This window comes from Megascapheus bottae, chromosome 10 (genome assembly GCF_031878675.1).
Source record: "Megascapheus bottae isolate mThoBot1 chromosome 10, mThoBot2.hap1, whole genome shotgun sequence".
Taxonomy (NCBI): Eukaryota; Metazoa; Chordata; class Mammalia; order Rodentia; family Geomyidae; genus Megascapheus; species Megascapheus bottae.
In genome coordinates this window covers 2,528,924-2,673,102 of record NC_143518.1, presented here as the reverse complement: position 1 = coordinate 2,673,102, position 144,179 = coordinate 2,528,924, and the positions used below count along the sequence as shown (strand labels likewise).

At 41.5% G+C, this 144,179-nt stretch overlaps 1 protein-coding gene across 1 annotated transcript; it reads right to left on the bottom strand.

Annotated features, from left to right (window-relative positions):
• Window positions 1-31,287: 31,287 nt before the first annotated feature.
• Window positions 31,288-142,157, bottom strand: Prdm6 (PR/SET domain 6). The gene is made up of 7 exons (XM_090339686.1): window positions 141,578-142,157; window positions 132,622-132,929; window positions 65,241-65,368; window positions 61,531-61,655; window positions 48,878-49,220; window positions 40,253-40,429; window positions 31,288-32,240 (listed from the first exon to the last, which is right to left on the bottom strand). Exons 1-7 carry the CDS (start codon window positions 142,155-142,157, stop codon window positions 32,126-32,128), a joined length of 1,776 nt encoding a protein of 591 aa, XP_090195812.1. The 3' UTR covers window positions 31,288-32,125.
• Window positions 142,158-144,179: the final 2,022 nt, after the last annotated feature.

The following is a 144,179-nucleotide window of genomic DNA, read 5'->3' as shown; positions in this document are numbered from 1 at the left end:
TCTGGGTTGGTTCCATATCTTTGCTGTGGTAAATAGTGCTGCAGTGAATATCATTGTGCTAGTGGCTTTAGTATGTTCTTGTTTCTGGACAATTGGGTAAATGAGAAGGAGTGGAATTACTAGGTCATAGGAGAGCTCTATTTTAGTCTTTTGAGGAACTGCCATACTGCTTTCTGTAGTGGTTGAACGAGTTTACACTCCCACCAACAGTGTAGTAATGATCCTCCCTGGCCACATCCCCACCAGCATCTGTTGTTGTTAGATTTCTTGATCATGGCCATTCTAGCTTATTTTCTCTTCAGAGAAGACTCTCTTTACGTCTTTCACCTATTTTTTAATGGGATGGTTGTTTCTTTGAAGATTTGTTTTGGAGAGATTCAATATTTTTAGCTATTGATATAATTTAGATATGAGGCCTTTGTCTGTTATATGGTTAGTGAAGATCTTCTCTCACTCTGTACATTTTCTATTTAGCTTGCTAGCTATGTCCTTTGCCATATAGAAGCTTTGCAGTTTAATGTGGTCCTATTTAGGACCTGAGACTTTTATCTCCAATTAACCTCTAGAAAATGGGAAGTGGGACTTGGTTTAAGGGTAGGGTGGTAGAGCTGAAGAGCCCAAGCCTTTGGTTCAATTCCTGAGTACCACATGAATAGAGAAAGCCAAAAGTAGCACTGTGGCTCAGGTGGTGGAGTGCTAGCCTTGAGCACAGAGAGGCTCAGAGACAGTGCCCAGGCCGAGTTCAAGCTCTATGACCCACAAAAATAAATAAATAAATAAATAAATATAAAAAATGATCACAAAGTATTGTTAAAAAGGCCATGTCTTCTATACTCAAGTTCAAAAGAGACGATGGCACTATGTGCATAAAATATTAACAGTAGTTATTTTGTTTATTTGTTTGCTGGTCCTGAGGCTGGTACTGAGGAATTGAACCAAAGGCTTCATGCATGCTAGGCAAGCACTCTGCCACTAAGCTACATTCCAAACCCCCTAGAATAGTTTTTACATTCCAAAATATATTGAACAGTTTATTTTGCACTGTGTGGTTGGTGTGTGTGTGTGTGTGTGTGTGTGTGTGTTGGCCGGGCCAACACTCAGTTGACTTTTTCACTTAAGGCTGGTGCTCTACTACTTGAGCCACACCTCTACTTCCTTATTTTGCTTTTTTATAATCTATGAACAGGATGAATTAGATGAAAAGCTAGTAAACTTCTGGGAATGAAAGATGGCTGCCCAAACGTGGATAGGACAGTGGGTTCTTTTTAGAACTTCTCAGGCATAACTTACATGACATTGATTTCTTCTTGTGGGTGCCATTTTGGCTCAGTGATCTTGGGCAAGTTGTTTTACCATCTGTTAAACTGTGATTTAACCCAAGATGGCTGCTAATATTTCTTCTTACTCCAAAACTTAACTGTTCTCATAGAAAGATTTGAAGTTATGTGCCTGGCAATGAGGAAGAAGACTTCTTGATTAGGTGAACCCTGCTCTAGAGCTGACTTGGCATGTGAAAAACTGACTGTGACAAATGAATGCTGGAGGCTTGATCACATCTTCAGTCATATGGTCCCTCTTTGGATTTCCAACAAATAATTCAGACTTACGCGTTAGACATCAGTGAATGAAATCATCTAGCCCAGAGAAGAGCTACCCTCCTGGGACTTCATTTGGAAGCATAGACCATTTATTAGGTTTGCCAAGCCCGAAGCTTCCATTTCTGCCCAGGATGGGAATGACAAGATTCCTCTCAATTCCAGGTGACTTGCACTCTGAAATCTACCAGTAGTTTCTATGGAGGTTTGGGAGGCTGGGCTCCCACGCTCTTCACCACAGGCATGCACAGTTCTCACTCCACTGTACTTGTGGGTACATTGGCTAAGGGAATGTCTAATAAAACCACACTTACTTATTTTGTTTATATACACATCCTGATACAGGATATAGCAATTCTACTCCAGGTACTTAAGATGGCATCTTAAGGAATCAAGTTTCTGACTAGGTAAGAAAGCTATATTCTCATGTATGTTGAGAACTAAATCCATCATGGGCACTGAATCAATATCAGGCAATCCATCAATGCTCCAGACAAAGAGAAACTTCCTGTTCCAAATATATCGTTGTGCAAGGGAGCCTGGCTCAAGACCTATCTAACTTCTTCCAAGATAGGTCTCTAAATGCCAGCAAAAGTTCTGGATGGCATTTTCCCTTCTCACCACAATCGATGGCACAATGCTTGGCAGCACTGAGAAGAGTAATTTCCAGAATAAGACACCAAACAATGAGATCTTGCTTCCCACTGGTCAAACTTTCACAGCTGCAGGAAAAAGAGAATCTCACATTAGAGCAGGCAGCTGATGGAAAGTGCCTGTACTTGTTTTTAGAAATTCTGTAAGTAAAAACTTAGTGTGATTTGGAAAATACAAATTCTTATTGTATAGAATTCTATAACATTGAAAGCACTGGCTGGAAGTTAGCCACAGACCGCATTTGTTTGAATCCATTTTCCATTTATCAGTATGCCTTAAAGACCATATCCTGCTTTTTTAATTGAGTCATCCTTATATTAGAAAGGTCACCTTGATGTGTTGGGAGAGACCATTAAACATGCAGTGCAAAAATATAACTAGCAATTTTTTAAAATTTTTAATTAAGAAGCTTTTTGTGTATACCAAGCCTTGAACCTATGGACTGGGGCTATCTTATAACTTTGTCACTCAAGATTAGTGCTCTACCACTTGAGCCACAACTCTACTTCTGGTTTTTGGCTGGCTATTTGAAGATGAGAGACTTACAGACTTTCTTGCCTGGACTGGTTTTAAACATAATCTCAGATTTTTAACCTTCTGAGTAGCTAAGAGTACATGTGTAAATCACTGGTGTATTTTTGTTTTGTTTTGTTTTGTTGGTCACAAGGCTTGAACTCAGGGTCTGGGGACTGTCACTAAGTGTTTTGGCTCAAGGCTAGTGCTCTAACACTTTGAGACACAGTGCCACTTCTGGTTTTCTGGTGATTAATTGGAGATAAGAGTGTCATGGACTTTTGTGCCCCAGCTGGCTTTGAACCTTGATCCTCAGGTCTCAACCTCCTGAGTAGCTACTGGTGTTTTAAAACATAACATTACCCAGAAATTAAATCATGTAACATTCTCCAACTTTTCAACTCACAATACTGGGATTTCACCAAATGTGAACTATGTTTTGGAGGGTTCTCATTTTACATTGTACTTTCACATGAACCATGTTTCAGTTGTTTCTTGGACACATATGATTTGAAGCCTGTTTCAATCTATGGACCTTTCGGTGGACTATTCGTCTTTGTCTTTAAGACAGGGTAGCTCGTTATATGATCATTTCTATTTTATCCTTAATAGCCATGAACCAAATCTCCACATCCTTCTTGCCATGGTGGGATACCAATTTGGTATTTCATCATGGGAAGTTTTTTTTTTTTCTTTTTAAAGCCTTGTTGGCATCTCCTTCAGACTGCTAGATATACAGGCTCCACTGAAGGTCAATTTCAGAGGGGATAGGTGAACAAAAAGGCATATTATGACTTTTGAAAGTGAAAAGCAGCTTATCCTAGAGTATGGCAGAAGAATGATCGGGTTCAGTCTCAATCAATCTCTCCAGCATTCCACCCCAGTGCAAAGCAGTGATCCTTAATCTGGTTCAGGAGAGAGATCTTTTGCCGAAGGCTGGGGATGGAGATAATTGAGTCTGTCCTCCATCATAAAATACTGAGATCCGTCCCCACAAAACTCCTTTCATTGCTGTGCGTCTGGAAAGTAAGCTACCTGGAGTGCTTAACTTTTCCTGTCTCAGGGGAATGAGAAAGGAAGAGTTAGCACAGTGTTCAGGAAGGTCTTAAGCCATGGCAAGAAACAATGCACAAGGAGCTCTGGCTCTAACCAGGCATTGCTCCTTGTACAAACATGGAAGGGTCAAGACCAGCTAAGTCCAAAACCCATGCACATTTTACAAGACGCCCGCAGATATAGGTACAAAGAGGCCCAAGCATTTCCTAAGCCTACCAGGGATTCACCCTCAAAACCCATTGCAGTCGCTTTGTTGCTAAGGAAGGTACCCACACCTAGACACAAACACCTTAAGGAGGTGAACCCCGCACAGGAGAAGGAAGGGGAAAGGAGTCTAACATTAAAATTAGGCATACCATGTTAACATTGACCAGATTGTCTCAGCTCTCAGAGAATTGAACCTACAAATGAAGCCATGATCCTTAGAAGTTTCTGCCTTGAGAAATGAACCTTCTCTACAATGTAGGGTAAAAGAAACTCTCCTTGTTGTCTGCTCAGCCATCAACAATGCACTGTGCAGAAAATAGAAAGACTTAGCAAAGTCATAAGTTCAAGGTTTGCTTAATGCATGGAAAGTCATCAGGAAGCTGGGGCTTGGGTCCAGTCCCACCACTAACTATGCTGAGTAAACCTGGATGCCACATTGTTTCTATAACTCTATTTTCCCACCTGTAAAATAAATATCATGCTGCTCTGTTTTACACAAGGTCAAGGCAAAAGTCACGTAAGTAAAAACATGTTATGGTGATTCTTAGGTTGGAAAATATTTAGTACATTTGAGATATTTTGATTATTTCTTTCCAAGTAAAAAAATCCATGACCCTAGATAAAATCCATATCATGTTCTGTGTGTGTGTGTGTGTGTGTGTGTGTGTGTGTGTGTGTGTGTGTGTGTGTGCGCTGTATCTGGGACTTGAACTCAGGGCCTGGGCACTATCTGTCCCTTAGCTTTTTTTCTCATGCAGTCCCTCTACCCCTAGAACCACTGCTTTACTTCCGACTCATGGACTTTCCTGTCCTGCTTGACTCTGAACATAACTTCGGATCTTGGCTTCTAAGTAGTTAGGATGACATGTTTTTAGCTACCAGTACCTAGCCTATAACATATTCTTAGGTCATTTGAACCATTTGCTCTCAAGATACAAGAAGCAAAAGTACACTGGAGATTTCACATCATTCTTGCCTGGAATATTTACTAGGCTTGCTGGTAGTTTATTTTCCAGAAACACCTGAAAAATTATTCTGAGCACTCTGAACCTAATTGCTGAAGGTGTGACCTCCCCAACCCACCTTGACCCGATGTGTTAAGAAAGAAACGATGGGAAATTGACAGCAAATGTTTTGCACATCTTTATTTTCCAAGAATGATTTTTTACTCTCTCCAGGATACGAGTTCTTCATTTCAGAAAAATATTAAATACATGACAATGAATCTAAGTTTCTTCATGTCAATTGTCTTATTCTTTATCTGAAGGAAAATAAATTAGAGGCCAAGAAGCTACAAAATACTGCCAAGAAATGGGACCATAAAAAACAAGACTGGGTGATAGATAAACAAACCCTGGGAGTGCAGGCATGAGAGTAGAGGGGAATTATTTAACGCAGGCCCCAGCGCCTCGGTGGCCAGAGCAGATCCACGCCTATGCAGGATGCCAAATGTGCAAACATTTAACTGAGAACAGCTCAGCCACATATACTTAGATGGAGTCTATCCTGTTTTCCTGCAATTAGAAATATTAGAAATTGTTTCTTGCCTGTGTAATCTTTGTGATGCTTTCTATTTTACTGTGTAATTAAATTTTATACATATATATTACTATGCTTTATAAGAGTTTATATGTTCTCTAATGGTTTTCTAAGGAGGGGTAGATTATACACATTACATGTCTGAAATACTGAGGATGAAATAAAATCTCCATATAAAATGAGATTTCATTATATATCTTAATCACTTCTCATAAGGTGAACAGAAAATTTTAAACGCAAGAAGCATGCAACTCTTTATTTACCTAGTTTTGGTGACTGATACTACACTAGATGTATAAACCTTTAGGTGAAATTTAAATCCTTTGAACAACCAAGGATCAACACTGTATTCCTATAATCCATGGGAAAGTGGCTTGAAGGCGCTAGCTTCACACGTGAAGCAGAAGGGGTGGGAAGGAATCCATCACACACACACACACTAAAGCTTGACATGGGCAGAGGCATCCATATTGAAAGCAAATCTATTTAAATCACATCCCAACTTATGAATATCCTCTGGAAGGACATGCAAGAAATCAGGAAATAATCTACCTTCTCTCTTCCTTTTGCAAACAGTCTCTGGAAGCCTAAATGATAGTGTGTGTGTGTGTGTGTGTGTGTGTGTGTGTGTGTGTATGCCTATGTGTGTATGTACCAGATGTACCAGTACTAGAGACTGGGGTTTGTAATCAGAGCCTGGACATCGTTTCTGAGGTGTTTTTGTTTTTTTTTCTCAAAACTAGCACTCTACCACCTGAGTCACAGTTCCACTTTGACCTTTTGCTGGTGAGTTGGAGATAAGAGTCTTACCAACTTTCCTTTCAAGGCTGGCTTTGAAGTGTGATCCTCAGATCTCAGCCTCTCCAGTAACTAGATACCAGTGGTTTGGTTCCAAGGGAATTTTTGTTGAGACTATTTCCCCAAGTGCAAATTATGACTGATGTTTTCAGTAGGCAAATTTGTGATACATATCTGTTGTTCTGATGCCAGAATATTTAGAAATCATTGATTCTAGCAGGAAATCTTGTCTGGAACATATGTCCACATAAATGGATGAGCATCCTACACCACTCTGGTGAATGTTGGTATAGAAATAACTTCCATCCATGTTACAATGAGGGGAGTAGGAAAGGGTAGCAGCGGGTTGCATTAATTCTGTTTATTCCTAACACCATCAAATCCAAGCCTAGCTGCTGTATCTTTACACATGCTGAGGTTCCTTCCGTAAGCGGTGTCTAGCTTGCTGAGGAAGCCTGGTTCGATGTTTCTGTGATGACTAGTTTTTACACTCTCTTCTGCCCAGTCAACAGGCAACAGGGAGGGAGGCCAGGAGGTGCTTTAACCAGAACATTTTTATTTTATGTATTGGAGTTTTGTTTCAGAGTTTGCTTTTTAAAAATTACACTGTAGGGCTGGGAGTTTGGCCTAGTGGTAGAGTGCTTGCCTAGCATGCACAAAGACCCAGGTTCGATTCCTCAGTGCCACATACATAGAAAAAGCCAGAAATGGTGCTGAAGTTCAAGTGGTAGAGCTCTAGCCTTGAGAAAGTCCAAGGACAGTGCTCAGGCCCTGAGTTCAAGCCCCAGAACTGGCAAAAAAATTACACTGCTATAAGACAAAGTTTTTATAATTTCTCATGCAAATGGCCTGAAATTCCAGTCATTCATTCTCTTTTCCTATGTATGGATCTCAGTAGTTCTTCAAGGAGATGAGTATTGTAGTTCCACGATTTGTAGACTTTAAGAGAAATATTCTCAGGTCAATTTTCAATGGCAGCCTTTTGACTGAGTGGACTTCTATGTGGACTTGAATTATGAAAGAATCAGTGAGACATATCTGCTTGACTGCAGTATTTCACAACCTGCCATTTCTCTCTAGATATGTTTTGTTTGGCTAAATATTATACACAAACTTTTCTAATGAGACTTGTGTATCATTTTATATCTTCCTTCTAAGAATAGAATAAGCTTTAATAAAGTGAATACTTAATTCTTCTCATCAATTTGCAAACTTACAGGTTTCTTTCCTCTTCATGCTGGCTGCTGGAAGCTTCTTTTTTACTCATCCTGGATGGTAAATTGAAACTAGAAGATATCTCTCTCTCTCTCTCTCTCTCTCTCTCTCTCTCTCTCTCTCTCTCTCTCTCTCTCTCTCTCTCTCTCTCTCTTTCTGCCAGTACTGGGGTTTGAACTCAGGGCCTTGGCACTGTTTCCTTTAGTTTTTTCCACTCAAGGCATTACCACTTGAGCTACAGTTCCACTGTCAGCTTTTAGGTGGCTACTTGGAAGTAAGAATTTCATGCTCTTTCTTGCCAGACTGTCCTTGACCTTCGATCCTCAGGTCTCAGCTTCCTTTCCTGAGTAGCTAGGATTATAGGTGTGAGCCTCTACTGCCTGGCTAATTTTTCATGTTAAGAGTAAAATCCAAACAACAACCTCTTCAGAGTCAAGATGAAGTGTTCACACTCATTTTTGTAAGGAACGAGGACAGGCCACTGCCCATGTGTGTAACACTCTGTCCTTGGGCTTTTGAAGCCAATCAGTTGTTCCCAGGTTTTTATGCCACTGTTAGCTTTTGGTCATGTTCAGTGTTGAGACTCTCTGTCTTGCTGAGCAACCCAATAAAAGGCAGAATGCTTGACCAGTATTTTCAGGTGAGAGCTTCAATTAGGGGTCTTATTAAAGAAATGTGTGATGGTTTGTGCAAGAGACATTTGCGCTCCCTCAGTGCTAAGTAAAAAAAAAAAATCTGTCCACTAGTCCGGTAAGAGCTCTCTTTGCCATATCGCTCTCACTTGGGAACAGGAACTTATAATATATGTTTCCCTCAAGAGGAAAATGTATCAGGAAGAAAGGAGAGCTGTTGTCTTATCACAATGGCCCTCTTGTCGGTTTGGGGATTTTTTTTTTTTTAGTCAGTTGTTGGGTTTGAACTCAGGGCCTGGGCACTGTCCCTGAGCTCTTTTGCTCAATGCTAGTAGAGCCACCATTCCACTTCTCGTTTTCTGGTAGTTAATTGGAGAGAAGAGAGGAGACTCAGAACCTTTCCTGCCTGGATTGGTTTGAACCACAGTCCTCAGATCTCAGCCTCCTGAGTGGCTAGGATTACAGGCGTGAACCACCAGCATCCAGCACCACAAAGGCCCTTTTGATAGAATCAAGCATATTTGCCTGGTGGATGAAACCGTGGGCTAAATTCAGCACAAAGAACCCCTGATTCTGCTTGCTCAGGGGGCTCATATGAGAAGCTCATGAAACCAGAGCTCGTAATGTCCAGTGAGATTCCAGGGCCCTGCCATTCTCTACCTTGCTTAGAGTCTCTGGACTCTGTCTAGTATGGCCCAGCTTATGAGTGGTGAGGGAGGGGGAGCGGGCCCGAAGACCAAACGCCTCAAGACCCAGGCTTCTGACCCCATCGGAGCTGGAGCTGACCAAGTTGTTCCTACCCACTGGGCCCAATCCAGAAATAATGTTTGGCTGGACGTGGTGTTGAGTTTTTCTGTTGTCTTCTCATGGTGACCCATTGACTGAATATCTTACCCTCCACTGTTTGGGATTTTGCAAGTTTATAATCCATATAGAAGAAACATTGTTCTATAAACTCTGCCAAGACTATAGACCTTTTAAATTCCCAACGAAGAAGCCGAAGAAATTTATGGCAGTGTTGCTAGATGGGGAGGCCAAGAAAACTCACACTGTTGATCTTAGGTCTGTTTAAATTTCTCTTGACTTCTGGCAGTAGTGGAAGAGAAATCATTTGCTTTTAGGAGCATTAAACATTTGGACACATAGGGAACCAGGGGAATAAAAACATGCGGACACCATTTGGTGTGACACACGTGGTCCATGATTCCATCCCACTATTGTAGCTTGCATGAGTTTTATGAAAGCTTGGTTTTCCTATTAGTGAAGTCTTATGACCCCCCATAAAAGGACCTGCTGTTTGGAAAGGGAACAAGTCATCACTCAGTGATTGGGTTGGCCTCAGAGGATAAGAACATGTTCTTTCCTGCATGTCTCCTCGGTTCCTCTGTAGTTTCTTCTGGGTCTCTCTTTTGCATTTCTCCATTTCTAAGAACTGCAGGATTCGCAATAGGAGGCACACAACCTCAGTTCCTTTTAGGACTGTAGTTGGAGGAGAATGAGTTGAACCCTAAAGAGAAAAACCAGAATTTAGTACAGGATTTGTGGTCATGTGTCTTTGGGGGTGGGGGGGGGGAGGAAAGGAGTTAGGATTCAATCAATTTGAACATTCATCAAAAGGTTATGAGTTGTTTGGAGATTATAGAAAAGTACAAGCCTGAATCTCCAGGCTTGTGGAGAGCTAGAAGTAAAATAAGGAGCCTCTTTTCACTTGCCAGATTACCTTGATTTAATACAAGATGAAATGCAATCTGATATGTGAACTAGTGGATATGTAGACTAACAAATGACTCAAGTAAAAAGTCATTTTAATGTGAAGCTCTGGACATGATGTATAACCTTCCCAGGAAGTCTGCTAATAGTCTGCCCCTCTGGTTCTGGCTATAGAAATTTTCTGGAGGTGACGCCTAACCCTTATCTACCCTCCTCCCTGTCTCCACTTTAATGCTCACTTGTGGGTAATCGGAGAATTTTATATAGGCACAACTTGTTGAAGTTGAAACTGGAGGAAAACATGCCTTCGTAGAATTCATAATTTAGGAACCCAATAAGTTAGACTAGAATTTATTGCACTAACATCTCCTAAGAACTTTTCATATTCCAACTTTCAGAATCAGGACCTAAGTTTCTAAAAGCTAAAGGAAAGCATGCCTTGGGTTTTATTCCCCAAGAAGGTGGGAATTTGAACTTATTTAAAGTCTATGAGGTTCTTTATAAATGGGGAGAATGATGAACAAAAGTGATGAAGGGAAAAAGAAAGGAAGAGAGAGAGAGAGAGAGAGAAAACAAAAAAAGAAAAAAAAGGTGAGAGTGAGAAGGAAGGAAGGAAAAGTAGAAGAAGAGAGAAGAGTGAAAGAGGGAGGAAGGAGAGAGAGAGAAGGAGAGAAAGGAGAGGGAGGGGGAGAGAGAATTATCCCTGGTTGCTGATTTTCCTGTAATAGGAAGGAATGGTTGTCTTGTTTTCAGTCCCTTTAGGCTCCACCCTCTCCCATTAAGTTCTGGGATTTGTGTATCTTTCGGTGCAGACACTCAAATGCTTTCTTTACTCAGGAAGTTATTCTCCTTACACCCTGTGAGGTCTTGGAACAAAATTTAGTTGAGAAAGAAACAACTGCTACTCTGTCCAGAAAAGAAAAAAAAAACCCAGCAACTAACAATATTGCATCATGTGGCTCCAAAAAATTGGGATGTTTGAGGGAAGGAGGGGGGAGATTTAAGGGGATCAGAACAAAGGGAAATCTCATTTCCCACATGTGTCATTTTTCTGCTTAGGGAATTCATAAGGCAAGTCACCATCTGCCATCGTGGTTTGTAGTGGAGCAAAACATGACCCGAAAGCACTGGACTAGTTACTGGTGAGCTCCAAGTTGGAACTCCTAGTGTGCATTGGTGCCTTTGAGGATGGTGGTTGAAGTCTCTCCACTGGCTACTTTCTACAGATCAGGCTTGGCTCTCCCTCTCACCTTCAGTAGGCTTTTCTCAATAACAAATTACATTATGAAAAGTAATGCTGCATTCAGAAAATGTATTCCTTCTCCCTTCAAAGAGGGAACACATCATCTAGATAGGCTCTGTCCATTGATCTATAGATCATGGTGTGACCTTTGCCTGGAGGTCGAGAAATGCTTCAGAGCTTAGGATCTGGTAAGCCCCCACCCCACTCTCTCCTCTCTCTCTCTCTGAGCAGGGCTCTTTATCAGCTCTTCTAAAGGCAGAAAAATAACCAAACAATAAAACCTCTGAGAGAAAAGGAATTTCTTAGAGATTCTCTTCATTGTGAGTGACTTTTCTGAAAAGTCGGAGGCAGATGACAGACTGACAGTAGATGGGAGAATCATTCCAAGTAATATAAAGAAAGGATGAAAGACCAAGATCAAAGTCAATGATGATTCCCTCATCTGACCCAGTTCCCTCCTCCTTGAGGTAGAAAGAGCTACTTCCTTTGTCCCTGAGGGGGCAAGGAGACAGCATGAGCTTACATGGTTGACAACCTCTCTGCACATGTCAAATGCTTGCATTATCTAGGTTCTTCAGAAAGCTAGATTCTCTGTTCACAACCCTGATTATCATAGTTCATGTAAAGTGAAGCAGCAGGAAACACCTTCAAGAAAAACACTAATGCACTGGCCCTGGGTCAGATACTGGCTTCCCCATTCAGATGAATAACTCACTATAGGCTTGGATCTTCTTATCTCTAATAAGGCCTATGCCACAAGGTAAACTATGAGGACAAAATCAGGGACTCCACATAAGAAAGCATCTCATTTGATCGTGATGATTGGGTCATAAGCTTTCAGAAACCAAGGATGCCTGATTCACAAAAATTGGTTTAATAAAATAAGCATTTGATGATCTCTACTATGAACATGTACTTTAGTGCAGGGTTCTGAATATACAAAGGTGAATATTATACAGTCTTGTCCTCCAGCATTCAAGTCTAGAGAGGGAGAAACAGCAATCATGTCACATTCAGTCTGTATGGTTGTAAATTTTTTTCTGCTGATCCTGGGGAATTGAACACAGGGCCTTGCAATCTCCCTTAACTATTTTGCTCAAGGCTGGTACTCTACCTTTTGAGCCATACCTCCACTTCTGGCTTTTTGCTGGTTCATTAGAGATAACAGTGCCTTAGATTTGTTTGCCAAAACGAGGCTCAGAACTCAGCCTCCAGAGTAGCTAGGATCACAGGGGTGAGCCTCTGGTCCCTGGCTTTCACTTGAATTTTTATAGTGGAAGAATTGCCATGTTCTCAAGCTGCTCATAGAGGATCATACTGGCTCCACAAGGGAATCTCAGGCTCTCAGCGGCTAGCCTCTGCTGTAAAGTTGTTGAAGGCAGTTCCATGATCATCAACACAATGTGATGTGTTAAGAAGGCTGGTTCCAGTGTCTCATGCCTGCGATTCCAGTTCCTTGTAAGGCTGAGGTTCTTGGCATTGTGGTTTAAGACCACCATAGGAAGAAGGCTATCTTCTCAATGAAGAGTTGTATGTGGTCATGTGTTCCTAATGCCCTCACTACCAGAAAGACTTATATAGAGGAATGGCACCTTGACACATTCCCAGGCAGGAAGCAAGACATCACAAAAATTACCAGTAGAAAAGAGAAAGTATATCTCAGAGGTTAGAGCATCTTCCTGAAAAGCACAAAGACTGAATTCAAACCCCAATACTGCCAAAGAAGGAAGGAAGGAAGGACAGAAGGAAGGAAGGGCGGGAGGGAGGGAAGGAGGGAGAAGGAAGAGAAGGGAGGAGGGAGGGGGGAGAAGAAGAAAGAGAAGGAAGGAGGAAAGAAGGAAGGAAGAAGGGAAAGAAGGAAGGAAAGAGGAATGACAGAGGGAAGGAAAGAAAGGAGAAAGGGAGGAAAGGAGGAAGGAAGGAGGGAAGCAATGAAAGAGGGAAGGAATGAAGGAAAAGAACAAAAGGAAGGAAAAAAGAATGGAAGAAAAGAGAGGAGAGGAACAATAAGAGAAGAGAAAGAAATAGGAAGGAAGATAGAGAAAAGGACAAAAATGAAGAAAGAAAGAGAAAAATGAAAGAAAGAAAATAATTACATTAAAGTTTTCATGAGGCTCAAAATTTGAACCCCAGAATTGCCAGGGTGGAGGATGCTTTTTAAAAGTCCACAAATAAGGCTTGCATGTAATCTGGAAATAGAGCACATGCTTAGCATGTAAAAAGCCCTGGTTCAATATCCAGCCCCTTGCAAACTTGTCCAGAAGTAAACCCACCCATATATACTCCAATGATTTTCAACATGTATCTCAAGACCATTCAAAGGAGAACAGTCACTGAAGCCAGTGGTGTTGGGAAGCTAGACTTCCACATACAAAAGAGTAATTGTGGATCCTCACTAACACGTCATATACAAAAGTTGCCTGAAGCAGATCCAAGCCAACTCTTACACATAAACCTTTATGACATTGGTTTGGATAATGAGTTGATGTGTGTGTGTGTGTGTGTGTGTGTGTGTGTGTGTGTGTATACTAGTGACTAAACTCAGAGCCAGGGTGATATCTCTGAGCTTTTTGTTCATAATTGGTGCTCAACCCTTTGGGCCACACCTTCACATGCAGCTTTTTTTTCTCCATAATTGAATATAAGATTCTTTCAGATTTGTCTGGCCTGGCTGGCTTCAAACCTCCTGAGTAACTAGAATTATAGGTATGAGCTACCATCACCTGTCTAGATTTGCAATGACTTCTTTTATCAAAAGCAAAGTCAACAACATAAAACCAGATAAATCAAATGATATCAAAATTAAAAACAAACAAGCAGTTTTGTAGCCAGGTATCAGACAGTCCAGACTCAAGCCTAAAGTCCTAGCTACTCAGGAAGTTGAGGCACAAGGATTGTGGTTCAAAGCTGGTCCAGGCAGGAAAGCCTGTGAGATGCCTACTTTCAATAACTACCAAAAACATCTAGAAGTGGAGCTGTGGCTCAATACTAGAGTGCTATCCTTTATTTTAAAAGGAAATAAAGCTAGGGGACAGCATCTAAGTCCCAAGTTCAAACCCCAGGAGCAGTGTACACACACACACACACACACACACACACACACACACACACACACCACTTTTATGTACCAAAGAGCACTATGACTATGGTAAAAAGGCAACATATTAATGAATTGTCAATCTGATATGAGCTTAATATCAAAGAAAAGATAAAGAATGATATTCACTAATAACAATGGAAAGTGATTTTTAAAAAAGTAGGCAAAGGATAGACATTTCTCACAGCAGACATAACAAAAGACCAAAAGTATTTGAGAAGATGAAGGAACTAAGTGAAAAATCACAGCCATAATTTTTAGACCACTGTGAATGCGAGAAGAAGAAAGTTGTGCTGGACTGGGCATAGGCATGCAGTTGGCAGGAAGCCCGGGTCTGGAGCTGGGACTCTTCTGCAGCCTGAGAAGCAAATCAGAACTTGTAGATGAGGCTTCAAGTCGCAGAGGTCCAAGGGGCAGTGTGCTAGCACTCATCTTGCAAGGCTGATCCATGAAATGATCAGTAAGGAAGGGAATCTAGTAGTAAATGCTGAGCTCTCCAGTGGAAACCTTAGGGAAGTTGTGTGACTTGTAGGGAAGCAAAGGGACGGAGTTGTCAGAGTCTCTACTAACACCCATCAGTGGATTGCCATTCCACTTCCGTGAAAACAAACAAACAAAAATCCAAACCATAACACAGGATCACCTCACACTGTTAAGAGTAATAGGATGCCAAAGATGTGGGGAAACTGGAATTCTTTCATTGTCGCTGTTATTGTGCCAATACTGGGGCTTGAACGGCGGGACTTGTGTACTCCTTGTTTTGCTTTAGTCTGGTGCTCTATCCTTGAATCACATCGCCATTTATGGATTTGTGCTGGTTTATTGGAAATAAGAATTGTACGGGTTTTCTGCCTGAGCTGGCTTTGAACTGTGACCTCACATCTCGGCCTCTTTAGTACCTCAAATTACAGGTGTGTGCCACTAATGCCTGGTGACTCACACACTGGAATTCTTGTACACCTCTGGTAGGAATGGGAAATGGTGTGGATAGTATGGAAAACAGTATTAACTATAACTAAAATTATCACACGATCCGGTTCTATTCATGATTGTGTACCCCCCCCCAAAAAACCATCTTGAAGAGATACACAAATGTTATATTACAACTTAGATCGAAACTTAGAGCCAGTATGCTAAGTGGCCTGAGGCAGTGACAAAAGGAAAATGATCACAGAATTCTAGTTGATATGGTCTGTGGTTCGTGGAGTAATTAAAAGCAGAGAAAATAGCAGAATGGCAGTTACCAGGGACAGACGCGTGATGGGGAAGTGGAGTCCTTATTTAATAGGTAGCTTGTGAACTGAGGAAGAAGAGAACGTTCTGGAGGTAGATGATATACATGATAGTGTGAATGTTTCTAATGCCACTGACCTGTAGCTGTACAATGGTAACAACAGTAAATTTTATTCGACCTATTTTTTTCCCAATTGGAAAATAAGATAAAGTAAAAAAGAATCACTGATTATAGAGCATTTGGGGTCATGGAAGGAACATCAGGTTTCAGATCTCAGGTTTGAAATCTGTGGCTGTTTTCCATCTTGGTTAAGTTGGTTTCTTTGAAAGCCTTCAGGGCTGTGGCTGCTCCAGCAGAGGGAAACGAGGAAAAGAAGGTGGGATGCAAGTTGGCGTTGGAAACTGAGCTGCCCTTGGCAAAGCCCAGACACTGCTCGCTCGGCCTTCATGCTGAGCAGTGTCACCCATGTCCTTGGGGAAATGGACTCCATCTGCTCAGAGTCATTAAGAGCTTGTGGATGTGCAAGAAAACTTTATCTTCTGCATTCCTTTGTTTTTAATCAGACAGAGATTTTTTTGACTGACTAGAAGACCTGAGAGCCAGGAAAACACAAATTCTGGCTTGAAACTCATGACTATGAGGTTAGAGCACTTAAAAAAAACCAAACTGGCCCAGAGGGAAAGGGCCCTAAGGAAATGCATCAGAAGAAAGGGGTAGAATTCTAGGCATATAAAATCTGAGCTGGGATGAATTCTAACTTCCTAGAAAGCAGGAGGGCAAGCTGGCTGAATCCCAGTGTGGCCTGGTACTTGTCTGGCTCTTGTTCTCAGGGTTTATCGGCAAAGGGTGCAGGAAAACAATGCATTCCAGGAAAGCCACCTTACCTGGGGAAGCAGCTACCAGGTGGAGGGGGAGCAGGATGCTGAAGGAGACGGTATTTTAAAAGAAGTTGAAACCAGGCGCTGGTGGCTCCCCAAAGTAAATCCTAGCTACGCAGGAGGCTGAGATCTGAGGATCATGATCTGAAGCCAGCCTGGGCAGGAAGTTCTGGGAGACTCTTTTCTCTAATGAGCCACCAAAAGCCAGAAATGAAGCTGTGAGTTAATGGTAGACCACCAGCCTTAAGTGAAAACACTGAGCTCCAAGTACCAGCAGACACACACACACACACACACACACACACACACACACACACACACACACACCAGATTTCTTCTTGGGTCTTCTAGCCTTATATGGTGATACTCAATGAACTTTCCACCAGCCCTTGTTTTTTGGCCTCACTTGTGGGCCAGCAGTCTATTTCCCCAAAGCGCAGGCATGAAGGTGCCCTCGTCAGTAGTGGGTCGGGGAGTGGATACCAATGCACTTGACCCTCCCTCCCCGCCTCCCCAGGACAGGGTCAATGTGTGGAAAGCAAACTGCTTCCAAACCTGAAAGCAAATCCTCTCCAGTTGTCGGCTTTGTCCTGTTCTCATGTGGATTCATTTAAAAATGATTTCCCTTAGATAGTTGCTTTTTGTCCTGTTTTATGTGGGTGGCACTCTGGCAAATGAGACTCTGTGGGTCAGGGCCCTCTTTGCTGATAACAAAGGAAAGCTCAGTCAGGAGGCATTTTAAGACTGGCCAGGGAAGCTGTTCACATAAGTGGTGCCCACTGAGGGTTGGGCAGAGCATGGTACTTTTTTAGAGTTCCATACAAAATTTACTTGGAAAAGCCTCAGAGAAACCATGATTCATTTCCCAAACCTAAGGAAAGACAGAGTTGGACTAGAAGCCATGCAGCAATGGAGCTACCTAAATGTTTCGTGTTGCAGGACTGGAAATGTCTCAGAGCATGGATGGATGGCACGTCTCTGGATTCTGTTGCTCTTTTAGCTGATCTAGGAATTGTGGAATATTCCAAAAGGCTAAAAATAAATCTCTGTGAATAGCCCAACAGTTAATGTATTAGATCTCCAAGAAAAAGCTAAAGAAAGTAGGATTGAATAATCCAAATATAAACACCACAGAGGACCAGGAGTGTAGCCTAGTGGTAGAGGGCTTGCCTAGGATGCATGAAGCCCTGGGTTTGATTCCTCAGTACCACCTAGACAGAAAAAGCCAGAAGGGGTGGCTCAACTGGCAGAGTGCTAAACTTGAGCAGAAAGTGTCCAAGGACAGTGCCCAGGTCCTGAGTTTAAGCCCCATGACTGGCAAAACAAACAAATAAACAAACAAAACACAGAGAACTATTTCTGTAGATCTCTGACAGTACCTAGAATGCTTATAATTTAGAAATATAGCCCTCAAATACTTTGACATTCCTTCCATCCATAAGCGGGGTCTGGCTGAACCCTGGTGGCTCACACCTATAATCCTGGCTGCTCAGGAGGCTGACATCTGAGTATCGCAGTTCAAAGCTAGCCTGAGCAGGAAAGCCTGTGAGGAAAACCTGAGCAGAAAAGCTGTGGCTCAAGTGGGAGCATGCTAGCTGTAAGCAAAAAAAAAAAAATCAGAGACAGTGCTCAGACCCTCCGTAATACTGACACAGAAAAAGCCAGAAGTAGTACTGTGGCTCAAGTGGTAGAGCTCTATCTAGCCTTGAGAACATCTAAGGATAGTGCTGAGGCCCTGAGTTCAAGCTTTAGTACTGGCCAAAAAAAAAAGAATATACAGTGAAGTTTTGATACTAACTTCCAGTTACTCTTTCTACCAATTACTGAGTCTTTAGCCAGACTGCCTAAGTCTTTGCGAACATAACTACCTAGCTCCTGATTGTATAAACTGTAAGTTGGAGTTGAAATTTGCTGGCATGCATTCTGTCTTGACTCTGTGTTCCATGCTTTCTTCTGTAGCAAGGGGCTCTGCTGAAGGTACCCAGAGTCTCAGGTCTCCTTTGCCTGTACTTTAGCTTGAAAGATTCCAAACAAGAACTTCTCAGCTGAGCTCTTCTCCAACTTCTTCTCCTCAAAAGTTTGAGCAGGGACCGAGAGTTTGACCTAGAGGTAGAGTGCTTGCCTAGCATGCACGAAGACCCAGGTTCGATTCCTCGGTACTACATACATAGAAAAAAAGCTGGGAGTGGTGCTGAGGCTCGAGTGGTAGAGCTCTAGCTTGACAAAGCCCAAAGACAATGCTCAGGCCCTGAGCTCAAGCCCAGGACTGGAAAAAAAAAAGTTTGAGCAAAACAGTAAGGTTGCTTGAAGCTACCATGTTTGGGGGTGATTGTTTATGTATCACTACTAATATGCTTGTGGTGTGCTGGTAGTTTGTGGTTTTAGAGGGAAAAGGTCGGGAGGCAATTTTGTTTGTGTATGTGTTGCAAATGTGCAAGGCAAGGTTAATTACAGTTTTTAGAAAAATCTCATTCTTTTCTGAGTAACTATTATGTCCTGTGAAGTCACATGTGCACCATTCAGCTCCAAGGGGACATTTGTCATCATGCCTTCAAAAGTCAACAGGATAGTTTCTCAATAAATAGCTACATCGTTATTTACAGTAGTTCAATTTACATTTTTAACCTTTATTATACATCTATTGTCACTTATTGGGTGAGAAAGCATTTATGATGTACCAGATACTGTTTCAAGTGAATATTTTCAGTCTTCTCAATGATCCTAAAGGGCAGGCATTTTATTATGGTTAACCCAATTTTCCAGGTGAGAAAATGGACTCATTGAGAATTTAAGTACCTCGCTCATGGTCATATAAATTGTAAACTTTGGATCTGAAATTTGATGGTGGAAATTTGCTTTGTATCCATCTTCCTTGACCCTCCAGTGCCTTTCTTTTTTGCTAATTTAATTCCCAATTCTCTCTGTGTCTCTCTTTGTTGCTCTGTCTCTGTTTCTGTCTCTGTCTCTCTTTCTCTCTCTCCCCCCCCCACACACACATACACTCTAAGATGATCCACTGAAATGGAAAAGAAACAAACAAAAAGATAATGAAATAAACACAATAGTCTAATATCATAAATGTGAAGTTGCCATTAGCCCTCAAATGTAAATGTAAAATATGTGTCAACATAGGCTGAGAAAAGAGAGTCTGAATATAATAATCTTGGAACTTTTAAGATGGTATCTCCTAATCAGAAAACAGACAAGCATGTGAACTTCTACCACTTACACAGTGTAATACAGAAAGTCTCAAGCAAAACAATAAAGCAAGGGAAATAATAAAAAAAAGGTGGTATCTCCATTATTCTTATCCTAAATATATAGTCTCTTATGAAACTTTGTTATATATGGTCATAACACCTCAAATGTTGCTCTTATTTATTATTATTTTCTTTTTTGGTGGCTTGAACTTAGAGCCTGGGTGCTGCCCTTGAGCTTTTTTTCCACTTTGAGGCCTAGCCCCACTTTCAGTCTCATGGGGACTTTTCTGACTAAGTTGGCGTTGAACTGTGATGCTCAGATTTCAGCCTCCTGAGTAGCTAGGATTATAGGTGTGAGCCTCTGGTGCCCAGATCTTGTCCTTATTTTTCTGTCTTTTCTTTTCTTTTTTTTGGTACTGGGGATCGAACCCAGGACGTTGCACTTGCTAGGTAAGCACTTTGCCACTGAGCTACATCCCAGCTCTCTTGTCCTTATTTTTAAATATAGTACAATCACTGTCTTGATAAGCCAAGAGCCATTCTCTAGAACAAATGCAAAATGATACTTTTTTTTTTCCCAGTCCTGGGGCTTGTATTCATGGCCTGAGCACTGTCCGTGGCTTTCTCAATGCTAGAGCTCTACCACTTGAGCCACAACACCACTTCCAGCTTTTTCCTATGCATGTAGTACTGAGGAATGGAACTCGGGTCTTCGTGCACACGAGGCAAATACTCTACCACTAGGCCAAACACTCGGCACCCAAAATGATATTTTCTATTAAAAAGTTGACAAATTAACCAGACACTAGTGGCTTGCACTTGTAATCCCAGCTATTCAGGAGGCTGAGATTTGAGGATTGTGGTTCAAAGCCAATCTATGCATAAAAGTCCGTGAGACTCTTTCTCCAATTAAATGCCAAAAGTGAAGTTGCAGCTCAAGTGGTAGAGCACTGTCTTGAGCTAGAGAAGCTCAAAGACAGTGCCCAAGCCTGGAGTATAAGCCAAAGGCTAACCCAAACTGAAAAAAAAATGTCAAATTGTCAAGTGCCATGGTTTATTCCTATAATCCTAGCTACACAGGAGGCTGAGATCTGATGATCATGGTTTGAAGCCAGCTGGGTCGGAAAAAGTCTGTGAGATTCTTACCTCCAAATTATCATTAAAAAGAATAATAATTGAAAGCAAAGCTGTGGCTCAAGTGGGAGAAAGTTAGCTTTAAGCAAAAGTGCTTAGGGACAGAACCCAAGCCCTGAGGTCAGGCCCCACTACTGACCCTAAATAAATAAATAAATAAATAAATTTGACAAATTGTGTGACAAAAAGAATTAGAATCAAACTTAAAAAGATTTCCCTCAACTGTGTCTCTCTACAGCAAAACCAGTCTCACCACTGCCAATAGGCTATCAAGCCAGCTGCATGTTGACTTAGGGAGACTGCTTGGCAGAAAGAAGTTATTGGAGATGCTCTCTTTCCAAATGGCACTGCGAGAGTCACCTAATAACAATGGCATAATGATCAGAAGAGTAATTACTACCTAGTGTAGTGATTGAGAACAAGGACTCCAGAGCCAGAAAGCCACTTTCTAGCAAAGTGACCTTGGGAAGGGGCCTCCATTCCCTTATGGGTAAAATAAATTAGCAATAGTAACTACCAGAGTATTGCAGAGAATTTGGTCTATCATTGCCATAGAGCACTTAGGACAGGGCCAGGCATAGTGTGCTTGCTAGATGTTTGTGAAATAAATAAATGACAGATACTTCATCCTAGACTTGGACAAGATTACTGATGGATATATGGTACAAATGCAGAGTATGAGTGATTCATATATGCGGGAGAAATAGGTAAGGATTTTTTGTGCATGTGCTAACACTGAGAGCTAATACTAAAGAAGAGATGTCTTTGTGACATGATTGTTGAATGGTTCCATTCCAAGTGCAAACATTAGGGGCCATCATTTGAACTCCAGGTGGCTTTTCCTAAACTTCAAGGTGAAGTTTGGTGTGTCTGTGAAGTTTTCTATGGAATATTCATTTTCCACCTCATTCCCAGAGATACTCATTGCCTCAAAATGGTTATACATCCACAGGTTGGGTATATAGTGCCAATCTTAGTGCCAATGGCTGATGACTTTTGGAAATCATTGAATTTCCATGTGCAGAATGGTTTATCCATCCAGGTTATGATTGAAATGGTAAGAAGTTTAAACAACAGAAATAGGGGATTAAATGTAAGACCAATGTGCTGGGAAGGGTGAGCGATGGCCTGCTAGCCATCCATGTGGGCCTCAGGTCTTTCGAGGAAGCCCACCTGAGTTGTTCCTAGTGGCAGCTGTTGAGTAGGCAGTTCAAATACGTGCCTGTACTTATTTCAGCTCACATCTCACATGCACCTCCACGGGCCTTCCTGCACCCCTCCCTTGAAGGAATATTTCCTCAATATTTGCTCAACCACTTGAGCTACAGCTTTACTGCTGGCTTGTTTGTTATTGCTAATTAGAGATAAGAGTCTCATAGACTTCCCTGCTTGGTGGAACTGGTTTCTAACTGTGAGATTCTCAATCTCAGCCTCCAGAGTAGCTAGGATCAGAGATGTGAACCACTGGCACTTGGCGATGTCTGTTTTCAAAATCCTTGTCCTTCAAGAATATCCAAAGTGAGACTCAGTTGCCTTATGTCTGCAGAGAACTCACTCCTCTATCCACTCTAGATCTTTACTTCTGATATAATCATTTTCTCAAGAAATGTGTACACACAGTGCCTCACAGTACAACAGGAAAAGCAGGAAGAAAGTACATGATGACGCTCACATTTCTGTACTACTGGGAGTGTCCTGGTTATCTATGGTCAAGGACAAGTAACCTAAATGCAAAGTATCAAGACAGAAACCAACTATCTCCATTTTTCCAGCTGTTTGGACCAAGGAACCTGGGAATCATTCATTCCCTTTTAAATCAAATATCCAATGTACATCAATAAATCCTATTGGAAAAAAATGTTCAGTCTCTAACCCACTGCCTGCACCTTTCTCAATGCCAGCCCAGGAGAAAGTGCCCTCACTCTGCCTTGCTGAGCTAGCCTCTCCATCTCAATCTCTATTTCCAGCCTGTGTCCCTACAGTCTATTCACAGCCAAACTAGAATATGAGTGCCTCTGTTTAAATCTAGTTTCTCCACCTAACTTGGAGGAAACACCAAGTTCTCACAAAGGCCTGCAAGCTCTGTGGATCACTTACTTTCCCCTCCGCATCTCTAGCTACTCCAGCCACCATGTCTTCCTTGAAGTTCTTTGAAGCTTATGTACTTTTCTCCCTATCGAATGGAACAAAAGACACTCTCATGGCTTGCCTTTCTGACTGACAGCCCTGCTGCTGTGAATTCCCCAGTATCACTGACCCAGGGTGGCCCTCAGAGTGAGCAGGCTTTTGCCCTTCATTGAGGTTTCTATGCTAGAGATCAAAATATGAAATCCATTTTGCCACACTGTGGCTGGCTCTCTGTGCTTGAATGAGCTGGGAGAGAACCTGATTTGGTCAAGCTAATTAACATGGGAAGACATGAGAAAGAAAAAAAGCAACATCAAAAGCACCTGACTGAACTGGGACCACATTTCTGCTAGTGACTTGTATTTTCTAAAGCATCACAAAGTTTGTTGACTACTTCATAACTGAGCTGCATGTGAGAGTCAAACAGCTGGCTGGAGGGTTGCTCAGTGATCGAGCCCTTAGCCAGGGTGAAAGGTCCTAAGTTCAAATCCTCAAGACACAGATTTTTTTTTTAAATGACCAACAAAGGGACTAGAAAAATAAAAGTTCAAGGTGATCAAGTCATCATAGAAATGTTTTATTAGTCAAACATATTTACACTCCTTGGTCAATGATCTCTAAAGGTCAGCTGATTTTTTTTCTTGGAAATACAGCATAATCCTGGTGGATTCTATCACAAGACTACAGCAGCATGCATGATCTCATGGGTCTTCTGAAGTTTCTCTTTTCTTCATAAAATGAGTTTGATAAAGTTTAAAAAAAGATTAAGATATTTGTTTACCATTATGACCACAGAACAGTCTTTCTTATCTTGCCATCAGCCTTGTACAAGCTGTCACACACTCAACACCCACGTGAAGTTTTCCTCATTTCTTTCTTTTTTTCTTTTTTCTTTTGGTCATGGGGCTTGAACTCAGGCCCTGGGCACTGTCCCTTTGTGCTCAAGGCTAGTGTTCTATCACTTGAGCCACAGAGCCACTTCTGTTTTTTGAGTAGTTAATTGGAGAGTCTCATGGGCTGGCTTCAAACCTTGATCCTCAGATCTCAGCCTCCTGAGTAGCTAGGATTACAGGCGTGAGCCACCAGCACCCAGCACCCAGCTTTTCCTCATTTCTTGATTGCCTTGTCTGCACTTCACAAACCTCACAAGTTGAGCACTCACCCTAGCTGAATTATGCAGAAAGAGGGGGAAGGAGGGAGAAGAGGAGGAGGAGGAAGAGGAAGCGGAGGAGGAGAAGGGGGAGGAGGACAAGGAGGAGGAGAAGGGAGAAAGAGGGAGAGAGGGAGAGAGGGAGAGAGGGAGAGAGAGAGAGAGAGAGAGAGAGAGAGAGAGAGAGAGAGAGAGAGAGAGAGAGAGAGAGAGAGAGAGAAGCTGTATTTCTAGTCCATCCTAAACATTTACAAGAAATTTCAAATAAGCATATTAAGGTACTTGACACAATGCCCTTATACTGCAAAACACAATGCCTTCCTCTTTATGTGACCAAATATACTGACTTTTGGACATTAAATTTCCAAAATAATTTTGCTGATCTGAGCCAATGATTTCTTTCATAGCAGTCACTAATTTGACCTCTCTAAATGAACCAGGAAAGTGTCTTCCATAAAGTACTTAGGACTTGAAGAGAATTTGCCTCTGTTTTAATGAGTTCATTCTCTTTGAGTTGAGAAGTTTGAGAATGTGCATTGTGTGGTTCAGAAAAAGTGTGCTTAAAGGGGCATTTTCTGTTAGCATTAAGCAATGCTCAAATGTGAATGAGCAGTGATTTGGATTTGGTGGTATTTGGTGTGGAATAACTGTTCTCTGCAACATGTGGCAGTCACCTGTTGTGGTAGGTTTTCTTTTTCATACACACACACACACACACACACACACTTACAAGCATTGTGGTGTAGAAGAAATATATCTCCAACTAGTTAAGTTTATATCAAGATTGTTTGTGGTCAGGGGTGGTGTGCCAAGCTTTGGGGGAGAAAGACAACAGCAGAGATATTTTGCAGGGCAGGAAACAGGAAATACCAAGTAGGAGCCTGCCATGTTCAACGGACACAGAAATCGGAAGGTTAACAAACATCACTGTTCCAATCAGAACCTGGGAAAGTCAGCATGTACTGTGGTTTCAGTACCACAGTGAAGAATGGCCTAGTAATAAAGTCAGCTCGTGAAGGAATATTGTAAAAGTACTTTCCAAACAAACCCCACAAACAGATTCATCTGGATTGTGCTCCAGAAACGAAATTGGTTCCTGCAGTGCCTCTTGCATGTAACTACATTATTTGTGTCTGTGAAACCAAATTTATAATGAATGAGTTCAGTCTATGTATCCAGATGCTTTAAACTAACAGGCTAACCACATAAGCCTATAATCTCAATCGACAGAATGGCATAATTGCTCCATTGATGCCTGAAAAGAAATTCCCTTACTCTTCAGTGGAAACAACAGCAACAAAAAGAGCCCTAGATTTTTGCCTCACTCCATTTAGGGTGTGTGTGTGTGTGTTCTGGTTCTGAGGCTTGAACTCAGGGCCTGGGCACTGTTCCCTGATAGTGTTTTCTTTTTTGGTTCAAGGCTCTCCCACTGGAGTTCCACTTTGGACTTCTAGTGGTCAATTGGAGAGAAGAGTCTCACAGACTTTCCTCCATAGGCTAGTTTTGAACTGAGATCCTCAGATCTCAGCCTCCTGAATAGCTAAGATTAGGATGTGTTTTCTCTTGTCAGTGGTATTCCAGCCCAGTTCTCCTCTTCTGGCCCATCTCCAACATCACTGAACTTCCTCCTCAGTGCCATCTGTCCAGTGTGTTGAGCACATTGGAGAGGGTTATTATTTTCCCTTTAATGTGGAATTTTAGTTGCATGTTTAGAAAAGCAGAAGGTGCCTGCCAGCGAGATGTTTGAAACTCCGCTGCCAGCTGCAGAGAACTAAAGATTACAAAAGTAATCAGTTAAGTACCTTGGTGCATAGTTTAAGGCACTGTCCTTATAAACACACTTTATAAATAAATGATACTTGTGTTTGTTCATTCGAAAAACTGCTTGTTTGCAAGAAGAACCTCTGCATGGGAGGCAGTTTCCCATTTGAAAAAGGGTTTGGAAAGGGGAAAAAAGGAGGCGGCAGAGCTAAAATTGGTAAGTATGTATGAGTAAGGCTAGGGGGAGGCTTGGTGTCAGAGAGTGAGGATTAAGTTGGCTTTTCCATGTTAAGCACTTAGAACAGCGCTTGACAGGATCTGCACAGTGTACGCTGTACTCATTATTCAACTTCTCAGAATCAGAGGGGATGAGCTCTAAGTATCATTTTCCCACCAAAATGTACTCAACAGATTCTTTTTTTGAGTCTAATTCACAACAGCAGCATCTTCACTATTTAGGGAAGCCGGTGCAACTACTTCATGCCTTTGCCCTGTTTCCCAGTAGTTTGGATTTTTCTTGTTTTACATAGTGATCTGATGAACTACCTGACATCATGATTAACAAAGACGAAACTAAAGAAGTATTTTGAATGTTAAGCGCAGTCTTCGATTATGAGCTGAGCTGCTGTGGCAAGGCTTCCAGAGATAAAACAATATTCTTTTCAGCTTGATTCTTTCTGGCAGCTGTGCCTGACAGCTGATTTCTTAGTTTAACCTGGAAAAGCTGAAACATAGGCCTTTTCCAAGGACTCTGGGTTGTTATTTTGTGGTTGTTCAGATAAATACTTGTGAGGAGAAAACCTCAAATTCTTGGATGGATAAGTATCCAAACATTTAGTTTCTTCATTAAAAAAAATCTCCAAAGGCTCTTCAGTTACTGTTTTTATTTTGTTTTGTTTCGTTGAGACAAGGTCTCACTCTGTAGCCAAGGCTGGCATTGAAATCTTGACTTTCCTACATCATGCTCCGAAGTGGTAGAGTTACAGGCGTGGCTACCGTGACTGGCTCTGTGTCTTCAGTTTGGAAGAAATGTGCAAATGAATAAAATGACTGGAACCTCTCGTTGTCACTTAAAGAAGCATCTGTCTTGATACCTATCAGGATGTGTTGTTAAGAAATAGGGAAAACTAAAGGAAAGCAAGTTAATTAAGTTCACTTATTGCTCTTTCTGGCCTGGTTCTAGGAGTCCAGAGAGCCTTCACAGGCAGATGGCAGGCCTGGCTGGTGGATAGTTTCTGGTGATCCACTGGCCCCATGCTGTTCAGAAATTGCCCTACTTGTGAGATGTGTCGTGATTCTCATTTAAAACAATGATTCTTGCACGGGATCATTTCCAAGCAGTGCAAGAATTTCAAGCAAAATAATGACACTGGTTTTTTTTTTTTAATCTTTGAAAAGCAACTGATCTTAACCTTTTGAACTCTATAACCAATTATTATTAGTGCTTAGCTTTGCAATCATGAACAAAAGATCTAGGGGTCTCTGACAGCTGTGTCATTAAAAATGAAGATCCTCCTGTTTTAATGCGGGAAGATCTTGGTTGTCAGATGAAAATACTAAAGTTAACCAAACAACTGCTATTTTTAGACCACTGCTAACTATCTGCTCTGAGAGTATGCTGAAGAACCCGAGTAGAGATACATTTTGAAAATGATTGCTTGGGAGTCTCCATCTCTGTCAGCCCCACAGTCACACTGAGGACCAATGACTCTGTCACCAAGGTGGGTCACTATTGGGCTCATTCGGGGTCTGTGGAGTTACTTCCTAAAGTAACTCCAGCTGGGTTGCCACTGGATGCCCTGTCAGTGGAACAGGGGCCATTGGATATTAAGACACTGCTCTTGGCTCTAGTCATTGTCTTTTAACATTGTTGCTGAGGTCTAATAGTCTGGTGGGCTAAATATAAACAACCAAGGGTACTAGTGGTTGATGCCTGTAACCCTAATTACTCAGAAGGCTGAGAACTGAGGATCGTGGTTCAAAGTCGCCCAGGCAGCAAAATCTATGAGAGATATATTTCCAATTAACCATTAAAAGGCCAGTAGTGGAGCTGTGGCTCAAGTGGTACAGAGCTAGTCTTGAGTACAAAAGCTAAAGGATAACACGCGTATGCCCTGATTTCAAGCCTCAGTACTGGCTGGTACACACAAATACGCATACACATGTACAGGTACACGTACACGTACATGTACACACACACACACACACACACTCAAGTTATATATCTAAATGTTTGAAATGTGCTAATTTCTGGGCTCCAGCAAATTTATCTCTGATTTCTCTACTTGGAACAATCTCTGTAACTTCACCGAAACAATGGTATAAGGACTGTAAATGCTAATGCTACTAGCTATTCAGAAGGAAAAGGTTCCTTTCGCAGCAGTAATTACTTAAATACTGTTGCTTCCCATAAACACCTGCAGAGTGCTCAATATGAAAGAAAAGTTCAGGGAATACTTGTTGAAAATAGGAATGAGACAATGAGCCAGTCAATTGGTGGAGAAAACTGACAGGTTGATGAATGAAGGTTTTTATAGGACACAAACAAGGCAGCCAAAAGCCCTGTGAGAGGAGAAATAGTATCATCATCTTTTCTTATTGTTCCTTGTTTCCCCAAAGTACTGGACTTCAATGAGCATACCATAAAAATGACTAGAAACCCAAATTATATAAATTATATAATATTAAGCTTGATACCTTTAAATATCCATACAATAACTTTATATAATAAACATAGCTCCCTTGAGAGAAAAAGTAAATTACAAAGATAAAAATGAAAAGCTTATCTGAAAAAGGAACAAATGAACATTTTCTGGAGAAAATATATAGCTTTTCTTCAGGTATTTATCTTGTATCACCCTTTAGCCAGGACTATTAGCAAAAGAAGTGGGCATATGCTGACAGAAACCCTTATTATAAGAAGAATTCTTCCATCCCCATGGACAGAAAAGGGTGAGGAAGGATTGTACCCAAGAACAAAACCTTAATTCTGCTTTGGTCTTGGTTTCTTCTCTGGTTATGGAGTCTGAATTTGCCCTTGTTCTACTACGCAAGCCCCAGCCCCAGCCCAATTCCCTTCTCACGGCCCAGATTCTCTTCATAGCACTGACGGCCAAGAGGGGAAACAGAACAACTTTAAATTCTAAATGTCACTATTGCTGAGAAGCTCCAAGGAGAGACTCCCTTCTCAGCACATGTATTTATTAAAACCTACTGGGCCCTGAGTGATCTCAGCAGCCACCCCAGTTTTCCAAGGGGGTAGGGCAGGTGCTCTCCTGTCTGTGGGAAGCTGGTTGCGCTGGTGTTGGAGGGCAAGATGAGAACTGAGAGGCCTGGGAATTTAGAGGATCCAATATTCTTTTTGTTAAGCAGAAAATATTTCTGACCAAAGTTGACAGAATAGAAATGTATATGAACTTTTTAATATTAAAGGAGAAAAATAGAGTCAAATGGAGAATGCATGCCTGAAGAGTCTTTTGATAGGGTTACTGCCCCATGAGTGAGAGTTGGGACCAGCTAGTAAGATCAGGGCGGCAAGGATTATTGTTATGGAAACTTCTTCACACCAGAGACATGAAGGGATGGGCAGCAAAGTGAACTATTTTGTGTTCACTTGAGAAATGAAGCGAAGAGCTAAGCAACTTTCACTCACACTCTCTCTCTCTCTCTCTCTCTCTCTGTCTCTCTCTCTCTCTCTCTCTCTCTCTCACACACACACACACACACACACACACACACACACACACACAATCAGCTGGATGTCAAGCTCACACCTGTAATCCTCAATACTCAGGAAGCTGCAATCTGAGGACTGCAGTTCAAAACTAACCCAGGCAGGAAAGTCCCTGAGACTCTATCCTCTATTAAAAATCAAAAAGCCAGAAGTGGAGCTATGGCGCAAGTGGTAGGAATGTAGCCTTTGAGCATGAGAAAAACTCACAGACAGTGCTCAGGTCCTGAGTTCAAGCCCCAGGACTGGCCCCTGAACAATTACAAATGAAAATATTTAGAAAAATAGAGATGAATCCCTTATTATCATTTTCAAAAAGTTCAGATGTTTCAGTCTTTATAGAACGTCTGTGAAGCTGGTCTGTCATTTTCTTGCAGGTTCGATCAATATGCCTACACCTCCTTTCTACATTTCCCAGCAATACACATTGCTGGAAAATGTCTCTGTCATTTGGATCATAGAACTGTAACCTGAATGCTTTGCTACCTGCAAACTCCTTGGCAGCAATAATGATATAGTACACAGTCACTTACCACTGCCTTAACAAGGAGCCAACAAGAACTGATGAGAGATTTCAGGCCCATTAAGCAACAGACATCCAAACTAACCAAGTTTTTCTTTGTAGCTCACAATCCTACAGATTATTCCAATTATAAACACAGTTAATGATGCTCTATTTTATCCTGCTATAAATGTGGAAGTTAGGTACTAGGGTAAAGAGAACTAAAGCCTGTAATTCTAGTTACTGAGGAGGCTGAGATCTAAAGAATACAGTTCAAAATCAGCCTGGGGAGGATAGCCCAGGAGACAATTCCAATTAACCACCAATAACCCTGGCAGAATGCCAGTCTTAAATGAAAAAGCTAGGGGAAAGTGCAGGCCTTGAATTCAAGTCCCAATACGGGCACATGCACACAAAAAGAAAGATTTTTAAAGAACTAAATATATGATCAAATAAACAAACCACACAGTATCCTTGCCTCCATTCCTGCCCCAATAACCCCCCCCCCCTTTTGCCAGCTCTGGGGCTTGAATTCAGGACTTGGGCACTGGACATGGGCTTTCTCAAGGCTAGAACTCTACCACTTCAGCTTCTGGCTTTTTCTATGTATGTGGTATGGAGGAATTGAACCCAGGTCTTCATGCATGCTAGGCTGGCACTCTACCTCTAGGCCAAACTCCTGGCCCCTACATCCCTCTGAGAGAAGAGAACAGGAATGTTCAAAGGACAAGGGGGTCCTTAAAAGACTAGGTGGCCCAGCTATGAGAGGACAAAATATTTTTTAAAATGTACAAGTAGAAAAGCATTCTACAGGAATATAATCTAGCCTCTGAGTAGCTGGGAGCTAACAGATTAAGAACTGTGTGAGCCATCTTTCCTCCCCAAAGCTGATCATTTCCAGCGGACAAGATCCAATGTTATTGAGCACCATGGCTGAACCACCAAAAGGCCAGCTGAAGTGAAACTCGATCAAAGAATAGTGCAACTGGGTACATAATTCTCTCCCTTTTGATTAATCAATCTCCAGAAAGAAAAGGTAATTCCTATTAATAAAAGTAGCTGTTCCTGGGCCATATGCTGGAATCCCAGCCCTTCCTGTGGCTCCTCTGTCTATTTTGCTTATCCATTTTCACCAAGTTTTGCACAAGTATTTCTGCCCAGTTGCAGGCAGTGGAAAGGGGTCTCCCGGGCTGTCCCTGCATGAAGGAGCCACTGTGCCACGAGCCAGACCCTGGACAACAGCTCAGGACTATATTCATTCAGAAACAACTTTTTATATATATATATAAAAAGAATTACTTGAAGCCTAATACCTTCTCTTCAGCCTCACACCAAAGAACTTTATTTCTGTTTTCATTTTGAGAACATTTTTTTCCCTCTCAACTAGCTGCGTTGGAACAATATACTGTATTAGGAAGCTCCGTACATTTGTAATGTTTTTGACATCCTGGCAGGATAAAGAAGTTCCTCTTTTGTTTGTTTTTCTTTGCCTTTTGAAACTGAAATAATTTCCTTCCTTTTCCAGGGTATCCTGCATGAATACCAGGCTGCGGGGGGAAAGAGCCACGGGAAAGTGCACGAGAAAAGGGACGACGGAAAGCAGCCACTTCTGGGCCCACAGATGGCTCTCCCAGGCTCTTCCATGGTCACCTCTCAGTGGTCACCTTCAGGCCTGGCTGAGACAGCAGGAGGAAGGCCCTCTAATGGGTCCCCTCGAAACATGCTATGATACAAAGGTGCAGTGAGAATCAAGTCTCTGTGCATTCTCAGTCACAACTGTGGGCAGAAGAACTCATTAGATTCCTCCCTTTGGTATTAAATAACAGTCTGGGTTTTTTGTTTTGTTTTGTTTTTTTAAAAAAAGCTTTTTAGAAACAAAGCAAATACATGGTGGCACTGGAAATTGTAGCCACCTCAGGTTATCGGTCCACTGAAATCAGTCTCATCCCTAGTCATAAATAAATAATCTCTTTCCTGGTCTGACTTTCACGCCAGGATCAATATCTCTTAACATCTTACTTATTTTATTACTGCTTTTGGTTTTCTGGGACTGATTGAAAGTTGCTCAGAGGAAATCTTTGGTTTTGCTTAAGTGTCCGTGACATTTAATCATGACTTTCCTTGCAGTTTAATTCCAACCAGTCAATCAGTTAATCCACTTCGATTGATTCTGGGCTCTCGGTTATTGGCTTGCACTCATTGGGCATCCGTTGGTGTCGGCTCAGCTGGGTGGCCTGCGTGAAGCTCCTTTCACACCTCTCGCACCTGGTGGAGGCAAGAGAGAAAATTGAGACCAGGGAGCGGGGGTCTGCAGAGCGGTGGTCTTCCTCTCATCCTGCCTAATCAGAACAGACACTCCAAAGTGGCTTCAGATTTTACCGGCTCAAGAGGTTTAATGGTGGCTCCTTCCAAGGCCTGGATGCCTGAAATGGGACAAAGCCGGGTCTGATGCAGAACAGAGGAATCTGTCAATAAGCAGGAGGAAGGTGATTTCTCCAGAGAGCCCTGTCCTGCTGCAGCTCTGATCACTGTCAGTTCAAATAGATAAAGAACAAAAAGAGATTTTTAGGAGTGAGCCATCAAAGAAGCAGCTTGTCTGCAGTTTTCTGCTCTGTAACCCCAAAGAGAAATGGATGACAAATAGAATTTCGCCTGCTGCTAATTTCAAACCTAGAATTCGACTCCCCTCAGCACAACCACCAAAAAAAAGGAGGGAATTTTGGAAACAAAACTATTGGAAGTAAAGCATTAGTTTTCAGTCACTGTTAGAAGTGGAGTGGGCACGGGTGGCTGCTTTTTTTTGTTTTGTTTTCTCCACAAAATCTCATTTAGTGACACAACCCAACCAAATGGATGGTAAAAACAATTTACAAAACAAGAGTTTGTGATGAGGAGTGAGGGGTAGTGGATAACTCAGAAAAGCCAGAAAGGATGGATGTTTGGGTAGTTTAAGACATTGGCTTCCATAGGAAGTACCATAGCGATAATGTACCAGGCGTGTTATGAAGACCCCTGTGCCTGAAGGGAGGAAGGGCTTCAAGCTTCAAGAAATTCTCCTCTCCTTCACTTACACAAGGAGGAAAATAGGGAAGATTGTAATCTAGAGACCCCACGCCATCCCTGTCTCCCAAATGGCTACTCTGTGTGTACGTGCTTGCCTTGTGTATTTACATAAATAGATAAATAGATAGATTTTCTCACATTTTCCATCTGTTTATATGTATGCACACATACATATACTTTTTCTGTATACACACAGGCATAGAGAAAGACTGAAAAAGGGACACTTCTGGGGCCCCAGATGGCACTAATACACACACACACACACACACGCACGCACGCACGCACGCACATATACACACATACAATATGCAATCTAGTGGTGCTCCACTTTTTTAGGGTGGTTACGTCTGGCTGATTGTCTGTCACTAAATGCATTGTGCACACGCACTCACCACACAGATGAATGATGGCAGCAAGCTGGGCACACACAGTGGAAGAGTTAAATTTTTTTCTGTCAACACAGTTGCTTGACATAAGAATCGCCATTTTAACAGTAGTCACTCTCGTACAAGAAGCTGTTTTAGTTAAACCACATCCTGTTATGAAAATTGTTTTCCTGGGGCCGGAGGCATGACTCAAGTGGCAGAACTGAGTAAGAACTGTTTTTTCTCATAATGCTACCAAATGTCCTGGTTTGGGTTGATGGCTCAACTAAGCTTTTAACGCTTTTCAAACTAGATAATCATGCAAGATTGTGAACCTAAGTTCTGACCAATCACACCAAATGTCAGTAACACGTTAGGGATAAAACCTGAGAGGAGTTTCTGTCTAGTACAATGGCTTGCATGGCTTCCTGTAAGCAGCAGCCCTCTGCAGAAGAAAGCTTTGCATTGTTGAGTTATTGCTCTTACTCCTATAGGACACCCCAACATCCAAAGACCTTTTCAACATTCATCATCACTGTACTTCTCTGGGCTCCATGGGCACCAGCCCAGCACCTGGGACCACCCCAAAACTTCTGCCATTGTTCCCTTAATATTCTCTCTTCAAAGCTTTGAAGGGAAAGCTATTTGAGAACTCACATAAAATAAAGCTACTGCAATCTCAGCACCCCCACTACAAGGACAGCAAGCACAGCCAACATGAGAAATTCCTCCACTCACTCTGTGACCAATGACATGCCACATGTCTTGTGATTTGGTGAGCCTTCCTCTTTCTCCTCTTTAGCAATGTTTAAGAGAGTGGCCCATCACACCACACACACAATCATCTATAGACATATGGGAGTCCATGTATGTTTGGGGATGCTGCAAGACTCGAGCTTGCCTACATTGAAGAATTTTCCAGGTTCCTTCTCTTTCTCACGTTGAGTATGTCAGGGTGAAAAAGTTGTGCTTCTTTGATTGTCTTTCAGGGAATATTTTTAGCGGCCCGTTCCACTGTTAAAAACTGCACTGTGATCTTGACAAATGTATAATGTCAGCTTTAATGTATCAGACCTATCAGCTCAATGAAAATAACTCAGAAGTATTGATCAGCTAATGATTTTTGGTGTATTCATTAACATCGGCGGGCCGCTCATCCGGGCTCTGGAGCTCCTGAGTGTTGATGACACGTTAGTGAGCTGCTGATTGTTTATTAGGAAACGGATTAGTTACTGGATTAGTGTGTCAGGATATACTACCTTTCACTACTTGACAAACTTTCAAATTATTATATTCCTCCCCCCTCCCATTTTTTTTAATTTGAAGCTCTAGAATCAATTTCAAAGAGAGCAAAGGAATTTGAACAGTTGTGAGGAAAAACAATTTACCTGGGCCAGACTTCTACCCTTCTGATCTTGGATATTAGAATGTGAGCAATTCATAAATAGCAGGCTTAGTGCTCCATGTAAGGCAAAAGCACATGTCTGTATGATATATTTAAACAGCAGTGCATGGAGATACTCAGAGGAGGGTTACATTTTTCTCAGGCATTTGCCTGAGAAAGTAAAGACAACAAAATATAAAACCACTCTGTGTGTGTGTGTGTGTGTGTGTGTGTGTGTGTGTGTGTGTGTGTGTTTGTACACGTATGTCAGTACTGGGGCTTGAACTTAAAGACTGGGCGTTGACTCTTCGGTTTTCCCTTTAAGGCTGGCACTCTAGTAATTGAACTACAGTTCTACATCTGGATTTTTGGTGGTTTATTGGTGGTAAGAGTCTCAAAGACTTTCCTGCACACTCTGGCTTCAAATCTCAATCCTCATATTTCAACCTTTTGAGTAGCTAGGATCCACATGAGTCACTAGTTCCTGGATTTTACTTTTTTATGTACAATGAAAAACAAAAGTTCTATTCAGTATCTTAAGTTTTAGAGAAATCTAAAAATAAAATAACAGCATCACAGAACTCATCAGAAAAGACTAGCTCAAGTACTTTGGTTCTAGGAAATAGGGGCTGGAATTAAGCTGAGTCAGGATTGAGTTAACCCTAAATTATAATCTCAGGCCTGACAGGGATTGGACATTTATGATTATGCCTGGACTACCTGGGCTGTGGCTGAAGCAGAAAAGATCTGGGAGGGAAGACATATTCTTTTACACTGTGTCATCATCCATCCCTTAGCACCAATGCGGACATCAGGGCCTTGAAGGAAACAGCTGGGAGGCATACAAGTAGAAAAGCTTCCAAAATATTTCAGCAGAACATGTGTTCTTCACTTTCTACAGGTAGGAGAGTCTGAATTAGACCTAATTTCCCCTTTCAGTTTAAGATCTTTCTTAACTTGCTGTGATGACAGAATTGTATGTGCTGGAGCTTAACAACAGTTAAAAGTAAACCTGCAAGCAACTTTCAGGCATCTATAATATGTCCAAAACACATCCAGAATGGGGCCAAATCATACCAGGTGTTGCGCATATCATAATCACAATGTATACTTACTGATTCACTTTTGAGACTATCTTTGATCTGGTTTAGATCTTATTCAAATATTGGACATGCTTTAATTTTAATTATGTTTTAAAATGTATGTGCCAGTGATTGAATATAGAGATTCCCTTCTCGAATACTTGTTTGTTCAACATGACATTTGAAGAATGATGTAAAAAAATCAATGTTAATAAGCTATTTTAATAAAAAAAACTTGACATCCTTCAGAATATCCATATATATATATATATATGGATATATATATAGAGAGAGAGAAAGAGAGAGAGAGAGAGAGAGAGAGAGAGAGAGCACTAAAATCCCTTTCTGAGACAAAAAACTAGTTTTTTCTCTATCTCTTTGCTTTTCCAAAGGATACAGAAGACTTTTTAGAGAATATCCTATTCTGCTTATATGGCTTCCAGCTTAGCTCAGCCTGGTTCACACAAGTCCTTTCAGGCATGGAAGAGTGGTCTATTTGAAACCCAGAGAGACTGCTAGTCAGCCACTGGGAGACTCTTGTCCCTCCCTTTCTCCCAGCACCAGAGCACTGGGCCACTGCTGTTACATGAAACCGTGCTTTGCTTTTCCTCCTCTCACTCCACAACTTTCAGTCCCACAGAAGAGATGGTGAGCTAAGATTTCCAGTATAATCTCTCATCCACAGGCCCTATGTGCTCCTTCATCTTAGAAAATGTACATTTACAGCTGTCAACAGCTCTGGGAGCTCCCTACATCTTGGGACATGAGTTCTTTTAGTGGGATTCCAGTGAATCAGATCGTGAGGGGAGAGCCTGGAATGCATTCTAGCCCCTTACTGCCAAATCTCCAACTTGTCTGGGTGTTGGTAATCTGGAGCTGCCTTCAAACCTCACTTCTCAGCAGAAGATTCGAGAATGTGGAGAGGCCTTCCCATGATGCAGCAGGTCCAGGCTTCACTTATTTTGAGGATTCTGTAAAGGTCTTGGAAATGCCAGTGTGTGTGTGTGTGTGTGTGTGTGTGTGTGTGTGTGTGTGTGTGTGTGTGTGAGAGAGAGAGAGAGAGAGAGAGACAGAGAGAGACAGAGAGAGACAGAGAGAGAGAGACAGAGACAGAGACAGAGAGAGAGACAGAGACAGAGACAGAGAGAGAGACAGAGACAGAGGGAGAGGGAGAGGGAGGGAGAGAGAAAGGGAAGTAAAGAGAGAGAGAAGGAGAAAGAGAGAGGGAGAGAGAGAGAGAATTTGGAGACTGAGTCATTTGGGGCCATCTCTTTTGGAAGCTGCCCCAGGCATATAGTTTAAGGTTGTGTATCTTTACAAGATGCACCTCCTCTACAACATTGTTTAAGCCAATACCCATTAGTTGAAGTAGTAAAAGTATCTGTTGTGAAGAAACCATTTTTATTGACTAATCTGCAACCAAAGTTTTTCTGAATGTTTGTTTTATAAGCTTGTAAAAGGGTATCTTCATAATATTTACAAAGGCCCACGGGTTAGACAGGCATGAGCTATGGTTGGAAGAGTCCCCAAATCCCCTTGGGACACTTCAATCCTGAAAGACCTAGTTGTATATACTAAAGGATCTAACTTTCCATTTCCTAGAAGATGTTTAAATCTTGCACTTGCAAAGTAAGTACACACTCAGCTCTCCCTGGCACTATATATTTGATAATTATTTTTTAAAGAACCTAAAATATTACAGCCTGTGGCTATTTGGTAGGAGCAGGAGTCAAAGGAACTAGATCATGCACACAGACGAGTGGTGTCATTTCTATTGAGTTAGAACTGAGGCTTGAACCTACACTCTAGCCTCACACTCTTGCTTGGCTTTTCTTTTTTTTACTCAAAGCTGAGCTTCTACCTGCAATTCCAGCTTTTTTCTGGCTGAGTGGAGATAAGAGTATCAGATTTTTCTGCCCCGTTTGTCTTCAAACTTCAATCCACAGATCTCAGCCTCTAGAGTAGTTAAGACTATAGACGTGAACTACCAGCACCCAATCTTCTCTTTATTTTTCCTTAGTTTATTTTTTTCCCAGAATAAATTAGGCATCATCGCAAAACCTACTGTTGGAAAGGAGGAAATACAATCACTAAATCCTTCAAATATTAAGTTGATGAATTAAAATTAAGATGGCAACTCTATTGGAAACATGACAAAAACAGGAAGTTAAAGGAAAAAATTGATTGGCATCAACAAGGTTACACATAAGTAACACCTTAACATTAATAGAAATCTATTTCCCATTTTGACCCCGAAACCTCTTCAATTAATTACTAAAATCTATTTACACAGCAACAAGATAAAAATCAATGTGAGTCTTGGCACAGTGCTGTCTGGCAGCCAGCCCTCTCTAATATATGACACCAGGAGAACGTCAGTTATCCCATACCTCAGTTTTTCAATAGCTCTCTATCTCAGAGATGTATAAAGTAGACCATTGTTTGCTTTTGCCTCTAGATCAGGGGGAAGCCACATCTGTGAACCTGCCAGGGCAGGCTTTCGAGTGATGACAACTGAGAATGGGGCAAGCCCGCTAGACCCTGGGGTTGGTAAGAGAACTTTTGGGGTGACTACAGTCTCCCAGAGGTGTAGCTTGGCTGGTACATTGTAGACCTGATTTTAGATACCAAGCTGTCTCCTTGGCCAGAGGTCTTTATGCAATTAATAAGCGGCAACTATGGGCACAGACAAACGCTACCACTACTTTAGCATTAATGGCATCAATTGAAGTATTCTGGAAGAGAAGCAAGGACTGAGCAAAGATGGTGGCTCTTTGTGAGTTTCTGCTGCTGTTGGATGCTACTCTACACTGTTGCTGTCGTGAGGAGGAATGCGGTGCTTGCACCACCCACCTGTCCTCTAGCAACAGGTCCAGAGTCAGGGGCCATAAGAACCTAGAAAGGCTAATCAGCTCAGACCTGAGCAATCACCTCCTACTATGCCAATCGCTTCCTCTCTTCCTTGATTTTTTGCCCTCCCAAGGTAATTAAAGACGGTACATCTATCTACTTCAATTTACCTTCTCCAACAGAGAAAGCCAATATGAGTAAAGAGAGATGTAAAATTATTCAAAAACACAGACAGCAAAAGATGCTTTGTCATATATACCGACTCCACTATATATTGTCCCCAGACTTTTTCACATGCTATTTGAGTTCTCAGACCATTTCTTTCCCCCTGTATGTCCGGAAGACTCCTATTCATTCTTCAAAACATATCATAAATACACCATCTTCCACCTAGCATTGATTGCTCCATTTCTCTGTTACTGGGGTGAGAGGGAGCTGGGTCCAATTCACTTTTGTATCTCTTGAGCTTAGAAAGGGGTCTAATGTGAACGTAGATGCTCTGTGGATATGTGCTGAATAAATGAACATATATAATTGAAGGAATGAAGGAATTAATGAACAAACAAATAGGTGAACAGGTAAGCCAGAGCACATGAGTTAGCTGTTCACTGTTTTAATGATGGGGCTAAATCTTGAAAGACACTCATTCCATTTCTCAGGTGCCCTTACTTTGCCAGTAACTTGAAAATTCATTTTTACCTTTTCCCATATCTCTTGAATCCTCAAAAAAAATCAGTGTGTCATGTGTTTGTGTTTGGTCTTATTTTTATTTATCACCATGGTAACTATTCTGTTTTTTTAAATTTTATTTTAGTACCAGTACTGAGGCTTAAACTTTTTTTTTCCTGAGGCTTAAACTTTTTTGCTCAAGGTTAGCCCTCTATCATTTGAGCCACAGCTCCACTTCTAGTTTTTGTTGTTGCTGTTCACGGGAAACAAACAGCTCAGAACTTTCTTGCCTGAACTGATTTCAAAGCACAGTCCTCAGATCTCAGCCTCCTGAGGTGTTAAGATTACAGGCATGTGCCATGGGCACTGAGCTAATACAGCCATTCTGAAGTCTAAAACACACAGTACAATAATAATGTGTTCTAACTCTTCCACGTATTAACTGCTGGAAGCAGTTTTCCAGCATCCTGAAGGCCTCAACTTTTGAGAGGAGGATTATTCACATGTCCTAAACACATGGCCACCTTCTCGTGGTTCTAAGGGCTCTGTGTGACTCCTAGACAAAATGTAGATGCACACATGCTCGGGAACTGAAAGAAGAGGAAAATTATTTACTCCTATCTCCTTCTTTTATTATTGAGAAAAACACTCCAAAAGATCGTCTCATGCCCAGGATTGCAAAACTTGTAAGTCTCCAGATTTCATTTTCCAAATGTCAGGCACTAAGCCAAGAAATCCTTTTGCAGCCTGGACACTGACCTACCCAGCATGACCTTCTCCACCATGTAGCCAAGCTGAACTCTGCTGTCCCAACACCTCTGCAAGGCTCTCGGGAAAGGCTCAGACAACAAGCCCACTACTTACTTGAAGGGCTTCTCTCCAGTGTGGGTTCGGATGTGGTTGTTGAGTGTGGTGGCCCCAGCAAAGGCACGACCGCAGTAGCCACACTTGAAAGGCCGGTCACTGGAGTGAGTGACCACGTGGTTCCTCAGTTCGGAAGGTTGGGAAAAGGACTGAGAGCAGTGGCCACATTGGTAGGGTCTGAAACAAACAAACAAGAGACCTGATCAATGCTTTCTAGGTTTCGGGGTCTGTTGGCAGCACAAGGTACAGGGCCAAAACATTTTGAGGACATTTTCTCACTTTTGTGTGTGAGTGGAAGGGAGTACTGTGGCTTGAATTCTGGGCTTGGGTTCTGTCCTTTCGCTTTTTCACTCAGAGATGGTGCTTTACCATTTGAGCCACAGCTTCACTTCTGGATTTTTGCTGGTTAACTGGAAACCAGAGTCTCATGGATTTTTCTGCCTGGGCTAGCTTTGAACTGCAGTCCTTAGATCTCAGCCTCCTGAGTATTGAGGATTTACCAGTATGAGCCACAAGAGCCAGCCTGGGCACTGTCCTTGAGCTGCTGTTTGCTCAGGGCTAACACTCTACCACTTGAGCCACAGCAACTCACCTGGCTTTTTCTGTATATGTGGTAGCAAGGAATTGAACCCAGGGCTTCATGCATGCTAGGCAAACATTCTACCACTGTGCCACATTCCAAGCCCTATTTTCTTTTTTTAAAAATATTTTTTATTGTAATTAATAAAAGGGTTACATGACATTTGCCAGATAGAAGGTGCATTAATTCACATACATTGATACCCTTTCACATGTCTTGGTCCCCATTACCCTCCCCCTACCCCCATCTTGGTTTTCCCCCCTTCCCTATCCAATTTCAAATAACCAAATACAAATATATCAGATAACAAGATCAGGGAGCTTTGGCTGTGGGACTGCCACAGGAACACAATTCAGAGCTGCTGAGACATATCATTTCCCAAATGAATATTCCCTTCCAGTGTGAATTATGACATTTCAAGAATTTCTGCTTTCTTGTCTTTATCTTCCACAGGCAAATATCAGTATATTTTTTATAAGCTTTCAAAACACAGGCTTAATTAAGCCAAATGTTACTAGGGAAAACATGTAATTGTCTCTTACGTTTCCATGGCATTCTTAACTTTCCAAAATGCTTTCAAATCAATTATCTAGTTTAATCTGTGTAGTAATCCTCTGGGATAAGAAAAGCAGTTGTTGTTATCTGTCAGTTCAGACAACTGAGGATAAACTGTCCTCAGAGGTTTTCATAAGCTGTTGATACAGAGGTGGTCTCAGGGTGTCTGGCAAACATGCAGACAAGTGGGGGTGTTGCTTACATTTTTTGTAAATAGTAAACTGGGGTCCACTCAAAGCACAACTGCTGACACAACACAGATGAACACAGGTTTTATCGACAATAGCTCATTTATAATCCTAGCTATGCAGGAGGCTAAGATCCAACTGCGGTTCAAAGCCAGCCTGACCAGTGTTCTGTCCCCAAATAATCAGCAAAACAACTGTAGGCTGGCTCAAGTAGTAGAGCTCCAGTTGTTAGCAAGAAAGCTGAGTAAAAATATGAGGCCCGGGGGGCCAAGAGTTTGGCCTAGTGGTAGAGTGCTTGCCTAGCATGCACAAAGACCCAGGTTCGATTCCTTGGTACCACATACATTGAAAAAAGCTGGAAGTGGTGCTGAGGCTCAAGTGGTAGAGTGCTAATCCTTGAGAAAGTCCAAGGACAGTGCTCAGGCCCTGAGCCCAAGCCCAGGACTGGCAAAAAAGAAAAAAAAATATGAGGCCCGATACCCAAAATAGAAAGAATAAAGAAATTCTGGCTTCTATTTTCTACAATGCCTCCCCCCACCCAAATATTTATCCATTAAGTCTGCTTTCTGAATTTCATCTCCTCAGTCGAACCTGGTGGCCAAAAGAAGGATGGGTAGCAGCCCAGAAATGACAGATGTCACTGAGAATGCAGAAAGATGGCTGTGACGAAGAAGCAAATGGAAAGAAGTCCTGACAAAACCTGACAATTAGCAAGATTATCAGGCCACATTCTCTGCAGCTCATAAGAAGTAAATCAATTCTCGGTTTTCATAAAATAAATTAAAATCCTTTTCCCTACCTAAGTTTCTTCTGCTTACTTAAGCAGACTGCAGTGAGTGATAGAAAACCTGAGGAGTTTTCCCTATCCAAAGCTATTTCATATCATCCTTTGACAGGGCTCTAATTTGTTTATCAAAATTTTTGTTGGGAGAATTAATAATCTGTCATGAGGGGTCTTAACAGCATTCACCAAGCCTTGGTTTGTGGCGCTGATGCTGCTGGCTGAACTGAGAAAGGCAACGGTGGAAAGCAGACTTAATTGCTCTACCATTAACAAATGCATAAGCGCCAATAACGAGCAACCAAAATGAAGGGTTTGTAGACAATGGTGAACACACATGTACAACAATTCAATTAAATGCAAAATAAAGTGTGCCCTCTCATTTGTCAAGTGAAGTGCTTAATTGTGGCTACTTGCCTCGCTGAACACAAATACTATTATTTTACTAGGCTTCAGCACACTGAACACTGATTGTAGAATTTTTTAGCTTGATTAATAGTCCAGCATTAGTCAATAACTCAATACTATACAATTTTAATTACTTACATTTAGAAATCTATCTAACTGCTCCCCAACAAGTTTCAAAAAATATAGAAGAGTCATTGGTAAGGAGTTTATCAGTCTTGACAAATTACACATGCATTTTATTACAATTATAATAATGCCTTGAAAGCTCTTGGAATTGTATGTAGAGAAAATGTCCTCTTGCTAAATATGTTTTTGGTAGTAATGTTAACTTTCCAAGATTCCATAAAAAGTAATTCTCACAGGGAGAAATTTCTAAATGCTAGTGACTACTACAAACAAAATAACATATTAATATATGCTATATCTACTGACAATTGATTTTTCTAATAGTGAAAGGACCATTAACATTTATTAGCCTCTGGTTATCTATTTTTAATAGCTATCACTATAAACAATAAGCCACTAAATAAAACCAATTAATCTTCTCTCTTTTTTCTAACTTTTCTGTCAAAAGTTGGGGTGATTTATTTTCCATAGTCAGAAGTCAATCCATCCTTTTTATGTTAATTGTCACAGTGGTAAAGATTTATACACAGGAAGACAGAAATAATCACAGAGGCTGACGTAGAATTTTCATCAAGTTAACAGCAAGGATGCTGAATAGGATTCTAAAACAACTTTCTATCTAGTATCAGCATAAAGACTTTGCTAGGGATCCAGTGACTTTGGTGGCACAGGTTTTTTTTTAAGTCTTATAGAATTCAGCATGGCTAAACAGAAGAGCCTAGAACAAGTGGGGAGGGGGAGCCAAAGAGGGAGGGAGCTGTTGGATGTGGACAAGTCAGTCAACTCCCCTGACCTCTGCTTCTCTTCTGTCTGGAAAGGGGTTTAGACTGATCTAGATGTACTCTAGTATCCCATCATGCCTGGCTCCTGCTTTTGTGCAGGCCACCTGTGCTTGGCCTGAGATTCTATCCAACACACACTTTCAAGACACTGCATCACCAACACAGTCTCCATCTTACATGGTGTGTTTTGGCCAGCTCCTCAGCCACAACGTTTTCTATGTCTCTCTGGGTATGATATGCATGTGTGCACACAAACATCCACATCCACGGGAATATAGACACTTTTTATGGATTGGTAAAATGTTGAAAATTTCAAGCAACAAGAAAATCTAAACCAAAACATAGGAGCAAAGCTTATTTTTTTCTCAAGTTCTAAAAGCAAAACTATATCCCCTTATTTTTAGGTACATTGAAATATAAGGTTTGGGATCATTTGGACATATTCACTTTTGCAGAACTTGATTTTGTTTAGACTTGACAACTTCGGTGAGTTCTTGCCTCCACTAAAGTCTCTCTGAGTCTAGATGCTTACAGAAAATCAGCCATCAGAAAGTACTGAAGTTGTACAATCAGTAGACAAAATTCCTCTACACTTTTGTTCTGTGTTTTCCGAAACTCCTTTAAAAATGAACTAAAAATGATCAGAAGGTAATTTTATAATTGATTGTATGACTACAGTTTATCCTAAGAATACAGAAATGCATTCAAGACAGAACCAGGTCTTCAGCGGGGCTTAGAAAATATGACTTATGTCTTGGGAATGGCAGGTATTGTAACTTTTAGGGGGGACAAGTGGAGATAGGAAATTTCAATCTATGCAGCCTATATCTCAAGTCACAGTATCTAAGGGACACAGATTTAGTTGCCATTAATCAGCCAACATTTTCCACTAATCTCAAAATATGGCGTGCTCTCTCTCTCTCTCTCTCTCTCTCTCTCTCTCTCTCTCTCTCTCTCTCTCTCTCTCTCTCTCTCTTTCTCTCTCTCTCTCTCTCTCTATATATATATATGTATATATGGTTTGATTCATTGAAGTTTTGTGTAAAGTCAATCTTAACTCCAAAGTTCTGCCTCCTTTTGATGTAGCACACTAGAAACACACATAAGAACTGACAATCACATTGATGGGAGGCTGTGTAGGGTACCATATCTGCCATATTCTAGGTCTGCCTATCAGGCAGGGGTGCCTTTCCTGTCACTGTTCTACATGTAACCTTCTGAAGCTATGGGCTCAGATGGCATGGCTTTCCCTAGAGAGGACTGCTCTCAGATCAAGGGTACACCAGTAGCCAGGCAGTCCTGCTAAACCACCAAACAAGCTGTCAGGATTGACATCTAGGGTGTTGCATTTAGCTCTACCTCTTCCAGGGTCTCTCATCACTGCCTTTAGGAACTTCCTTTCTAATGGACTTTAACTCATAAAGCATGAAGAGCATTTCATTGCTCTCAAAACAAGCCCAAGGGACCACATCTCACAACCATAGGTAACTGAGACCTCTGGCAATCACTGTCCAATGATGGACCGAATGACCCAGAATACAGCCACTAGCCACACAGCACAGTTCAGTCTTGAAGCATGGTTAGTGCAACCAAGAAACTGAAGTATTGTTACTTAATTTCAATTAGTCTCTTGCGACTATTTGCAACACAGGAAAATCAATCTTCATGAAAAACTAGAAAGTGTTCCACACTCAATTAAAAAATAAGCTGAAAAAAGACAACCTATGTTCAGATTTAGTTAGCATCTCAATGTTGGTAAACTTTGAAGCAGAAAGAAAATTGTGAGACAATTTCATACATTCCCTGGCATTCTCTGTCTCTGGCAGCTCCTCTGCCAAGGACTATAGCCGTGAAATGTGCAGTCCGTTTGATCTGAGTTGGAAATGGACTTGGTATACACATAGGAAGGATGAAACATGTAACAAAATTAAGTGTGGCTTGGTTTAAAATTCTTAATTGTTTTTTTTGCCAGTCCTGGGGCATGAACTCAGGGCCTGAGCACTATCCTTGTGCTTTCCTCAAAGCTACCTCTTGAGCCACAACACTACTTCTGGATTTTTCTGTGTATGTGGTGCCAAGGAATTGAACCCTGGTCTTCATGCCTGCTAGGCAAGCATTCTACCACTAGCCCAAATTTCCAGCCCTAAAATTCTTAATTTTTTTAAATTCTTGATTTGCTTTTCATGGCATGAAAATTTTCAGGGCAGAAGTTCTTCCATTGGGATTACATCCTCTCCACGTCTGCTGCTCAGGTATAAATCTCAAGCTTCTAAGGGGCCTACCTAAGTCACCACTGCCTGTGCACAAAGGAACACGTTAGCTCTATGGAGGAGAAAATTCAGGGAAGCAACAGAAATGCAAAGCCAAGTGCAGACGACTGAAGCCTGGAAAGCAAAAAACTTTCACACTTGGAAAGAAATTGGCAGACACAGAAGATTGTTAACTACTTCTTCTTTTTCTTCTTCTTCTTTTTTTTTTTTTGTCAGTTATGGGACTTGAACTCCATAGTCCCTGAACTCTTCAGTTCGAGGCTATCATTCTACCACTTGAGCCTCAGGGCCACTTCCAGTTTTCTGGGGGTTAATTGGAGAGAAGAGTCTCACAGACTTTCTGGACTGGGTTAGCTTTGAACCATGATCCTCAAATCTCAGCCTCCTGAGTAACTAGGATTACAGGTGTGAGCTACCAGTACCCAGCTTGAAGGTTGTGAACTTCTAAGAAGCTATTACGGATTTTCTCTTGGGACTTCCTATATCACATCCAATTATGAATAATGATATTTAAACAAAAATGGAAAGTATTCCCAGAATGCTAAAGGTACACTTCTTCAAAAAGTAGAGAGGTAAACATTATAAAGACACTTTTTATGAAAAAAAAAAAAACCTCACTATGGTTGGGCATCAGTGGCTCACTCCTATAATCCTAGATACTTAGAAGGCTGAAATCTAAGGCCCAAAGTTCAAAGCCAGCCCAGGCTAGAAGACCCTTGAGACTCTTAGCTCCAATTAATCATCAAAAAGCCAGAAGTAGCATTGTGGCTCAAGTGGTAGAGCACTAGCCTTGAGTGACAGTGCTCAGGCCCTGTGTTAAAAGCCCTAGTATTGGAACACTCTCTCTCTCTCTCTCTCTCTCTCTCTCTCTCTCTCTCTCTCTCACACACACACACACACACACACACACACACACACACACACACACACACACACATCCATTATAATTGAAGGCTTTCCTTACCTTTTTCTAAATGCATTTTAATCATAGTAGCTGTAGAGTGCACCTTTCCACTTACTGCCAAACTTTCTGGTACAGAGAGAACATTGTAAATTCCAGAACTAAAACCAGCTATTCCAGTACAATATGCTAACATCTAATTATGCATGTAAAAGGAAATGAGAAGAAGTGATGAAAAAATAAAAAAGCCAGAAATGGTGCTATGGCTCAAGTGGTAGAGCTCTAGCCATGAAAAAGCCCAAGGACAGTGCTCAGGCCCTGAGATCAAGGCCCAGACTGGCAAAAAAGGAAAGGAAAAGAAAACAATGGAGAATGATATAAACACAGCACATAGTAGGGTTGTTAGAAGGAGTAAGTAAGGTTTTGTGTGTGTGTGTGTGTGTGTGTGCATGCTAGGCAGTCACTTTACCATTAGGCCACACTCCTGCTCCAGGACATGAATTTCAAGCTTTGCTGTACCACTTATATAGGACCAGGTACATAAGTCTATTCTTACTTTCGCCAAGACACAGCTCCTTTATCAGCCCCAAATTTTTCAAAATTAAATAGCTATCGTAATGCTTGAGGCTACAAGTTATTTCTAGAACAGGACTAATAAGAAAACACATATGCCTGTAAATATGTGAAATAACCTTAAATCTATTATCTTGGAATATTTCTATCCTCTCCTGTCCTCATCCTGTCTGTTCTTGCTTGGATTTTCTAGCCACACTCACATCCTGCAAAGCTGGAAGGGAAGAGACTGATGTAGCTGTGCATCTGTAATCCCAGCTACTCAGGAGGCTGAGATCTGTAGATCATGCTATGAAGCCAGTCCAGACAGGATAGTCCATGAGACTTTTATCTCCAATTAACTTTAAAAAGCCAGAAGTAGAGCTGTGGTAGAACAGCATTCCCTGAGCCAAAAAGCTAAGGGAAAGCACTCAGGCCCTGAGATCCAGCAAACAAAAACAAAAACCTGTGGAGTACATATCATTAGACAAAGAGGGCTAATCGGCTTGCCTTAATTAAGATAATTCAGTGGGAAAGTCAAAAAAGAAATTCAAGAAATCTGTTTCTGAGTCTCCAATCTTAGTTCTAAAAAGTATTTTCTGTTTTCCTATTCAAAGTTCATTTTCAATGCTATTCCGAGGTATTTCAGTTTTAATCAAGTTTTCACAGGACATGACGAAGAGATAAAACCCAAGCAATCCTTTCATATTGAATTAATTTGATTTTTGTCTTTGGTGCTCCCAGCGATCCAGACTGTCGAATAAACCAGTTTTGATTCATAAATAATAGTTCCATTATATCTACTGTGCCACTCGTCAGAGTACCTGAAATTTTAATTCACTTGTTCAGCTAAATTTCATCCTCAGTTCATGGCCATAAAATTCTTTATTGACAAACTTTCAAACCAACTTTGACTCTGAGGTATCTAGTCAACATTTTTCTTCTGTGTGGATATTAGTTTATTGAGTAAGTGGCATCTGTTTTCCTCCACATCACTAGCAGAGTGGGTATTCCCTTTTGACAGCTTCCTAGGATTTATGGGTTTGTATGCTCTGAAGAAAAATAGTACTAAGCAAAAAATTCCAATTCATTACCTCTTAGTACTTAATTAAGTTCATACCCACAGCACACTGGAGGTGAACTCTGAAATGGCTGTGACAGCCCAGAAACAGCCAGCTATATTATCTTTGGAAGACAGAGAGGATTATAATTGTCCTAACCTCATTTCCCACCTATGATATTCACAAATGGTCTTTCTATTTTTGCTCGTGTGTGTGTGTGTGTGTGTGTGTGTGTGTGTGTGTGTGTGTATACATGCTAGTACTATGGTTTGAACTCAAGATGTGAGCATTGTCCCTTAGCTTTATCTCACAGGCTCTCACTCACTTGAGCCACACTCCACTTTTTGGTGGTTAAAGTTGGTAAGCAGCAGCAGCAGCAACAGCAGGCAATCTCACTGAGATGGCTGTGGGGCAGAGTTACCTGTCTGGGTTCTGCGTGCACACGTGCATCTGGAGGAGGATTCGCTGGGTGAACGTCTTGAAGCACTGGCCGCATTTCCAGAGATGCCAGTCGCTGAACTCCGAGTGCAACTGGCTCGTGGAGGTGGGGCTAGCCAGGACCCGCTGGTTTTTCACGCTGATCTGGTTAAATCCTGATTCCATGGGTCCCGACTTGTCTAGGAGGGAGAAGCTCCTACTGCATGGTGTCTGCGGGAAGACGACCGAGCGCTGCGGAGTGACCGAGGGCAGTTTACCGCTCTTACTGAAAGGCTGCAGGGCATCCTGTCGGCACATGGCTTCCATGACCGTGGAAGGGACATTTACTAGAACAACAATGATGAAAACATCAGTGTTACCATATGCACAAGGATACATAATCACACATACGAAGTTTTTGAAAATCTACATACTGGCATTTCCATTTTTTCTGGATTTAAAATGGATGCATTATAATTTCTTTTGGGGTACAATGGAAGCACTTTGTCATAGAGTTACCAGCCTGTAAGAGCAACTTTATTACAAACGAACAAACTAATAATACATCCTTCACCCATTTGTTAAACAACTACCATGAAAGCAGGATTGTTCTTATGTGATCTTTGCCTTCAGAGTTAACTTTGACTTGAGATATAAGGCTACGTAATGAGTCTCTGCATAGCTCTCTGCTGGCCAGGAGTTCTGACAGGGGAGGCAAGGGCTCAGGAAGGCTTCCCAGAGAGGGAAGATTTACAGGGACTAGGGGAGGGTGTCTGCACAGAGGGGCTGGTTGAAAGGATAAAGGAAAGATGAAAGATTGGTAGAGAGTAAGGGACACTGGCCCGTCCAGAGGCACAAGTTTCTGGACACTTTGGAAGTAAGGACTAGAGAGGCTAGACTTCAGAGTGCCTTAAAAATCCAAATAAATAAATAAATAAATGACAGCCTAGGAAACAGACACAGGTTGTTTCAAGCAGAAAGGATTAAAAAAGGCTTTCCCATACCTTGTACCATACCTGTGGAATGGTCAGAGAATACTTCATAAATAGTATTTGCATGGTAAGAACTTAAAAAAAAGGAAGATAGCTCACATAAATTCGATTTTCCTCCTCCAAAAGTTGTTTCTTGTTACTTCTCTACCCACACTGCAACCACCCATCTCCCCAGTCTAGTCTCTGCTTCCTTCATCACTGTGTGTGGTGGCTGCTGTGATTGTCAGGCCCAGGATGAGTGCTTGCAGTACCAAGCCCAGACCTTTTAACACAATGAGTCCTGTGCATCTACATTCTTTCAGATTCACCAAGTGCTGCTCAAGTAAAACCAGGGTTGAGAATCACTTATCTAACACTACCCTTCCTGTTTAGCAATGACAAATCAAAGCTAGGTATGATGGTACATATCTATAATCCTTGTATGGGGGTTGCTGAAACAGGAGAACCTAGAGTTTGAGATCAGCCTGGAATACATTGTGAGCCCCTGACAAAGAAAGAAGGAAAGAAAGAGAGTAAAGAGGAGGAATAAGGAAGGAAGGAAGGAACACAGGGAAAAGGAAAGAAAAGCAGACAGAAACTGAATCCCAAGAAGGTACAATAAGTTGTATTAAGGCACATATTTAATTAAGGATACATCTAGGCTGGAGGCTTTTGCTTTATGACTTACAGAAAATTTGGTTCCTGACCACATATGTATACCATCTCTGCTTCCAAGCTCTGTTTTTAAAATAATTTTTATTGTGATTAATAGAAGGGTTACATTATATTCACCAGATAGAAGGTGCATTACTTCACAAACATTGATACCCTTTCTCATGACATGGTCCACATTTCCCTCCCACCCTCCCCCTGCTTATCTTGATTTCCCCCCTTCCCTATCCAATTTCAAATAACCAATTAAGCACATATAAAATATATCAGATAACAAGGTGAAATACTGTAACAATATGAGATAACAAAGGGATGGCAAAAGAGATGAGAGATAACACAACAGTCACTCATTATATGGCTTTTGTTTCCTTATCCTGGAGGTCCTTACATTTAGTGTTGTACTGTTTGGCCTAATGTCTCTACATTTTGTCCTATTGTAAATCTCTGCTAGGAGAGCCCAAGGTTTCTACTGATTGTGACAAATGAGGGAGACTATTGGGCCTACGTTCCTTTGAGTCTGGCTTACTTCACTTAATATGATTTTTTCTAAGTCTTTCCATTTCCTTACAAATGGGGCAATGTCGTTCTTTCTGACAGCAGCATAGAATTCCATTGTGTATAAATACCACATCTTGTTGATCCACTCATCAACTGAAGGACATCTAGGTTTGTTCCATATCTTTGCTATGGTAAGTAGTGCTGCAATGAACATCATTGTGCTAATGGATTTAGCATGCCCTTGTTTCTGGATGGTTGGGTAAATGCCAAGTAGTGGAATTGCTGGGTCATAGGGGAGCTCTATGTTTAGTCTTTTGAGGAACTGCCATACTGCTTTCCATAGTGGTTGAACGAGTTTGCACTCCCACCAACAGTGTAGCTGTGATCCCTCCTGGCCACATCCCCTCCAGCATCTGCTGTTATTAGTTTTCTTGATCCTGACCATTCTAACTGGAGTGAGGTGGAATTTTAGAGTTGTTTTGATTTGCATTTCTTTTATGACCAGCGATGTGGAGCATTTCTTCATGTGTCTATAGGCCCTTTTTGTTTCTTCTTCAGAGAAGGCTCTCTTTATGTCTTTGGCCCATCTTTTAATGGGGATGGTTGTTACTTTGGAGATTAGTTTTGGAGTGATTCAATTTTTTGAGCTGTTGATATATTTTAGATATGAGGCCTTTGTCTGTTGTATGGTTAGTGAAGATCTTCTCCCATTCTGTAGGCTTCCTATTTAATTTGCTAGCTATGTCCTTTGCCCTACAGAAGCTCTGCAGTTTAATGCAGTCCCACTTATCCAGCCTTTCTGTTTTAAAAGTAAAAAGGATATTTTCCAGAGAATGCAGCAGTGTGTATGTGTGTGTGTGTGTATCAATACACCAAATCCTATGTGTTTATATAGATATGCATACATATTTATATATGTACCTCTTAACCTGTACAAGTTTATTTTGTATATATGTTTAAATTGTCTGTCTACTACTTACAGATCATTTGAACTTCTGAAGCAGATATGTATAATAGATATGAAATATGTAGATATTTTATACTCTTTTGTCAGGTATGGAGTTGAATTCAGGGCCCAGGCAATGTCCTTGAACTTTTCTGGTTAAGGCTAGCATTCTACCACAGCTCCACTTCCAGTTTTCTGGAAGTTAACTGGTGATAAGAATTTCATGGACACCAGGTACTAGCCACCCAGAAGGATGAGATCTGAGAACTGTGGTTCAAAGCTGGCCTGGGCAGAAAAGGCTGGGAAATTGTTGTCTCCAATTAATCACCTAAACACTGGAAGTGAAGCTGTGACTCAAAGTGGTAGAACGCTAGCCTTGAGCAAGAGTTCCAGGACAGCACCCAGGCCCTGAGTTCAAGACCCATTGTCTACACAGAAGAAAAAAAAATCTCACAGATTTTCCTGGCTGGCTGGCTTCTAGTTGTGATCCTCAGATCTGAGACTCCCATGTAGCTAGGATTGAAGGTATGAGCCACCAAACATCTGGCTAGTTTGGATATTTTACTTGCCTATGAATTGTTACTTTTTTGAACAGGCATTGAAATATAAAGAAGGATATTTGGTCCATTTTTTATAAAAAATAAAACCAGCAGCATTTGTCAGGATGGAGCCTTGCTCAGTACTTCTGTGACAAATCTAGAAGGAACCAGACAAGTTTGGGGGAAAGAATGAGAAGATTTCAGAATGTATCTATCACCCATGCACATGGAGCAGGAAGACTAGCTAGAAGCCTCACTGCTGGAAGTAGTACACAGTGCCTATGAGAAAAATTACAACACAGAGGATAGATTCAGACTTCTATGCTTCTGCAAAGTTACTTAATTACTTAATGTTTTAAAGTTATAAAGTCATATAATTTTTATATGGCAGCACAAAAATTTGTAAGCCAATGAATTCATGGTGTGTGTGTGTGTGTGTGTGCTCGCCTGCATGCGCGTACACACGCATTGGTCATAAGGCTTGAACTCATGGCATAGGCACTGACTCTGAGCTTTTTTGACTCAAGGTTAGTGCTCTATCTCTTGAGCCCCAACTCCATTTCTGGCTTTTTTTTTTTTTTCAGTCATTGAAGATTGCTGTCTCATGGACTTTCTTGCCCAGAATGGCTTCAATCTATACTCCTCAGATCTCAGCATCCTGAGTCCCTAGAGCATGAGCTATTAGCACCAGCAAACGAATGCATTTTTATAAATTTAATGACCACTGACAAACTGCACTAAAGAAAAATTTCTATTTAGATCTCTAAGTGTTTATAATAATCCAGGATACGTGAGATCTGAGTTACAGAAGATAACAGATAATATAAAGCTTGAGGATTTAGTAAAATGACACAAATGGGTATGTAGGAAGTAAAGACAGAGATGGTTGAAATGAAACTATTTGCTATTCTCTTTTCCAAGAAACTCACAAACAAATTTTAAATGTTTCCAGCTAAAAGGTAGCAACACCTACACTCTGTATTCTACTTTGAAGATGGCTCTTTGTTGTACTTATAAATAAATTTAATTCTACTAAATGAAACTGAGCCCTATCATTTAAAGGAAAGAGAACATTTTCCACAAAAGCAGACATGTCTTATTTCTAAGCTGTCCTGTAGAGTTACTGAACACTTCCATTGGTGCCAAGAGATCTAAAATCTTTTTATAGGAAAAAAAAAAGAAAGAATAATGTTGCTGAATATCTACTTCATTGGATATGACAATCAAAAAATAAACCTGCATGTAATCCTCGCTATTCAGGAGGCTGAGATCTGAGGATTGCAGTTCAAAGCCAACCTTGGCACTAAAGTCTGGGAGACTCTTATCTCCAATTCCCAGAAAACCAGAAGTGACGCTGTGGCCTCAAGGGGTAGGGTGGTAGCCTTGGGCTGAAGAGCTCAGAGACAACACCCAGGCCCAGAATTCAAGTCCCATGACCAACAACAACAACAAAAAAAAACAAGAAAGATATGTGAATTTTAAAACTGACAAAATGTGATCACTACAATATTTGTAAATGTAGTAAAGGAGAAGGAAGGGATGCTGGAAAATCATGTGTTTCTGATGCCAAACCCAAGGTGTGAATGAGGGCATGTGAATCCTAAAGGCATTCAGGCATTAGATAGGTGTCACAGAGGAAAGAGGAAGGCCTAATGTGGAACACAGACAGCTCTGTCTTGAAGCCTGCCATGTACCATGCCAAGGCATGAAGGGTACTGATGGAACCTGCTAGGTGCAGGTGGTCCATGTCTTAATCCTAGTTACTGAAAATGCTGAGATCTGAGGTTCGAAGCCAGCAGAAGCAGAAGAATCTGTGAGACTCTTATCTCCAATTAACCATCAAAAAGCTGGAAGTAAAGCTGTGGTGCAAATGCTAGTACTGAACCAAAAAATCTCAGAGACAACAACATAGGCCACTGCAAGTTCAAGCCCCAGCACCTGCCCTGAAAAGCAAAAAAAAAAAAAAAAAAAAAAAAAGATGACAAGAAAAGGAAGGAGTTTTTACTATAGCTGGGGCTGAAAGGAAAGCAGTGCAATCACTAGCACCTATGGGAACAGGAAATGGAAATATATTGTGGACAATGGGAGGCAGGTGGCATAACACAGCCGAGGGTGGTGTGGTCTGCAGCTAGCTGAATACTGTGCCAGTCTAAAGGGCTTCTAATTTCTAAAACACTAAATGTCTCTGAAAAATATGTGTAATTCCTAGAATGTAATAATAACTGAGCATCTACCATAAAACTCATAAAAGCCAAAAGTGTGTTTTGACCTAGCATGTGAAAAGATCAGCTCTATGCCATGAATGCATTGCAATTCCACTTAGATAAATTAAAAAAGGGAAGCACAGCAAAACATGCATACTTTCCTACTAGTAGTGTAAAAGGGTGACATGGAATGAGGGACACAGTAGTACATGCCTATAATCCTAGCTACTTAGAAGGCTGAGGCAGGAGGAATGTAAGTTTTAGATCAGCTTGGATGTAATTGCAAGACATTGTCTCTAAAAGACAGTCCAAAGGCAAATGGAGAAAGAAAGGCAGAATGGATAAAAATTATCTCTGGGAGAATGGGTAAGAGTCTGTCAACATTCTGATTACCCCTTGAACTGAGACTTGTATATCCATTGTACTTTCTGGGCTTTGATCTAAGGAATCCAACTATCTGTTAACAAAATAACTGGATAAACTGAAATAATAAAATAAGCAAGACTTCCAGTAGCTCATGCCTATAATCCCAGCTACTCAGGAGGCTGATATCTGGGAATCCCAGTTCGAAGCCAGCCTGAGCAGGAAAGTCATGAGACTCATCTCCAATTACCCACTAGAAAACCAACTGGCTCAGTGGTAGAGCATTAGCTTTGTGCAGAAAGAGCTCAGGGACAGTACCCAGGCCCTGAGTGCAAGCCCCACAACCTATAGCAACAAAGCAAGCCTTTAGACTTTTTCTGCTTTGAGTCTCCCCACTTCCCCACTCCCACCCATGACACTAAAAAGGGAGAGTGGGAGACATGGAGGAGGCCAGGAGCCACCATACTCCAGCCCAGAATGAAGTGATGTGACCAGATGGTGGAGATACAGAAGAAATGCACAAAGAATACATCACCAACAGCAGGTGAGCAAGGTGAGGCATTCAGGTTTTCCAAGAGAGCAACTGGATAAACAGGAGCAAGGGAACTTAAACAAGGGACTGGAGAGGCAGTCTGTGGGAATGGGCACTAAGCTTTTAGGTTGAGATGCCTGTATGACATGACATGGAGATGTTGAGGAGACAACTGCATAGGAGCCCAGGGCTCAACACAGAAGTCAGGATCGAAAATACACAGACCTGGAGCTCCTGTTGGTAGGTTCTCTGAGAATCTGATTCTGGAATAGAATTGGGGTGTGTGTGTGTTGTGGGGGGCACTGAGGAACTGGGGAGTCAGGTGAGTAAGACTGGGCTAAGGATGAATTTTTTCCCCCAGGTCTGGAGCTAGAAATGTGTTTCTGAATTGTCCTGCTTTGAGAAGGGAAGCAGTCCCTTATTCTGCACACTGAGCTCGTGGATCATGGTGTAATGTGGGAAAGAAAGATGTATGGCAATGGGTGCATGTCCTTAGGCTGAAGGTAACTCCCGGAGAGACGCTCACCTCAGCCACTCAGGTGCCCAGGAACTTGGGGACTGAGTACTCTAAATCCTATAGCATAGTATTCTACAGAACTGAATTGAAGAAAACAAATCTCTCATGGCAGTGTTGTTGGCTTTCTCTGTGAACACATTTCCGGTGTTGCCTTCTCTGTGCAGTTAGAGGCCTCCCTAGGCTGTCATTTCTATTTTACTCTTTCAAGAAACAGAAAGGATTTTTCCAGTTCTGGACCCAGTGTTTTAATTTTGATGAATTAATTTGTTTTTGTATCCAGACTGGCATTAGCTTTTTTTTTTTTTTTTTCTCAAGTCTGTCATTCTACCATTTGAGTGACACCTTCACTTTGAACTTTTTGCTGGTTAGTTGTACATAAAGCCTCACAGACTTTTCTTGCTGGGCTGGCTTTGAACTGCAGTCCTCAGATCTCAGCCTTCTGGGAAGCTAAGATGATAGGCATGAGCTTACTGACACCTGGTTCTGAGATATTTTTGTTTGTTTCTTTTTATCCATAAGATTCAACAGCCACAGATAGATTTTGGCCTATAAGCTTAAGGGCACCATTTGTTCTTGGACAGGAATCCAATCCATTTTCCCCTATGCACAGTGGCTCTTCCTGATCAAACTCATCTTGCCACCCTCTTCTTCAGCTCAGTTCAGTCTCCCTGCTGTGGCTACCTCACATGGCACAAACCTTGGGCATATTGAAATGGTGTATTGATGTGACTTATTCTGGCTTTCCAAATTCAGGACAGGAACTTGGGCTTTGCAGGCCACCACAATGCTTCCATTGTGGTTTGAACACAGGCTGTCCTGTTCCGGTGAACTGTTCTGTGATCTCCCACAGCTCACTTACATTTGTGAAAGTTTAGGTAGGGTCATCTTCACCCTGCTGGCAGGATGCAGGGGGTGAGGGGCACTGTGCAAACATTCCCTTTTTGCTCTTCTTTAGAAATCAAAAGAAACAGTCAGGACTCCTCAAGGCAGGGTCTAATCGAGTGCAACACCCAGACTGCCATCTGCCACCCGTCTCACATTTTGCCACCTCAGCTTCATGTGCTCAGGCAGAAAAGGCAGCAGCGGGAAGACTTGTTTAACATTTATTCCCAAGGATTTTTTTTAATTTCCTCTGAAATGAATATGAACACACAGAGGTCTTTACACTCGGCAGGAGCTGAGCCCCCACTGAAAGCTTTGGGGAGCCTCACTCCTTCTTGCAGGATGTGATCTGTCGACACGAGTAGTCCTGCAGGCTCTTTGAAAGGCCCACATTGGATGGAAAGTGGCTTGCCTCAGAGCTCTATTACATTTATAACTAGGATTCTTTTAAAAGAAAATAATATAGGAATTGCTTCCAGATCCAAATGCCTTGTGAAGTGCTGCCTTCTCTCGAGGGCAGGCACTTCCCCTGCTTGTCCCGATAGAGAGAATGCCCAAGCTTGCCACTGCCCTGACAGGAGATGGGACAGGGCATTGACTGAGGCCTAAGTCCGCCACATAGGCTCAGTGGGAAATGTGTACTTTGTTGAAAGAACCATAGGAAGAAAATGATATTTTTTTCATAAGTGAATGTGCTTAATTAGTGTTCTTCACTAAGTAAAAATCACATTTTCCTTAAACATGTTGGTCCACGTATCAATTTCATTAGCAAAGAAAAATCTGCCTTAAATATTTAATCTCTTCTAATAGTCACAATAAAAATTCTTTTCTTAGCCAGGCACCAGAGGGTCATACCTGTAATCCTGGCCACACAGGAGGCTGAGATCTGCGAAGCCAACTTGGGCAGAAAAGTCAGTGAGTCTCTTTTCTTATTTTTTAGCCCAACCTGTCCTGGGGCTTGAACTCAGGGTCTGGGGGCTATCCTTGAGCTTCCTCAATGTTAATGCTCTATCACTTGAGCCATAGCACCACTTCTGGCCTTTTCTGTATACGTGGTACCAAGGAATTGAACCCAGAGCTTTGTGCATGCTAGGCAAGCACTCTACCACTAGGCCACACTCCTGGCCTTGTGAACCTCTTAATCCCAATAAACTACTCAGAAAAAGCTGGAAGTGGCCCTGTGGCTCAAGTGATAGAGAGCTTGCCTTGCACACAAAGAGGCTTAGTGCCCAGACTTAGCATTCAAGTCCCAGGATCAGCAAAAAACAAACAAACAAACAAACTCCCGACGTTTTCACTCCTTGGCTGGCACTCTACCAACTGAACCAAGCCTCTAACCCCTGCAGAGGTCTTTTATACAGAAATTCTTTGATTTAAAGAAACTTCTTTTTAAGATAGTTAAATGTGTTTGGTGACTAGAAACAGTAGGGCAAAGTTGTTATGGAATCGCTAAGCTAGTTGAGATGACTTAAATTACTCATGGCACAGTGGGGTGTGTTAAATTCTTTACCCTGCCCTTTCACACAATGATGCTTTTTAAATCACACCAAGTAATTTTTCAGCACAGAGTCAGGTCACTCTGAGTCAAGAAATGAGAATCTAGCACAGAATGGGAGTCATAGATCTTCTCACCACCTGATAAAACCTTTCGTTTGTTTCTTGGGTGGCCAAACACATGATAGATACATGTTTTTAAGACAGGAAGTGAAATAAAATTCTCTTAGTATCTTAGGGAATGAGGTGTCATCTCTGCTGAACTTAATTCCCTTTCTGATTCCTTCAACCCTTGCTTAGAACTCTAAGAACTGAACCCCAAAGAACCATCTCATTGCTCTATATCAAGCTGCTCTGGTTTTGTAAGTTTTCTTTACAAAGGAGGATTTTAAGAGCTCCCTGGTATACCATGAGATCGCTGGAGTTTATAATTATTATTGTTATTATTATTTATTATCAACTACCTCAAACCTGCATCACACTGGCAGAATCATAGGGAAAAGAAGGACTGAAAAGCAAACCACAAGTTGTTTCCAGAAAGCACAAACTCATTTTGTATATAATCCCAAATCCAAAGAGCGCATGGTATAGCCATCGTCAAGTGGCTGTAAATGCTGGATTCCAAAACAGACCCCCGAAACTCTCAGTCGTTACCCTCTACGCAAGAACACTGTGAGGAAGGAGCAACAGTGAGTAGATTTGTGCTTCTACTCTAGAGATCCTGCCAAGAATAAGACAGGCCATCCCCTAGTAGTAGAAGATATCTCTACCTCACCCCTGCTGTCCAGTCACCACTCAGTGAGCAGAATAATGCTCTTATAACTTCAGCAAGATGAACTCTTATTGTGCCCTGGCCAGCCATCCAGTTCATGTGGAGACCGTCAGCACATGCCTGCCCCACATCCATCCACACCTGAGTTATCTTCTCTTCCTTCCTTCTGCTCACTTGGGCCATTTGTGTGAGGTTCTTCCACACACCAGAAATATTCTCATCTTGGTTCTACTGCCTGGAACCATCTTCTCCAATTCCTTTGCTTTCTTAAATGTTTGCCCAGTGACCACCTCCCCAAGTGGGGACTACTAAATTGCTTTCCCAATGTGTACCCCTAAATTCTGGCCCTATTTCCCTCCTAGACTGATTTATTATCTCCATAACATATTACCATCTGAACAACTATTTATTTAGACATAGGAGACCCCAGATCCAGGTTCAGAGGAGGAGGCTTGGAATTGTTTTGAAAGGGTAGAGCAGACCTTTCCCAAACAAATGGGAACACACTCATTTCCTCTTATGAAGACAGAACTTACCCAGCAAGATCACTGCCGAAAAGAAACTTTCCAAGGGAAATTTGGGAAGAGGAATGTATTATTTGTCTAAAGACTCATTTTTTAAAATTTGAGATTGGTTTGGAGTTAAACTAGAATAGAAAATGAAAATGATAGTTGTAGTCTACGGTGAGATTTTACTTTGGACAAAGAAATTAAAGACAACATGGGAAAGAAATACCTATCATCAGCATTTGACTAGAAGGTTATATTAGGAAATTTTTTTAATGGAGTTACTATGTATGTGGAAAAAAGTAAAACAAGAGGAAAGAATGAAATACTTTTTTCAAAGTCAAATTATCTATCTACTAACAAAATAGATCAGTTATCTATTTCTTACAGCATAATATGAAAGTATCAGTTCACGATTTAGTGGCAAGAAAACACAAATTCACTGAAACTAGTGTTTCTTAGCATTTCTTACTGAGGCACACTCAAATTACCTAATTTTGTCCCCAATAGTGGAAATTACATTTTAATGTTTTCCAAAGGATTACTAAACCAAAGTGTAAAGTTAAAGTTGATACAAATGTTAGTTTTGTTTCTTGGTGCTGGTATTGGGGATTTGAACTCAAAGCCTGGGCACTGTCTCTTAAGCTTTTTGGCTAAAAGATAGTGCTTTACTACTTGAAGCATCTATACTTCCAGCTTTTTGTTGGCTGGTTGGTGGTAAGTGTCAGGCAGACTTTTCTGCCCAGGCTGGCTTTGAACCTTGATCCTCACACCTCAGGCTTCTGAGAAGCTAAAATTATAGATGCTAGTTACCTGTACCCAGCTTACAGTATAGTTTTAAAAATAGTTTACTATTCTTTTAAAAATGGCTGTTGGCTTACATCAATAACCCTAGCTCAAGAGGCTTGGATCCGAGGATCTTGGTTTAAAGCCAGCCTGGGTAGTAAAGTCCAGGAGACTTATCTACAACTAACCATGCCCAAAAAGCCAGAGTTTGAGTTGTAACTCGAGTGGTAGAGATCTAGCCTTGCAAAAATGTTCAGAGAAAGTGCTCAGGCTCTGAGTTCCAGCTCCAATACCAATACACACACACACACACACACACACACACACACACACACACACACACACACACAGTGACTGGCATGATATCAAAGAAGAAAATTTTATGGTTCTAGACACAGAACACGAGAAAGATAATCTCCCAGTCTTATGTGTACAACTTTTATGATCACTTCCCATTCAGTAACAGAGCACTTGAACTTCTCTCCCTGTCTTATATTATGTTTGTGAGATAAACTCTCACTAATTTTTCCAGGGCTAGCTAGCTTCCAGCTCAAAATCCTCTTGTACCACCTCCTAAGTAGCTGGGATTACCATATGAACTATCACACCTGGCTCAGAAATTGTATTTTAAGCTCTTCTTCTAACATCCTAAAGGTATCAAGCATCAAAGCACACATAGTAGCTGCTCTATGAATAACTTTGCTGTCTGCAATTTTTTCAAACTCTGGCAAGGGTTTGGAATTGTGCACAGATGAACAAGTTTGCCCAATGCAGGTGAAGATGCTCCGTGAAAAAGCAAGCAGCCTATGGGGGGGAGGAGGGAGGGGAAGAGTAACAGACTGGGCTTGAGCACGTTCGCATTAGGTATCACAGCAAACCACATTTCAGACACTTCAAAAACAAAGCACTCTTTTCAAGTCAGTTTTCAAAATAGGAATTTTGAGATGTGAATTTAGAGCTGAAATAAATTCTTACAGTTTTCATCCTGGGCAATGCACTGTAAGGGGATCCCAAAGAAAGACGTATAGCTGTCATTGTACCACACCAGAAGCTCGGTGCCCCTGGGAATATCTATACAGGCTCGGTAGAATATATTCGACCTATTCAAAACAAAAGAAAACCCAGCTTAGTAAGACGTAGCACTCACACAGGCTCCCACCACATCTTTATTGTTCCAAAAATTTTCTGTCCCACCTCTCCACCACTTTTTTGTGTCAATTATCAGGGCTTGAATTCAAGGCCTTATGCTCAGTTGCCTTGTGGTGCTCTACCACTTGAGCCAGACTTCCAGGTCAGCGTTTAGCTGGTTAATTGAAGACAGAATCTCTCTCTAACTCTTTCTGTGTAGAAAAAGTTAGACCTTTGTAGAAAAGCTAGAACTGTGTAGAAAGGTTAGATCGTTTGAACTAGGATCTTCTAAGTCTTAGCCTCCAAAGTAAGTAGAATTACAACCGGGAGTCACTGATGCCTTGCTGAAAATGTTCATTTAAAAAAATCCATCTCACACAAATGAGAAAATGTTTTTCTCTTCCCAAATTGCAAAGGCAGCGGTGCCTCAACATCATACATGAATTAATTCTATTGATTTCTTACTTGAAGGAAAATGAGTAAATGTATTCTGGCAACTTGGCTTTGGAAGTTCCCAAATTTGCAGTAAAATACGGCAGCTTTGTAATATAAGGAGCAAGAGAAATAAAAACTCTCAAAAGTTGGCTGTCTAAAGAGAGAAATCCTTCTTCATGAAATGGATAGAAATTCAATGAACACAAGAGGAGTACTTTATACCGTCTGAAAGATTACACTCTGAAACGATCCAGTGAAGAAACCAAGAAATAAACTTTTAAAAAAAAGTAACAGCTTTGGTACTACAAAGAAAAATCTACAGATTTAAAGAAAAAAATATGAGGAGACTGCAACTGGTTTTCTCAATGAAGGATGGCTACAAATATTAGCCTCAAGTTCCAGATAAAAGTATGTAGGGTTGGTAGGCCTTAAATTTCGCCTTTCTGTAAGGCATGGACTGTAGCAGGGCAATTTGTTCCTTGTACAACACTGCAGACATAAGGCGAATCTTTCTCCACATTTTTCATGGCAGTGAGATATGCACTTGTCAACATATTTTGTCACCACAAAGTGGCTCTTGGCAATAGGATCATAAAGATCAATAAAAAAGTGCAGATTCTCAATATTTTACTTGCAGCTGCAAAAATTTCATTTATCTTGTTCCTTTCCTTACTTGCTGCTGTTCTGTCTCAGGAGGGCACTGCTAGCTAAGCAGAATGTTTTTTTTCTCCCCAATGTTCTATGAATATCTGACAAAAACTCCAGCCAGTCATCCAACCCCCCTCCCAACTACCATGCCTCCCTCCTCATCTTGAAGAGTTGTGCATTTTATTAATTCTTTCCACTGCTCCATAAAAAAAATCAAAATTGGAGCCGAGTTATAAATCACTGGCATCTCCTAACTTGAGAAAAATTGAGTCTACTTTGTACTTCACCCTTGTAACATTTCATCTCTCGGTTTGGCTTCCTTTAATATAAACACAGCGCCCAGCAAATGAATGTGCTAAAACCAAATGACACACTTTACCGCTGAAAGAGCAGAACTGTTTTCAAGCAATGGGTGGTCTTCTAAGCCTCCGAGAAGGCTGAAAGGGGGGAAAATGTGTAAGCATACACCATTCCTTACAAATGGGCAGAGCTTCCAAAACTCGCAGAAATCTCTGCATGTTGAAGCACATCAAAGAGATTTTTCCCTTTTCAGATAATATTTCCTTTGCTGACATGTATTTAGTATTGTGGTTGGATGACTCATAAAGATAGCTTCGTGGCGTCCCAACGCAGTTGAAGCAGAACACATGCCAACAAACATTATTGTCAGCCTCAAAATAAAAACAAAACGTTCAGCTAAGGGTCAATCAATCAAGAGTGCTTTGAAGAAAATTCCATTTAGATATTACAAATCATAACAGAATGAATTTAAACCAGCTGAGTTTTTGTGAAGAGGACATTCATGTATAATAAAAATTAGGCTGGCTCTTCAGGGTCCAACTTTTCTATTTTCTTACTTTTGGACGTGGCCACTGGTGATGGATGCCAGTTTTTAAAATTGTGTTTTTGTAGTTCATTTTATAAGGATCTGAAGTAATCGAAAACAGATCGGCAGAAAGGGTGCCTAGCTGAAGCGCCACCATGAACTGCCAGTTGTAAAAACCACTTGCCATTGACGGATAGATAATGACTCATTTGAACCCCCCTTCTTTCTTACAGGTTTCTTCCCCAAATTCCAAATTTGCCTTAAGAGTTCCCTGGGTACTCATTAGAGAAACAGCCAAGCTATCTCTGGCTGATTGGCCAAGCACAATCTTTACTGACTTTTCTAGCTCAGAATTCTGTTCTGTTTTGTTTTTTAAAAAAAAACAACGAAACAGCAACAGCAACAACAACAACCCTCCTCCCACGCAAAAAACGTCTTAACTATAAAGGTGACCAAAACCCGTATACACTAGTATATCTAATTACTGTCCTGTCCTATTTTATTATTTATTAAGAAAATAAAATTGCTTAGGAAATCAAGGTAATAAATGCAAGGTGCCCTTATTTTTTTTTCCAATTGTAGGCTTTCAGAGAGCAAACCAAATTTGTGCAATCTTAGATTACAAGTGTTGTGGGGAGATGTTGTTTTTTATTATAATAAAAAAAGAAAGGAAAATAAATAGCCCCAGGCAAGACTCCAAGTGGTGAGAGAACAGGCCCTGGGCTTTGATGTGTCTGTGGTGCCTAATAAAGCTAAACAGTTGCTTCTGATTCTAAAGGGGACAGAACTGTTTATAACTGAGCTCATATATTTATATGGTACATGTTTTTGAGGAATTCTGAGAAAAAGGAGGCGTAGTGGTGGAGCTTTTTCCCTGAGTGATTTGTTTTTGCCTTCTGGTCTCCATTCCAGCCTCCTTGGGCACTCAGTGGGACCATTTGCTGGGCAGGTGCATCGAGAAGAAAATGTCTGAGCCTCCTGAACCCTAACTTACTTCTCAGTCCCCCAAAGACCTCCCAAGGGGCTGCCTGGAAAAATAGGAATGACCCCCACTTTGCCTTTGTCTCCTTTGGGCTTTGGAAACTATTTTTTTAATCACCTGAAGGATAGTGGAAACACTTATCAGCTACTCCCTAAAGCTCTGCACTATATATGGGAGAAGTTCCCTCAATTCAAGTCTCTGTGCGTGAGCATGGCAGGTTGGGAAAGGGAATCTCAGAGAGGTAGAGATTTTCTCATGTCCTGGGATTTAGTATAGACGAACCTGCTCTCCTAGGGAGAGAGCCCAAAGGAGACTGGAAGGCAGGGCCAAGTCTCTGGACTCCTACTCATCTGTAAATACACATCTGCTGAGGGAGTTTCCCCAAACCATAGGACTGTCCTGTCTTTGGAGGTCAATGTGCAAAAAGTACAAGAGGCCATCTACTAGCATCTTTATTTTTGAATACTCAGGAAACCTAGCCTCTCCTCCACATCCCCACCCCAGCCAAAAAATAAAAAATAAAAAAACAAAACCCCAAAAAATCCTCTGCCAAACTATGCAGAATTCTGCAAGACGTATTTCCATCCACTAGCAGCAAGCCTGAAATTTGCAAATGCAAGCCCAAGGGCTTCAGCTCTGTAAGTGGTAAATCAAGACATACTTTACCTGTACTGAACTACTGTTAGATTCTGCTCTCCACAGTGCCTTGCACATCGGATATACCTCATCCAGCTCGACTTACTAGGTTCTCCACCATCAATAAAGTGCTGTAGCGTGCCATCTTGGTCATATATCTAGAGAAGAGGTCAGAAGGTCAAGTAGTTAGAACGTATCATCAGCAATCATTCTCCCAGCTTCCCTTGGCGTCTTTCTCTTGTCAGCTACAGCGATTTATTTTCCCCAGGTTCGTTCCTGCTTATTGATGCTGGTGGAGACTCAACTGAAATAACAGCAAAATATGTTTTGGTGATGCAAGTCAATCGCTTTTTTCCCTTATCAAGCCAATCTTAACTGTTATTAAACATAGTTGTGGTATCTCAAGGATGTGACCATATTTCCCAAAGGAATATTTAACCGATTTTGACAGGCTAGTTTTAAGTAATGAGCTGCTGGATAAACAAAGCAAGCTGAAAGGAGAAGCCACACTGACATGGTTGGAGCTCTACATGAAACGCCACCCACCCCCCCACCCCACCCCCAGCTCCAATACAGACTGTTCAAAAGCATTTTTGAGCACTTGTGATCTGTCCAACAAGCTGGTAGCATGGACAAGAAGGCTGGTGGAGAGTTACAAAGCTGTAAAGAACTGGTAAAGTCAGGCACAGTGGCTCACCCCTATAATCCCAGAACTCAGAAGGTTGATGCAGGGCAATTAGAGTTCAAGGACAAGCTCAGAGACACAGTAAGACCTTTTCTTAAAACTTTTAAATCCCTGGTAAAATAGACTGTTTGGGATGTAGTAAATGGGGCCTCCTTTTTCAGTGAAACTATTAGGAGAAAAATCATGAAGATGAGAGAACTTTTAAAGGGGAAAAAGAAACATAGCTGTTTCCTAGGTATTTTAAATATCTTTACTGAGGCTGCTGTTAATATTGTTGCTTCATGTCAGACCAAGCTGATCTCTCCACAGATACCATACAAGAAAATAGAATCTTCTTCAAATTGAGGCAGTAAGGCTAGGATGAAATGCCTATGCAAAACATCTTGCTACCCACTCACACTCTGAGTGATTGCTTATGGCAGAAACAATAGTTCCTCTTACAAAGACAACTTCAGATCTACAGTGTTTTACAGGACATGGTGCCTGGAGGCGGGAAAGAACAAAGTTACACACCTACAGCTCTTCTAGAAAGCTTTTGAAAATTTAGGGGAATCTGGGAGGCACTGAGAAAAGAGTGGGGGGGGGGTGGGCATATGCCTGTGATTCCAGCTCCTGAGAAACAGAGGCCATAAGATCACCAGTCTGAGGTTAGGTAGGATAAAAAATTAGTGAAGCCTTGTCTCAAAAAAGAAAAGAAAACAAGAAAAAGGAATGAGGTCATGGCTCAAGTGAGTAGAGAGCTGGCTTAGCACAGGAGAGGCCCTGGGTTCAATCCCTAGTACTACAATTATTTTTTAAAGTTTCTTAGGAGTATAGTTTTCAAAAGTATGATAATACAACTGAGCAGCTACAGTATAAAACAGAGCCAGTGCTGCATGCCATGTCTTAGCATCCTGAGAAATCCTGTCTCTTATTCTTCCTATTCAACCCTTCCACTTTTCTTTTCCAAATAAACATAAAAAATAAATCTTGCAGCGATCCTTGCTGGTTACATTTAAGTCTCTACATGGCCATTTATATTAAATGAATGCAGCACTTCTACTCTGGAGGACCTTGGGTTGAGTGATGACAGTTGTTTCTAACTATCACCAGTTATTTTTTTTTACAAGTGAATTTTATTTCTTGGTTTTCTTGAATTCATTCCTCTTGACCTCCAACCTTTCCACTCATCCCCTCAAATTAAAAAGAGAAACATTCATCTAATAAGGGCAATCATTTGAGAAGTTACGGCTTTGTAAACACATCAAGGTGATGATCACTGCTGATAATCTAGTTCATCTAAGAAGAACAGCTTAATGTTATACTTAAGGCTAATGATGTCTTTCAATTCTTAGCTTTTTGGATCGTAGTGGAGAATGGGGAAAGCACCCAGATGCTGGGTTTAAGCCCTAGGACTAGATACACACACACACACACACACACACACACACACACACACACACACACACACACACACACACACACACACACACCCTATGGATGGCCTAATCCCCATCCCTGCCCTTCCCCCACAAATCTTCCACAGGGACTGCTGGTGACATTTACTAGGAAGCAAGTGCTCATAGCTAAGCTCCTATTGCTTCTAGCCAGCACCTCCAACAGCAAGTGACACCACCAGGTATAGGGAATGGCCTGGCCTGAGTGTCTGCTCACCTGAACAACATGCAGTAACCAGTCTATCTTAAAAGTGACACAGCAACCTCCTTCATTAAATATATCATTAGTAGGAAACCCCTCATTTTGCCTCCCTTGATGTAAAGTCACGTACCTTGAAGAAAAAGAAGGTTGTTACTGACTACTAAACATCACACACTGAGAGGCATGGCATGAGGCTGGGCTTCCCTGAAATAATCATAATTGTTCTGTTTTTGTTTGGGGGCCCTGGGGCTTGAATTTGGGACCTTGAGCCCTGTCCCTCAGCTCTTCAGCTCAAGGCCAGTGTTTTACTACTTTGCGCCACAGCTCTACTTCTGGTTTTCTGGTGGTTGATTGAAGAGTCTCCTGGACTTTCTTGCCCAGGCTGGCTTAGAACCCTGGTCTTCCAATCTCAGCCTCCTGAGTAGCCAGGATTATACACCAGTGAGCGACCAGTGCCAGGCTCCATCATAGTGTTTTGCATGAAATTATGACAGCAATCCTAAGCAACAGTGATCACTGTAGCAACAGTGGTCTTCTAAAACACATACAAATCTGTTTCAAGCAAAAACAAACAAGTGTCCTAGTATCAGTCGAAAGAACCTGTATTTTCAGCATGTGGGTTTTTCTCCCACGGTCTCATCACATTGATTGTCTAGCACCTTACACAGTATTCAGAGTGAGGCATGCATGTTGTGCTTTGAGCTGGCTCAGGAGGGGCCTCCCTTCCTCTGCTCTGTGCTGTTTAAGGATCAACATTTAAGCATAGTGTTTCTTGTAAGAACACAAAAAAAACAATGGGTCAATTTTAATGCATTGTCTGTTCATAAAAAATGGGGTGAAGGGTACCCAAATGTGAGACCTAAAAAGGAGCTAAACACACCTCTAAAAAGGTTCAAGGTACTAATTAGAGTCTTACTGGTATTTTCTGTCATGAGCTTAGCTTTTACCATTTAGAGCACAATTTAAAAAAAAAAAAAAAGAAATCCCAAACACCTGCCTGAATACAATTGCTCCAGCAGACTGCAGGAACTGATACAGTCGAGTTCAGGAAGTTGTTCTTAGAGGCTGAATTAAGATTCTCCCTTGTTGGATGCTAAAGTAAAACTTTAATATGGAACTCACATTTTGCCTTGTATGTTTTACTTTAAAAAAAAGAGAAACATTAGCCAGGCGCAGTGGCTCATGCCTGTAATCCTAGCTACTCTGAAAGATCTGAGGATCATGGTTCAAAGCCAGCCCAGGCACTAAAGTCTGTGAGACTCTGATTTCTAATTAACTGCTAGAAAACTAGAAGTTTTACTGTGGCTCAAGGGGTAGGGTGGTAGACTTGAGCTGAAGAGCTCAGGGACAATGCCCAGGCCCAGGGTTCAAGCCCCATGACTGACGAGGGGGGGGCGGGGCATTGAGTCAGGCGCCGGTGGCTCATACCCGTAATTCTAGCTACTCAGGAGGCTGAGATCTGAGAATCATGGTTTAAAGTCAGCCTAGGCACAAAAGTCCATGAGGCTCATATCTCCAATTAACCAGTTTGAGGCCAGCCAGAGCAAAACATTTTAAAGACACCATTTCAACCAATAGCAGGGCATGGTGGGATGTCTGTCTCCCCTACCATAGAAGAAACATAAATAAGGAAAACAAAGTCAGGCAAACTCCAAGAAAGAGCCCCTATTCATGAAATAATGAAAGCTGAAAAGGCTAGAAATGTAGAAATGCGGCTCAAGTAATAAAGGACCTGCCTGGCAAGTACAGTACCCTGAGTTCAAACCCTTGTATGGCCAAGAAAAGGAAAAATAATTTGACACAAATATAGCATAGTGTTATATTTATCACATTTTCTGTATATGAGATTTTTTATTTTATGTATATATAATTGGTATTAGAAATTAAATCTAATATCTTACATAAGCTAGGCAATCTCTTTACCACTTAGTGGCATCCATCTGCCCCAGACTCTCCTGTGTGCTGTTTTGATTTTGTTGTTGTGTGTTGTGGGGCTTATCCTCAGGGCTTGGGTGCTGTCCTTGAGCATTTTCAGCTCAAGGCTAGCACTCAAGGCTACCATTTGAGCCACAGCTCCACTTCCTGTTTTCTGGGGGTTAATTGGAGAGAAGAGTCTCATGGACTTCCATGCCTGGCTGGTTTTGAACCACAATCCTCAGATCTCAGCCTCCTGAGTAGCTAGGATTCCAGGTACAAGTCACTGAGTTACTGGCCTCAGACACTTTTTGATTTTTTTAAAACAATATAAACAAACAAATAAATAGAAACTATCTGTTTTTCTGTTTTGTTTTATACTTTTTAAAAATTTTTGCATGCATAGCTAAAACAGAGAAGCTGATTATGTCAACCAAAGTTAAAAACCTTATCTCAGCCTCCAAGGAAAATATCTGCAATATATATCATCACTTACACTATCAGCTTTTGATTGTTTTGTGATAGCTACTTGCTGCTATTTTAAAACCTTTACTTCTGGTCTGTACTTTCTCTTTTATCTTATACCAACAGGAGTGGAAAGATAAGCAAGGAGGGGAGACTAACTCATACTTTTTTAAAGGAGATTTTTGTAAGGGTTTCAATCCAACAGTATCTATTGAGACACTACACACGTCTCATACAATCACTGTCAGCATAAATGAGACAATAATTGTACACACTCTCATTCATTAAAAACCACGGGTGGCACTGGCTGAAAATCGCTCTGAGGAAGGTGGGACATTGCAAGCCTGGATGTCAAGAGATGCCAATCCTCCCAGGATTGTGTTTTCCCAGAAGAAAACTCTAGGTAAGACGTTGGGGAGTCCCATGCAGTGTGTTGTCACAATTGCTTCTGAGTCCTATGTCCACAGCTTTGTTGATTATTAGTGCTGCCAACTTGCATTAACAATTATAACCAATTATTAACAATCAGAAATCATTATAATGCAGGAGCTGATCTCAGCTCACTGAAATTAAGAAGCCATTTTCCCAAGGAGAGGATTCTGGGTACATGGGTGATTCTGAAAACTGTATCTCTAAAGTAAGGTTTGCAAATGAGTGGCTCTTGGGTTGCTTTCAAGCACAAGACCAATTTTGTTTTTCTTACAGAGTTTACCGAAGTAAATTTCCGAAAAGTGTGTTCCTAATCTTGTAAGAATTTACTGAAGGTGAAAAAGAGTGAGATGGGGTATACGTTTTTCTAATTTCCACAGCTCCTACTTGTATCCTATTGTCTTACTTACTTCATTAATTTACTTACCTGCTTGACCTCATTAAGCATTTGCATTTTTGTTTGTTTGTTTTGTTTGTTCCCTGTGGGACTAGAACTCTGGGCCTGGGGACTGTCCCTGTGCTCTTCAGCCCAAGCCTACCAATCTACCCCTTGAGCCACAGCATCACTTCTGGTTTTCTGGTGATTATTTGGAGATAGGAGTCTCCTGGGCTGGCTTTGAACTGTGATCCTCAGATCTCAGCCTCCTGTGTAGCTAGGATTACAGGCATGAGCCACCACGTCCAGCTAAGCATTTGATTTTGTAATCTCAGTCAAAAGGAATGACCAATTTCCTGGTTTTCAAAGAGCACTGAAATAATAGCCTAGAAACATGCAATATTCACTAATCTGCATACCTGCAAAGAAGCTTTCATTTGGCCTGGAATCCAAGCTCACTCTCCTGAAATTCTACTGTGAAAAGGAGAACAGAATCCTCCCCATTGCAAACTTTTTTTCCAGGTCAGTTTCTCAAAAATGCTTTTGTTTTATTTTGTTTTGCTTGGCTTTGTTTGCCCAGGCTATTACTTCAGCTATGCCCTCAGCCCTTTTGTTTTGATTTGATTTTGTATTTGAGATAGGATCTTGCTAACTTTGCCCAGTCTGACCTCAAACTCTCAATCTCCCTACCTCTACCTCCTGAGTGGCTGAGGTTACAGGCAGGCACCACTGCAACAGGCTACAATGGACTTCTAAAATGAAGGCTCTCTTTTAATTCAAATAAATCTGAAATATAATTCCAGTATTAAAACAGAGGAAAATTACCTAGTTGAAGAATGAGGGGTTAGTGAAAGCACCTCACCAACTCAACCTATCTCACTATCCTTCCCTGAGACAGTTCGGTGGCCATCTCGGGTTTCTGTGGCAAAATGAGGGCTGTGTGAGACATTTCCTCCAGTAGACAAAGTGTCCATGAAAATTGAAATCACCAGTTCTGTGAGAACTCAGAATACCGAGACTAAATTTAGAGCCTAGGAAAATCAGATCTGGAAAGGAAACCAGAGCCCATCTGTTCCAGTCTGACCAGTTCACACACTTGAAAACCAGGTCTCCCAAGTCAGTGTCAAGCACAGAGACTACCAGTCCACACTGTCCATGACAGAGCTAGGCCTCGGCTCAAGCCTCCAGTCCCACATATCTCCTGCTTCCTCTCTGGGAGTGTGCAGAGGCTATCTATCTTGAAGAGACCTAGTGGCCTTAAGACAAAGGAAATTTGAATTATAACTCAAAAATAAATGTATCCTTCTCCAAACTTAAGTCCCTGAATTTTGACATGGCCAGGACAGAAGACAGTTCCAAAGGCTCTGTGGAAGGATTAGTTGATTTTCCAGAGACAGGGGAGACATTTTGGATTCCCTTTCTTTGTTCCCTGTTCTGAGGTCTTCATACTGGCATTTGGTTGTGTGTTGAAACACCAGCCTTCTTCAATTTTACCACACAGCTACTACAGGGCCTAGCTCATGGGAGGAATCCAGTTCTCACAGTAATTCTCCAGTTTTCTAAATATCTTGATTTGTTTTAATTTTCTTGTCGGGATAATGTATAGAGGGGTTACAGTTATATTCATCGGGCAGTAGGTGCATTACTTCGTGCATATTGATACCCCTTCTCATGTTTTTGTCCCCGTTCCCCTCCTCCCAAAGATCTTGAATTTTATCCTAAGATTTAAAGAATAAATTACTTACCACTAGATACAAGAAAAACTGCTTCTCAGTACTAACAATTAGGGATAAGAACTAAAGTATCTCCTTCTTGGTACTATACTCTCATTTCTATGATGTACAGAGGTTAATTTTGTATGATTAAAAAGCCAGTAATCAAGCCAGGCACTGATGGCTCATCCATGTAATCCTAGCTACTCAAGAGATTGTGATGTGAGGATAGACAGGTTCAAAGCCATCCCAGACAGGAAAATCTGTGGGACTCTTACATTCATTTAACTAGCAAAAAGCTGGGTGTGGCTCAAGTGGTAGAGTAATAGCCTGGGGTGAATTTTTTTCTTAAAAAAGCCAAGGGACAGTGGCAGGCCCCTGATTCAAGCCCCAGTACCACAGAGGTACAACAAAAGGTACAATTTTCCATTGTGAGTCCAACATGGTTTTGTTGTGTTTTGTTTCACAGTATACAGAGAATCCAGAGAACAGACACAAAACTAAATAAGAATTCTAATCTCTCCTCTGCCTATTCTGCACACAGGACCTTTAAGCTATCTCATTTACTATAGAATTCAGAAAGTTAGGGTTTCAATAGTCAAGTGTATAAGTTACTTGCCGGACACAATTGAAAACCATACTGTTTGCCAAGGTGGAGAAAAATGCTTTACTGCAAGTTCCCACTGTGTCCTAAGAATCATTCTTGATCATTTTGACTGGAAAGTTAGTGGAATACTTTTTATTTTTTATTATATATATATATATTTTTTTTTTTGCCAGTCCTGCTGCTTGAACTCAGGGCCTGTCCTTGGACACTTTTTACTCAAGGCTAGTGCTCTGCCACTTGAACCACAGCACTACTTCTGGCTTTTTCTTAGTATGTGGTACCAAGGAATTGATCCCAGGGCTTCATGCATGCTAGCTGAGCACTCTTACCCTTAGGCTATGCTCCCAACCACATGGAAAACTTATTAATGGAAGATATATAAACCACTCCAGTGAGGTGTGACCATATAGGGTAGAATGAGGGGGCGGGGGAGGAGGGACTTCTAATGTGTGTGAGTAACAGTAGTAGCCCCAAATGAGTGGCAATGTGACATGGGGCTAGTCTTTAAATTCTTGAGGAAGCTGAGGACCTCACTGAAAAAAAACAAAAACAAAAACCAATGGTGCTAACTATAAAGGCTGATGGGAAAATCCACATAAATGTTTGTAAAGGATTCAAGCCACAAAACGTTGAAAACCTGCTCAAGAACAATGTATGTAGTGCAGGCTAATGGGGCCAGGAGGTTCAGTGGCAGAGAGCTAGCCACACATGGTGTGTTGAGTGAATATATGTTATTGCTAAAGTTACCACACCATAACCTCACTGAGGACATCAGTAGCTAGGATTACAGGTCTGAGCTTCCAGCTCCTCTAAGTTTTTGAACAAAAGTTGATTTTCTGATGTGGACAAAGCCCTCTGTGAGGCTTGAATGTTTTTATTCTGTAAATTGATCCTCAGATCTCAGCCTCCTGACTAGTTAGGATTACAAGTGTGAGCCATCATGCCCAGCTGGGATCAATTCTTCAGTACCATATAAACAGAAAAAAACCAGAAGTGGGGCAGTGGCTCAAATGGTAGAGTGCTAGCCTTTAGCAAAACAGCTCAGGGACAGTGCTCAGGCCCTGAGTTCAAGCCCCAGGACTGGCAGGGAAAAAAAAAAGAATATCTAGCCAGTAAAGTCTACGCAAATATCCCTAAATCCCGTATCTCTGGAGCTATAAACAACTCTGGTCCCAAAAGTTCAGATAAGGAACACTCAACATATACCTTCAAAATGAGTGAAGTCACCTATCTCTATACTAACAAAAGAAGAATAGCTAAGTTATCAGGCATTACCTTTGTGCAGCATTTTAAGGGACTGTTTATTCTGTGCAGATACTGGGGCAACTCTGGTCTAGGCACTGCCCTTTAGCTTTTTTGCTCAAGGCTAGTGCTCTACCTTTTTACCACAATTCCTGCCTGGGCTTTTAACCCATGATCCTCAGATCTCAACCTTCTGAGTAGCTAAGTCTTACAGACATGAATGAATAGTGTCCGTCTCAGCATTTGAGTTTCTAAAATGCTTTTGCAGGCTAATGTATTCCTTTGTATCTACGCCAAGAGGATGCTACAAATATTATTCTGTTTCATACTTAGAAACTTTGGGCTGAGGAAGGTGACGTGACTTTCATATACTGGGTATAATATCCCTACCATGTTATATTGCTTTTTAAATCACATCCCATTTGTCTTACCAGAAAGAAACAGTAGAGCTTTTTCTTTAAAAGCATCTAAAATTTTCCAAATGAGGGTCATAAAAATGTTCCTAATGATTAATAATGTCATTTATCAAACAAATTCCTATTTTCAGAGCAAATGTCAATTTCGAGAGAATTACTTAATCTGCTAGTAAAATTTACACAACAGCAGCCATGCAGTGAATACAGACATAAATCCCCAGTTCTATGTGAAACCACTCTCTCTAGGTTGGCGATGGGCCATAATGGGCTGGACATTAGAAAATGAAAAAGGCAGAAGTCTGTGAATAAAGACTCATATGTTACAATGAAAGTTTCTCCATGAAAGCAAATTTCAGCTAATGTGTCCATATTATTTGTGTACAATTTAAGATTTCATTCTCAAATACATAATTCTATCAATGTTTTTTCACATTTAGGTAGTTTTTCCCTCCTCTTTCTATTACAATTTACTTCATTTTATTGTTCTTATTAACCAAAACCCCTTTCCCTTCACTTTATTTTAGAATATTTAGGGATGTCTGAAAAGCCAAGATTCTAAGGCAAGTCTCCAAAGGTCAAGCAATAAACGCCCCCATAAAATAAATGAGTAATGATTATATACACCGTTGCTGTATTTTCAGTAATGCTGATATAAAGCTATATACTGTACTTTGTCAATTCACATTCATCAAGTCCCAGAAATATTAGAAAATCATTACAGGTTTATGTTGAGTTTGCAGATAATACTAACATATAAGTCAAGACTGAAATATGGTAATCAGAAAAACAGTTGAAAAGTGTCAATAAACTGTAAAACACTCCTGGCGGGGCTGGTGAAGCCTTGTTCAGAGAGCGGCCATGTGAAGCGCTGGAGCTGGAGCCTGGGTTCCACTGTAGGTAGCTGACGCTGGTTGTCAGGGAGCAGAGGAGATGGCGATGCAGAGGAGATGGCGACTCAGAGGAGTGGGTCACAGGGCCCTCGGTGAATCCCACTTATCTCCAGCCTTCAATGGGAAGCCTGCCATCCATCAATCTGCAGTCTTCCTCAGACATGCCCTCTCTGTTGATCAGAGCAGGACTTCAGGGAATCGGCCTTCCATTATCAGGATTTTGTCTGTGATCTGAACAAGCCACTGAACCTTTAACTTCTCAGTTGGCAGAGGCATCTATGCTGGAAAAGTCCTGACACTTCATTCATTTTACTCCATCCCGGAGCCAGCTGATGTCTGACTGGTGAGACCCGCCCTCTTTGATGTTGTACTCTTTTGAGAGTGCCCCGCTGTGAAAAAAATTTTATTCGTCCAAATTAAAGAGAAATATTTCTGCATCCAGCTGTTAGCTGTGACATGTTTGCCATTTTTCATGGCACTGGCTTGGTGCCATCTACAAGCTGTGCTGCAAACCTATCTTTTTCCCCTCTCTTCTGTCAACAACACCAACACCAGAAAGGAAAATGTTGGTAATCCTACATTGCTAAGAACAACCTTAGAAATATTTGTTCAGAGCAATTTCCTTTTGTTCCTTTTCCTCCTCCTCCTCTTCTTCTTCCTCCTCCTTCCTCTCTCTCTGTCTCTCTCTCTCTCTGTGTCTCTGTCCTCCTTTCCCCTCTCTGTCTCTCCCCCATCTCACTCTTTCTCTCACATAGGATCTAGTTTACAAAACATTAAAGAATTTGACACAATCCATTTAAAAATGAGTTAAATCCAGTTTCTTTAATAATTTTTAGCATTAATCAAGGCAACTAAATCCTGACCTCTCCTAAATGTATTTCCAGAAGAAATGATTTTAGAGCATGTGAAAATTGGGTTTATATGGACTGAGTCCACACACACAGAGATGATCATTCAGTGGAAAGAGCTCTGAATAAATAATATAAACTCTCAAGAAAGCTTGGGTAAACACTGAGATCTAAGTCAACAAGAAGAGCCATATTTCCTTCTATTTACTAAGTATCATGAAGGGACATTTGAAGATTTCTGTCATGAACTGTGTATCTTATAAACACCGGGTAGTTTTCATTATCTCTATGTTTCTCCCCTATCCTGAGAGTCCTAGGTGAAACACCCCAGGTTCCAACTTCCCTCCTGTTTTGAGATCTCCTTGTCTCATTTTGACTTTCGCAGAGATGGAAAAGGTCCTGGGAACAAGATCTCAGCACTTGGTGTCATGGCATCTTGTCTTGTGACTGATCTCAGGCTATGAAGTAGGAACCACATGAAACAAACCATAGAGAAAGTGGACAAGACATTCTCTTTCACTTGGAAAAACAAGGCCTTAATTTCCTATCAAACAGGAGCAAGGATCATTATTTTTTTAAAAAAATCCTAGAAATAATGTGAACCGATGGGGTGTGAACACTTCGTACAATAGTGTACCAAACATTTATGCACTTACAACTATAAAATAGCACATTCAAGTTAATGCACACATTGGAAAATCACCTTAGACCCCCAGTACACATCTGACAGAGTACTCTTCAATCCTTCGTTGTAGTGAAGGTTTTGATTTATATAGTCTAGGGAGACCAGCACCATATAGATCTTGGTGAGGACTGTTAGTGACTTTGCATCTCAGCATAATGATTACTGAAGAATATGACTTCCAGGAAACAATTTAGCCCAACGTCTAGATGCAAATTGCTATATTAGACAGCAATCATATTAAACACATACAACAAACTAAGTTAGGTGTTTGTAAAGGGAATGCCTCTAAGGATCACAGAGACTACTTTTTTTTTTGCTGGTCCTAAGGCTTGAAATGAGAGCCTGGGTACTGTCCTTGAGCCTCTCTGTGCTAAGGCTAGCACTCTACCACTTGAACCACAGCACCGCTTCCAGCTTGTTTTGTGTATGTAGTACTGAAGAATCAAACGCAAGGCTTCAGGCATGCTAAGCAATCACTCTGCCACTAGGCCACATTCCCAGTTCCAGAGAGACTACTTGTAAGTGTGAAGACACACACACACACACCATGCCCAGAGCTCACTCCTCCCCCCCTTTTTAGGAAAGAACTTTCTGAAGGCATTGAATGTTTATCCCAATGAAGTAATGGTTTCCTATGGTTTTCACTTCTTTTCAAAGCAGTCTACTGCTTTATTTCTTTGCTGAAATGTGTCATTCTTTAAATTATTATGTTTTTCTAGGTCTACAACATTCTTTTCCTAGCCACACCAATAGTGTAATTGTCGGGCATGCTTTATTATGGAGAAAGTGACCGTTAAGAAGGACAGAAAGCATATTTCCAGATCCGAAATAACTTAGGAAACATTGCTGCCATCAATTTGAGACAGAGCTAAGCATGAACATCCCCTATTTTAGACCATAAGGCAATACAGAGTTGAAGCTGACTCTTCAAGGGCACCCAACAAAGTAGGAGTAGGGCACCATAGTCTCACATCTGTAATCACAGCCACTTGGGAGGCTGAAACTGGAGGATCACTGTTCCCAAAGAAAAGTCTCCAAGACTCCATCTCTAACCAGCAAAATTCTAGACTACAGGTGTGGCCAAGGGGTAGTCAGCCATGAGCAAGAAAAAGACAAGCGAGAGTACAAAGACGTGAGGTTAAGCTCTGGTACTGGGGGGAAAGAAAATGAGTGTATGAAAACCACAAGTGGTCTAAATCAGTCATAGTCCCGAGGGAGTGTCCCTTCTCCTGATGTCAGCCCAAGAACTTGTTAGACCAAAAAAACCAAACCAAAACAACACAAAAAACCTCCATGGGCTTCTGAACCAGGACAGGAAACACTATGGGAGCAGAATGGGACAGGTTTTGTTGTCTCTTTTTCTGGAAGGAGCAGTTGTATAGTTTCACAGAGGAAATAAATAAATATACTTATTTGCCACAGGTCTCTTTCCATGAAGATCCAGGAGATGAGCAATAAATTGCTGTCTCATTTTGGTTGACTGGTTGGCTGGTTGGTTGGATGAATGGAAGGAAAAATAGATGGAAGGAAGGATGGATGGATGGATATCTGGATGGCATCTGGGAGATGGATGAGTACTAGGGTGGATGGCTGGATGGATAGATGGACAGTCCTGTAATTGTAGATGAAGGGATAGAATCCCTCATAGATAGTCAAGCTCCAAGAACTGAGCCATGTTTTTCTACTCTTTGGTTGACACAGACAGCTAAAGTGGAGTCGAATAATCAACCAAGGAGAATTTTAAGGGATGAAGCTAATATTAACATATACTTTAAAATTTTTAAACAGTCTACGTAAAATTAAGGCTATTGCAAACATCTGGATGGACGCTTCGGCTCAGAGCCCAGTGTGTGCTTACCTCTCTCCCAATGCACTCCGCCTTCCTCAAAATTCAGTCTCCCAAATGGCCCATACTGAGGATGACTGCCCATCCCTCTCAGTCCCTTGCGATGACTCTTTGCATCCCTCCATTTCTGCACTACCTCCATCATATGAGGATGCTGAGAGATGTATGTGATTTACACCTTGCTGTGAATTACAGATCCAGGTGACACTCCTAAAAAGAATATTTTCATTTGGGGAATTATCTTTAAGTGAAGTTTGGAAGGGAGGAATGCACTTTTAAAGGAATTTCAAGTACTCTTGGAAAGGCTGATGTCATCTGTCATCTGTCAAATGGGCATGCCTTGTAGATCTGGGGACAGCTACTGAGCAGGAGCTACAGCTGCTATATAGGAGCATGGGTGCAGGAAGAAGGGAAAAGGGTGGGTGCTAAGGGAGAAGGGTGGACTTCCAGCGAAGAGTAATCCCAGCTCCTCCACTAAAGAGGAGCTTCTCTTTCTGCAGCTCCTCTTCCGGGGAATGGGGGTTGAGTAGGGCCTTTCTATGAAGAGCCTCTAATTGAGACCTTTGAAGTCATTTCCAAATGAGGTTATTCACAGCCTCACAGAATGACAGGACTGGAAGAAGGAGACTTGCTTTGCACATCTCTATGTGAATGGACCACACTGCCTGCAGTGAGCCATCAACTAACCTTTTGATCAATCCTGTCATTAACTTATGAATTGCACGCTTGTATGTGTGTAGTATTAGGCATTTAAGTTGTTAAAGGTAACTCTGATTTGCCTTTGTTTTTTGTTTGTTTGTTTTTTCTTTCTATTTTTCAATCTATCAAGAGCATTGAAAAATGGAAGTGGCCCAAGCCTCTACATGGCTTGGTTTAAACTTTTTAATAAAGCTTCATTCAGACAGCTGGGCCGAGGGCTGGCAAGTGTGCCACAGTGCTGGGACACCAAGCTTCTCCACAGAGTCAGCCCTGTGTTTCTGGACAAGCATTCAAGTCCACAAGGTGTGACTCCCTGGGAATAGAACCAGAAGATCCAGTAAACCTGAAAGTCTAAGGCACTAGTTTTGCCAAGCATATGGTTAGCAGAGGTTATAACTAATGTTAATCTCCAAAGGAAAGCAACCACCTAATTACCACATTGCAATAAAATCAGCTTCCTAATTTGTAGACATAATTTAGGATTCCCTTCTTTTTCCACAGAAAGAAGTATATAGTCTGATGGGGGGGAAAATGGAACGGAATCTCTTGCACTGGATTCCATAGAGAAGCTTCAGACAAGGCTGCAAATGCCCTGAACTCTCAAGACCATGGTGAATATACTCAATCATCTTCTGGGAAGAAGGTTCACAGTTTTTTAGGGCATTCTCAAGGGGAATGTGTGCACAAACACATTAAAAATTACTGCCAAATCCCACACTTTCAAATAGAAGGTGTATTGAATGGAAAAGTCGAAATGAGACCATGTGTGGATAAGTTAACAATTCTTCAGCTGCTTTATGTGTATTAAGGACATTCTCTTTTTTTAAAAAAAATAGCACATTTATTTGATCTTTGAGATATCTTAGATATATATTTTCCTCTCTCCCTCTCTCTTTCTCTTTCTCTTTCTCCCTCCCTCCCTCCCTCCCTCTCTGTCTCTCTGTCTCTCTGTCTCTCTGTCTCTCTCTCTCTCTCTCTCTCTCTCTCTCTCTCTCTCCTTCCCTCCCTCCCTCCCTCTCTGTCTCTCTCTCTCTCTCTCTCTCTCTCTCTCTCTCTCTGTCTCTCTCCCTCTCTCTCTCTCCCTCCCTCCCTCCCTCCCTCCCTCCCTCCCTCCCTCCCTCCCTCCCTCCCTCCCTCTCTCTCTCTCTCTCTCTCTCTCTCTCTCTCTCTCTCTCTCTCTCTCTCTCTCTCTCTCTCTCTCTCTCTCCGCCCTGGGCTTCCTATATTTCTTCCTTTGTTTCTTTCATTCTGTGTGTGTTGCAACTGTGTTCTGATGCATTGGTTTTTCTTCCATCTCTGACCACATATTTGGGACCACTAGAAAGTGCAAACTGGATAGAGACATCTAGCTGGTTTATTTCATAGGACAGATATTTTTAGGTTAAAAATCATGTGAGTAGGCCAATTACACCAGGCTGTTAAGAGCTCCAATTTCATGAACACTTAGCACTGTCTATTGATGGATTTAGTGAGTCAATGGTTATTAATATGACAAAGCCTTCCTTTTCAGCCTCAAATCCTCAGTGCCACCATTTTTTTCAAGCTCCAAAGAAAACATATAATTAAATTACATTAGCCTACTCCTCCAAAATTACTGGCTCTGTAAGATGTAAAATATTTTTTTTAAATAAGCTGGGAATGTGGCTGAGTGGTAGAGTTCTTGGCTAACAAGCATTAGGCCCTGAGTTCGATTCCTCAGTAGCACATTTAAAAAATTTAAAATATAAATTAAGGCATTATTTCTCTTCCTTTATCTGTGGTCTTACATTTCATAGTGAATTAGTTGGCAGATGAAATGCACATAGGACTTGAGCTTTTAGTTTAGTCCCAAATGGGAGTACTGGCTGTGTGTCCTGTCAAGTCAGCCTGGCTCCTCATATCTTGTGATGAAAAGCATGAATCTTAACCTAGACGATGCTTTCAATCCTCCGGCCTGACTTCCATGATCCCATGAGGGGAGACTGACTGTGTAAATGTTTCCTAAGTATATATACATGACAGTTGAAAGCCAGAAGGATAGCAGCTATAATGCAGCCAGTTACAAACAAAAAGTGTTTTCAAGCTTGGCATGGTGGCTCATGCCTAGAATCCTAGCTACTCAGGATGTGGAGATCTGAGGATGGTGATTCAAATCCAGCCCCAGCAGCAAAGTCCGTAAGACTCTTAATTCCAAATAACCACTGGAAAACAAGAAGTGGTGCTGTGGCTCAAAGAAGTAGACCACTGGCCTTGAGCAAAAAATAGCTCAAGGACAGTACCCAGGCCTTGAGTTCAAGCCCCATAACTGACAGAAAAAAAAAAGCATTTCCAATGTCAATAAGGGAGAATAGAATAACATAATCAAAGTGAAGTCCTCATTTATTAGATCTGTCCAACCTTAATTAAAAATTATAGCTTTGGAGATACAGAGTATAACTAATTCAAGAATAAACTCTTACAAGGTTATACTTTTGAAAATTCCTTGTAATTGAAAGTAAATTCCATTGTGGAAACATATAATCTACACACTCAGGATTAAAATGACCAGTACTTGTAGTGGATTGGATGCATGGATTAGATGAATATCTAGGCTTTAGGAGTTATAAGTAGTGTCACTTTGGGAAAAACACTTATTTGTGAGATGAGATTAATGAATATTAAATCTTATGAAGAGGAACAGAGGTATTCCATCTAAGTGTCCAACTCCCAGAGAATGCACAGGAAATAGCACCTTAGCATGGCTTTTACTGGAGGGCTTTGATTTTTCTCAACAAAACGAATTTTCCTTTACTTCAATATTCCTGAAATTTTATTTAAAAAGTAAAAATTAAACACAGAAGAAAATGTCCCAGAATGTAAGGCCTTAATGTTAGCTGGAATGTGGCAGAGCATGAATCAGATCTCTGCTGACATCCAATTCTTTTCTACAGCTCAATGGATGGGCTGGTGGTGGGGCACAAGTGGTAGAGTGCCTTGATTTTTACCAGTCCTGGGCTTGAACACAGGGCCTTGGCACTGTCCTTGAGCTTTCTCAAGGCTAGCACTCTACCACTTGAGCCACAGCAACCACTTGCGACTTTTTCTGTGTATGTGGTACCAAAGAATTAAACCTGGGGCTTCATGCTAGACAAGCACTCTACCACTAGGCCACACTTAATCAGACCATATTTATTTGTATTAAAGAAAATTCTAAGATTGGGATAAATCACTCAAAATTCCTCCCTCCAAGGAGGTCATGATAAGCTTCATAGAATGTATATTTTTCTCTGTTCATCTTTCATAAGAACTATTGTAATAATTATCAAAAGTCATTCAAAAAATAAGTGAATTCAGTTGGGTGGGGGTGGTTCATGCCTGTAATCCTAGCTACGCAGGAGGCTGAGAGCTGAGGATCCAGGTTCAAAGCCAGACTGGGCACCGAAGTCTGGGAGACTCTTATCTCCAATTAACCCCTAGAAAACTGGAAGTAGTGTTGTGGCTCAAGGGGTAGAGTGGTAGCCTTGAGCTGAAGAGCTCAAGGACAACACCCAGGCCCAGAGTTCAAGCCCCATGACCAACAGCAAAAACAAAAAAACAAAGTGAATTCCTTTTTAAAGAAAAAAATTTAATTTATAATCTGGAGTTTAAAGTTGAATATGACTAAGGAATAGGCCCATAAGTCATGTTAGAAGCAATAATACCTGTAGTTATAATTTATTCAAGGATTAACAAGTCAAAGAGCCTCCCACTTTATTAGTAATCCCTTCACAAAGCCAAGTCTCCACCAAAGTAAGTACAGGTCACAACCTCAGGCAGCTAAGGGAAAACTGAATAGGAAGGGTTTATTCATGATAACAATTCTTCACACCTTTGCACTAAAACAATTTCATCAGAAAGCAAAAATTCATGGCATTGACAGATACTGCCACTGGCTCAAGCCTGTAACCTTAGCTATTCAAGAGGCTGAGATTTGAGGATCAAGATGCCAAACAGCCTAGCTAGGAAAGACAATGTGACTTTCTTGACTTTCTCCAACTCACCACCAAAAAGCCATGAAGTAGAGCAGTGACCTAAGTTGTAAAGCACTAGCTTTGAGCAAAAAAGCTTAGGCGCAATGCCCTGGCCTTGAGTTCAAGCCCCTACACCAGCACAAAAACAAACAAACAAACAACAACAACAAAAAACCCTGTCTTAACAAGATATGTGCTTATTTCATTAGATGAATAATTTTTTCTGTGAGCCATCTTTGTAATTTTTTACAATAAATTAAGTACAAGTCAAATTCTAAATGGCATAATTAAAACTCAACAAATCTTTTTGATTCTTCATATTAAATAATTTTGTCCTGCTGAGAAGCTGCATAAATCTTGGCTACTTTGTCTGTTTTTGCTTTCAAGGATGTAATGTAACCATCAAAGCTGTTACATCATGTAAATAAATTTCAAAGATGGTATTAATATAAAAACTGTATCACATAACCCTAAAAATTTAATATAGCTGCTATGGCAATAACCAGATCATTTTCCCAAACAAATCTATATTCCATCATGTCATCTTGAACTTTTTCTGACCTTATTTTTTTTTTGAAGAAAGAAAACTACAATTGAGACCAAATGTTTTATGAAAGAAAATACAGGCAGACTGATTTGGCCAAGAATGGACAACTTCAGATTAAAGAAGTTATTATATCTTAAAGCTTAACCCATTTTTTCATAGGCCACAGTAATTATGATATCACTTAGGAAGTCTATGGACTTGCAATCATGCTTAGAATGTTTTTTTAATGGTTTGATATAAACTATGACTACCAGTTACAGTTTCTTTTTAGAAAATCACAGTCAGGGTTTATTGCCATTTAAATAAGGGTTACAATCGTGTCAGCGTCTTTTCACAAACAAATCATAAAAACTATTACAGCAGTCTCCCTGCATCCTTGGGGATATATTCCAGGGGAACAGACCTTAGACCCTCAATAGACATCTAAAACATATCATCTTTTTTTCTTTTTCCTTTTTCTTTTTTTGGTTGTGGGGCTTGAACTCTGGACCTGCGCACTGTCCCTGAGCTCTTCAGCTCAAGGCTAGTGTTCTACCACTTGGAGCCACAGCCCCACTTGTAGTGGTTAATTGGAGAGAAGAGTCTCACAGACTTTGGTGCCCTGGCTGGCTTTGAATGGGGATCCTCAGATCTCAGCCTCCTGAGTAGCTAGGATTATAGGAGTAAACTATGAGTGGCCGGCCAACTTTTTTTTTCTTCTACATACACATGTCTAAGAAAGTTTAATTTGTAACTTTGTCAGAGCAAGTGAAATTAAACAATGTAGCAAAGTAATATAATATGCTTTATACATAAAAGCTACTTGAATATTCTCTCTCTCTCCATACACATACTTCTCATATGGTACTGTGTACACTGGTAAAGTCTGTAGTTGCCAGTGACTATTTGAAAGCAAGGACCCGGGGCTTAACACTTATCAAACTTATCAAATGCAGCTTAGTTTTTGTTGTTGCTCTTTGGATTTTTTTTTTTGAATACTGGAGTTTAAACTCCAGGTCTGATGTTTGCTCAGCTTATTTGCTTGACTGGCATTGTACTTCTTAAGCCATGCCTCCAGTCCAGCTTTTTCCTGGTTATTTTGGAGTTGGATTCTCTCAGACTTTTCTCACCAGGATAGGGATTTAATTGTAGTCTCTTGAGTAGCTAGGATTTCAGACATGACCCACTAGTGTCTAGTTCCTTCAGCTTTCTTTTTGCTACAGTCCTCTCTTTTGAATCACCCTGGGGCTACATGCAGGTCATCTCTTGTGTTTTTCTATCTGACTCAGTCCAATCACATCTCAATATTAGAATTTCTGACTTCTTTTAGTTCAACTGTGCGCCTGTAATAACCCCAAGTCCTCAAGTTACATGTTCTATGATGACTGGATCCATCAATGGAATCAAAATCAGCAGATACAGTAAACTTGCAGAATCAGCCACCAGATTCCATCGGAGCCTGTCCCAAGGAGTGTAGCCTACAAGATTCCTTGATCTACTGAGGAGGTGGAGGCAGAAGAATCTCAAAGCTAGCCCAGACAAAGGTAACAGTGAAGACCTATCTCAAAAATAAAGTAAAAAATGGTAGAGTACTTGCCTAGCATGCATGAAGCCCTGGGTTCGAGTCCTCTATACCACATACAGTTGAAAGTGCTATTGTAGCTCAAGGGTTAGAATGCTAGCCTTGAGAAAGCTCAAGGACAGTTTCCAGGCCCTGAGTTCAAGCCCCAGGACTGGCAATCCCCCTCACCCCCAAAAAAAGAAAAAAAGAAAGAAAGATGATGGCTGACATGGAGTAAACTCCTATCTTCCCCATGGCATATTTTCTGCCACATATTCTTCTTCTCTGTCATACTTTTCTTTGAATAAACATTTCTCTTTTTTTTTTCCTTTCCATCCCTGGGACTTGAACTCTGGGCCTGGGAGTTGCCCCTGAGCTCTTCAGCTCAAGGCTGCTGCCCTATCCTGGAGCCACAGTCTCACGGACTTTTTAGCGCCTGGACTGGCTTTGAACCTCGATTCTCAGATCTCAGCCTCCTGAGTAGGTAGGATTACAGGCATGAGCCACCACACCTGGCTGAATAAACATTTCTAACATCTTAGAAAAAAGGTGGGAAAAGAGCTCAAATGGTAGAGCACTTGCTTAGTGTGGGTCATTTCCTTTTCTCTTCATTTCTGCGCAAATGCTGTGTTTATTGTGATTCACTGTGCCTTCCATGGCAGCAATACAATGAAGACTTGGATGTATGTAGATTGCTGATGATGGACAGGGAACGAATTTCCCTGTCCTGTTAAATGTATTACTTAATACTTTGAGTTTTTATGTGCAATACAACATTAAGTATAACTTATTTGGCTAAAACCACTTTTGAATGCTAATAAATGTGATAAAATCTTAACGAAAGGAAGCTCATAGATGCTATAGATGCTATAGATCCACAAGGAAAGAATTTAATCTGTATGTATATGAAGATTATACACATATATGAATATTAAACATGAAAATAGATGCTAAAACAGTAAAGCAAGAAGATAAGATATAGGCCAATACTATACCATAGTTGGGCACTGGTGTGTATACTTAAATATTTGTAATGCTTACAGACTTATATATACTTATACTTGTAATCCTAGCTACCTGGTAAGTAGATAACAGGAAAACTGCAGTTTAAGGACAGGCAGGGCATAAACAGTTGATGCAATCGCATGTACTTGTCATTCTGGGTATGTAGAAAGTGTAAATAGGTGGATTATAGTTCAGGCTGGCCCAAGCACACATAATCTTGTCTGAAAAGTAATGAAGGCAAAAAGACTCAAGGTAAAGTGCCTGCCAAGAGCCAGTTCCTAAGTACAATACCCAATACCAGAGAGGGGCGGGGGAGGAAGAGGGAGGGAGGGGAAGAGATAAAGCTAGCAGTTGATTGGGACTCTGCAAATTAAAGGACAGCTTACATAGTTTTATGTGAACCAGAAAGTTCTTAGGTGACTGCCTATTATTCTGTAAAGGAAATGATTATATGATAGCGATGAAGCCATATACACGTATTCAGTAGTTTTTACAAATGCATGTATTTTCTTACAGTAAACAAAGTTTACCTTGCATGTGCAAGGCCTCAGTTCAATCACCAGGAGGGAGAGAAAGAGGAAAGGAAGAAGGAAGGAAGGTTACAGAGGAGAAGAGGAAGAGAAGAGGAAGAGAAGAAGAAGAGAGGGAGGGAGGAGGGAGGGAGGGAGGAAGGGAGGGAGGAGGGAGGTAGGGGAAAGAAGAACAAGAGGGATACATAAAAAAGTGAGGGAAAAAGGAAGAGGAGGGAAAAAAGAGGGGAGGGGAGTGGAGAGGAGAGGAGAGGAGTTCCAAAGACACTCTCAGCAATGACCGAAACTCAATGGACCACATGGTTCCAGCCTTCCTTTCTGAATCACACCATGCACACACAATCACCCACATGGAACTATGAAGGGAGAAAATAAATGCTAGCCCTAACTTGGATATGATCCAGAAACTGAGCTGCAATCCTGCTAAATGACATCAATTCACAAATTACCTAAAAAGAGACATATTTCTAATATAGAACTTACCAAGAGATTCCATATGCAATGTATTTTAAAATTCATTTTAGCCAGATTAGCTCTTTCATTTGAGATCTTTTTCTTATTTGTCAAAGAACTAAAATTTTTCTATTAGAAATCTTATTTATTTAAAAAATGGCTCAGCCTACATTATAAGGAGCTCAAGGGAAGGTTGATGGTTAAGAAGGTTTAGGATAGGAAAGTCTGTGAGACTCTTATCTCCAATTAACCCACCTAAAAACCCAAAATGGTGCTGTGGTAGAGTGCTAGTCTTGACCAAAAGAGGTCAGAGACAGTAGCCAGGCCCAGAGTTCAAGCTCCACCACCAACAAAACAAGAAAAAGAAGTTTAGGAAGAATTAGGTTACTTTACTACTCACACTGGCTTCCTTACACAACTCAAAGCATATCACAAAAACAACTAAAACAAAACCAAAATACTTATTATCTAATATGCCTCAATACTCAACATTACCTAGTTGCTTCTCTTTTTACTTTAAGAAATCATGATACATAAAAACCTAAATTCACTGAGGGTATGAATCAAGTGGTAGTTCATCTCCCTGGCAAATGTGAGTCCCTGATCTCAAAATCTCAGTACTTCCATAAAGATGCAGATTTACATAAGTGCTCAAGAAATCATTTTGCTTGACAAAATAGTTCAACCTGTGTTCCTTAAAACAGATAACATCCCCAGAGCTCTAAAGTAGGACCCAAGTGCCACATGTCCAAATTGCAAGGTTTCAAAAATAGTGCTACTGTGTGAAAGAGGCTACTACCTGCCCATCCACACAGATAAAGGGAAGACGCTACACAGACACTGAAGCTTGGCTGAGACTAAGTGGGCAAACGCTCGCATACATGGTGATAAGATAACCCACTATCAGACCATTCCTGACATTTTGGGTCTCCTATCTGCCTTTTCCTTCTAAAGTACAACTCACACTTCCTTCAGCTTAGTCCAGTTGCCAACAACCACTGCTTCCCTTTGCGCTTAGGTTCCAGAACAGCTGTCATATGACTAACCAATAAGCACAAGTGAGCCTATTGGGGGGAGAGGGGAAGGGGAGAGAGAGCAGCAGGATGAGAGAGGCAGAAAGAAGAGGATGATGGGAGTGAATAAGATTGAAGCACATTGTGTGTGAACAAAGAATAAAGAAAGCCACTAAACACTAAACTAAAAGGGGAAATGTGGGAGAAGTAAGATAAAGAAAGAGCAATAACCAAAGTGCTTTATATTCTTGTATATTCTTGTGTGCAAATACAATGAAATCCCTTTGTACAAATAATAGATGCTAAGCAAAATTTAAATATGTATAAGAGTAGGACATACTTCTCAAGCCTACAAAAGAGTCTTATCTTTTCTTTTTTTTTTTTTGTCAGTGGGACTTGAACTTGGGGGGGCTAGAAGGCGCTATTCCTGAGCTTTTGTGCTCAAGACTAGTGCTCTGCTACTCTGAGCCACAGCTCCACTTCCAGTTTTCTGGTGGTTTATTGGAGATAAAAGTCTCACAAACTTTTCTGCCCAGGCTGGCTTTGAACCATGATCCTTAGGTCTCAGCTTCCTGAGTAACTAGGATTATAGGCATGAACCCACTGGTGCTTGGCTAAAGAATCCTACCTTAAAGCACCAATTTTTCCATCACAGAAACAAGTGATCTGTCACATAACTGCATGTTCTATTAGAAAAGAGGTGGAATGAAGCCAGAGCAGGTGGGGCTTTCACATCCTGTTTGCTGTCTCTACAATATCTGGACCATTGCATGTCTACTATTATTCTTAAAATGACTTTAAATCCCAGGTCCCAGGAAGGTGACAGGCTGCTGCTGCTCTTCAATAAAATATATTTTTTTAAAAAGAAGAAGAAACAAGATCACTGCACTGCTTCAAATGACTGGTTTATGCCTTATTGTGGCATAAGTAATTTTAAGTATTAGAGATTTCTGGATTTGTTCATCTATAAGTAAAATACAAGGAAACCTCTAGAGTATCTATTCAGCCTGCTGCCACTGAATCTCACCTGTAATGCTAGCTAGCTGAGAGGCTAAAATTAGGAGAATCACAGTTCTGATGGGACCAAATTAGGAAGATAGTTCTTGAAACCTTCTCAATGGAGAGCTGGATGGGCAGGTACACACCTGTTATCCCAACTACAGGAGGAAGCCTAACATAGGCCCCTGCCCAGCCTGGGCCCAGGCAGAAAATGAGACCATATGTCAAAAATAACCAGCAGAAACCAAGGCTAGAGGCATGGCTCTAACAAAGAAAGAGGGAAGGAAGGAAAAGGTAGGTGTCTAAATTTTAAAATTCTATAATCCTAGAACACCAAGAGTGATTTGCACATTGCCTCACACAATAAACTCAAGCAGAATACAAGTCAGATCAGGGTTCTGGTAACCCAATTTCATTCTTCAATTTAGTATTCACATTCTACCAGGTTTCAAATGTGCAAGTGATTGATTTGGAAATGGGCCCAGTGATAAATTTCCACAAAGCAATCCTGCTAGGGCATGTCCGAGGAAGTTCTCCCTATGGTAACACTGCATCACCCCCAAAATTCTTACACCTCCATCACAGGTGACAGATGGAGGCAAGAATCTTGTATGAGATTAGAGACAGATGGAGGCAAGAATCTTGTATGAGATTAGAAGGTTAGGAAAAGATGTTACCGAGAATTGATATTTGGTAAGTTTGGCCACCAAACCACATTGCAAAATTGAGGTGCCTCTCATCAGGGGAGGCTCCCAACACAGTGAGGAAGAGGAAGGGGAGAGAAAAAAAAGCCTAGCAATGATGTGGGAAGTGTGTGGCAGTTGAAAAATGGTAAAGAAACTAAAAATTAAAACACTGAAATGTATTTCTTACTTAAATTCATCATAAATAAGACTAGCAAATGCTAAACCGTTCCCTACAACTAAGAAAATCCCAATAATTCAAGTATTTCCTGCTTCTTACCTCAAAAGAGAGAAAATTTAAATTCAAAAGAAAAAATGCCAAACTGTGCCCAAACGTCTTCAAAAATAATCGAATATGCTGACATGAATGTGTGATATCTTAGACTGGCTACTTAAACAATGTCTAATTCATTTTTTTCTTTGCATATTTTCACTCTTTCTACCAAAGAAAATAATCACAATTAGAAATATTTTAACTGGCCTCCTTGGTATCTAAAATCTAGTAAAATACTGCTAATGTGTGAGAAACATCATACATCTCATGATTTTCAACTAACATGATCTCTCATATGTTATAATTAAAATGGCCAGGGCAGAGCTAAATAGCTATTGGGTGTGTCATCATGTAATATGCCAAAGAATACATGTAATGTTGGGTTATTGGGTGGAGATTGAGGGAGAGTCATGTGCCAATACTGAGGTTTGAGGTCAGTGCCAGGGAATTGTCTCCTAGCTTCTTTGCTCAAGGCTGTTCTACCACTTGAGGCACAGTACAATTCTGCTTTTCCTTTCTGGAGCTTGAACTCAGGGCCTGAAAACTGTCCTTGAGCTTCCTTCAAGGTTATCACTCTACCACTTGAGCTATAGCACCAATTCTGGATTTTTCTGTTTATGTGGTCCTGAGGAATAGAACCCAGGGATTCATGCATGCTAGGCAAGCACTCTACCACTAGGCCATGCTCCTGACCCTCTTCTGCCTTTTCTTTATGTGTGAGGAATGCTTAATTGGAGATACGAGTCTCATGAACTTTCTTGCCCAAGCTGGCTTCAAACTTTGATCCTTAGATCTCGGCCTCCTGAATAGTTAGGCTCATAAATAAAATGATTTCCAAAAGAAGATAAGGTCTGACTTTAGAGTAAGATAGATGAAATGTAATTGTACTATGATATGTCCCCTAAATCCTCACGAGAAATATATTTCCTCTCACTTTACAGAAGCCTCTGAAAAGCTATGTAGGCCTAGCCTTGAGAGTTGACCTAAGAAGAAAATTTCATTTCTCTTGTAAAACCTTAAACCATCTGTAAACATAATATTGGTTAATTTCCTTTGCTTTAGTGAGAGTGCAAAAGCAATTAAAGAAATTTTAAATATCTTGAGACAAAGTAACAGTTAAAAAAAAACTAATAAGGAAATGTTAAAACAATAATGTTGAGCTCTGCTGTCCAAACGGATTGGTCTGGTTATTTTAATATTTGTCTCATGGACAAATATGTGTGTGGGGGTAAATGTGTATGAATACCTTCCTAGGAATTTAGAAATTCATCCAAAATTCAACAGTTTTAGATGACTTAACGAGTTTGATAATAGGATGCAGAAACCTTAATTCTTAAATCATTTGCTTTATTTCAAAGCAGTCAGGCTTGATTAATCAGAGTATGTAACGGTCTAAGAGTTTAGACATGGTTCCTGAGGCTCTGGGATGCGGAGCTGTGGAGGCAGCGTCCATCAATCGCAGCTACGAGTTTTACTACACTCACAGGCTTTAAGGTGCTGCTAACCTTCAGCCCCAAGGCTTCTACACAGACAGAAGCACCACAGCGAGGAAACTCCTCCCGTTTACTGGTTGCCAAAAGAAGAGGATGCATTTGTTTTGTTTTATTATTGTTTTGGGAATCAGCCCTAACTTTTTCCTTCTAGTGAATTTCATGAGTTCCATATTGCTTTACAGATTTTTCCACTAACACTGTATGAGTTGCTGATGTCTAGCTTTCATCTGATAGAATGAGTGACCCGTTTTAGCTGAACATAAAAGTAGCTTAATGCCTACATGACAAGACGTTGTATTTATGTAAGACTACTGTTTGAGATATGGTTTCACATAGTTTACTTCCTTGTTGTTTCCTCCCTGTGGAAGCCATGTAACAACTGCTAATTCTGGGTCTTTTTTTTCTTTTTTCTTTTGCCAGTCCTGGGGAATGAAGTCAGGGCCTGAGCACTGTCCTTGGGCTTTCTCAAGGCTAGTGCTCTACCACTTGAGCCACAGCACTACTTCCAGCTTTTCTATGTATGTGGTACCAAGAAACTGAACCCAGGTGTTCGGGAATCCTGGGCAAGCGCTCTACCACTAGGCCCAACTCCTGGCTCCTTTTGCATGGTCTTTTAATCAAGACAACCATAGACATAATTTTTTTTCATTAAGAGTATTTTGTTTATTACTTAAAGGGGTTCAGGAATCTCTGAGTTTTCTTTAAAAAAAAAATAATAGTTACTCTGCTGGGGAGTGCTGGTTCATGCCTATAATCCTAGCTACTCAGAAGGCTGATCTGAAGATCAAGGTTCAAAGCCAACCACAGGTTAAAAAAAATCTGTATGATTCTTTTTTTCACTTCCAAGATCATAGTTTATAACTTCAGATAAAAAGACAGTATATATATTAGAAAATCCCTTAAATTCAACTCCAGAGTTATACACCATCTAGTTCTTTTGAACTGAACGTAAACAAAAAAAATTCTAAACACCTGAAAGCCCCATTATTTACATGAACTATGGCAATAAGAAAAATTTGACATGTAATGTGTTCAGTACTGTATGATTCTTATCTACAAAAAATCTAGAAGTAGAGGCGTGGTCTAAGGAATAGAACATTAGCTTTGAGTGGAAAAAGCCAGGTGAGAACATAATGGTTCTAGCATGCTTGTGCACACATACCATATGCGCGCGCGCGCGCTCTCTCTCTCTCTCTCTCTCTCTCTCTCTCTCTCCTATATTTATATTTTTGGCAGGCATATGTTGTACATTCTCATTTTCTCTACTATGTATGATAAGTGAATGTGTCGGCCACTGCAGGTTACATGTCTATGCACGGAGACAGGGTCAGTTTCTTCGACACAGCTCTTTTCTATTGCTTCCTCCTCACATCTCTCGTGCGGGGCAGGATGATGATGTGATGATCTAATCTATTGAAATGTACTCAACATGTTTATTCCTACTGTTTAGCAGAAATCCTAACCAAAAATTAATGGAAATATGAAGTTAATAACATTCTGTTTATGGTTATTTTGGTTTAATTTTATTTAATCTATCTTATGATGATAAAATGTTCAGTTCTTGGGGCTGGAAGTTTGGCCTAGTGGTAGAATCCTTGTCTAGCATGCACAAAGACCTAGGTTCAATTACTTAGTACCACATATACAGAAAAAGCTAGAAGTGGTGCTGTGGCTCAAGTGGTAGAGTGCTAGCCTTGAGAAAGCCCAAGAGCAGTTATCAGGCCCTGAGTTCAAGCCCCAGGACTGGCAAAAAAAAAAAAAAAGTTCAAGCCAGGCAGCATAGTGGCTCACGCCTGTAATCCTAGCTACTCAGGATGATGAGATCTGAGAATTAAGGTTCAAAGCCAGCCCAGACCCAAAAGGACCTGAGACTCCTATCTCCAATTAACCTCTAGAAAACCGGAAGTGAGGCTTGGCTCAAGGGAAGGGCAGTAACCTTGAGCTGAAGAGCTTAGGGACAATGCCCGGGCTCAGATTTCAAGTCCCACAGTTGACAAATGTATGCTATGTATGCTACTGTAAGTTTAACATACACAACCTTTTAAATGTTTTCTAAATAAATGGAGACCTATCTACTGTCTATGTACAAATCTGCTTAATTCTAAGTTTATTAATAGACTGTACCAGCCCTGTTCCATTTTTTTATGTTGAATTTAACATGGGATCTTTTTTTTAACTTTTTTTTCATCTAGATGTTAGTTTGAAACACTAACATAAAATTCTTTATCAGAACAATCAAAAAAAAACTTTAAGAGATTTTGACTTATGTATGTTCCTTTCTCTGTTTTTTTTTCCACTAACGTCTCCAGTAATTAAATGTTAAGTAATTAAATGTTAAGCAAAAAAGAACAAGCAAGCTGAAAACAGCTCAAAATGAAGAAGATTAGTTAAATCTCACATTTATTTTCCGATATTATTTGAGCTTTTATAAGGAGAAAAAGTACAACTTGGCTAGCAAAAAAATATTTAGTGACAAGACAAAATGACTTTGGGATTTGTTGGAAGTAGTCACACAGAAGTATCCCAAAAGTTTGCAAACTGATCTTCAACTAGTTTAATTAAAAGAGGGTAATTAATAAATGACAAGACAGAAAGAAAAGTTCTCTGTGGCATTTGATAAACCACCCAAGTTGTTAAATCAGCGTTTTTTTTCTGTTTAATTTCACTATTTGTGTTTCCATTTGAGCTGCCAATTCCCTAACAAGTTACAGACGGAAGAAGAGACTTTTCTATTTTCTATTTTTCCTCTTTTCCTTTTTTCTTTTTTCCCCACTTTTTGATGGATTGATAAGCATGGCAGATTTTTCCCTTCAAATCAATTAAAGCCATTATTCCATCAAAACTTTTAAAATAGCTCCCTCCCCCTTTGTTTTTAGCTCCTTTGAGGAGAACACAATAACAGTTCACATCACCCTTGATCTTTAGGGTGTATATCATCTTGTCAACATATAAACAAACACACTATTGGTTGTATTTTAATAGATTTTGTAAATATCAAGAGCCAATTTATCAAAAGGCGCACCCCAAGTGACAGCTCTGAAGTTCTGGATTGCATTTGCAATGCTAATTCTGACTTTTAATTTTAAAAAGGATGCTTTGGTTGTGTTTTGTTTTTGTAAATTTTTTTTCTTTTATCTCCCCTTTTTAGAAAATTGTAATAAATGACTACGACTCTTTTGGCCTGGCTATGATGAATGTTTTGACACTGATTCTATTGCAGAAGACAAGAATGCTAATCCTGGTAAAGATGGCCATTTCCCTTAGACTTAGGAGAGGAATGGGCTGGAGATGTGTCCTCTATGCTAAAATCAAACTCAGAGTCTCACAAGTGATCACAAAGACGGAGTGAGAAAGGTGGGTGGATACAGTCATAATATCCAATGTTCATAGGTAAAAATAGAACCCATAACATAGGAGAGGGGTGGGATGGAGAGAAGGGAGGACATTGGTGGAAGGAAAGACATTGACCCAGATGCATGCACTCATAAACTGAGGTTGAACTGAAACTCCTTTGTACACCCACTTAAAGATAACTAAAAAAGAAATTTTTAAGACAACACTGTCTTGTGACAAAAAAAATGAGGTTTACAATCAATTATTTTATTTTTTCAAATTCACAGCCCTTTTATTCAGATCTTGGCTGGCTCTATCTTCCAAAACATAAAACAACTCTGTCCTTACAAGAATTTCACTAGTAAGACAGCTGTAGGACTATTTATGCTGGTGCATTAGGAGACTTGAAGAAACTGTTTATCAGACAAAAATCTTCAAGATAATATTTGTTGAAGTTAGTATGAAATTATGTACCAAACCTTAACAAGTATAACGTACTTTCCACATGTTGTCAAAATAGCTAATTATATAAGAAAAAGAAAAAATGTTATGATTGAGCCCACCAAAGTAATGTTAAGGAAAAGGTAGGGGCCAGGAGTTTGGCCTGGGGGTAGAGTGCTTGCCTAGCATGCACAAAGACCCAGGTTTGATTCTTTGGTACCACATACATAGAAAAGGCAGAAATGGTTCTGTGGCTTAAGTTCTAGAGCACTAGCCCTGAGGAAAGCCCCAGGATAGTGCTCAGGCCCAGAGGTTAAGCCTCAAGATGAGAGAGAGACAGAAAGGGGGGGGAAGGGGGAGGAAAGGAAAGAGGGAGGGAGGGAGGGAGGGAGGGAGGGAGGACAATCTTCTATTGACCTATATAGAGATGTTTTTACAACTGCCAGTCTATTACATTAGAAATCATACTTGGAAACGGTTCTGTGTGGACTGACCATGAAGCAAAAAAATGTGGATGCATTTAGGAACAATCAAAGCTTCCTGAAATGTCAACATGTGTTCAGAGTGCCTCACCAGAGATGTAGAGATGGTATACCTGCCGTTGGAGAGACACCGCTCACTAAAGTGAAACTTCTTTGGAAACTTCTTTTTGATAAGTTAGCAAGAAAAAATAAATACACATGGAAAAACAATTCACAGCTCGTGCTGTTACTTCATCATGGGTATTTGTTTATCTTTGTCTATGGGGAATCTGAGCAAACAAAATTTCTAATTTTGAAAGGCCTGACCTGTTTTTCCACATCTATATACCTTGCACCCTAATGGATGCAACCCTTAACTCTGAAGAAACCACAATACAGAAATATCTATTGAAAAATAAGGAGGGGAAGTTTGAGTCTTTCTATAGTATGGCCTCAAGGAGATGGCTGGCTTAAAGGATAACACACTTCAGGAAATCATGCTCAGGTTGCAAATGATGATTAAAGTTAAGCTACTTGCTCCATGCCAGGCACTATTTTAAGTATTTTACATATTTTAATTCATTTCACTCTCAAATGTCTTGAGTAAATATTATGTCCATTTTGTCTTTGAGGCATACATTAAAAAAAGGCTAAATAACTAAAGCAAGAACACATCTGTAGTCAGAGTGAGATGAAACCCTGTTACCCTACCTGTCTCCTACATGTTACTAAGCACACAGTAAGTCCCCAGTACCAATAAATACCTGTTATTATCATTTGCTCAGGGAAAAAGGGCAAGAGGGAAGGTGTGAGATGAGAAAAAAGTGGCAGAGAAGGAAGGAAGGGGGGAAGGAGAGAACAGGAAGATAGATGACGGGAAGGGAAAAAGAGAGGGAAGAAGGAAAATGACCTACCAATCAGTTTAGATACTATTTGCTACTTTTATTTATTTATTTATTTTGTAGCTGCCTGGATTTGAAACACTGAATGTTCTGATTCTCCTTCGCCTTCCGAAACTTACTATCTGAGCCAAGACAATGTGTCCATCCTTACAGAACTACTCCACTGGATGCTAACAGGGCCTTTATTACTACAGAGCAGCTACACCGACTTCACCAGAAAGGTCAGCAACAATTCAGGCCAACAGTTTCCTGTGTGCAGACCTTTACGTGGTCATCTTTTTGCTTTGACATTTCATCCCCAGCAAAGGAGATTCCCTAGCAGCCAGAAACCCTGCTTAACTCAGGGATCCTGGGGCAGTCCTGGTCCCTCCCTCACTCTCTCTCAGATTAATGAGGAAGACTGAACTTAGCTGTGCAGGAGTAAGAGCCAGGGACAAGATAAATTGGGGAGAATCCTTGCAAGTTGGTTCCTCATTGTCAGAACTTACCTGTTTGCCAATTTAGTTCTGCTTTCAAGAATGTAAGTAAGGGGCCGGAGTTTGGCCTAGTGGTTAAAGTGCTTGCCTAGCATGCATGAAGACCCGGGTTCGATTCCTCGGTACCACATACATAGAAAAAAGCCAGAAGTGGTGCTGAGGCTCAAGTGGTAGAGCTCTAGCCTTGAGAAAGTCCAAGGACAGTGCTCAGGCCCTGAGCTCAAGCCCAGGACTGGCAAAAAAAAAAAGAATGTAAGTAATTGAGACCTTAAAACAGTGTGTCTAACTATAAATGAACTTCTTCATCTCCTATCTCTCTCCCATATATAGCAGAGGAAACATATAGACAGGATAAAGGCCCCATGTACCCTGAACAAGGTCCTAAACAAAGGTCCTGTGTATCTCATTCTCTGAGATACCTCAGAACTTGCCCTTGGGAACTTGGTATCTTCAGAGCATCTCAATCTTTGTCTCTGTCTCTGTTTCTGTTCATCTCTCATGCTCTGTCTCTATCTTTCTCTTTCAATCTCCCTGTCTCTGCCACTCTTTCTGTCATCTTGTCCGACTGTCTCTTGTTCTATCTATATCTATTGCTCATTGTTGTCCTATCCATTCTGTCTCTCTCCTTCTCCATCTCTGTCTTTCTCTCAGCTTCTCTGTCTCTTTCTCTCTTGCATTCTGTCTTTCCCTCATTTTTTGTCTATCATTTCCTCTCACTTTCTTTTTCATTCTATCTCCATCTCCATCTCGCTTTTCCTCTCTTTTTCCTCGCTCTTCTTCCCCTCCCCCCTCCAAATGAGATCACTTTGGCAAACTGCCTCTTCTTATATTGTCTGAAACTGAAAGAATTATCCTCCCAACTTTCCAGTCTCTCCAACATGAATTCACACTCTCTCTCTCTCTCTCTCAACATATAGAAAAGGAAGTATTCCATCCTGAACATCAGATGACTTCTTCCCTAAGACTAATGGCAATTTCCCCAAACCAAGGGCATTCTTCTAGCTTACAACTAGACTTGAAGAAATCAAGTCATTGGAGGAGCAAGTTTGGAGGAAGGGCTGTGTCAAGTACACCGAATTTCTGGCAAATGGTTCACTGTATATTTCATTTCAAAGGCCTAATTATGTCTGCATAAATAAACGGTGCTACGCAGCATGATGCATGGCCATCTTTCATATTAAAACAATGGCATCCAAAGTAAATCCCCATTAACATTGTTTAACTTGAATGCTTTCGGGTGTTTGCTACTCAAATGATTAAAAACGGAGTGATTTATGATCCCACAATTTAAATGAAGCAACAAAACAAATAAGACTATGAGTTATCAAGACTTAAAATGTACTATGAACCCAGCTGTGTCAGCAGCAATGAAGGTAGCCCTTGGCGCCTTGCTATATAGCCTTGGTTGCCAGGTGTGTGTGTGTGTGTGTGTGTGTGTGTGTGTGTGTGTGTGTGTGTGTCCACATGCATATGTGTGAGTGTTATATAGATTCAGCAGGGTACTAGGAGAGGTTTTATGAAAATGCAGAACAAAAATTTTCAAGAAAAATGTGTAAGTTGTACATATTCATTCTCCAGGGTATTACTGAAATTCTGGCATCAAACCTCTGAGGCATGGGTACTGCTGGCTACTCACAGCCAGAAAAGAACCCATGTAGATGCCATTGCACATATCCCTTGTAATTACTGATATAAGTAAAAGCTGTATTACTGATTTAAAAAAAACACCTTTGGAGCTTACAAAATGCAAATAAGAAAGTCAGTGCAACAGTTTTCACAGACCTGGATACATCCTCACAAACCTTTTAAATAAATTCCTTTCTTGCTTTTAGAAAATTACATCAAGGGGCAGGAGCTTAGCCTAGTGGAGGAGTGCCTGCCTATCAAGCACGAAGACCCGGGTTCAATTCCTCAGTACCACATACATAGAAAAAGCCAGAAGTCATGCTGTGGCTCAAGTGGAAGAACTCTAGCCTTGAGAAAGCCCAGGACAGTGTTCAGGTCCTAAGTTCAAGCCCCAGGACTGGCAAAAAGAAAACCACAAGAAAATTACATCAAATATATTTTGTATGTAGAACAATTCAGAGGTTGAAGGCACAGCTCAGTCCTCAAAAATAAAACATGTAAGCTTGGTGCCAGTGGCTCATGCCCATAACTGCAGCTACTCAGGAGGCTGAGCTCTGAGGACTGTGGCTCGAAGCCAGCCCTAGCAGGAAAAGTCAGACTTGTATTTCCAATTAACCAGCAGAAAACCAGAAGTGGAGCTGTGGTTCAAGTGGTAGAGTGCTAGCCTTGAGCAGAAAAGCTCAGAGACAGCACCCAGACCCTGAATTAAAGCCTCATGACCTACTGAGAAAAAAAAATTACATAGGCCAATAAATGGGTAATAAGTAGCATGGCTGTCCAACTTTCCAGATTTCTTTAGTCTGAACTATAATTTTTTTAAGATATAGCAATGCCTTGTTTTTCCTTGCTATCAAACTTGTCTACTTTCTTTCTGGGTAGCACCATTTTAATTCCTGATTCCTGTCCCACTTAAATCAAGGCAGTGTGACAGCCCCAAACAACAGTTGAAATTCAGCATCTGTGGAAGACTAGCTTTGCCACACCTGCCTGCTCTAAGCTGGCCTAGAGTCATAAAGAACACATTGGAACACATACTTTTACCAATAGAATGATATTTTTGTCTTTGCCCTTGAGAACCATGTCTATTCAATAAAACTGCTTTGAGGTCTTTGTTTTTAAAACAGAGCACCAAGCTAGGCAAGGTGGCTCACGCCTGTAATCCTAGCTACTTAGGGGGTTGAGATCTGAGGATTGTGGTTCAAAGCAAGCCCCAGCGCTAAAGATTTTTATCTCCTATTAGCCACAAGGAAACCAGAAGTGGCGCTGTGGCTCAAGGGGTAGGGTGGTAGCCTTGAGCTGAATAGCTCAGGGACAGCTCAGGGACAGGACCCAAGCCCAGAGACCAAGCCACATACACACACAGAGCACCAAATGAAGTATGTCTAAACAGCACAAAAGTAAATTTTACCCTATTCATATTTACCAATCTGAATGGTTAAACTGGCTGATTTAAAATTACATTGTTTTGCTGGAGTCTGAATAATCCTTTTGGCCATTTGAACTGAAATAATTATTTAGACAGCCACCAAATTGGCCCTTCTCATTGTGTATAGATCGTCATCAATGTAAAGAATTTTGATGTGGTTCCTTGGTTTCAGGATATTAACAAACAAGGAATCTCATGCATGGCACTGGTTGGCCCATGCTTGTAGTCCTAGTGGTTCAGAGAGGTGAGATCTGAGGATCAAAGTTCAAAACCAACCCTGGACAGAATAGTCCATGAGACTTATCTCCAAGTAACAACCAAAAAGCTAGAAATAGACCTGTGGCTCAAGTGGTGGAGTGCCAGCCTTGAGCAAAAAAAGCTAAGGCCCCGAGTAAAAGCCCCATCACTGGTGAAAAAACAGTTTCACGACTCGGCCTTCTTCCCTACTGAAGCAACCAAATCGCTTAGTAGGTCAGTCTCTACAGCTGGCTGCCATTGACGAAATCAAATTTGACAGAGAAATTAAAATTTGTCAGAGATCTTGCCTTCTCTGCCCTTCCCGTGACGAGTTTTGTTTAAAGCATGGGACCCACTCCAAACCATGCATTTCTCCAATTTTTCTCCATATTCAAATAGCTCAGTGCTCTTCCATACCCATACTTCTTCTCCAGGTTACTCCTTTTTCCGTCTTCCTGCAAGGATATCCCATAAAGACCTCATATCTCATACAAGTAGGGGAAAGCCACATAAGAAATCAGAGATCATGCCAGGTGCAGTGGCTCATTCCTGTAATCTTAGCTACTCAGGAGGCTGAGATCTGAGGATCAAGGTTCAAACCGAGCCCGGGCACAAAAGACCGTGAGATTCTTATCTCCAATTAATCACTAGCAAATGGGAAGTGAGGCTGTGGCTCAAAGGGTAGGGTGATAGCCTTGAGCTGCAGAGCTCAGGGAAAGCGCCCAGGCTCAGAGTTCAAGCCCATGAGCCACAAGAAAAAAAAAAAAAAAAAGAAAGAAAGAAATCAGAGATCATATATAAAATGATGCTAATCAAAATGAACTCCAAGAAATGGAGCCAAGAGGGTTTTTGTTGTTGTTGTTGTTGTTTTTTAATGTAACGTGTGAAGTAATTTCTTTTTTCATTCATTTTCCCCCTTGGTTTATCCCCTGTTAGGACCTTGTGTCTTATACATACGTTTATTTAATTTGGGGAAGGAAAGGGGAATCACAAAATGGTGAGACAAAGGACCAAGGAAGAACCAATGCCACAGCCATACTCACAAGACACTCTGGTGAAAATGAACTTTACTGCTTGGGGGTGGTCGATGTGGGGTGGGAAAGCAGAAAAAAATGAGGGAGGAGTAACAAGAAGTGTATTTATTACCTTACTCATATAACTGTAACCCCTATGGACATCACTGTTGCAATAAAATACAATTAAATTTTTTAAAAGAATATTTCAAAACATTGAATGAAGTTAGAGAAAGTAAAAAATAAATAAATCAGGGTTCATGTCTAAGGGTTTGTTTCAAAGGGGACTTGAGTGTCTAATATCACCAAAGTAGTGTATCAGTTTGCATAGAAAAAGCAAGGGATCCTTTGCCTGTTTTAAGAATCAGTATCAATGGGCAAGTGAACACAGCACCATACAAATGAAAATAATGTCACCAATTATAAAATATACTTTTTTCTGCAAACTTGGACCTTTAAAATATCAAAGGCTTATTAAGTTTGCATTAAAAAAACATTTGAAATGTAGATTTACTATGTCAATAAGGCAATCTCCAACTTCTGACTCAAGTCAATTTCCCAGCCGAGCTTTTCTGAATGGTGGTGAATTGTGGGGCGGGGGGAGAGGGCAGGGGCGGTGTAGGGGTTGGTGCTGGTTCTGGGGCTTGAACTCCAGGCCTGGGTACTGTCCATGAGCTTTTTTACTCAAGGCATGTGCTCTATTACTTGGGCCAAAACTCTACTTCTGGGTTTTTGTGTATTTAATTAGTGGTCAGAATCACACAGATGTTTTTGCCTGGGCTGGCTTTGAACTAGGATCTTCAAAATTAAGCCTCTGGAGTAGCTAGGAGTACAGGCATGAGCTATCAGCATCTGAATTAATTTTAAAATGAACCCCCAAAATACAGACACCTCTTAACCAGGACATTTCAATATCTCTGCTGCAATGCACTACCTAAAAGTGATAAATTAAATAAAAACTCAAGATCCAGCCACCTGGTTCTAAACATTCTTAATTTTTCTCATGAGAGGCAAGGGTTTTGATCTGACAACAGGTATTTTCCTAACACTGAAGAGTCAATAGGACATAATCCCAAATAATCAATGATGTGACTTAAAAGCAAAATTAACATTCTCTGCTAAATCTATTACTGTAAGTTAGGTACCTACCTGTGCTTCAGACCTGTAATCCTAACTACTGAGAAAGCTGAGAATGGGAGGATTTGGGTTCAAGGCCAAGCCCTGACATAAAAGTTGTCGAACTCTCAGGCAGTACATAGTTGTCGTCATACCAAATGTCAGGGGGACTGAGATTGGGAGGCTTGAACTTCCAGCCAGCCCAGACAGGAAAATCTATGTGACTTTCTCTACTGAAAGGAAGCTAGACAAGGTGGTTCACACACGTGACTCCAGAGACACTGGAAAGCCTAAAGAAGGCCAAGTGAGGATAAGGCATGCCCTGGGGCAAAAAGCAAGACCCTACCTCAAATAGTATCTGTGAAAAATGGCTGGATGTGTGGCTCTGTAGTATTATACCAGCCTAGCAAGCCTGAGGCCTGGAGTTCAAACCCTGACACTGCAAAAAAATATAGCAATAATAATAATATATAAAGAGATATAATAAACATATATAGTATAAAGAGTAAAGGATATATAAATGATTTATTACAACGTGAGAGCCATGGTCTGGACACAGGATGAGGGAAACAGGCTCTCATGCCATCAGAGTAAAACTACAACTGTTCTAAAGGCAAACTGAGTCAAATTAAAAGCTTAAATAACATATACAGATTTTAATTCAGAAATAAAAATATATGCCAAGAAAATAATTATAGATATGCAGAAAAGCTATATAAAACTTTGGGCAAGAATTTTGATAGCAGGGAAAAATTGAAGTGAGTCAAATATCAAAATCCACACTCTGGCCTGGAGTGTAGCCTAGTGGTAGAGTGCTTGCCTAGCCCTGGGTTCAATTCCTCCATATCACATACACTGAAAAAGCTGGAAGTGGTACTGCGGCTCAAGTAGCAGAGTGCTAGCCTTGAGAATACCCAAGGGCAGGGGTCAGGCCCACAATACTAGCCCAGGACTGGCACAAAAAAAAAAAAATACTAGATACTAGGCAGCCATTACACTTTGGGTAAAGAATGTTTCATCATTAAAAGAAATTACAGTAGAGATTATGTCTTAAAAGGCACAAAAATCATGTTGTAAGATTTCAAACTTGTTTTATTCTTTTAAGCTTATTGTCATAGGAAAAGACAAGAATTAAATCCAGGAAAAAACAGCATTCACCTTTAAATCAGCATGCTTCTTCTTCTGTCCCTACATTTTCCATTTTTCTGTAACAATCCTCTTCTGTGAGCAGGAAAAGGAAATTGCAAAGGAAAAAGATGTGTAACAACGGACATAATAAAAGCAGATTGAAAGATTTAAATAGAGAATACAAAATAAGGAACACTAAAATCACCAATAACCAAGGCCAATCAGAAGGAAAACAGAAGGGTAGTAGGAATAGCTCACAGCTTCGCACCCCAGTCATCATTTGCTTAAAGAAACCCTAGCAAAGGCAAGCACTCATGAGTATGCACACACACGCACATACACACACGCATGCACAAACACAGTGGTTGTATAAAATACATGGATTCAGACTCTATTCAGAGGCTCAGGTTCAACAGATTCAAACTGAGACTCAAAAATACTTATTTCAGAAATAAAAATAAAATAAACAACAAAAAAATCTCCACAACTAAATTAAGTATAAAGGACCCAAAAAATATGTCTATAAAATTCAATGTGAAAACCTTGTTTTGACTGTTAGTCAAATAAGCCAACTACAAAAAGAAACATTAAGTGATGTTAAAGAAGCATTGCATTTATTGTCAGATGTGCTGATGATGGTATGATTATATGGTATTGTTTTTAAATCCTAATCTTTTCGGGATAATGAAATATATGTAGGTAAAATGTTACACGACTGGGATTTTCTTTAAAATCCAAAAACAATCATTCAAAATGACATAAAAACAAATCAGAGGAAATGCTAGAAAGAACAGAGGAAACAGAAAATTATTCAAAATAAATGATGGGGCCAGAAATGTAGAGTGCTTGCCTTGCATGCATGAAGCACTGGGTTCAATTCCTTGGTACCACATGCACAGAAAAAGCCAGAAGTACTGCTGTGGCTCATGTGGTAGAGTGCTAGCTTTGAGAAAGCTCAACAGCAGTATCTAGGCACTGAGTTCAAACCCCAGGAGCAAACGAAAAAGTAAAAAAAAAAAAAAAAGAAAGAATGGCATAAGATGATTTCTTACTACCTTTCAGTACACTTGAAACCTCTGTAAAAAAATCTAAAGGTTAAAAAAGGAAGTTCCCGGCCGGGAGTTTGGCCTAGTGGTTAAAGTGCCTGCCTAGCATGCACGAAGACCCGGGTTCGATTCCTTGGTACCACATACATAGAAAAAAGCCGGAAGTAGTGCTGTGGCTCAAATAGTAGAGCTCTAGCCTTGAGAAAGTCCAAGGACAGTGCTCAAGCCCTGAGCTCAAGCCCAGGACTGGCAAAAAAAAAAAAAAAAAAAAAAAAAGGAAGTTCCTTAGTGGCTTGGAAACCACTGACCAAATGGTTTCAGAGCTCAGTGGCAGAATATCCTGTTGCTAGGAACTAGGTTTGTGATTAGGCACTAAGTTTGATTCCTAGCACACACCACGAAAAAGAAAATCTGTTTTTAGCTTACAAAACAGCAAAGATGTATGGTAAGATTTATCAAGCTCGCCCCTCTTCAGTGGGCATAGACACATGCTTGTAATCCCAGCACTGAGAATTTAGGCAAGAGAATCAAGCAAGGCTAGCTTTGGCTACAGAATGAGATCTTGTGTCAAAAGTCAACTTTCAAAAATAAATTAAAAGATCTTGCTTCTAAAGTCACTGTATAAATTCGGAGTCTTAAACATATTGAACAAATAAAATATGAGCAAAAATTAAATATTACATTTAAGTCCTAATTGAAAAAAATTAAAGTATGATACAATTAATTCTCCAAAGCAGTGTTTAGGTCCCTCAAATAACTCTACACCTACCCTATAATCCAGCATTTTCTCTCAGGGGCATTTACCCAAAAGGTTACAAACCAGGATATAGTAAAGCCATCAGCACAGCTATGATCATTGCATCACTATTCATTAAAGCTAAGCTATGGAATCAGTCCAGACACCTCTTGATGGACAAATAGATTGAGAAAATGTGCTATATGAAATGAAATTTTACTTATCCATTAGTAAAAAGATAATCTTGTATCATTTGTAAAGAAATGGAAAGACTTGTAAAACAAATGTATTGAGTGAAGCAAGTCAGCTCTACAAAGACAAAGGATTCATGTCTTTCCTTACATGTAGGAGCTAGATTTAGCCTACAAATTCCTAAGTGTGTACGTTAGGTGGTATGTAAGTGTATGCAAATGTATTAACTGAAATATGGCAGAATCAGGGAGGGCTCAAAGAAATGTGTAATTCCTTACATGAACAAAATCAAAGTTCAGCCAAGTAAAACACGAAGAAGCTGGTGTGTAACGGGGGTTGGGTGGGATTGAAGGGAAAGAGTAGATAAATGAAGAGGCGAAGGGGAAATGCAGACAACAACCTAACATATATTCTACAAAATTGATAATGGTGAAGGACAGAGTGGGTAGGTGAGGGATGGATGAAAATATATAGATCAAGACATATTGCATTAGGGTGGGGGGTGTGGGGGGGGAGGCAAACGGGTACCAAGACATGTGAAAGGGTATCAATGTATGTGAATTAATGCACCTTCTATCTGGCAAATATCATGTAACCCTTTTACTAATTACAATAAAAAAAGACATATTGCATTAATACATTGCTTTGTTAAATGTCAACTTCTTCTAAAAATTAAAAAATAACGTGAAAAAAAAGATCTTGCTTCTTGAACCAATTAAAGAAATTTATATTTTTGTCATTAGCACTTTTACACACAACAGTTACTTAATATTTCCAAAGATCAGTTTGTAAATCCTTAAAACAGCGCTATAAAAACCAAAGTTAAGGGCCAGGAGTTTGGCCTAGTAGTAGAATGCTTGCCTAACATGCACGAAGACCCGGGTTCGATTCCTCGATACTACATACATAGAAAAAAGCAGGACGTGGCTCAAGTGATAGAGCTCTGGCCTTGAGAAAGTCCAAGGACAGAGCTCAGGCCCTGAGCTCAAGGACTGGCAAAAAAAAAAAATAGTTAAGGAAAATGGGCCTAAACATCTATCATTTATCAACTATTACCTTATTTACTGTTTTTAAAATACAATACCCTATAAAAGAGACATAAATCATAACACATGGAAGTCAAAACTATAGTTCCAAAAAGGAGCAGTAACATATCCAAATATCACTAGCAAAATAGTAAAAAAAAAAAAAAAACTATTAACAGGCTGAATATAAAATGTCTAACAAGAAAATAGTTAAGCAAATTCTGACTTATTCATTAGATGGGTAAGATGTAAAATATAGTATTTACAAAGAATCATAATTATTGTTGAGTGTTGGCTTATGCCTGTAACCCTAGATACTCAAGAGGCTGAGATCCTATTAGTAGCTCAAAGCCAGCTGGGATAGGAAAGCCTGTGGGGTTTTCATAACTAATTAATGAAAAAAACACTAGAGATGGTGATATACTCAAATGATAGAGCACCAGCCTGACTAAAAAAGCTAAACAACAATGTCAAGGCCCTGAGTTCAAGCCTTAGTATTGGTGTATACACACACACACACACACACACACACACACACACACACACACATCTATACAAAAATTTCTAACTTAAAAATACATTTGAAATTTTCAGTGTTCCTTTCGGTGACTGGCTATGTAAAATTATTTTCTGTGTTTTTTTCAATTTTTGATAATGACCATTAATCTTCCTTCAAAAGAAGGCTAAAACAACAACAACAAAACCCTTTAAACTTTATAGAGAAGCATGGCAATACTCTCCACTGGTCTTCAGCATGGATTCTATCCACTCCACTATGATCTGTGAGGGTTGGGAATGAACCTCACATAGCAGTCTCACCAGTGCCATTCTCCAGACCAACACCAGAGGTCCTAGGGGAGGACCAGATCAGGTAACAGGGCCAAAACAATTCTATTTGGATATATTACATTCCAGCATCAAAACAGTATCTAGAGTATTTTCAAACTGCACATTTGTTTCCATTTAAAATTTTCCATTTTCCTCATCTCAAAATATTTATTCATCTCTCAACTTCAACTTCCTAAGATCCACGTTAAATCTTTTTAGAACAAGGTGAATTGAGGATAAATAAATAAACACCCTTAATAAAATGAAAAATATCAAGACCAATAATAACTCTTTAAAAAAACTAAAGATATAGAGCAATATGGGAGACATTTTGAAGGAGGAAATGCTGTTTTTTTTAAATTTCTAACTCAACTTAAAATTTTCAAGTTGAAATATGAATTGAAATATATGTAGTTTCTAACCATGTTGATTGTTTTGGACTAAAACTGGCATGGCCTGGCTTGGTAACAGAACCATAGCTATATTTTCATTCAAAATGTCTCCACTTAAGCTTCTCTGCTTGAATTCCTTTCTGTTGCTTAATTTCCAAACAAGAGATATTACTGCTAGTTTTAAAGGGATGAATCATCGGAGAAGGGTCTCTCTGACACAGCTGACAACATGGTTCTAAAAACAGAAAAAAAATATAGATTATCAGGAAAGGAAGTTTGGAAGTATCAGCATAGGGCCTGAAGCATGTCTGGTCAGGCCACCCAAAAAGACAACTTTCCTAACAGTTCTGCCTGGGCTCTAATCTCCAGCCCACAAACAAATGCATTCCACTAATTCCAAGAGGGGGTAGGGCCAGGCATGAGGCAGAGGCTTCTGGTCCCTGTAGCAGGCCTTCAGAACTTGAAGCATGAAAGTGGCAGGTCCTTGAAAGCCAGGTGCTCTCCCATCTTTCCCTTAGAGTCATTTGTTTAGTCATTTATTCCTTTATTTATTTTGTATTTATTTAATGGTACTGGAATTTGAACTCAGGACCTTCCATGTACTAGTCAGATGCTCTACCACTTAAGCCACTCAGTCGGCTCTTCTGGTTTGTTTATTTATGTTGAGATAAAGGCTTGCTTTATGCCTGGGCACCCTGGATTGCAGCCCTCCTATCTTTGCTTCCCTACATGGCTGGGCTGACAGGCTTTTGCTTATGCTCCTCTGGGTGACTGCAGTAAGACTGAGTCTCACACTCCCTTCACACCCCAAGACTGGCTTCAAACTGTGACATCCTAATTTTGGCCTCCCATGCAGCTTGAATTTTACAGGCTTCAGCTGTGGTGCCCAGCTCCTTTAGAATTCCATTGCCACCAATTCACAATCAGCCATCCTGCAGCCCAAATCCTAGCCTTAACCATTCTTCTTCTAGTACTTTATTTTCCCCAGTCCTGGGGCTTGAACTCAGGCCCTGAACACTGTCCTTGGGCTTTCTTCAAGGATAGTGCTCTACCACTTGAGCCATAACACCACTTCTAGCTTTTTCTATGTATGTGGTACCAAGGAATGGAACTCAGGTCTTCATGCATGCTAAGCAAACACTCTACCAGTAGACCAAACTCCCTCTTCTAGTTCTTGTTCCTTCATTTACTTTATTTTTCCTTAAAAAAAAAAATACTTGTATTACCTCTAAAGTGTTTGTACAAAGTGGTTTCAATTCAACATGTCAGTTCCTGAGTACAATGCATCCTTTTTTTTTTTTTTTTTGCCAGTCCTGGGCTTGAGCTCAGGGCCTGAGCACTGTCCTTGGACTTTCTCAAGGCTAGAGCTCTACCTCTTGAGCCTCAGCACCACTTCTGGCTTTTATCTATGTATGTGGTACCAAGGAATCGAACCCAGGTCTTCATGCATGCTAGGCAAGCACTCTACCACTAGGCCAAACTCCTGGCCCATAATGCATCTTGATTAATGATATCCTTCCATCATTTTACCCCATCTCTCCCCACACCACCCATCTCCTCAATTTGCCTGGTTCCACTTTCACATAAGCACAGTATATATGTACAATGAATGTATTTGCCCACCCTTCCTCTCTCCATCTGTCTGACTCCTCTCAGTTCTTTCCTTAATCTCTCCTTGCTTAAAAATGGATAGTCGTTAGGTTTTTTTTTATTAGTGTTAGCTAGTTTACATTAGTTTTTTTCCCCTTTCATTTCTTGGCATTTAGGAAATAATAACCATCGGCGCTCCCAGGTACATAGTGTTCACTGCATATTCTAAGATTTGCTGAAGTTTCCCATGAATACTCTACTTCATCATTCAACTCTGAGGTTCTATGGGTATAAGGGATCTTGGTTGGTCAGTTTCCTCCATCTTTATTCACAGCTCAGTGCTGTTTGCTAGAGGCCTGCATAGATACCGCATGTAGCAGGATGTAAGCATGTGTCACAAAACCCAAGCCACCCCTCTATCCCAATCACATAACTATATAGCTTGACTGAATCACAATCAAAAAGAAGAAAAACTCAACAACAACAAAAAATCTTCTAAGTACCTGGGGGCCTTTGGAATGTTCCCTTCAGACATACTGAGCCTTTTCCTCCTTATCTACCTAGTTAGAATGTGCATTGAGTTACATCCCAAATCTGAGTCATGACAATACTCAAATGGCTTGAAAGAACTATGCATCATGACAAATAGCTGATGGGTAAGATGAACCATGCTATGGTGTTGAAATTTCTGGGGATCCAGAGACATCCTCAACTTTACCATAATCTTTGTCAATCTAAATGCAGGAGAGAGCTGTGATGCTGTTGAAAACACATGTTTTCTACCTTTTTACCAGCTCAAAGCTTACCTATTGGGTCAAACCTGGGTCCTCTTCATCTGTAACTTGACCTCCTTAAGTTTTTATCCTAAAGATGATGTTATGTTCACCTCAAATCTCCTTCCTGACAAGTTTTCAAGAAGTTCACTGTGAGAAGGCAATTTTAACTAACTCTTACTTAGGAATTTTGCACTGGCCACCTGTTTTACCATGTTTTATATTGTTTTGTTTTGTTTGTTTTTGCCAGTCCTGGGGTTTGAACTCAGGCACTGTCCTTGGGCTTTCTCAAAGCTAGCGCTCCACCACTTGAGCCCCAGCACCACTTCTGGCTTCATACATAGTAGATAAGCACTCTCCCACTAGGTCACACTCACAGCCCCTTATTATGAATTTCATGTCTCCTCTATTCCATGTTCACTAATTCTGGAAAGCTCAATCACTAATGGACTTCTTGAACAGCTAAATGATTCAGCTCCTTCAATGGTCATTGTTTTTCCAGTTCCTTTAATATCCTCTGGATCTTCTTAATCAGGTACTCGATTATAATTAATTAAGGTATTTAAGGAATCTAATATATTTGGGTATCTTATGCTTTGCTTATAAATCCTAAGCTCTTCCTTGGCAAGCACTCCATTCTCCAGTCCCACACACCATGGAGAGTTTCTGCAAGTAAAAATGGATAACTGAATGAATGGCTCACCCTAGACACAGCATGAACTTCTCCCAAATCAATCTTCCTCTTTAACCCCTTCCATAATTTCTAATCCGGTTCTTAGGATGCTGCTCACCACCTGTGCCAGGCAAATGCTCTCCAGAACTTCACATTCCACACTGCAAGACAAAGCCCATGGGATCTCTGAATGGTTCTTCTTGCTCTAGCAATTTAAAATAGCAACATTAACTCCCATCATTAGAGAGCTCATCCCAGCAAGGTGAATCTGAGAAGAAACCATCAATGACTCTAACAAAACAGAAGAATGGAAACACCAAAAAGAAACCCACTGAGTGTAAAAGCTTGGAACAGTGGTAAGCAAGAATTGGCTTAAGCGTTGACTTGAAGTAGGGTGGCTCTGGTTCATATGTAATCCTAGCCACTTAAGAAATTAAGCTCAGACGATTGTGGTTTGAAGCCATCCTGAGCAGAACTCTTATCTCCAATTCACCACCAAAAAGCCAGAAGTAGAGCTATGGCTCAGGTGGTAGAGTGCTAACCCTGAGCACAAAATCTCAGAGACAGACAGCATCGAGGTCCTGAGTTCAAACCCCAGAATACACACATACATACAAAATTGAGTTGGAGAGTAGGTATCTCAAAGTGGGACGATACTAAGAACCCACATACCAGTGGACATCTTAAAAGCTGGCCAGGAAGGAGATTTAAGATGAAACTACAAGTATGACATCACATTTAGGAAGGAAACTTGAGGACAGATTGCTGATGAAGCAGTCACAGAATTGATGCAACAGGTAAGCTTCCAACTGGTAAAAATGTTAGTTTTCATAGAAACAAAAGCCATATAATCAGTGATTGTTGTCCTTAATGTACTATGTTATCTCTCATCTCTTTTGATGTCCCTTGGTTATCTCATATTGTTACAGTATTTTACCTTGTAATCTGATATATTGTATATATGTTTATTTGAAATAGGATAGGGAAGGGGGGAAAACTAGATGAGGGGCAGGGGTGGGGGAGGGAAATGGGGACCAAAACATGAGAAAGGATATCAATGTTTGTGAAGTAATGTACCTTCTATCTGGTGAATATAATGTAACCCTTCTATTAATTACAATAAAAAATCTATGAAAAAATGTTTATTTTCACATCATCAGTGTGCCTCTTTTGATTGGAACTGACAACAAAGCTGATGATAAAGTAGGACATGTGTCTGGATCCATAGAAATTTCAACACTAAGGCATAGTTCTTCTTTTCATCTTTTTTTTTTTCTTTTGCCAGTCCTGGGCTTGAGCTCAGGGCCTGAGCACTGTCCTTGGGCTTTCTCAAAGCTAGAGCTCTACCACTTGAGCCTCAGCACCACTTCTGGCTTTTTTTTCTATGTATGTGGTACCGAGGAATCGAACCCGGGTCTTCACGCATGCTAGGCAAGCACTTTAACCACTAGGCCAAACTCCCGGCCCCGGCATAGTTCTTCTTACCCATGAGCTATTTGTCATGCTGCACAGTACTTTCAGGACACATGAATATTGTCATGGCTTTGGGATGTAACTCAATTAATATTCTACCAGCAGAGAGCGAAAGAGAGGACAGTAAGTCTGAAGGGAATGATCTGCCAAAGTCAAACAGGAACTTAGATGGCAGATAGCTCATCTCCTTCATTCATTTGTACTTTCTGCAACGTCCATTTTTTATTTTCCATACTCAAGCACAAACTTGCTGTGTTCCAAAGGCAAAAAGCATGAAAATTTCCATCATGCCAGACTGTTCAGCGACAAGTTTTCAGAAGGAGAAGTCACTGCTGCTCCTCTTCTTTGGCCAGGGAAAAAGAATGCCAAAGACCAAAGGGACCTGAAATGCCCTACTGCCCTTCTAGGGCAGGCCAACCTTGGCTGAGATTCCTGTAGCTGTTAGTAGAGACTCTCTACTAGCTCTCTAGCAGAGACTGCCTGGGTACCCGTATGATCATTGCTTTCTCTCAAACACAACCCCCACCACCCCTCTAAGCCCTCTAGATGGTTAACATTGCATAACTCTAGACTGACTCTAGACTTGGATCCAAATTTAAATGAACTGTTAGGTTGCTGCACAGCCCTGAAAGCCCTCTGGGAAAAGTCATCACAAAACCCAAAGCTCTGTCTGAGCTCCAGAGTTTTCTGGCGAGGTGGCAAAACCCAGCTTATGTGTGTAGCAAAGCAAGAAGCAAGACCAGAGTCTCACAACAGAACTTGCTCCCTGGACAGCCAGTTTGCTCAAGGTACGGAACACAGAAATTTGCCAGCTACAGAGAAGTGAAGGAAATTAGGAAGAACAAGGAAATTACTGGCTAGGAGACGGAGTTATTATGGAAAGCTGATTTCACTGTCCAAAAATTTAGCCTGTATTTATTCTCAAAATTATCCAAATATTTCAGCAATTATCTGTTTATATGGTTGTTGTCTGGACATTTCCCGACTGTTTCTCTTCAGTCTTTTATATGGTGTAAAAACTAAAAAGTACTTGCTGTTGAAACATTCCTTTTTTTTTTTTTCTTTTTTTAGTGCTAGAAGTACTAGGGCTTGAACTTAGGATTGGAGCACTATCCTTTAGATACTTTGCTCAAAGCTGGCACTCTATGACTTGAGCCACAGTTCCACTTGCAGGTTTTTTGATAGTTTGTTGAAGATAGTCCCACAAACTTTCCTACCTGGGCGGGCTTTGAACTGCAATCCTTAGATCTCAGCCTCATATAAATAGCTAGGATCGTAGGTAATGAATGAGGCGTTAGTGCTCGATTACATTCACCCACTACTATCACAACCTACAACACCTAGTGTATTATCCTCCCAGGTCTCAGATGATCTGGATTTGAAAAAGAGTTCTGGCTGCCTAAAGCCAATATCCTATCATAGAAAAAATGCACTTGCACAGTACTTGAATGTGTCTAACAATTCTTCCAGGTCCCTTTGATAACTGAAGTTCTGAAACACAAGATGAATAGTGGCATGAAACAACTCCCTTACCTTGAAACCAGCTTGACATTACCTTGGCTACATATGTTTTGTAAACCAATTTCTTTCTCGTTTGGCCATTTTTTTTTTTAAATAAAGCTCATGGTAATGAGTGCATAGTCACGTGGAGGAGACTTATGATTCAAACTGAATTAACTGTAAATGCAAGCAATTTGAAAAAAAAGAATTAAGGCCTTATGTTCAGTGTTGTCACTACATTTGTTAGGGATTTTATCACTGTGTGGAGGCTTTTAGTTCCCCGCTAACGTTTGGACAGATGGAAATCTCCCTGCAGCATATGGGGCAAAGGAGCCAGGTCTGCCCTATGGTTCTGAGCAGGAATGGAGCAGGTTATGTGGAGAGCCACAGCTTTCCCATCTTAGATATACCAGACAGAGGATGCATGTGTCAGAAAAAGCACAATTAAACCAGCAACTGAGCTGGTTGGGAAATCTCTCATAATTTAAAAAAGTAGCACACAAATGTCTGTTGTTCTTCCTAGTATTTTTACTATAAAGAAAGTCTGGGGGAGGGAGAGGGCTCCTGAAGGTATTTTGGCAAGCGTGATCACACACACACACACACACACACACACACACACACACACACACACACACACACACACACGAGACCAATTGATTATGTTTTTCAAAGAGTAGGGAAATGAAAGGGGAGAAGGGAAGGAAAGGAAAGAGAAGGGAAGAAAGAAGGAGAGAGAAAGGTAAAGAGAAGGGAGAAAGAGGGAGAGAGGGAAGAAGGTAAGAAAGGCTCAGGGACAGTACAAGTTCCACAAGTGACTCCCTCCCCCACAAAAAAAAAAGAGTACCTATGAGTCAAGCTCTTCCATATACTCGAGTACGTGAATCATGAAGCCACTGTATGTTCCAACTGCGACCAATTCCAGAACCCTTTTCCAAAAAGAGGGACACTTAGTTTGTTAACCTAAATGTCCAACCAAAAATCTCACTTGGAGTCTCTGTTCATAGAGATACATGTTTGCAACTGTATATGGATGTACACCATTTCCACTGTTATCTTGAATTTTTCACAGAATTTCTTATGATTCCTTTATAGCCATTATTTTTATTATTTTCAATTTCCTCTGAATATTTATTGCCTTTTTAGTCAAAAAGACATAATGTTTTAGAGCACATGAAACAGCATTATTGCAGAAATATAATGCGCCATTTCTACAAAATAGGCTATGGTCTTACTCTATGGCAATGCCAGGATAGCCTGTGCATGTCTTATTTCCTTTCTTTTCAAATTTAGTTTACTGTTGTTTTAGAGGTGGTTTACAGAGCGGTTATATTTACAGACATCAGGTAATAAGTACATTTTCTTCCACATAGTGTCATCTGTTCCCTCACTTCTCCCATTCCCCTCCTCCCTTCTCCACCCATAAGTTGTATAGCTTTTATCAATGTCCAGTGCAGCATTGCTGCCCTGTTTTCTTGGATTCTGTGTCCTCCTTCACATACCTTGCCACAGATGTGCAAGGTAAAGAATACAGGGGCTGCGGGAGTTTGGCCTAGTGGTTAAAGTGCTTGCCTAGCATGCATGAAGACCCGGGTTCGATTCCTCAGTACCACATACATAGAAAAAAGCCGGAAGTGGTGCTGAGGCTCAAGTGGTAGAGCTCTAGCCTTGAGAAAGTCCAAGGACAGTGCTCAGGCCCTGAGCTCAAGCCCAGGACTGGCAAAAAAAAAAAAAAAAGAATACAGGGGCTGGGAGCATAGCCTAGTGGTAGAGTGCCATGCATCAAGCCCTGGGTTCAAGTCCTCGGTACCACATACACAGAAAAAGCCAGAAGTGGTACTGTGGCTCAAGTGATGGAGTGAGGAAAGTCCAAGGACAGTGCTCAGGCCCTGAGTTCAAACCTCAGCACAGGAAACAAAAACAAAAACAGAGTTATCAAAAAAAGACAAAACAACTTAAGGAAAAAGCCCTTCATTTCCATATCTTTGGAGTTCATTTCAGTGTATAACTTATACACATAGGAAGAGGCACTTGGGTATTGTACCTTTGTGGTTCTCTCCTAAGACTATCCTCTTTTGGTCTTACTGTATGTGAGAATCTAGAATTTTGTGTATTTTAGTCATGTCCCATTGTTAAGATTACAAAGGTTGAAATATTTTAATTTAGAATAGGCAGAAAAAAAGACATTGGATCATTTGTGTGTGTGTGTGTGTGTGTGTGTGTGTGTGTGTGTGTGTGTGTGTGTGTTAGTACTAGGTCTTGAAGGCAAGGCCTCACTATCTTGCTTAGCTTTTTCTGCTCTGCTCAAAGCTGGTACCCTACCTCTTGACCCATACCTCCACTTCCAGCTTTTTGCCGTTAGTCAGAGATAAGAGTCTGTCAGATTTGTTTGTTCAGATGGATTTCAAACTTTGATTCTCAGATCGCAACCTCCTGAGCAGCTAGGATTACGGACTTCAGTGCCTGGCTAGAAAAATTCCTCAAAAAGAAGAAAATGAGCCATAATTCTTTCTTATTGCTGTTGATATTTCTTGCATGCCATATGCTCTTCAAATAAAAGGTGTAAGATTTTCTCATACTGAAATTTTCTGAGTATGATTTTTATTCCATATACTTTAAAAAAAATTCCAGAGTCACCATACTGATGCAAGTCAGCATGAAAACAAAAGAAATGATTCTTACCTTGGCAGAGAAAGGGAAGGAGAGGGCACACTCACAGTGCACCTAGCAAAATAGCCACCAGAGGACATGTCAGTTATCTAAACAAACAAACCATAGACGTGCAGAACAGGATGCCATAGCCTACCTCCAATCAAAGTTCTGCCTCCCCTGCAACCCCAGAAGACCTTGACTAGTCCAGAACAGCTACATACCTGCAGTTCCTAAACGCTCTCTCCAGCCACATCCTGTCTTCTGAGGTCCTCTGATCACCACCTTTGACCCACTACAGCCTACTCCCACACAGCCCCAGAGGAGGCCTTTCAAAGCAGCTTCGTCTGAGCTACTATCCCATGCAAAACTTCCTTCACTCAATAAATGGTAAAGGCTTTGCCATCTAACTTACCTAACCATGGCTTCCTCCACCTTCTATCTCACCATGCTTCTCCAAATTTATCAGGCTTCTGGAACACCAGCCTCATCAGTCACAATATTTCTTCTTTTCCCCATCAGATCTGGCCCCACTTGTCACCTTAATTTTAAATACAGTCAGGCTTAGCAAGTAAAAATGTGAGATATATGGTCAAAGCTGAATTACAGATATGCAGTAAATGTTTAGGATAAAGCATCCCAAATATAAATTTACCCAAGGAATGGAGATTAAAAGCAATAGCAAGAGAGAAAAAGAGAGAGAACTTCATTACCATCAAAGAGTCATGAAGAAAGTAAAGAAGACCTAGGATTCCTGGGAATCCTACAACTCAACCAAAGGACCCAAGTAAAAAGGAAGCACACGGGGCCTAATGGTAGAGAACTTGCCTAGCATACAGACCCTGGTTCGATTTCTTGGTACCACATGTATAGAAAAAGACAGCAGTGGTGGTGTGGCTCAAGTGGTAGAGCTCTAGCCTTGAGAAAGTCCAAGGACAGTGCTCAGGCCCTGAGTTCATGCCCAGAACTGGCAAAGAAAAAAAAGGAAGGATATTCTTTATTGAAAAACAAACTTACTAGTAGTTCACATCTGTAATCCTAGTTACTCAGGAACTGAGCTCTTAGGATCACAGTTCAAAGCTGGGCAGGGCAGAAAAGTCCTCTAGATCTTATCCATTAATTATTTAAAAAGTCCAGCGATGGAGCTGTGGCTCAAGTGGTAGAGTACTAGACTGAGCACAAAAGTTCAGGAAGAGCACCCAAGAACTGAGTTCAAACTTTAGAGGCGCACACACACACACACACACACACACACACATACACACAAAATCACAATGGGGGTGGGAATTAGTAAGACACTACAAAGGAGAAAATGTAATTTGGTTAGTTCAAGGGAGAAAACAGAAGTGGAAGCAGGGCTGGGCTTGAAAAGACAATGGAGCCACCACTGATCCTGTCTCTGGATTCTCTTTTCTCCCAGTCCCTGACACTCCCTGGATTACTACTGTTTCCTCTAGGTCAGATTCTCCCTTCTCTTTTAATATTCCCAACAAGAAATCAACTCTCCCTCCTCCACATGTTTCCAAAAGCACATTTCTTCCAACTCATGATCCTACTGCTTTATAATCCTTCGAGAGAGAGATGGTTTCTTTCATCATGTGACCCATAGAGAGCCTCATGCATAATAAGTTCTGCATAAATGCATCTCTTGGAATGTCAAGAAATTAAAGCTTTCTGAGATATTAAACATGGGCTGGGGAGGGCTATCCTGGAGTACAGGTAGACTCATAATGCCTAGGACCTGGGCTGCAAATGTGCAGTGGTGAGGAATGGACTATAGCTGAGAAATCAGTGTGGCTTCTCAATCAACAAGAGAAAGCACAAAGTCAGGTCTAGAGGCCAGGGTCATAAGTATAGGAAAGCCCAAAACATCATGGTATAAAGGGAATGCAGGTCAGATAGTGGACAGATAGCAGAGAGCAGACTGCTTAGGAGCCAGGACTCCGAGGTCCACAGCACCTCTGGGAGATTCCTATCTTTGCTATATGTAAGCTTAGACAAGTTAGTTCAGTTCTCTACCTTCATCTGAAAGTCTCTTCATGGGGAAAAATGATTCTTGTTGCCTTTAGCTCCTAGGGAGGATGAATCAAGGTCAAGTACCATGAGCCCTTAAAGTATCTTGCACATAGTTTCAAATCAAGTGTGTTAGCCATTACATCAAAAGTATGCATTAAGAATCTTCTTTCCTTAGATTTCTTAGCTCCTAGAAATACATATTTTAAAAGTCGCTACATTGTCTCCAAAATATTGAGCGCATAGTCCTCCAAAACAAAAAGATGAAGATAAGGAGAGACCTCTTGGGAGAGATATGGGGTATGGACAGTTAGTGCACTCAATTTGAAACAACACCAGGCCATTCAAATGGGAATGCCCCATCAGACAACTGAAGATGCAGGGCTCTAGTGGTCCATATGGGAAACTGAGTCAGGGTAAATTGCCTAAAAGCAAGAACAAGTGACAAAAAGAACAAGTGATTCCCAATGAGCGAAAAGATCAGACTGGCACAGGGCACATGCCCAGTCTACCTTCACCTCCAGGCGGCCACAGGAAGTCAAGGAGGAAGATAGAAAATGATCAATCAGTTAATAAAGTTGGCATATAGAAAGTTTACAGGCTTTGAACAAGTGCCAGCAGCATATGGCTGCTCTGCATGACCAGGGCTGCACAGAGAGGCTGTGCAAGAAAAGTAGGAAGGACGGCGTGGCTGTTTACAGCACTGGTGAGAGCTGAAGGACTTCTGGATACCTTGCAAGTGACTACACAGCTCAGATCCAGGGAGAGCTAGAACACAGACCCTATGCACCCCTCTAACTGACTTCCACTGGGCTACCTCCTCCTGAAGCACACCGTGATTACCTAGATGCTCATTGCACCCTGTCAACATACCCACACTCGAAACAATTCTGTCATTTTGGCTGTGCCCTATGTCTAGCTAGGGAGAGTTCCAAAACACAGAAAAGAAGAAAGCTACAGGAACTCATTTAGCTACCTGTTCATAGTTCTTTAATAATGATACCATTTTTTCCTATCTGTTGATCATCTATCTACATCTGAGGAATAGGAAAAAGTAGTAAAAGAGAAGACTGGAACTGTCAACAAGAATAGTATAGTAGAGATGAAGAGTAGCAAAGAAACGCACTGGTAATCCTTGCTACTCAGGAGGCTGAGATCTGAGGATCAAGGCTCAAAGCCTACTAACCAAGGTAAGAAAGTTCACAAGATTCTTATCTCCAATTAATCAGTAAAAAACCAGAAGTGGGGCTGGGAGTTTGGCTTAGCAGTAGACTGCTTGCCTAGCATGCACAAAGACCCAGGCTTGATTACTCAGTACCACATACATAGAAAAAGCCAGAAGTGGTGCTGTGGCTCAAGTGGTAGAGCTCTAGTCTTGAGAAAACCCAAGGACAGTGCTTACACCCTGAGTTCAAGCCCCAGGAGTGACAAAATAACAAAAACAGCCAGAAGTGGGGCTAGCTTTAAACAACAACAAGAGTGGCAGAGACAGGGATGAGACAGGTAGGAAAGGGAGAAGCACCAGGTTTAGCAATAGCCATTGGAGTTTTGCAGGCAGGTCCAGAACCATCTAAGGGAGTTGTGAAGAAATGTAGATTTCTGGACCCTAACCCAGAACTACATTTGAGTTAAGTCCTCAGATTTCATGAACATGACCTCTTGCTGCTGAAAGTTCTTCTGCTAGCATTGGAGAACTACTGAGGTAGAGGGAAAGCACTGAGAGATGGTTTTTCTTAAGATTCTATCATCACTTAACATGAAATTTATCCTTGTCAACATTTTCATGTATATTTTTCAAGGAGTGTGAAGCACATTCAGATTCTTTTGTAATCTATCTCCAGAACATTTTCATCTTGCAAATCTGAAGCTCTGTGCATTGTATAGGTCATTATTCTTCAGGTGTGCTTTTTGTTTAAAACTTTGCCAAAGCTTGGCTGGCTATCCCAGATTCAGAGCTGACACACAAGCTCTAGAACACAGACACCCACTCAACTACCTAGGCCAGATGGCTCCGAGTCTAAGCTGGTTCATTGAGATATGTTTTGGTTCTTTGTCATCAAATAAAAGGATCCAGGTACTGCAATCAAAATGATTAATATGAAATATATATATGAAAGATACAAATGCTAGTCTAGGTTTTTATCTTTTATGAAGTGTTTTGACATTTGTGCTTATTCTTTCATTTAATATTTCTAGCTGTAGACTGTCAATTGGAATTCTTGCTTTTCAAAGAGTCAACAGGGACACAGACTTGTATCTGTATTTACTAGTTCACAGCTATGCATGCATTTTTATGGATGGAGGGATTGTGTGATTTTTGTTGATTTGTCAATTAATATTTATAGACAAGTCACAACATTGAGATGTTTTTCTACTCAAAATTCAGTACCCGGTGTCAAAACACCTAATTGAATTGCTTATGATTTGAGATTCATGGTCAGGAGGCTCTTCCTGTATTGGAACTACCTGTACAATATTACATTGCAAACCAGTTCTTTGTAGTAAAGACTTTGAGTTAGTATTCTACGTACTGAAATCATATACATCCATGAAATAAATGCTCTTTATGTGCCCAATATTAATAATGTTATGCTATTGTTAAGAGTATTAGATTAACAACAATTAAGTAATTCTCATTATTCTTCCTGAAAAGTAGTATTTGTTTTCTGAGGGAGGACAGCTTTCTAAGACTCTAGCTGATTCACTAGGCAATCCAAACTAATCTTTTGTTTAGGTTTTTTTACTAGGTTTTGGGGCTTGAACTAAGAGTCGGGGTACTTTCCTTGAGCACTTTTGCTCATTCTCATTCTCAGCCAATGGCTGGATACAGTGGTATATGCCTGTCATCCTAACAATAGAATCATCATGGTCTGTGCCAGACTGGGCAAAACCAAAACAGTCAAATGCCAGTGGCTCACGTCTGCAATCCTACCTACTCAGCAGGCTGATATCTGAAAACAGTGGCTTGAAGCCAGCCTGAACAGTGGAATCTGTGAGATTCTTATCTCCAGTGAATCTGCAAAAAAGCTAGAAGTGGAGCTGTGACTCAAGTGGTAAAGGCCTTAAGAAAAAAAGCTAAGGGACAGCATCCAGGCCTTGAGTTCAGTTCCAGTACCAACACACACACACACACACACACACACACACACACACACACACACACACACACACACACACACACCTAGACACTGTCCCCAAAATAACTTTAGCAAAAAGGGATGGAAACATGACTCATGTGGCATAGTGCCTGCCATGAAAGCACGAAGCCCCGAGTTCGACCTCAGCACAACCCCCGCCCCCGAAAATGTTGACTTTCCTTTTCTGATAATAAGTTCTACATAGTTAAAGAAAAACAAGTTCTGGTGTTCTATGGTACTGCTATGTGACTATGGACAATAATAATATACAATATATGCATAATTCATAAAAGCTAGAAATGCATATATACACTAAGAAATGATAAGTGAATAATTAGGTATATTCATATATTTATAAATGTACACATATACTTGATATGTGTATGTATCAAAATACCTCATGGTATGCAATTAATACATATAATTTTGTAACAATTCAAAGATTTTTTAAATTAAAATTAAAAGAGTTTGAAAATCTCCATATGTATAGTACCTCTTCAGCAGATAATCTTTTCTTACTGTGAATCATGTGGATAAATTCACATTGAAATATTATTGAAACTTATATTGTAGTAATTAACTCCAAGGGATGTGTCATTCTCTACTGTGTATAATCTTTTGTTTGAACAAATAAATGATAAAGTTCTTTGTATTTATATTCTATGCTCACTAGATGCAATATTTACTACTAAATTCAACTAAAAATAGAGGAAAATCTCTCATTTGTTATATAAAAGTCATGAATATTTTCTCTTTATAAAACTATTAAATACATTACTATTTTATACGAGGAGAAATAGGAATACAAAGAAATTAAGTTGTTTCTGTAAAGTCTTATACACAGCAAGGTAAATAATGCCTTCCAACCTAAAAAAGCATTCCAGAGATACCTAGTCATTTTTTGTTAAACCTTTATATGTAGAAAGGAAAACAGATTTTTTTTTCCTTCCTTCCTAGAGGGTCATTACCGTCTCCTCATGGATATGAGAAAGGCTCTGGTTTTATTAAAGACACGTGTTATAAAGTATATGAAAATATCAGTCGAAGTGTTTCTCTGATATCAATAGAATCAGCAGGATGTTCATTAAATTTCTCACCAAGAAAAGGTAGAGAGCGGAGAATGAGATTAGACATAAAATCAAAATCTATTCCTGGGTGAGCCAAATTTAAACATTTGCAGGATATCTCTTGAAAACATTCTTAACTGCTTACTGCTTTAAAACATGTTTTTGCATATCAAGGTAATAGTGTGAACATCTTTTAACCAAACAATGATTCAACGGAATAAATAACATAGCTCTGGTTCATCAACACTGGTGTATACTTCTATATAAATTCAATTCCTCATGATGTACATTAATTACTATTAATATGGAAATCTATTTCTACCCTTTTAAAGCTTGAAATTTTACAGTTGGTAGATTATCTGGGTAAAATTTTATAGTGCAATAAATTGAAATTAAATGTTTTCCTTTGAAATGTAATACTTTTAGAACTCTCTTTTGCAGGAACCAGTTTTAGAACTCTTTCTTAGGAAATATATAAGATATATTTTTATTAAATACAAATACTAATATTTTTGAGACAAAAACAAAGAAGTCCAAAAGCACTGTCTTCTAACCTAAAATTTACATATACTTATTATTTGTAGTGTGAAGAAATATTTAAAATTTTAGTACTGGTACTTTTGTAATAAACATCAATATTCCCAAGTGTGCTAACAACACTTAGCTCGTGGCACTTTACAAGACACTGAAAACATGACTTGATTACATTTAATTTGATTCCAATTAAAAAACACTTACGAAAGTTCTACTGAATTAGATTACACTGAATGCTTCTATGCAAGACACTTCATTATCTGAGACAGCATTAATTTAAAATGATCACAGAGAGTGAAAAACACTGTTCATTTTAACAAAATCAGCTTAATCCAATATCATTTATTTCACAATTGCATGCTTATATTTGGTTTATTAAATAAATATATGGGAGTTCTTGGCAAGGGAGAGGACATTGCTAATCCTCATTCACAGTTCACCCAAGACAACTTACCACAAAGTTTTTATGTCTTAGGATACAAACAAACACTGCAGCTGAGTTACCACCACCTATAATCCCAGCTACTCAGTAGGCTGAGATCTGAGGACTGCAGTTCAAAGCCAGTCTGGGCAGGGAAGTCCCTGAGATTCTTACTTCTAATTGAGAGTATCAGCCTTGAGTGAAAAAGCTAAAGAACAACACCCGAGCCCTGAGTATGTATACACACACACACACACACACACACACACACACACACACACACACACACGCATTGCTTTGGTTATTATTAATAATAATAATAATTCTGATTTAGTCAGCAACAACAGCCAAACAAATGCAAGGTGTCACCAAGTTTCTTGACTTTCTGAAATGGAATATTTCCCCTTTTAATCAAAGAAGTGCTTTGACATCTAATTAGTATGTATTCACAATCAGGACAGAAATCGGGCCTTTTTGTTGTTATTGTTTATCCACACTGCCAACCATTTTTTAAAGTTTTGTTATTTTATGAGCTCCAGTTTGTGTTGAAGTTTCAAAAGGGGGGAAATGATTAAAAACAAAATGATGATTAAAAACAAATGTTCTATAGTCAGTTATTTCATACTAAGCAGAAACTGCATGGGTAGCTTTCATTGGATGAAGCCCTGTGGAGACATTTGGCACATCCATGGCTGTTATTTCAGAAATAAAGGCAACTTTGTGGTTTGTGGTTAGTGATTAAGCACCAAGTGAACTTGTTGTGTGTGTGTGTGTGTGTGTGTTCTTGTATAGGAAAATCTTCATCCTTTTGAGCATTTCACACTTTGTAACAATGTCTTTATTATGCCTTCCAGAATTAATTGACCTAAAATCCAGTGAGTCTACGATATATCTATTGGATAATTAGAACTCGAAGGACCAACAAATAAAACACATTATTGACTTTTAGATCTTCAATCACACCAAGATTTTACAGCTGTAATTTGAAAATGTTATTTCCTTTTAAACTGTCATTGTATCAAAATCCAGGCTACTGACTGGAAGCACATCAGTATTATTGATACCCTCTCCCAAATTAGAATTCAAATCGAAAAGCAATGCTACAGCCTTTAGGACAACCTGTTCTCACTCTTATGGTCTAGGTGGATCTTTTCTGAAGACAAATGGAAGTTCATCATTATAAGCATCTGCCTGACCTTGAAAGCCAGAACAGCAAGGTGGTGGTGGGAGGGGGAAGGTTAGTGACCAATAGCTATAGATATCAGTGAATGTGCTTGCATCAATGATCACTGCTGAAATCTGTCTATACCACACTGGAACGATCAATTTTGTAAATGATTGCAATAATCAAGAAAATTGCCTAATTTATAAATCCTTGCATACAGCATTTTAATGGATTCCTCCATTTTAATGCTGATGCCCTCAGAGCTAAATGAATTGTTGTCTAGGCTGTCATTACACAAAATGATAAAAACATTGCGTCGGCTGGGGAAACCACATCTCATGGATATTCAGACCCTCTACCCATAATCACTCATGAGGGATGTCCACAAAAGTTTCACAGTGCTCAGCTACCAGAGGAGCCAACGAGTGAGCAGATTTGGATCTGCATCTTTGTGCAAACCCTGTTAGTTTTGGAATCTAGACAAATTCCTTGCCAGTGAACTGTAATGCAACAGAAGCATCCTCTCATTCTGATAGCCCTGGATTGTGACTGTGTATCTCAATCTCCTTTTATCAAATGCTGTGTTGTTTTTTTTTCTAGCACCTAAGCTTAAGTCAGCAGGCTTGGCCTCTCTGAACTCCCACATAGTGATTCACTTCAACATGGGTGCTGCTGGGTGCACTACACAAATTGTATGCTGTCCCAAACCTTTCATTCCCATTAACAGGTAAATCACACAGCCCACCTGGACCCCCGGCTCCGCATTAGCTCTTTCCCTAAACCCACCATCCATAGATTGTTCTTCACAGTTAAACCTTGAACAATTGATTCCAGCCAATAGTGTGCTGTCAGTACTTTACTTACTGCTCAATCTCACTAACCTGACATTTATGGTGCACTGATTGGCCTCTGTCAGTGGTGCTAGTTGTAAATTCACTTTGAAAAGCTTTGTGTTAACAGCCTTCAACCAGGCTCCAAGAAGAGCACGAACAGGCAGTCTGACAATTGCTCGACCTCCTGCCCTTATTACAGTGAGTAAATCAGGGTTTGAGCCATTAGGCTGGAGCCTGGGGCCTACACAGAAAGGATTGACATGACGAAAGGTCAACCTCTGTCACACATGTGTAACAATTTGGATAATGGAATTCTGCAACTTATCTGAGGGACGTGGCAAATGCTTACAAGGAAAAGTAGATTCTGCTCTGGTTTCTCTGGCTTTTATGCTAAGTACTTGTACCAGAATCTGTATTTCTTGTGTAAATACACAAGGAATGTCTGAACTCATGACATCTACGAGTACATAAGAGTCTAAAAAAGCAAGAAAGAAAAAGAGAAAGTGAGGTGCTCTAGTCACTCTGTAATGCAGCCTTCTTCAGGTCACCCTTACCACGCTGCCAGTGGCTCCATTCTTTCTCTAAGAAGGGATTTGTGGGCATGAGTCCCTGACTACAGAACATGCTGTTTTTCATATTCACTCACAACTTTGATGTATATGATTACATTACCATGTTAACCGATTCCAAAAGAACAAAATAGATTTTTCTCAATTAAGCGGTGTAAACGTACACATACATAAGAAGGTTTCCCTGCCACTTCTCAGGGCCAGTTTACCAGAAACCAGATTTCCATCCCTCTCTTTCTACAGTGACCACACTCAGGCAGTGATCACCTGCCAGTAACTCCAAGATTCTGAGTTTACTTCGGAATCCCTTCTTTAAGGTGGAATGGAAAAAGAAAAGAAAATGCAGAAAGGAAGAAACTAGTTAGTGAAACAAATACTTGCAAAAGGTTATGAGTCTAAACAGCAAGGACTAATCTGTACAGTCAGGACGCTGAGGTCTAAGGAATATTCATTATAATTCCAAGCCAGCTGAGGCAGGAAAAGCTATGGGACTCTTATCTCCAATTACCTAGTAGGAAGATGGAAAGAGAGGTGTGGCTCAAGTGGTAGAGTACCAACCTTCAGCAAAAACAAACAAAAAACCTAGGGGACAGCACTCAGGCCCTGAGTTCAACACACACACACACACACACACACACACACACACACACACACACACATACACACACCATAGCAACAACCAAAAAGTAATCCTGTTGGTCCCAAACACACCATACTTTATAAAATGCTTGCACCTAAAGCACATTAATGTTAAAAAAAAAAAAACACGTTAGGATTAAACCTCACTAACATAAAAAGATTTCTACAGGGCTATAATATATGACGTATTTACATATAAATTATATATATTATTAAGCCAACTCATTTTGGTAATTAGATCATCAAGGGTATACCAAGCAGTAATCTTTCCAAAGCCAACTTCAAGTACTAAGTTTTGATTTTTAACACAATGCTGCAAACCATTCCAAGAGGCAGCAGATGGTTTTACAGTTTATGAAAACTACAAAATGGTCACACTCTATCAAATGGGCACCACTATAAAACACATCTTCAAATCCAATGAGGCAGCGCCAGCAAGACGCACCAGCTGTTATGATGCATAATTTAAAGTGGCAACAACATGACCATGGTTTATTTTTAAGGAGATATTATTTTTATTTTATAAAATTGACATATTCAAAGATCAACTTTCAGGCAGCCTTGAGTATTAAATGAGAAGTGGCTGCAAAATAATTTTTACTTCACTATAACTGTGTCAACCACGTATTCTATCCTTTGGTGTCTTGATAAATTAGATCCAAATGAGACAAAGTCTACAAAGGAAAATGTGGGTATATAGTTACAATGCTACCATTAAACCAATTTTCAATCATTTTAATTCGATTTAAAATTATTAACTTAATATTACTTTAAATATCCAAAAACATACGAATGGGTTCAGTATGGTACATGTGGAATCAACTCATTTATAAAACCATACACATAGCACATTTAAAATATGAACCCAATTTATTTCCTTCTAGTACCAATTACTTATGATGGCTTTGAAATATAAACATTTAGCAGTAGGTAATATATTTTTAATATTGGTTTTCATTAATATCTTTTGACTTAAGCTAAATGGTAATGATGAAAAATAGACCATTTGCTTAAAAGTGAAACTCTTATTAAATTTAAAATATTATGGCACAGAATCAAACCACAAAAAGGCCCACATTATGTTACCCTATTGGTTTCCTGACAAAAAATAGTGAAGGTTCCCACCTAGTGAAAATTAAGTTGACACATTCAGATTTATCCAGGCAAAGAGAAGACAGGTCTTATAAAGTTAAATATCTTTCTAGTTCCTTGACAATAATCCTAACAAGTCACTACATTATCTCAATTAGCAGACTCATGTTTTTAGGTTGAAAACAAGTGCAATTTATTTGTCATTGTTGGTAAAGTTTCTTGTCAAATCAGGCTCCAAGTTGAAAGGTGTAATTCTAGGCTATCTTAAATTATAACTTTATTTTCAACTTCTGTATATTATTCCAGTAGAATTTTAGGTACACATTGTGTACATTCCTAAGGTCTAGTCACATTAAACTCTGACGTTAAGCAGAAGGGGAAAACATGTACAACTAGATTAATTTATCTCAAGGGAAAAAGAATACATTAATAATTGAGATAATATTTTTATAAATGTTAGTATCAAATGTGCCTTTCAGTTCTTCACTAGAAAACACATTAGGGTAAAAATATCTTGTTCTTATCAATAAAATCTAATCACTGAGAAAATTTCTGTTTTCTTTTTTCTCCCAATACATTCAAATAGTTGGAAACCTATCATACAACTATTGACTATTCTTGTTGCAATAAATGGATATAACCAAAAGGTTTTCATATAACCTGTAATGTTTTTATATTACAATATCTGCATTTATTATTGTTAAAAACGCATTAACATTCTGATTCTAAAAGAAATCACCCCCCCTTCAAAATGATTAATTTGGTTTTTAACTTGCTTATCTTCTTAAACTAGAAAACAGCATTACCTTGGATAATTGCAAAGGGGTTGGGGGGGACGCTTGATTTTCCAAAAGTATCCAAAAGATTCAAAATACATTAAAGTGATGAGATAATTTTTCACTTTCTTTCACTTTTCTTGAAGAGTTGGAACCATACCCACCCCCCAAAAATATTAGCTTTCTGAAAAAGGATAGCATACTTGCAAAACCAGCCAACAATATGTATTGATGTACATTGGATATTAAAACACTGTTGTTCTACGTAGAAAACAGACAGTACTCCTAACGATTACATAAAAAGAAATGAGAGAGGTGAATCTGTTTGTTTCTGTAATAAGCCCTCATGTTTATAATAAAATACAACCAGAGTCAAAACAATGGACTATAAACTGAAGGCCAAATCCATCATCTGCAGGAAAGTGACAGGAAAAGATTAGTGATCCATTTATTGTGCTGAAATAAAGATAAGTAACCCTGGTAAGATCTATCAGGACCTGACTATTGAACTTTAAATATAAAGACATTTCTTCATCAGCAAAGGACTTGAAAGAACATGAGGAAGAGAAACAATTACAGTTGGCTTTTCAAATGAAATCACCATAATTCAACTGCTTTTAATTTTTTAAAATCTGTTTTATGTCACTCTGATATTCTGGAAGATATCTAAAAAGAACATATTTTAAGTGGATAATTATTACATGAGTCATTAAACAATTATTGCCAGCCCTTTCCCATATAGATTTATAGTTATTTATACTGTATCCCAGTGGCTAGTCCCTTCTAATATAAATAATAGCAATTATTAAAAGTTTTCTGCACTAGAAATTAGGTTTGAAAGACTAAAACTAAAGGAAAAATGCAACATTTACACTCTTTTGTTATAAATATAACTTAATTCAAGTAATCTTGTTTCATAAATCACGATGCTTAAAATAAAAATAAAAGCATACTCCATGCCTCACAAGTAATTACACTAATAAAAACTGAAATGTATGTTTTTCTTACACATAGTCATTTACACTAAATTGACTGGTGCCTAGACACCTTTTCTTAATGCTCTCCCAAAAGACAATTTTGCATGGCTAAAATTTTAATGTCCTTTTAATGCCCTCAAATGAATTTTATTCTAATTGTTACAGGTGATAAATAAATGATGCTCTAAATTTGTTTAAGACCTATGGCTTATCTAAGCAGACACAGAGCAAGTAATTTTTGCAACATAGGAACAACTCTAGTTCTCTGATACATGCAACTTATATACCCCCCAAACAACACGTAAAAACTTGCTTTAGAGCCACAGGAGTATCAAGAAAAGGAGCACATAATGAGCAAATTCCCCAGTGTCTTTACTACTCAGAACTTTAACTTCATTAAGTACAAGTAAAAGTATAAAAAGTTTACATCTATATGTATACGTATGTATGTATTTATATATAATTTGATTTTCTATGTTTGTATGTAGTGGCCTCCTGTCAATATCATATCCATTCAAAGTCTTCTAGGAAAGAACATGAACTATGAGATTTTGTTCGTATTTTGTCCTCTGCACCCTAAAAATATCATCACAGACTCCAGCAAGGTGCTCAGTTTAACATTTCACATAGAACAAATCTGGACAGCATGAACACGGCTTGATAATTTCCCCCAGAAAAGTACTAGCAGATCTTTATACGATATGATAATTCTTAACAACATCTCTGGACCATGAAAAGTGGCTTGGAAGTCTTCTATACACTTTGGAGCTTACAATTAACTTGTCAGAAACAAAAACCAACTAGGGTATGTTTTCAAACTAGATGCTTTCCATATAGCCATGTGTCAGCTTTCCTATGCAAAAGCTCTAACTTCTACAGCCATGGATTGAGAATCAAGTCATTTTCTCCTGAGCTGTTCCAGAAATTAAGATGTGAATGAAATTAAATCTGTGAGTAAAATTTCGGAGTGAACTGGAATGAACCTAAAGCCTGAAGAGCAGATGCCTGAAGAACCATGCCCACTGGACTGCCCTATCTTCACCTTGAGCTTCTGGGTTGTGGATTCTGGCACCCTTTCCGCCTGGGTCAGAACAAGCTGTGCATATTCCTCAACACCCCAACACCAACCATCACAGAAAGGATCTAGACACCAGATCTGGCTCCCCATCATGTTGAATCTCCAGAGCCAGTGCACGTCTGGCTAGAAGGGAATTCAGTGAACACTTGAGCAGGTTGTTGAGTGCCATGAGTTTTATGTAGTACAACTCATTCAGGACAGTCCATAGTTGATAGTACTGACAAGCTCTGCGCCTATGTGAGGGGCAGGGGAAACTGATGCAGGACCCCTGAACTCCACAGAAACTTGACTCCTGGCAATTAAGAAACTTCCTTCCCTATTTCCACTTCACTCCTTCACCTAGCCATAGTCAGATTTACATACACTTTATAGTTACACCACCTAACACCTGGCATTTCATATATAAATCCTCCACGGTAGAAGTGGATCATGTTGAACTCACTCTCTTCAGGAGTAAAACTCGAAAATCAGACAAGAAGGTCAAAGAGAAATCTCAGGTTCACCTTTTTTTTTTGCAGCTAGGTTATTTTTAATAATATCATGGGTGTTAGGTTATACAGAAGTATTCAGGGTTTTCCCGTGTTTTGATTTTTTTTTTTTTTAGATTTACAGTATAATTCTTAAAGTTCCTGGGCAACTCTGAAAAGCATGAAACATGTTTTTATCTCCCATTCCACATTTAGTTTTCAGCTGGGGAAATCGGCCTGACCTGGCCTCTCTACGCTTTTGTCCCTTCTGGCACCATAATACCTGAAAGCTTGGAATGGAACAGAAAGGACACCCAGCTCACACCCCAGGCCCAGCCTCCTCTGCTGCATCACCTCAGCTGCCTTCTCTTTTCAAACTACTGAGAGCAGCTGGGATCCCTCCCAGCTGGGACAGAGGTGGATCAAGGTGGCCTTGTCTTCCTGGCTGGGCTGCGGGCTAGGCCGACAGCCCTGGCCCTTCTTCCAGCCTCCTGACCACAGACACCTGCGAGGCAGGGCCACATCTTTTTGGAGCCGGGGAATACCACCTTCCTTCCAGTACCCGCGGGGCAGGCCCAGGGAGGCTCTCCGGAAGCCGGCCCCTGTTACAGGCCAGGCCCCGCGCTGACCGAGGCTGGCGGGGTCCTTACCTCCCAGAGGTGCTGCGTGTTCCTCACGGCGCCCGCCTGCACCTTCTCCGGGGGCAGGAGCACCCCCTGGAAGGGGCCGATCCAGGTGCCTTGCTGGATCCTCTGCGCCGCACAGATGCCGTAGGCCAGGCCGGGCACGGTGCTGGTGCACAGGCACACCTCGCGGGGCAGGTCCCGCAGCCACTCTGGCAGCTCGGGCGGGGGCGCGGCGGCCGCGGCGCTGCTGGTGCCCACGAGCCGGCGCAGGGAGTGCAGCGGGCCGTGCATGGGGCACTCGCCGTTGCGGTTGTCCGCGCACATGTCGCAACCTGCGGGGGACACGCGGGAGGGAGGAAGGGAGAGCGTTAACCCGACCTCGGGGCCCCGGCCTCGGGCACTCCCGGTCCCCGGCGCCGGTTCCCTGCGGGCGCACAGAAGAACGGGACCGGGCGCAGGAGCGGCGAACCCGCGCCACCCCTCGGCGTTCGCGGCATCGGGGGCCGCCCGGGGTGGAGCCAGAGCTCCGGGGTCCCAAAAGCCTTCGGAGCTGGGAGTGGGGGAGCTGGGAGTGCACCCGCGGCTTCTCCCGGGCTCCTTGTTTTCCTTCGGTCCCTGCCCCGCATCGGTCCCGCCCGCCGTTTTCTGGGGGTGCTACTGCCGTACCCCCCAAAAGAACCCCGTCACTGAGACCTCGGAGGAATTCTCCTTGGTTAGAGTCTACTGCCTGTTGGGCTTTCTTACTTTCGGGGAAGTGTGCGCGCGCACGTGTTTAATCACCGAGGCCCAGCACAGGACCAGCACCCGGCAGCCTCGCCAGATGCCAGCGCCCGAGTCGAGGGCGGCCGCTCGGGGGCCCGGGCCCAGCGGGCCCCTCTGCGGCCACCCCAGAGACTCCAGCCACGTCGGGATGGGTGTGGACTGTGGGGCTGGGCTGACGGGCCAGGTGCGCCTGGATTTGCCAAAGGCCCGTTTGGATCGCAATGTTAACCATCCGGGGAATGGGTCTTTAATGATCAGGGTGGTGATTGGGAGGGAGAGCCCCAGTCTGCCTCGACAGCCCGTCCCGCGGCCTAGTGCCACCATCCCTGCTGCAATCCCGGTGAAGCTGTGGCTGAAGCTGCACACACCTCCGACCTGCGGCTAGAGGGTAAGGCGACCTTCACTTGCCCTTCAGCCCAGGTTCTAGAGCACCCAGCATACTGGACTAGCACTGGACGAGAAGAGGCCTAGAAGCAGGCCTGCAGCTCTGCAGCCACAGTGCTGTCGAATGGCAGCGCCCTCCGAGTTATTAATGGGCCTGGCGGAGCCGCTGTGTCTGCATCCCATGAGGCGGGCCTGCTCAGAAGAGAAGGGGCAGCCTGGGCGCCTGCAGGCAGGACCCAACCTCCCTGGCCCGGCCTCCCTTGGAAATCTGGGCGTCCTTGTGTCATGGAGCCCTATGGCAGTGGGCCTGGTGTAGATGGTGAGGGCCCGGTGGCCGTGGAAACCCTGGTACAGGGCAGAAGGATCCTCTCAAAGCCTCCAGACACCTGTGCCTTCCTGGGGGATTACGCTGGAGGAACCCCATGTGTGCCAAAACGCTCAAGCAACGTGGAACAAAGTGAGTCCTTGAGAAGCTTTCCATGAAGAAACAAGAACACACAACCCAGCCTCGTGAGAGCCAGCCATCTCTGACTCAGTAATCTGACTGTAGGTGCCCATAAGCTACAAGGAAGCTAGCCTTCTTACCCTCAGTCAACAGCTGCTCCTCCACTCCTTAGAATAAAACGCCCTTTGACTGCAACTTCTTGGAGGGGCCCCAGGCATGATCTGTTTCTGAGCCTCCCTTCCACACAAAGAGCGCCCTCTGCCAGCAGCACAAACTAGTGCTAAAATGCTTCAAGGCTCCACTTTTGACCCCAGAGCCTAAATGGGAGTGTGTCAGCTGCTCACACTTCAGTCACTTTTCAAGCTTTTGATTCGTGGAGGCAAAAACTTGAAGAAGTTGCAAAAATGGAAAAAAGGGGGACAACTACACATGGTTACTTAGAACCAACCATGTACCATGCAGCTGCCAAACAAACTACCATCATAGTCTTTGTCATGATCCCATTTTACAGATTTGGCAAGACCCTACATGAAGACCATGACTTGACCAAGAACCAGAAAGCTGGAAAGTGACAAAGAAAAAGTTCACTGTTAGATCTGCCTGACTCCAGAGCCTTCAAACTGACAGATTTAGGAAGACTAATGAAAGCTATGAGAATTTTATACCAGTACTCATGGCTCAATCAATAGAATTAAAATGTTTCACTGATGTAACCATTTTGAGTGCTCTATCATGACTGAATTACTGAGATTTCTCTCTTTCCCATACTCCTGGGTTTGGGGAAGTTACATTAGCAAAGCAAATAGATAATGCTCATAATTTTTAATGTTAGTATCTGGCTTCAGAAATAGCCTTTCAGTACCTTAACAAAGATAGCTAAAAACAAATGACAATAATCAAGGGTAATTTCCCCCATGCAAATACATATAAATCATGCCCCCAAGGAATTGCTCAATTTTCCTGTTCTGGTTGACTCAATGAAGCAAAAGAATGAGAAGCAAAAGCATTTACTGCTCACACCACTAATCACCTATATTAGAGCCTCTATCAGCTCCCAGCCTCTCCATATGAAGTGTCAACTGTGTGGGTAATAACATAAAGATACAAACAAGAAGCATACTTCTAGTAATGTTTGCAATAAATGACAATAAGCTATAGCTAAGTCCTTTTCCTAAGAAATCCTCTAAATCCCTCTTAAACTTAATATATTTTGAAGGTGTTGAAAGAGTACTAAAAAACTGAGGCTCTCTCAAGATCTAGAAGATGACTGTACCTTAAGTGTCACTACAGAGTAGACAGGCCCAGCACACTAATTAGTCTTTCCAATATATGAATCTTAATCTTGAACCACTTTCTGCTATATCAACACATTCTACCAGAGAAGTTAGCCAATTGCCACCAAAGTGCCTGTGATACTCCAACATTCATGTATGGGATTATGCATGCAAGCATATGGTCCTGAAGATTGAACTCGGGGCCTGGGTGCTGTCCTTGAGCTTTTTCTCAAAGCTCATGCTCTACCACTTGAGCCATAGCTCTATTTCTGGATTTTTTGGTGGTTAACTGAAGATGAGTCACACGGACTTTCCTGTCCAGTCGAGCTTCAATGACTCTGATCCTCAGATCTCAGCCTCTTAAGTAGCTAGGATTACAGGCATGAGCCAGTAGCATCTGGTTAACACTGCTTTTTAAATATGCAAAATCCTAAGTTACTTGTAATTCATGTGAGTTTCTTGGAGGAGCAGAGAAGCTAGGAGATGTTCAAAACAAACAAACAAACAACCAAAAAACCTGTTTCTTGGGATTGACAAGTGTATCACAAATTGACAAACATTCTAGAAGTTTTCTAGCCAGTGAGTCAGACACCTACATGAAAAGGTTGATGAAAAAGCAAGCTAGATCCCCCAAATTACTAATACCTAACCTTGTACCCTACACATACACAAATACACACAGCATTCCAGGCTAAACAATACACTATACAAGGGGGAGTCAAATAAATACCCTTACTTTAAAAAAAAAAGTGAGCACTTTTGTACAAGTTAATAATTATTTACAAAGAATTTTCAATACTTGTGAAATCATTTCCATATTCTCCCAGCAAGATGCTGTGGAAAACCATTACACAGAGAATGTAAGAGATCAAGGTCCCTCTTCCCCTCTTTGCTCTGGAGGATCCCTGTTCTAAGGTCTCCTGAGAAAGGAAGGTGCAAGCATGGAGAGCAAATGCATGTATTTTAAGGTTTTCTTTTCTGGAATTGAACTTCTTACTGTAGGAGAGGTGAAATGTAAACCCTCCTAGGACCTCGGTGTGTGGAGGGAGAGATGGACAGCCCAGCTTAGAGTCGGGCAGGGAAGTAGCAGCAGCCCTAGGCCCTCACTCCCCCAGGCCTTTCTGTGCCTTCACCAGCCTTGCTGCCCTCGGTGATGACAACTAAAGAGTGGCAGAAGCCTGCTTAGGAGACCAGCAGCCATATTCATTCCCCGGCTGTAAATCCTCCCCCACTGCCTCCGAGGTCGCAGTCCGAGTCCCAGGGGTCGAGGCCTGAGCGGGGGGGCCATCGATCTGACCCCAGCGCCGCCCAGGGAGGGCCTCCCGCTAGTCGCGCCCCGAGACGAGGGAGGGCCGGCTGGGCCCGCAGGAGGCCCGCTGGGAACCCTGGGTCCCCGGGCTGCGGTCGGCGCTCTCCCCTGCCTCCCTGATTGGTGGGCTGGACGGGGTGTGAGCGGAGAGGGCGACGCTTGGTGGGGCGCCCCAGCCTGGGCTCACGCGTCCCAGGCACGCCACCCTGCACGCCTGCCGCCCCCCACTACCTCCCGCCCCCGTGCCGGATCGGAGCTCCCTGAGCAGATCTAGAGGCAGATCCCAGGGCCAGGGGAGTTGATGGCATCGTCTGGAAGCACGGAGGCTGTGACTCGGCCCGGGTCCTGGGGGACCCTGTTCTCAGCTCTCCCAGGACTCGCTGGCAGTCCTCTTGGGGGTGACTCGCAGCTCCAAGGGAAATGCAGACTCCCAGGCGGAGTCTTTGCTCTTCCCGGGCGGCTGCAGCTTGCCCCAAGGATCTAAGGGGGGTAGGCGGGGAAGAAATGAGAGAGAAATGTGGATTGTATTTGTCCCCCAATGACTGTATTAATAAATTAAATGGGAGCGCCGGTGTGTAAGAGTGCGAGAACATTGCATGGAGATAAACCTTGCCGGCCCCGGCCCCTGCGAGGCCGGCACATACAATACACGATGATGAATAGGAGCCTCCGGAGGAGATCGAAGTGGGTCTGGCCTGGCTCCACTCTTTCCTACAAAACTATAGGGCAATTAATTGTGGCTTGTCCCCTCATCCTTCATCTCCTGGTGGCACATATCGATGGAGATTACTGCTGATGGACCATTTTATCACCTTAAATAAACAGTCACCACCTCTTCTAACCTCAATCTAATATATGGCTCTATGCTCAGTTTCAGGGCGCTAGATAAGGCATGATGTAAAATAGCTAAATCATGTGTGTTCCGGGTTGGAGTTGGGCGTGCACACAACAAGAGAAGAAAAGAGAAAAAGGAAAATAGACAACAAAAGCCCACGTTCCAACCCTGAGACTCCCTCTCGCTGGGGACCAGGTCTGGAATCTTAAGTCCCTCGCTGGACATGGACAAGCTCTATGGGAAAATAGTGGGTAGGGTAAGGTCTGGAAAGAATGCACTCTCCTCAGTCTCTTCCCAAATCTCACAGCTCACCACAATCAGACAAACCAATACTGGCCCAGATTTCCTTCTCTTTCCAGCTCTTCTCCTCAAGCCCTAAGCAGATGTGCCACTGCTAACAACCCAACCTTCAACCCCCACGCGGACAACCTATGCTTGTGCACATACCTCTTCTGTTTCTGGCTCTGTTCTCAGCACACAAGCATTCCCTTAAGTCATCAGGGGTTGGAGACACCTACACCCGCCCCCCAGATGGAGGTGCTTTGCATAGCCCAACTCTCCCCTTAAGACACCCCAACAGGTTTGCTTTTTTGCCTCCATCTCTGGAACTAGAGAAGAACTTCAAACAAAGATAGGAAAAGCTAATTGGTTCTGCCAAGATAACCGGGGTCCTCCTCACATACTCCAGATGCTCCTGGGATTGCTTCTCACTATCCTCTAAGAGTAATGACAAGCTCTCATACAATGGCACCAGCTTCCAGAACCCGAAAAGAAGGAGCCTGCGGGAATCAATGGCTGCAGGCAACCCAGCAGCAAATGAGGGCAGTAATGCCCAGAAGAGAGATCCCTTCCCCCCAGGTATTACAACCCGCCCAGCACTTGACTTTTAAGAGAAGAAAGTAGCTGCTACGACTAAGCATTCACAGAGCTCAGTAGAAAGTACCCCTCAATCACAGAGTAAATTGATGCATGCAGTTATAGAACAGAAATCATTGCACAAGTTCACCCTAGCTAACTTGCAGTTTGGGGTGTGTTAAAAGCTTTTTGTTCAAAAAAAAAAAAACTACGATGCTCATTCACTGTGACATTTGCAATGGATGCCAATCAAGTCTCCAGTGAAATGAGCTTGGCTGAGTTCTTTTCTTATAGAGCAATGCTATCAAGTGTTGCCAATCCCAGGCAAAGTTATTTTCTCAAGGAAGGGGGAAGCATAACAGCCTTTTTTTCTGTCTAGTAAGAAAAGGTGAAAGGAGTCAACATCCTTTTAAGTAAAGAGTGACTAAATGAAGAGGGCACTCTTTCTTTTAGAGGAAAATGGCAAAAGAAAAAACAAAAGGTCAATTGAAAACTGGTGGACTCTACACATAACTCGATGCTTCCTTTTCTTTTTTTCATATATTTTTTATTGTAATTAGTAGAAGGGTTACATGATATTTGCCAGACGGAAGGTGCATTAATTCCCATACATTGATACCCTTTCACATGTCTTGGTCCCCATTTCCCTCCTCCCCACCCCCATTGATGTTTCCTTTTCTGCCTTTACTCTGCCTCTCTCAACACACACACACACACACACACCACACACACACACACACACACACACACACACACACACACAAGAAATGAGCATACACTTCTGATTTCCATCTTTCAAGGTACCCTCCTACTTGCTTGACCAGCCTGGGGAAATGCTCTCCAGTCTGCATTCCTGACCTGGTTAAAGTCCCTAGTTAGACTCACTTGCTTTTCATTTTGATAAATAAAACACACTCCATGCTTTGAAAATAATATCTATATATGCTTGCTAAAGAAGTTCCTGGAAGAATGGGAGGCCTGGTCTCCCAATGTTATCCATAGCTAACTTAGACTTCTATTTACTTTATTAAAACTCTTTAATTAGTGAGCAATCTGAGGTGTAACTCTTTAAGATGAACAAACGTCTTTTCCTTTCTGTCTTTTCTCTGGAACACTGAACACTGGTTTGCTCCAATGAGATATCAGAAGATAGGCAAAATTTGAGTGATTTCATAAAATCACAATTCATTTCCTCTACCCAGAAAAAAAGATAACCAAGGTAAGAAACTGGTGCAATGACCACATGTTAGTTGGCAATTCATCCTAATTCTTCCTTGAGTCATCTTTTTTCTCAGTGAAATGTCTTAAACCTCAACACTGAATTATAAACAATATAGATACTTTGACATAAAGCCAGAGGCTATGCAGATGGTATTTTTTTCCAACACAGATTTAATTCAGAAAAGAAACTGCAAGCTTGATAAGGCACTTTCAGCCTTCAATGATTATTCTCCTTTGCTCTAAGAAATGCGTTTTCCAAAGCATTTTTATTTTTGTACCTCACAGGTTTTAAAGAACTGTTTTGACAACACAAAATACAAAAAAAAAAATCATTAGGAAATAGTATTTTTTGAAATCTATCTAGGCAACATAATTGTAAAAAAAAAAGTTCTGAAGCCCTGAAATACAAGTTTTCTTAACTGCACAGGAAATGGAATCGAAATTCCCATTTTAAACCAGTACTTTACCCTTAGGAGTCTATAAAGGGGAAAAAGTAAACACTATCGCTCTCTTTTTTTACTGATAATTATTATCTCCACCACAAAAATTATCACCAACCATTATGAAAATATTAATACATCTCAGCCACTAGATTAACATCCAGTGTTTGGGTTTTGGTTCCTTTTAATGGAAGTAATGACTTTGGGACTCCAAAGTAATACAGCTAAAGTTTCTTCTCGTTTACAACCAATCAAGACATTTGCGGAGTAATAGACATTCTGGGAGAAACAACTTACTCAAAATTGAATTTTAAAAAGCAAGCATTTGTCATTACTTTTTCTCACAGAAGCCAGATGAAGGGGTGAGATGAAGAAAACAAATGAAGGAATGCGGATCTTGGAAACGTGATTTCCTTCCTAGGCGGTGCCCACATTTCCCCAGGTCTCTGAACCCCCCAAAAAGGTGTAAACATACCATGCCTTCTGAATTTACTAGAGAAGCAAGATACGAACAAAGTAATGCACCCTCTGGATTCTCGTTTGGACTTCTGTTTCAAGACATCAGACTAAAAAAGTACTTGGAGTACGCATTTAAAATTGTGACTATGAAACTCCTAACTTCAAAAGCCCGGATATCTAGGTAAGCGTTTACCGTTGACTTGTAACTATTGTCATCATTGACTTTTAAACGGTAAGTAAGTAAATAAATAAACTTTCATGGAATGCAAACGTGCGCTGGATCCAGAATGCTCGGTGAAAGCGGGATCCTTAAAGATTCTCCCTGCCCTAATGCTCTTATTAAGTATCCTTTTTCTTTGTCCCCCTCCCTTTCTAATACTATATCTAAGAATGATTGCTTGTCCTCAGGAAGGGGACAGATTCATCCTCACCCCAAACTCCTACTGGAGCGGGGCCCACTCTGCCCGGGGAGTGTGGGGGGGGGCTGGGGCTGCCCTAGTCCTAGGGCCCCACACCGAGCTGCGTGACAGCTAATTCCCGGGGTGGAGGACCAAGTGGAAACAATCCCCCATCTCCACACTCCCTAGAATCTCCGGTGCCCCTCCCCGTCCCCGCCGTGGCCTGGCGGGCCCAGGGGACACTCCCCGCCGCGCGCTGCCTGTCCCTAGCGGGCCGGTCCGGGGACGCCGTGCGGGGGGAGGGCGGAGGCCTGCACGGGCCGATCCACGCGCAGCTCCAGCCCCCCGAAACGTGGTGCCGTGCAGCGAGGGGCCAAGTGGACTGCCAGAGTAACCCCGCGATGCCATCCGGCCACCCCATCTTCCTTCTCCAACGCCAGAAAACTTTGCCACAGTGATCGATCGGCCTGAGGCGCGGGACAGCGACAGGAACACCGTCGCCACCACCGCCACCACCGCCACCGACCGCCTCCCGTCCCGCGCCCGCGGTGGCCGGCGTGGCACGGCCGGGGAGAGCGCGAGGACTGCGGCTACGTACGGTTGTTGGGGTCGCTGGTGTGCTGGTTGAGCGGGATGATCTCCATGCGCTGCTGGCCGTACAGGTAATAATCCAGCTCCTCGGCGCTGCAGCGGAAGCGCGGGACGCCCCGGCCGTCGCCGCCGCCGCCGCCGCACTTGGCGGGCCCGGGGCCCGGGACAGCGCCGAGGCACAGGTCCTTAGGGGGAAGCGGTTCGGCAGCCACGGTGGCCACGGCGAGAGGCGCGAACACGGGCAGCTGAGCCACCGGCAGCGTGGAGAGACCCGCCAGGGCGGCGGCGGCGGCGGCGGCCGCGGCACACGAGGACACGGAGGAGGCAGAAGTGGAGGACGAAGCCGGGGTGGACGCGGCGGAGGAGAGGGAGGCGGGCCGCGGACGCAGGCCGTCGGGCTGGGGCTCGGCGCGCTCCGGGGGCAGCGGCGGCGGCAGGGGCTGCGGCGCGCCCAGAGGACCCGCGGGGCCGCCGCCCTTGAGCGGGCCGCCGCCGCCCCCGTGAGGGAAGAGCTGCTGCCAGTGCTGCAGGTAGGCTGGGTCCACTTTGAGGAAGGCCGAGCCGCCGGGATCTCCGGGCTTCAGCATGTCCGACGCCTCGGGCTGGGGGCGAGAGGGCAAGGAGGGCGCGCGTGAGACCGACCCGGGATCTGGGCGAAAGGAGGGCCGCGGGGACCGGGAACCCGCGAGCGCCGCAGCCCCGGGCCGCCAGCCCGCTTCCGCTGCTCGCTCTTCCCCCAACTCCTCCGGGCGCAAAGTTTACTCGGAAGCTTCGGCGCCGCGCAGAGGAAGCCGCGCGCACCCGGCTCTGCCTCCCAGCCGGCGCCCGCGGCGGCCCCGGAGCCAAGCTGCACCCCGGCGATGACGGGGCGCAGCCCCGCAGAACTCAGCGGCACGGCGCAGTCCCTGCCCTCGGCCGGCGCCCGAGAGCCGACCCCGGGCGAAGCGGCGCTGCGCAGCCGGACCGGAGCCGCGCGGGCCGCGGCGCGGGCGCCGGGAGGCGGGACGGCCTCGCCCCCCGCCCCCAGCCCCCGACCTCCGTCCTCCCAGCCCGCGGGGCCCGGAACTCTGGCTCCCGCCCAGCCTCCCTTTACCTGAGACCGCCGAGCCGCCGGCGGGTGCGGACGCGGGGGCCGGAGAGTCCGGCAGTGAGCGCGCGCGTGCGTCCGGCGCGAGCTACATGCCCCCGGGCCGCGTGGGGGAAGCCGGAGCAGGCGGGCCGCCGGGAACCCTCTGCCCGGAGAGCCGCGAGGGGTGCGGGGGCAGCTGGGTGGAGGGCTCCGGGGAGCGAGCGGACGCCCGGAACGGGACGGAGCTGCCGTGGGCCGCCGCGCTCTGTGGCCGCCGCGTCCTGACCCCTCTGCTCCACTCTGGCAGCCTCCGGGCTGCACACGTGGGTTTTACGACAGCACAAAATACAAGTGTGTGCGTGTGTGTGCGGTGTGAATCTGAGAGAGAGAGACACACACACACGGGGGGGGAGGGAAGGAGGGAGGAGGGAGGGGAGTGAGTGGGGGAGGGGGCGGGCGGCTGGCCAGTGGAACTGAGGGGAGGGGAGAGAAGAGAAGGAAGTTTCACTGGGTTGCACCCACAGATGGCCCTGGCTCCTCTCGAGCACAAATCCCTCCCCTGCCGGCCTTCCCGCGTGGCCCCGCACTTTGGGGGGCGTGTTGTCTCGGGCTCTCGGGGTGTCTCTTTCTATCCATGTAGGTCTTTCGGAGGCACCGGCTCAGGGCCCTGATCGCCAGAGCAACGGAGATGCAGACACCGGCGCGCATCTCCGCGAACGCTCGAGGATCTGCGCGGGGCCGAGCGCACGTCTCGGGCTGGTGGAACCAGTGCCAGGACCCAGCTTGCGCCCTGTGCCCAGCTCGGATGTTCCTGGAGTGCTGTGGGAGTGCTGGAGTAGACTCCTCCGCCAGAATCCTCTAAACAACCTCCACCCTAAATCCTCCTGGGAGTTGGGGCGACGCGGCGGGGCGGGGTTGCGGGGGAGACAGGCGGGAGATCGGGCTCGGGAGCCTGGGGTCTCACAGAGCCAGCGAGGGTTTGGGAGGCGCCAGGCTGCCAGGTTTGCCTGGGCGGGGGGTGGGGATGTCTCTTCTCCTTATTGGCACCCCAGTCAAGTACTCAGCCATATCTTGGGACACAACAAACAGACCTTGGTCTCCCCCAACCCAGGCGTGGGCGCAGGGTGCGATCGCCCACCCCGCAGCCTCTGGCGACCTAGGCTGAAGTCACCCTTGTAACACGCACGAATCAGGTGGGCACTGCCCCCAGCCCTTCCTAGCATTCGTGGTCGTCAGTGACAGGAGGCACAGACAGAGTGCTACAAATTAACCAACTCGGTTAATTCCCCTCTCCAGAGTTCTGTCCACACCTCAAAGAGGAAAAAAACATGCATTGATAGTTTCCCAAATCCAGTTTATTTAGCAGTTGCCACGCGAAACAATTAATACATATTCTTTCCTATTGTTTCCCCCCTCCTCGCTGCACTCGTTTTGTCCGAGCTTGGGAAAAGCGCTGAGACTTTGTCTGGGTCTCACGCAGAATGCCTCCGTCCTGATTGGAGCCGAGCTGGGCGGAAAATGTTTTGACTGGTGTCCTTAT

Bases quoted from the DNA above. Each gene is read 5' to 3' on its own strand.
- Prdm6 (XM_090339686.1), bottom strand. From the start codon at position 142,157: ATGCTGAAGCCCGGAGATCCCGGCGGCTCGGCCTTCCTCAAAGTGGAC. The intron at 65,369-132,621 runs GTAAGGACCCCG...CCTCTTCTCTAG, and splicing joins ACACGCAGCACCTCTGGGAG to ATATATGACCAAGATGGCAC. The intron at 40,430-48,877 runs GTAACTCTGCCC...TGTTTGTTTCAG, and splicing joins TGCACGCAGAACCCAGACAG to ACCCTACCAATGTGGCCACT.